This window comes from Thunnus thynnus, chromosome 3, assembly GCF_963924715.1.
Source record: "Thunnus thynnus chromosome 3, fThuThy2.1, whole genome shotgun sequence".
Taxonomy (NCBI): domain Eukaryota; kingdom Metazoa; phylum Chordata; class Actinopteri; order Scombriformes; family Scombridae; genus Thunnus; species Thunnus thynnus.
In genome coordinates this window covers 17260196-17397494 of record NC_089519.1, presented here as the reverse complement: position 1 = coordinate 17397494, position 137299 = coordinate 17260196, and the positions used below count along the sequence as shown (strand labels likewise).

The 137299-nt window shown below is 39.0% G+C and overlaps 4 protein-coding genes and 1 long non-coding RNA gene across 7 annotated transcripts; 4 read left to right on the top strand and 1 right to left on the bottom strand.

Moving 5' to 3' along the window:
- Positions 1-15734: 15734 nt before the first annotated feature.
- On the top strand, positions 15735-65645 carry LOC137179665 (snaclec alboaggregin-A subunit beta'-like). 2 transcript variants are annotated; one of them, XM_067584514.1, is made up of 12 exons: positions 15735-15810; positions 15923-15998; positions 16225-16269; positions 16929-16994; positions 61014-61058; positions 61890-61955; positions 62058-62102; positions 62765-62830; positions 63662-63753; positions 64148-64273; positions 64410-64509; positions 65372-65645. In XM_067584514.1, the coding sequence occupies exons 2-12, from the start codon at positions 15950-15952 to the stop codon at positions 65440-65442; spliced, it is 771 nt and encodes a 256-aa protein (XP_067440615.1). In that variant the 5' UTR covers positions 15735-15810; positions 15923-15949; the 3' UTR covers positions 65443-65645. The 2 variants fall into 2 exon arrangements, with proteins under 2 accessions (XP_067440615.1, XP_067440616.1); XM_067584515.1 differs by lacking the exons at positions 15735-15810; positions 15923-15998; positions 16225-16269; positions 16929-16994 and adding exons at positions 60453-60599; positions 60712-60787.
- LOC137179662 (zinc finger protein 79-like) lies at positions 25570-31451 on the top strand. Of its 2 annotated transcripts, XM_067584510.1 has the most exons (4): positions 25570-25846; positions 26311-26494; positions 28022-28106; positions 28997-31451. In XM_067584510.1, the coding sequence occupies exons 3-4, from the start codon at positions 28089-28091 to the stop codon at positions 29876-29878; spliced, it is 900 nt and encodes a 299-aa protein (XP_067440611.1). In that variant the 5' UTR covers positions 25570-25846; positions 26311-26494; positions 28022-28088; the 3' UTR covers positions 29879-31451. The 2 variants fall into 2 exon arrangements, with proteins under 2 accessions (XP_067440611.1, XP_067440612.1); XM_067584511.1 differs by lacking the exon at positions 26311-26494.
- Positions 39325-53191, top strand: LOC137179651 (glutathione S-transferase theta-3-like). Its single transcript, XM_067584484.1, has 5 exons — positions 39325-39534; positions 45370-45457; positions 48172-48322; positions 49776-49952; positions 52537-53191. The coding sequence occupies exons 1-5, from the start codon at positions 39429-39431 to the stop codon at positions 52732-52734; spliced, it is 720 nt and encodes a 239-aa protein (XP_067440585.1). The 5' UTR covers positions 39325-39428; the 3' UTR covers positions 52735-53191.
- A 1889-nt stretch (positions 65646-67534) lies between the features above and the next one.
- LOC137180555 (uncharacterized) lies at positions 67535-72245 on the top strand. The gene is made up of 3 exons (XR_010927996.1): positions 67535-70093; positions 70263-70607; positions 70851-72245. It is a non-coding gene; the product is annotated as an uncharacterized lncRNA (long non-coding RNA).
- A 21174-nt stretch (positions 72246-93419) lies between these two features.
- On the bottom strand, positions 93420-107108 carry hand2 (heart and neural crest derivatives expressed 2). The gene is made up of 2 exons (XM_067584483.1): positions 105922-107108; positions 93420-98817 (listed from the first exon to the last, which is right to left on the bottom strand). Exons 1-2 carry the CDS (start codon positions 106537-106539, stop codon positions 98680-98682), a joined length of 756 nt encoding a protein of 251 aa, XP_067440584.1. The 5' UTR covers positions 106540-107108; the 3' UTR covers positions 93420-98679.
- Positions 107109-137299: the final 30191 nt, after the last annotated feature.

Here is a 137299-nt window from a genome sequence, read left to right as displayed (position 1 = left end):
AAGGTTAAGCTTTGCTGTGGACTGATTAATCCCTATAGTTACATTCACAGTGAAGCATTAGACACAACATGCAGACACACATGCAGACTGGCTTGCAGCGACATGCACATGCATATCGGTTAATCCTATTGCAGCATCCAAAACTCTCCGCTCTCTTCTAGTCTGATTTATTTTTTACATCAGTGGTGTCAATTTGAAAATATCCATTTATTTATTCCTAATAAATGAATCCATGTACATGATTTATCATGGCCTCTAAAGCTATAAGCATTCAGAACCTCCTTTCCTTGTGGACATAGACTCTCACTGCAGATTTCAATTACACTAAAATAAGCCCACCACCTACTCAGAACATGTTCCTGAGGGTGTAATTCCACTGATGTGAATTTTGTCAATTTTATCTGTGTCAGATTGCAACCCGAAGTTAGATTGTTAAATTAAATTGCAATATGAGGCTTGATACTTTCCTCTTTTAAACATGGCAGTGAATGAAACAACAGCCTGTTTCCACATCATCAAAACTTGATAATAACTTACAAACATGAACACACGTCTTGTCCTGCAGCTTAGTTTGTTGAACAAGCCACCAAACAAACATTCACCAGCGAAAAGTGCACCGCTAACATCAGTTAGCAGCTAGATAGCTAATTAGCTGCTCAGCTGCAGCACATTAAACAGCATGTAAATATACCTGCAGATGTCACTTCAGACCCGATAGATGCTGGTTTGGTCGTTGCTCTTCAAAATCCCTGTTAGTGACAAGCTGTCTGTCCATGACTTGTAGATACAGCAGTTTGTTTACTTTGTCTTAAACATTAAATTTTGCAATTAATCCGCAGTTCACATGCCAAACCATGGAGGGCGATCCATACAGATCACGGATCAACTGCGATCTGTTACACCACTATTTATAACCAGTATGTACGCAGAAAATGGGGCCTGAAAGAGGCATATGCTACTTCCCACACAAAAGTTGTGATCTATAAAACTAAACTTGATGGGAGAATGTGCACACCTGTAAGTATACTCTGACCAATGTGTGCAAACATTTTGGTGACAGGGGAAATTGGCGATGCAGATGGTGAGTTGGTGAATTGAAACCTGATTGTATGATGATTCCTCTCACACCTTTAATTTCACTGTAATTCCACTTTACCATAAGCATTAAAACCAGCAGTGTTATTTATGCTTGCACCAGTGAGCCATAACTATTCCATGAGCACCTTTCAATTTTAAAAGATATAATCCATCTCAAATCAAAGTCCACTCAACATTTCATCAATGCTGGATTTTGGAGTAAATATAAACAAATACAGTGTTTGTTGTGTTGAGGATATTGAATTTGTGGGATAAAAACTACTTAAAACTGGTAAAGCAGGAACTGGCCCACCACAGGGCGTCTGGTAAGAACTTAACTGGAGATGTCTGACTTTATGATTCGCAGGAATGTGTACTGAAGTTGTAAATGGATGTTTTGGGTTACACACATAACTTCAAGAAGTCCAAAAACGGGGAAATAAAACAGTAAAAGTCTGTTCACAGCTGTTGGGATATGAGGCTGATTTCCACGTCTGATTTTTTCTTTTCTGTTGTATATTCAAAATGGTGCTTTCATTATTTCATTTGTGTAGCGAACATACTGTTTTTTGCGATATTGAACATAGATCAACATCTAGGCTATACACTTTTTATTACACTATTTAATTTTCTCTGTTCCCCCCATTTGATATTGCCTTAAATATTGTTTTAGAAGCTTAACAATTGTTGTGTAACCTAAGTGACTCCCTACCGTGCATTTAGTCTGTACGTTTGTCTGCAGTTGTGCATTTAATGGTATAGAATGGCAAGGTAGAGTGATAAAATAAGTTGAGGACGAATATGTCATGGCTTTTGTCTCATAACGATGAAAGGCTGTTTCTCTTAGTGTAGCATCTAGACAAAAAATGAAACCTTTGACTAATGGTCTGAAGATATTTAATTTGCTGTCTTGCACTTCAATGCCAACGTAAGAGATAAACAGAAAAGTACAGATGGAATGCAAAAAAATAATTTAAAGCATTACATGAATTAGTAACTCGTTAGCACCAGAAAGTTAGAAAGTTACTATCCTCAAATATCACGTGCACAGCTTTGTTGGTAAACTGTGGCAAAAAGTAGGCTTCTTTTACAGAAACAGAGCCAATGTGTAAGAAGAGGGTGATCAAAGCAGTTTTTATGCCAGTTCTCGATTATGGTGATGTAATCTATGCCTCTGCCTCCACACTTTAATCCCTGGGTTCTTAGATTTTATACAGGTGATAGTTATCATACTCATCATTTTATCCTGTATAACCTATCCTATATAAGGTTGGCTGGTCTTCTCTGTCTGAAAGACGCACCAAGCATTGGTATCTATTTATCTACAAGGCTCTTCTTGGGGAACTACCACCCTACATTACATCATTACTGAGCTGGAACCTTGGTCCTTCTCATACACTAATGATTGGCTTATGTTCCAGGTTCCACGTGTATATTCTGAAATGGGAAAGTAAGCCTTTAGTTCTTGTGCCCCAAGCACCTGAAATAAACTTCAGCACACCCTGAGGATTTCATTCACTTTTATCTACTGGGCAGTTTAAAACCTACTGTATTTCAACTTGTAATTGCTTAAACTGATTCAATAGTCTGGCTTTCACCAACTATTTATGTATTGTGTGTATGTTTTACTATCTTATTGTGCTACTAGTTACATTGTAGCGTGTAAGGAACCAAGCTGGCAGACAAAGGAGACTCAGGAGGTTTCAAAAGAGGGTTTCTATTTTACCCAAAAAATGCACAAAAAAACCCCCAAAAAAACCAAACAAACAAACAAACAAAAAAAAAAGGTATAAATGACAAAATTTGTAAATAAAGTTCAGAGCCCATAAAAGAGGTCAAATAAACAGAACTCAACTAAAGTGAACTTAACCCTACTAACAGACCTTCCAAAATGAACACAAAGGGGAACATATATACTGGCTGATCAGACCATAACACAACAGGGGTAACTGACAAATGACAAACACTACCAACTAAGCAATAAACAACAGTACACTACCAACTAAGCAATAAACAACAGAATTCCCCCCCAAAACAGGTTAACTCAACTAAATCAACTAAACCAAAAATACACAACTAAACATTCAATAAAGAGAAACAAACAATATGACTAAACTTGAAATAAACAATTCCTCCCTATGAGGTGGCAGGACTTGGTATGACCCAATTGGCCACTTCCTGTATTTAACCATTCCATGTCCTGGTGCACATCCTTTGCCCAGGCCTGGCCAAATGTCCTCCAGGAGCAGCACCCCAACACTGGTAACTCAAAAAAATGAAAATTAGAACAACTTAAACTAATGACTGTACAAAAGTTAACCAAATGTGGCTGCTACAAATAGAAACTAATGTACTGCCAAACTGTAAAATAAAATGAGTATGATGTATGAAACAAAATCCAGTGTGTTGTCATTTATTTGTATGTAATGTGCAATGTAATTAAATTAGCTAACTAAGGAAAAAATGACCTACAAATGTAAAAGACACCAAAGTGTGAGTGCCAACTGGGATACAAACTTCAAAGCAGCTGTGTGGCTGCAAGTGCGGCCATCACACACCCCTCCCCTTCAAAGTCCTCACTGGGACAACGAGAGAGATAGTCTGCAGTGGAGTTGTCTTTGCCCGGGATGTGATGAACTGTGAATCGGAACGGCTGCATGGCAAGGTACCATCGGGTGATTCGTCCATTGGTGTCTTTCATTCTCTCCAGCCACTGTAGCGCCCTGTGGTCAGTTTCCAAGGTGAACTCCCTCCCCAGTAGGTAATACTTGAAGGAGTCCAGGGCCCACTTGACCGCCAAGGCCTCCTTCTCTATGGTCAAATAGCGGACCTCCCTGGGGAGAAGCTTCCGACTGATGTAGGCCACAGGGTGTTGGTCCCCTGCTGGTCCCTGCAAAAGCACAGCTCCAATCCCCCTCTCAGATGCATTAGTTTTTAAGACAAAAGGTTGATCAAAATCTGGGCTGTGAAGAACTGGGTTCTTACTCAGAGATTGCTGAATGTCTTTGAAAGCTGCAGCTGCCTCTGCTGTCCTCTGCACCTGATTGGGGCATTGTGATCCAGTTCTGTCAGTCAGTGGAGCCGCCCTGGCTGAGAGGTTGGGTATGAACTTATGGTAGAAGCCAGCCGTCCCAAGGAATGATCTGAGCTGCTTCCTGGTTTGTGGGAGAGGACATGATTCAATGGCATGGACTTTATGAACTTGTGGTTTTATTAACCCACCTCCAATGGTGAAACCCAGGTACTCAGTTTCCCTTCTGGCGAGGACACACTTGGCTGGGTTGACTGTCAAGCCTGCAGAGTGCAGACATCCCAGGACTTCCTTCAGGTGTTCCAAGTGCTCCTCCCAGGTGGCGCTGTAGATGACAATATCAAGATATGCACATGCAAAATCAGAAATCCCATAGAATACCTGGTCCATCAACCTCTGAAATTTTGCAGGGGCCCCGTGCAGCCCAAATGGCAAGACTGTAAACTCAAAGAGCCCCCAGGGAGTCCGGAATGCAGTCAGCTCCCGAGACTGCTAGGTCAGAGGTACTTGCCAGTAGCCCTTACAAAGGTCGATGGTGGTCAGGTATTTTGCTTTTCCCAGGTGCTCCAGGAGATCATCAATCCGTGGAGTGGGATATGAGTCAAACTTTGAGATAGAATTCAGATATCTGAAACCAATACAAAATCGTATTGTTCCATCTTTTTTTGGGACCAACACCACTGGGTTACACCACTCACTTTTTGATGCTTGAATTATTCCCAGGGTCAGCATGAGGTCCACTTCCTTCTTCAGTGACATAAGGAGGCCCTCTGGTATCCTGTAACTCATACGCCTCACAGTTGCATCAGGTTTCAACACAATGTCATGTTCTACCAGATTTGTGCATCCTGGGTATTCTTGAAATATGTCTGGATTAATTAAAGGCTTCACCTGAGATTGCTGAGGTTCAGAGAGATGGCTCAAATCCATGTCAGTGGATATTGGTGAGGGCAGGTATTAGTCGTCCACCTCCTCTTCCTCCTTCACAGCCCGGATCAGCAACACCTCTGCTCCTTTCTCAGCCCTTGGCACCCACTCCTTGAGGAGGTTCACATGCAGCACATGACTGGACTGCTGATGGCCTGGGGTGGACACCTGATAAGTGGCGGGTCCCAGCATCCTCTGGACTTCAAAAGGCCCCTGCCACTTTGCCAGCAGCTTGCTGTCACTAATTGTAAGCATGACTAAGACCTTTTGACCAGGGTCAAAGCTTCGCTGTCTGGCTGACTGGTCATACCACGTCTTCTGGTGCTGCTGGGCCTCCACCATGTGTGTCTGGGCCAATTCACTCATCCGCTGCAGTTTCTCTCTCATCTGAATGACATAAGAAATTACATTAACAGGCTCCTCCTTCCCCTGATCCACCTCCCAGGTCTCCCTTAACAAGGTCAAAGGTCCCCTCACCTCACAACCATAGAGGAGTTCAAAGGGGGAGAAACCAGTGGAGGCCTGGGGTACCTCCCTATAGGCAAAGTGTAGGTAAGGAAGCCACTGATCCCAGTCAGATCCAGTCTCATTGACAAACTTATGGAGCATCTGTTTGAGGATTTGGTTGAAACGCTCTGTCAGCCCATCTTTCTGTGGATGATAAGGGGTGGTGCACACCCTGTTTATGCCCAGCAGCTGGTAGACCTGTTTCAAGAGAGTAGACATAAAGTTAGTGTCCTGGTCAGTTAAAATTTCACGAGGGAAACGCATGCTGGAGAAGGACTGAACCAAGGAAAAAGCCACAGTTTTTGCTTTAATGGACTTTAGTGGGAAAACTTCTGGATATTTGGTGCCATAGTCTGTTGACCAACATGAAGCGGTTTCCTGTTTTACTTTTTTCCACAGGGCCAACAATGTCCATCCCGAGGCGTTCAAAGGGAGTGCTGATGATTGGGAGAGGTTGGAGAGGGGCTCTAGTGGGGCCTTTAATTGATGTCTTTTGGCACTGAGGGCAACTCCTGCAGAACTGGGCCACCTCTGAGTGCAAGCCTGGCCAGTGGAAATGGCGCTTAATGCGAGCAGTGGTCTTGTGTTTCCCTAGGTGGCCAGCCCAGGGAATAGTGTGGCCCAAGGTAAGTACTATGTCTCGGGCTGCTTGCGGGACCACTAGCTGCTTAACCTGGCCGTGCTGATGGTAAAGAACACCATTTTGCAGGAAGTACTCCTCCCTCCTACCATCAGGCTCCGTCCCTGGCTCCCTCTTTTCAGCTCTCTGTAACAAGTTGGACAAAGTTGGATCGTTATGCTGCATTTCGATTATGTTAGTGGGTACCTGAAACCCTAGGGGCATGTCTGGAGTGGCCTCAGCTGATGGTTGTATAGCAGTGCGTTGGAATTTCTCTTGCCTTCTCTGGCTACGGGTTGACTTCCCGGGTTGTGTCTCCAGCTCGACACCATAGAATGGCAAGGCACTGAGGGCTAGAGAATCCACATCTACATGCTTAGCTTGTGCTCTGGTGAGGGCAACATTACAACTTTGGGTTGGGTTTAACAGATCAAAAAGTACTGGCAGATCATCACCCAAAATCACTGGGAAAGGCAAGTTGTCCACAACAACAACATTTAACAGATAGGCCTGTCCTTGCACTTCCATGTAAATGTCAGCCGTGGGGTAAGGCTTCTCATCACCATGCACACAGCAAATAGGGATGGCCTCAAGAGTGCAGATAATGTTAGCTGGTACATATTGTCTGTGCACAAGGGTCTGAGTACTGCCAGTATCAATAAGGGCTCTGAAGTTTTTCCCATTAATCTTGACGTTTGTCATTTTCCGGGACTGGTTACTCCTAGGTGTAATGTCGATATTTTGGCGTGGAACATAACACATTTGAGTGAGCTTAGATGGATTCTTTGGACACATCGGTTTGGTATGGCCTTCCTGTCCACACAGGTAACATGTGGGTATTTTATTTGGAGATCTTAAAAGGTACATGCTGATTCTCCCTTGCGGGAGGCTTACCCACACCTGGCATTGACCTCTGGTGGTATTTAGGGGGTGTAGGCCTGCGGGTGTCCTTTGGGGCGTGCCGGGCACTATTAGTCCATGGCTGGCTCTTTTTCCGGGTAGCGACAAACACATCAGCCAGAGTGGCAGCCTCAGCAGCTTATTTTGGACCACGCTCCTTTACCCAAACCTGAAGCTCAGGAGACAACATTCTCAAATATTGTTCCATAATAATAGTTTCACCAATTTGCTGAACCGTTTTACCTTGCGGTTGAATCCATTTTCCATACAGCTCCTTCAGCCTCACATACAGCTCCTTGGGGCTCTCCTCACGTCCAACATCTAGGGAACAAAACCTTTGTCTGTATGTCTCAGGGTTAATGTCATATTTTTCCAGAATAGCAGTTTTTACCTTGTCATATTCAAGAGAATCATCAACATCCATATGAACATAGGCTCCCCTGGCCTTACCAGTCAGATTTTGGCCACTGGCATGCTGCTGCAATTCTCTCAAATGTAATGATAAAATGTTCAACATTGTCATTTTCTGTTAGTTTCTCTAGTCTTGGCTCATGGGAGACTCTGGACTGGCCTGATGAGATAATGGCAGGGTGTATCTGTGCTGATGGAGTTATGGCTTGGGCCTGAGAGTGACAATCATCTGGCTCAGGAGTCTCCAGAGGATCTGGAATTGTTGAAGTGAGCTCTGATACTGGAGAAGTTCGTACCTGCACCTCCTGCTGCAACAGCTGGAACTGATGTTGTAGAGCTTTAAAGTTCCTCCTTCAGTCTCACTTCATGGGCCTCCTGCTGCCCCATGAAGGCCTGAATAATACCAGTCAAGTCTCTTAATGTCGGCTCTCTAACATCTCCACCCTCAGTGCCTGATGCTCCCTGTAAAGCTGCACCCTCCATCTCCGTGTCACTGTTCTCCTGGTCTTCTGATCCTACATATGTCTCTCCAATCCCTGACCGATTCCCCCTTCTGGACTTTGCTCCACGCTGCATGCCTCACAAGATTAAGAGAGGAAAAAAAACACACCTGTCTCCTAAACCGGCTGATCCCACCACATGTAAGGGACCGAGCTGGCAGACAAAGGAGACTAAGGTGGTTTCAAAAAAGATGGTTTTTATTTTACCCAAAAAATGCACAAAAAAAAGGTACAAATGACAAAATTTGTAAATAAAGTTCAGGGCCCATAAAAGAGGTCAAATAAACAGAACTCAACTAAAGTGAACTTAACCCTACTAACAGACCTTCCAAAATGAACACAACGGGGGAACATATATACTGGCTGATCAGACCATAACACAACAGGGGTAACTGACAAATGACAATCACTACCAACTAAGCAATAAACAACAGAATTCCCCCCCAAAACAGGTTAACTCAACTAAATCAACTAAACCAAAAATACACAACTAAACATTCAATAAAGAGAAACAAACAATATGACTAAACTTGAAATAAACAATTCCTCCCTATGAGGTGGCAGGACTTGGTATGACCCAATTGGCCACTTCTTGTATTTAACCATTCCATGTCCTGGTGCACATCCTTTGCCCAGGCCTGGCCAAATGTCCTCCAGGAGCAGCACCCCAACACTGGTAACTCAAAAAAATGAAAATTAGAACAACTTAAACTAATGACTGTACAAAAGTTAACCAAATGTGGCTGCTACAAATAGAAACTAATGTACTGCCAAACTGTAAAATAAAATGAGTATGATGTATGAAACAAAATCCAGTGTGTTGTTATTTATTTGTATGTAATGTGCAATGTAATTAAATTAGCTAACTGAGAAAAAAATGAACTACAAATGTAAAAGACACCAAAGTGTGAGTGCCAGCTGGGATACGAACTTCAAAGCAGCTGTGTGGCTGCAAGTGCGGCCATCACAAGCGTCACGTGTGTGTCACGCAGTTTTAAAGCGACATATGTAGTTCAAACATACTTAGTAGGTGTTGATTTAATAAGGGAATTTCTGATATAAGCCACTGTCATGCCGCCACCGGTAGACGTTCTTTCCATGTACTTGCCTTAATGTTGTTTCTTGTCTGCAGTCCCAATCAATCAAAACCATTTAAAACTCCACATGGTCTTGCGGCTATGGAAGGGTAGTCTGCTCCTTCTTCTTTCCCTGGTAATCCTTAAATTGGCAGTATCCAACTGCCATATATGGACATCCCACCTTCATGGTTGAAACAGATCATCGACCACTTATATCGATCATCAAGAAGAACTTGATTGAGATGTTGCCAAGGATCCAGCACCTAATGATGAAACTACAAAGGTTTCACTTTGATCTCATTTGTACACCTGGTAAACACATAGTACTAGCAGATACACTATCAAGAGCACCCCTCATTGACTGTGTGAGTTCCACAGGGGAAGATGTCATCCTGCCAGTACCAGATTGTGTGTCAAAACGAATAGCATCAGAGACAGCTAAAGATGCTGAGTCAGTGATACAACATATCAATGATGGCAGGTCCAAAAGTTCATGTTCAAGATACTACCACATCAGACAATAGCTGAGGGTCATAGATGGAATGATACTAAGAAAAAAGAGAACTGTCATTCCTCGGTCCTCAGAAAAATACCAACCTGCCAAGGGTTCCTACTAATTCACTTTTAACAAGTTTTTCTCAGCAGCCGAATGGAGACTTCACCTGCAATGACAATATCCTTCCCTCTTCTTCCCTGCTTTATATTCACTTTCTGTCTCTTTAACACACAGAAATCCAGCAGAAGGTCTTAGTAATTTATACATATATACATTCTCAGATAATGATAATGTTTTAAATTGACCTTCTTTTCCAAGGTTTGCTTGTGACATACGGGTTATCTGCTTGCTTGTGAGCAGGGCCTGGGAAACAGTCCTGCCCGCATAATTGCAGCGGGTGGCTTGCTACACATCAGAGTGTATCGCTTTCTTCTCTAACCCTGGCCTGCTCCCACCATGCTTCCAAGGGCTCCCAGAACCTCTGGCAGTGCCCAGCGAGTGGCTCCTCAGTGTGTACAGCCAAAATATCCTTAAAGACTGAAGGATATTAAAGCTATTATCACCTCCATGTATGGCTCCATTCTTAAAATAGATTCCACTAAAACACAGGCAGTATCTAAATAAGCACTGTGGGTCCTTGGGTTGGAGCGGCGCCGCAAATGAGAGAAGAGAGTGTCTGGATTTGACACCAAGGTGCGAGCTGAGCAAAGCATGTTGGGAGATGGAGTCCGTTTAAGACTGCCTTTGTCTCATGCACATGAAGTATGAGGCCCAACAGCACTGATGACTTGGACTCAGACTTGGACTTGAGTATTGACTGCATTTGGACTCGGAAGTTGGAGACTCAGACTCGGACTTGTTAATTGATAAAGAAGTTAAAGGTTTTTTGTTCATTTGTTTTTGTAATTTTGTAATTTGGCATAAGATATTAGCTATATTAATTAGAGATACACTGATCGATAATCCACTGATCTAAAACAACTGGTTTTCAGCTGATCGGCCATCGGTGACTGGCAGATCTGTCTCATATATTCAATTTTCTGCTGGTCAAGTTTTCCACACACAACTGCACTATGGATCAGCTGCAGCACAAACAGTGTAGCCACACACACAACAAGTATGTTGCGCACACAATGCACAGGCAGTGTAGCCACACACACACACACACACATCGTTGGTGTGGAAGTGCTTTAGCGTGAGTGAAGAAGACACAAAGCTTGCAATTTGTAATACTTTTAAGTCCAAAAATGAAAAAAAAATCTTATTTCATTCTTAAAAGAAAGAAAATAAGTAAGAATCTGTAGGTCAGACTTTTACAAAATTAGAAATCAGAATCGGCCAAGAATATAACAGTGCATAATGACAGTTGTGTCATTTTTGTTAAATGTAGACCTTTTTTATTTGTATGTCAGCTCTTTGACCGTGCCAGAGTGGAGCACTGGAGCCCATCTTGGGACTTGACTCAGACTCAACCTTGATGACACGGACTCAGACTCATGTAATGGGGACTTGACTCTGACTCTTCTTTGGTGATTGTTAGTATGATTTTTATCTGACCCTATATGCTTTACTGATTTTGGGTGTTGGACATGTGACATAAACATTCCATAGTCTGCATGTCACCTTAGGTAATATGGTATAGCCCTTCTGGGGGGCCTTATAGATATAAACAATGGGTCCATGGTCAAGCTTGGAGCCGTTCCAGATGTGGTATGTTATGACACATAATATGTTGTGAGGTAGCTGTCAATCACTTGATGGATGGCTCCCAACTGAATTAGTGCCCATGGAGAACCTATGTTGTTCATGTGATAAGATACAGATGTGTAACCCTACATAAGCTATGCACCGACAGTGGTACGTTGCCCAGACCATCTTTGTACATGGAATGGACCCGATGGCCATCGTCTAATAAACATCTTCAAAATAAGAACTTCGCCAGCTCTTCCTTTGAACGATATCATCACACATCCTTCCTTTCAGTGATTTGGACTTGGACTCAAACACACTATTGCTATAATTATTATTCATATCTCATATCATTAGTAATATCTCTGTTATTATTATTGTTGTTATTATGCTTCTTTGTGTCTCTCTCCCTCCCTCCTTCTTTCTCTCTCAACCCAAACAGTCAAGGCAGATGGCCGCCCACCTAGAGCCTGGTTCTGCTTGAGGTTTCTTCCTGTTAAAGAGGAGCTTTTCATTGCCGCTGTCGCCAAGTTCTGCTCATGGGGGAATTGTTTAGTCTCTGTAAATTAGAGTTCGGTCTTGACCTGCTCTATGTGAAAAGTGCCCTTTTGTTATGATTTGGCCCTATATAAATAAAATTGAATTGAATTGAATTGAATTGAACACTGGGGATTCAAGACTCGACTCAGACTCGAGATTTAGTGACTCAACTACAACACTGGTGAAGATAAGATATTTAAGCAAGCTGTTGTTATTTGAGTAAAAGTGAAACTACCTCAGTGTAAAACTGCAGTAAAAGCAGTCTTCCATTCAAGACTTTAGCATCCAGGGTGATTGTTTCAGACTGTAAATGAAAGTTGAATGTAGTAAATTTGAGGAGCAAAAGTTGGGCAAGGCAACACTTATAAATCATAACTTTTGTTTTAATGTAAAATGTAAAATTCATTACCTGACCTTCTGTAAGTACATTTTCAAAAAAATAGTCGCAAATAGGTCCCAAAATGGAAAAAATAAAAAATAAGTCCCAAAATGAAAAGAAAACCTACTTAAACAATTTTCCCTTGAATCAAATTTTCAAACTTTGACAACAGATAATTCACTCACAAATTATTTATTATTTACATAATTATAACACTGGAGAAAGCATCTTTCCTTTTTTCTAGGCTTTTAGCAAACCTAAACTCATCAAAATTAAGCAACCATTCCAACTTTTGATTGTCTGTAACCCAGAACATTTCAGGGGTTTTTTGAGTCATTTAATGGAAAATGAAACCATCATCTTAAACCATCATAGTATCTATAACACAGAGGAACATGGGACTGATTTCCTACTTCTCCTTAATCACACATCTCATAACCTGAAATAATAATGGACCAAATTTTTTTTCAAACTTGTATTTGACATGTGAGCTTTCAAGATCTTGTGCAGAGATAGTGATGAATGATGTTGGCTTTACTTTTTCCGTCATTATAAACACACTTGTAAATAGAGATAAGTATGCAGGGTCAGTCACTATAAAATCAAATGATGAAATGTTTACTGGAGGCCATGCACTCTTTTTTATGACTTTTCTTTCTTCCACAGTAATGATTTGTTATATCCTCTTCATTCAGTCAGAAAGGTCAGCACTCTGCTCTGCTTTTCCCAACACACCACACCCTGTAACTGGTAAACATTAATTAATTTGAATCTGAACCAGGAAACAACATATTGTACTTTGAATTCCACTATCTCTCTCTCCCATAACTGTAGTTAATACTTACAGTTTTATAATAAAAACAAGCATTACACTCATGACCGATCACAGCTTCCTGAAGGTGAGAGCTTGATATTTAAAAGATAGGTTTTGAATGAAGCATCGGTTTAAGTCTGTTGTGCTTACAGGCAAACATATATGGGAAAAATGAAACGCAAGACTTTCCAAACCATTTGGGGGTTCTGGTAAATTCAGCTTCAGGGCTGCTGCTAACCATTTGGAGGCCCTAAGCATGGTCATGGGGGCCCTGAGTCGAGTCTGAGTCGAGTCCCAAGATGGGCTCCAGTGCTCCAATCTGGCACGGTCAAAGAGCTGACATACAAATAAAAAAAGTTTACATTAAACAAAAATGACACAGCTGTGATTTCATATTAATATTAATGATGCACTGATTGAAATTTTATTGGATTTTTGGGCTGGGGCTTTCTGTGTGCTGTGTTGTGTGTGGCAACAATGTCTGTGCCACAGCTGCTGCTGTGTGCGTGATGTGAACCATAATGTGGCTATGTGAAAATTTGACCGGAAAAAAATCGGATATATATTACTTCTTTATCAGTTAACAAGTTTGAGTCCGAATGCAGTCAATGCTCGAGTCCGAGTCATCAGTACGCAAGTCCGAGTTGAGTCATGAGTCCTGAAAATCAGGACTCCAGTCGTACTCAAGTCCAAATGCTGGATTCGAGTCCAGGACTCTTTTTATATATTAGGTATAGCTAATAGCTTGCTTATCAAGCAAACATTTCCCATTTACATTTGCAACATTAAGTCTATTAGTAATAGAGCACATACAGAACATTGGTGCATGTGAACACAGAACACTGTCATAATATAACCTTTTACGCTGATAACTTGTTAGCAAACAGTGGCATATTTCCACATCCAGCAGTTGCAGAGCAACATTATCATTCATTTGGAGTCGTGTTTCTGTCCACCTGGTGAATCTAAGTCCAATATTCACTCTCTTTTTGCTCTGTTTTTGCTCTCTACCAACTCCTGAGAGAAAAATCTGGCTTTTTAGCTACTAAATGCTCCACTATGTTCACCAGCTAGTCTACAGCTAACTGTGTCTGTTTGCCGTTTGGTGCTGAGCAGGAAGTGTACAGTGGCTGTTTTCTCTGAAAACAGCAGGTGCTGCAGCTGAAAATGATGCTATGAGAGCACTGAGAGTGAACCAGAATAGTAAAATTGCAGAAGGACAGATAAACAATGAGCTGAAGCTATGAGTTATATATACTTGCTATTTTCTCACTTTGGAGTTTATGAATCTGTAATTTCAGTTACTTATCTACTCATTTGATAAAGTTAGATTGCAGCACACCTCCAAAGTCATATATATATTTTCATTATCCTTGTGTTAGGGCACTGGTTGACTACGATGTCAATATCGATAATTAACGAATATACACTTTATTCTGATGTATTTACATATTTGTTCCCTACTACTCATGATTTTACTACTACTCATGTATTTATTCATTATTACCCTTTCTTACTAATCCTACAGTACCTCCTACCTTGAGTGGGAACCAATCATGCCTTTGGACTACTGCTGCTGTGGTTGTTTACTTTGGGGTTTATAAATTCATAATTTCATATTTCATTTACTCATCTGATAGAGTCAGGGTGCAGGGCATCTCTAATGTAACATATTTTTATTATGCTCATGCAAAAGCACTGATTGACAATGATCATTATTGTTATTTTTAATATTGTTGTTATTCTAAATTGCAATTTCTAAATAAGTCTCAACTGCAATATGCATTTTGTGCTGTCTTCTGTGTATTTATAAAAAAAACAATAGGAAGGAAATTTACACATAGATATCAAGTCAAGCTCACAAATTTCTTATTTATTTATTTATCTTTTATTTTTTTGCCTTATTATATCAGTGCAATATGTTTCAGATGGAATATTTTGAAGAGGATGTTAATCTCTAAGCGAGGTTTTGTCCACTCAGATTCCTTTAGTTTTTCAACCCAGTTTTATTTTCAATAACCCTACGTGAGCTGTATGAACTGTGTTGGGTCTCTCTCCATAAAGCTGCTTAATTTTGTTTCAAGTAAGAATAAGATATATTCAATGAATTTTCTTGGTAGGGGAGGCTGGTGCTGTCTCAGGTACAGCCAATTTATGAGTTTCCTATTCAAACATCTCCCTCTCCTGTCAGCCCAATCGCACCCCCCCGGCTGTGGTGCCCCATTCCACCACCCCCAGAGGCAAAAAGAGGAAGGAGGGAAGAAGAGTGTTACAAGGGGCAGGGAAAGGGAAGAGAGAGAAAATTTCCTTGCACTTCTGACAAATGTGCAGTTTCGTTCGTTCACGCCTTTAGCCCCTCAATAATGCAATTCATTGCAGATAAAAAGAAGAGGAAGAAGAAGAAGAAGAAGAAGAAGAAGAAGAAGAAGAAGAAGAAGAAGAAGAAGAAGAAGAAGAATTCCTTCAGATACAATAGGGCCTAGGTGCTTGGGCCCTAATGAATTGATCCTATTAACAAGTGTTGCCTGTGTGTCCTTGACACACACACATGCATAACCCAGTTTCAGTATTTTTTAATCATTAACCTAATCTGCATCCAGTCGCACAACAAGGAAGTGGTTTCTGAAAACAGATCAGAATTCAGGGTCAGATCTTCAAGTGCAATCCACAATCATCTTCCCACACACACAGTGAGTCATAAATATACACCAGCACGTGCTGCCACACACACCCACACACACAAAAACGTGACTCACTGTGCTTCAGTGTATATATAAAGAGTGGAGCAGCCTTCTTTAATCACTGATAACTGAAGAACAACACCTGACATTTACCTGACAGGTAAGACACCTGCTGCATTGACATTTTCTGTCTATCCAAGCTTTTCATTCAGCGGAGCTTATGTTTCTGCTCTCTATCGGTATATTTATTGCCAGTTATTTTCTCCACACAGAACAATCTTCTGATCTCCATCATCACCATGAAGACTGTCCTGGTCATCTCCATTCTCCTCTGTGCTGCATTTGCAGGTCAGACACTTTAGACTTAACATACACCATCATCCATGTGGTCATGAGTCAGTCAGCAGTCCAATAACATTGTACTGTATGGTTACCCTGTGCACCCTGTATGTACATTTATGTAACATTATAGGCTCTTGGTTAATATTGAAGGTTTGGGTTAATACACATAGAGATGGTCAGAATGTAAGATCTGCATATATCTGACATCAACATTAATATGATTCATCCACAGAAGCAGCAGTGGTGGCCCCAAAGGAAGAGATGGCTACTGCACCAGGTTCTCTTCAAATCTAATTCAACTTTTTTCTACATAGTTTTCTGTGTTTTTCTTATTTGTTATGTAACCAAATAAATGACCAAAATAGCTCAGTCAACTAGGATCCAAACCTAGAAAGAACCCAAATTTAACCGTTTTTTTTTTTTTTTTCTGCTTGTTATCTACGTGGGATGTCTGTTAGATATGACATTGAAAGAGTCTGGGGAAAGTAAACAACAGAACAGAGCAACAGGTTTTTTTGACAGAAAAGTTCATTTAATTGACAATGGAAGGTCAGTCAGTTCTCTTGTTTAGAGCTGGTTTGACTATTCAAGTTGTACACTGAAAGCCATGCTAGTGGACTAGCAAAGCTACAAAACATTTCTATTAGCTGAAGCTGTACTTGATGTTTAGTGCTAATTAGCAAATATTAGCATATTAACATGCATTACTAAAATGGTGAACCAGTAAACATTAGCTAACATCAGAATGTTAGCACAATGATGTTAGTATTTGGCTTACAGCACACTGTGCAAAAGTACACCCTCATAGCACTACTAGATTCTTATCTTACTCTAACTCACTTTTTGTGTATGACTCAGACTCTGTTGGTAATGTAGGTATTGACTGTGTTGATTTGTTTGTAATATGATGTTACCTGGATATCCTTGACTCAACAGAGATGGAGGAGAAGATGATACAAGAAGAAGTTGTGGCAGAAGATTCTGTCCCTGCTCCCATTAACGGTAATCAGAATGGACATATAACTATATATTGTACAACACTGAAATTCATATTTGAGTTATCAGTTCAACTTTGTCAAGTATAGACTTCCTAACTGTTCCGCATTTCATTGTGCTATAGACAAATTTTGATTAGGTTAAATATATTTTTATAGACAAATTTGCACACGATATACCACATATCGAAGAGAAAACACACAATTTAGAAGACTTATGTACTGATGTGTTTGTCAATGCAATCTATAGGCCTATTATATATGGAAAGTCTACATATAATATCTTATAGTACATGTCAATTTTTATTGTTGTTTCTTCAAGAATGTCGGAGTCCTTTTTACAAAAGTTTGATATATTTTACAGTAACTGCAAATATACTATTACTTTTCATTATATTGAGTGTGTCCCAAATCAACTAAAACTCTCTGTTTGTGTATTACATGTGTTTGAGGAGGGAGCAGCACCTGAATGTAATATTCACTTCACAGTTTTAATGTTTTCCTTTATGTTTATTTATGTGTGAGGCTGTCATGGCAACAACAATGACACCACTGAAAGAGAAATTAAGTCATACAGCTTTCTCCAAACATTACTAATGTCATATAATGCTAGGATGTATAAATGAGCATACCGGTAATATCTACATGTGTTAGGGGCATTAACTAAAACCCATCTAGTGTTTACATCACTGCTACTATTCTACAAGATATGCAATATACATTTCAACACTTTAGGAAGAACTTTTTTTGCGGTTGTGTTCAAAGATGCTGTAGAATCTGTGATTAGCAATGAGCTTTTATCAGAGTAGCTCAGTCTGTTGAAGAAAAGTTCATATTCTCTATCCTCTGTCCCTGTAGCTCGCTTTAGCTTCTGCCCAGACGGCTGGTTCAGCTATGGCTCTCGCTGCTTCAAATTGGTCAACACTCCCATGAACTGGTACAATGCTGAGGTACTGCCACTGTAATACATCTATATTATTATTGAGAAGTCACCCTCATTGAGCTTGTACACACTGTGAACTAGATGAATGGAATTATAGCTTTTCCTCTCATTTGATAGACTTATTCATTCAGTTTAGCTATTTCAGAGCTTACCATCGATGCCACTGATGAATGTAACATATTCTAAAACTCAGAAATGTCTACTCTGCGCTAGCCTACGGCTAAAGGATAGTCACGGTATTTGTCGGTTAATCAGTCAGTGTGTTATCATCAGTCCATGAAAAGCTGAGCTTTACGAGTAAATCTTCACATTGAAATTGAAGAAAAATCGATTTGGAGGAAGTAAATGACTACTGTGTTGTGTATCCACAAAGATCCTGGTCTTCTTCCTCTGTCCAACAGGAGCACTGCAATAACTTGGATGCCCAACTCGCCTCAGCCACCAACCCCAGAGAGTACAGATTCCTCCAGCAGATGACAAATACAGCTGGTCAGAGCATCGCATGGCTGGGAGGCTTCTACTTGCAGGTCTGAATTTATGAATAAATACCACCTTAGTCAGTCCAGATCTAGCCCAGGACCTGGTCCAAAGGGAATCTAGACTTCAGAGCAAATGAAGATAGTAAGATAATACTTATCCAAACTTGTGCTCTTTGTCTCTCAGGGCACGTGGTTGTGGATTGACGGTGAACGTTTGTATTACACTAACTGGTACTCCCAGGCCTCCTCCAGCAGCTACCCCTGCATGTACTTGAGCAGCACCAGTAAGTCCACCTGTTTGTTGCTGACTGGCTAAATGAGCTAAAGTTTTAGCGGTTTACTTTTACAACCCTGACTCAGCTGTTTTCTAATGTTTTCTCACAAGGAATATAACTTGTGGAAAAAACAGCTGTGTTTGGATTGGAGCAGGATTATAATCTTAGCTAATGTGTTGGTCAAGTTAAAATTTCTTATCAGTTTAAGTGCTGGCTGGTTGTTTTTCTCAGGAGGCCAACACCAAACATTACACAATTCTACAGTGATATTTGAATATAATATGAAATCTTCTGCGCTATTAATCAATAGCAGCTGTCCACACTGTGCTGTGATGGATCCACTCACACATAATGGTGTAAAATTTATTAACTAAAAAAAATGTAATTTTACAGTGTTCCTCAGCCTTGGCATTGATTTAACATGTCTCTGGAACCTAACGCGAGAGTCCAAAATCTCCCATAGGTGTTTAATTGGGTTTGTTTGTTGTTTGTTTGATTGTGAAGGCCATAGCATATGATTCACATCATTTTCATACCCATCAAACCATTCATTGACCCCTCGTGCCCTGTGAACTGGGGCATTGTCATCCTAGAAGAGACCACACCCATCAGGATAGAAATGTTTCATCATAGGAAAAAGGTGATCACTCAGAACAACATTGTATTCATTTGCTTTGACCCTTCCCTCTAAGGGGACAAGTGGACCCAAACCATGCCAGCAAAATGCCCCTCAAAGCATAACAGAGCCACCAGATCCCCTCACTGTAGGGGTCAAGCATTCAGATCTGTACCGGTTTTTCCTTTAATTTGTCACTTGTCTGTATGTTTTTGGTTCCAGTGTTTCAGATGTGATGACATCATCTGTTGCATCAATTAAAAGTTTTTGTATTTTTCTCCTCTTTTATCAAATTTCAGATGGTTGGGGTAACAGCCGCTGTTCCTCTTCATATCGCTTCATTTGTTCCAAGAGCCCATTTGACTGTTGACACAACATCGTAAACATCTGGGGTCCTGTGCTGGACCAGCTGCCATTTTTTCTGTTTAAAGCCAAACCTTTAAGTTTGTTGTATGTGTCTTAATGAATTACCGTTTTCCATTGTCTATTCTTGAAGTAACTTTTGTGTAAAAGCATTTATGTTTGTGATGATAGGCTTTGTTTCTATAATAAAGTTGTAAAAGAATGAAACAATGTGTGATCTTTCTTTAAGAGCTTATTGAAAAGTGGCCATTCAAAATGCTAGCAGTCATTCAACTCAGACTTACAGAGGCAAGTAACCAAAAGTAAGTACATCTCAGAACAAGTACTTTCATCTGTGGTTTTGATGTTAAAAACTGTACAATAAATCACAGTAAATATAACTTTTCTTTAAGCAGCTACAGCCTGCTCAATAAAGATTGTACAAGGGGTAGGAGAGTATGACATTTTTCAACCTTCCCCAACAAGGTAAATAAGGCACAATTTTTTTGACATGGGTCATTTTTTTTCTCCTCTCAAAAATTGGAGTTACTTACTGGAGTTAGGGGGAATGCACAGGTCAGATGACCCATTGAGGGGTTGACCTCCCTTCTTTTTGTTAATTTTGGCTGGCCAGACATTATTTTATTTCACTTTTACTAAGTTAGTATTAAGTTGGGGTCACATTTATTCTTAAATTAAAGAAAAAAACTGCACGGTGCTGTTATTGGGTTACACACACAATCATGTTTGAAAAATCAGCCTGAAAAAACAAAGAAGAACTGGTTTTATTATTTTTAGCTCAGTCATTCAACAGATGAAGACAGTTAAATTGAAAGTATCTGGAACAATAAAATGTTTCTACTGACCTTTAAAATTATATATCGCTTCTTTTTACTTGTCAGTTTATTGTAATTCAGGGCTTTTGTCCATGTCGGGATCCTCTGTTCTCCTGATCTCTAACCTCTCGTCATTTCAGAACTGTTTTCCCCCCACTGCCCACCAAGTGCTACCACCTGATCATCTGCCAGCACATCTGTTTCTCATTCCCCTAATCAGTCTTCTAGTCTACATACACCTGCCCACTCCACCACAGTCTTCTGCCTCTCTTACCTTTGTGTCAAGCATTCCAGACAGTTTATCTACCTGCCTACTTTTCTAGTTTCTTGACCTCAGCCCATTTATATTTGCCTATTTTGTGCAGACCTTTAGAGGTCATCGTAGTGTGCAACTTGACTAAGTACAGGGTGCTTCCCTGGGTCAGTTGTCTAGAGGCTACTTTGTGGTCATGTCCTGAATGTGTCACATAAAACAATGTTTCCTGGGCTGCACAGATTTAGGTGTATTAGGCGGGTATACTGGTATTGTATTCCCTGAAATGAGAAATGCAGGAATTTCCTGTGTTTCGGTATGATGGAGACATGGAAATACGCATCGTTCAGGTTGATAGAGTGAATCAGTTGCCCTGGTGAACACATTCCAGCACCCTCTTGATCATTAGCATGTGAAAGGGTCTGTCCATTATTGATTTGTTGAACGGGGATAAATTAAGAATGGGTCTCATCCTCCATGTCTTTTTCAGAACCAGGAAATAGCGGGATGCAATCTCTAGGGTTCCTCTGGGAACTGCAGTGTGTAGCCTCTGCTGATCAGCCTGGTCATCCAGTTGTCGATTGAACATACACTTCACTACTCTGAGCAATGCTCTGAGAGTGGGTGTACATGCATTTGTTGTGCTGTGGTTGCTAAGGAAATGGTCAGAGCCCTTGCCACTGTTTTATGAGTCAGAGGGCTCTCCGGTGCAACCCATGGGGGGCTTGTGTCAAAAGGGCTGAGTGGAAGCCCCTGGAGGTTGATAACATACAACCCCCCCAACCTGTCACAGTCTCCTGCTCTGCTTCCTTGGAGGCGGTGAATCCCTCCACCTTGGTGACGGGGACATAGGTGGAGACAGGTGCTTCCAGGCTTCTCAGCTCTGCCGCCACCCCCTCCTGTTATTTCCTGATGGCAGGAAAACAGGGCCACAACAAGGATCTTGTCTGGTTGTCTGGACCAGTGGAAAATCCCTGCTCATCTTGTCCAGGGAAGCAATTTCCTGCCCTGGCGGTACCGGGAGATCTCTGTAGGTGGCTGCCTTTTTGACGATCTCCAGGAGCTCCTGGAGGAGGCTACCTATCGCCGGCAGGGAGGTTGAAGCATGGAAATGGACCCCAGGGTCCCCTAGGTGTGAGCTGCTGCTGAGTTCTGGCTCCTCCACTGGAAGGAGGGAGGCTAGGAGTGACCCGCATGATTTATGAATGGAGGGGGCGGAGTTGTCTGAGTCCGGCTTGTCAACCGCATCAAGGATTTCCAGAGCTACAGTGACCAGTTACAAGTCCCATACCAGCCACACATTCTCTGCCTCAGCAGCAAAAGCGTCTGCTCTTAGCTGCTTCTTGGCTTTAGGGAGGAGAGCATAGTACAAACACAACAACTGTGGAGTGAGAGCTAGTGAGAGCGTGCTTTAGTCCCAAGCATGCTTCACAGCAGCCGGTGCAGGTTGAAGCTCATGATGTAACCAGCCTGGCAGACCAGACACTCTCAGATACCGCTCAGTTTTCTTCGAAGACATACTTCCTGCTCACTGAGGGAGCCTTAGAAATGGGACAGCCTTAGTTGTACCACTGTGATGCATTCAGGTTCAAATGCAGCCTTTGAAGGATGCGGCCCCTTAATTGATGCTACCTTCAAATGGAACTTGTGGTTGTGACATGGGAAGTCGTGTACACAATATGCTTGGCGTTCAAGTGGTTAAGTTGTGAGAACACCACTGCTAGGCAGCATGGACATCCATCTGTGCTCACTGAGAATCAGATTGTAAGGGGTGGGCTTTTGAGCATGATTTGTGACATCACAACTAGTTTTGAGGCTAACTGTGGTCAGTATGCAATTTACATAAGTGTGATGTGGATTATTATTCCAAGCTGAGTATTCATTTTTTTAAATATCTTACAACATGTCTGGATGGGATCTTTAAGTCCTGTGTGCTCTATTCTGAGACGGGTAATGACAGTTTTTTCCCTTCAGTTCCTGCCGCTTCCTTCCAGTACAAAGACAAAGAACATATAACAAAGAAGGCTCTAAAAGTATATGATACCAAATTGATTGAGTGATTGATGTAGTTTATGGTAGTGGAGAAGCAAAATCTCTGATTAGAACAGCCATAATTAACGCCTGACAAGGCTTAAGTTGGCATCTGATTCACAGCTTCTGATTGGAATTTCCAAATCCACCTTAAAAGTGGCACCTGTAGATGATGTTGTTCATTTTCAAGCTAATTCATGAACTGAAAAACGCTACAAAAAGGGGGAAAATTAAATGAGAATGAATCGCAGACCACTATACTTAGACCTGTCATTTCTGGACTAGATTAACACAGTTTCAGATTTGAGAAACCTTTTTTTGTATTTGTGAAAATGAAAAAAGGGTGATTTCACTGCTTTTTCCATCTAGACTACATTAGACCAGGTTCAGATCAGAAACCACTATACAAAGACCATAATAAGGAGCAGTGAGTGTGAAAACCCATTCACGTCAGCCTCTGACAGTGGTGATAACTCCCACTTGGTGAAAAAGAATTACAGACATGTTAGCAGTCTTTTGGCTGCAAATGCACCTCCACTAGCAGTTACATCCAAATAAAAGCCAATATAACACTAATTCAATGGATTCACCTCATTTTGTAGCAGCTGTACACTGGTCTGATCTAGTTTCACTTGGTAACAAACGACAGCAAATATTTATCACAACAAAAGCAGCTATTTTAGGCTGTTAATCTGGTGTGACTACAAGGTTAGCATTAGGGCTAACATCCTTGGAATAATGCATGAACACTCCATAGTCGAAATAAGAAGTTTTTTTCTTGTTCTAGCCTATCCATTCTGCAGACATTGCCTGAATGCAGCATAAGTAACAGGACGTGAGATTGGCTGCAAGGTGCAAATGTGCAAAAGTTCAGTCACTGGGGTAAGGTGTGTGGGGTGGGCGTGGTGGGTGAGGTTGAGGTTGAGGTTGAGGTTGAGAGGTTGAGAGGTTGAGATGATGTTGATCCATACACCCCACATGATAGAATTCTATTTTCTTGCAAGGACAACAGAAATATAGATAGAGTATAGACAGACTTGGCTTATAGACATAGTTGATGGTGTCCATATGTATGAAGTGTTTTTTGTTCCTTATTAACTCCACCCCATTAAATATTGTCTACTTCATGGCAAATAATATAATTTACATAAAAAAAAAAATCTGCATGAACACATTAAGCCAGACTTTACAACATAATCTATAAACTATTGTGAAAATTACTCATCAAAATGTAAAACAATATGCAAATGTTCAATTTAATCCCATGTATTATGCATGAAATGCAATATGGAGTTAGACGATAAAAGAAAAAAGTTTATTTTGAGAGGAAAGCCGCCAATTTGAAATTTGAAAAATTTGAAGTTTTTGATGGGCACCAATAGGTAGCCTAGGACGCTGAGGACCAGTACTTTGATCCAGCAGCTACTTTTTTTTTACGTAGTAGTCACAGTACTTGCACAGCTACAGTCTGCAATCACTCAGTAAGTTTTAGACGTAATTGGTTCGTGTAAGGTTTTTAAGTTTGATTGTCCATAAGAAATGAACACCAATTATAAATAAATAAATAATAATAATAAATGAACAACAATTTCTCTGTCCTTACACTGTGTAAATCAACAGGGTAACACTTTTATGATCATTCTTGCTGGAAAGAGGAAAAATCAAAGTAATCGCTTTTCAGTGCAAACAAAGTAAAATTTAAAAGGTTTGTAAAGAGGTCAAAATTTCTGCAATCTCACCGACATTGAACATAGTCGGGTCATTAGGAAACTATTTTTAATTTATGTATTTCCATTTCAGAATTAAATGTTGTAATCTGAAACCCATATTGTTTATGTGTAATCAAACAAGAATAGGTCAAAACCTAGTATATGGCTGGACTGTGTATGGTCAGTGTGTGAAATTGTGGCCAGTTTGTTACAGGGATAGTCAGTGGTAGTGTCTATAATGTGAATTCCTGAATATTAAATGTTCATCTGCAATTTTCTGTTGTGGACCCAGTAATATTTGCTGGTAAAGTGTACTGAAGTAGCATCAAGAGTAAAAAAAAGGTTATGAATGCAGTTGCAAGAACAATACTTTCCACTCATATCTTGGGATGTTTGATTTGAAAGAAAACTGATTTTACTTCTAATTCTAACTATTCTAATTATCTATCTGTTAACTCCCCCTGCTCTTTTATCTTTTTCACCCAGCGTTTTTCACTATATTGATTGTTTTTTCAGTGATTGTTATTTGGGGTGTTTTAACTCCCTCATGCACCTTTTTTCTGCCTTTTTCTCAGATAAGGAGGCTGCGGTGGAAATTGTATAGTATAGTGGTTTTTGATTTTCCATTTTCACAAATACAATAAAGATTTCATAAGTCTGAAACTGTGTTTTAAAGAATCTTTAGCCTCTCTTAGATATTTAGTCCAGAATTGACAGGTCTAAGTATAGTTGATTTTGATCTGGACCTAGTCTGATGTGGTCTGGATGGAAAAAAGCAGTTAAATCACCCTTTTTTCTTTTTCACAAATAGAATAAACTTTTCACAAATCTGTAACTGTTTTATTGAGTCTCTGGAGTCTCTATGTTAATCCAGTCCAGAAATGATGGGTCTAAGTATAGTGGTTTCTGATCTGGACCTGGTCTAATGTGATCTAGATGCGAAAAAAGGAGTGAAATCACACTTTTTTGCATTTTTACAAGTAGAATAGAGGTTTCAAGAGTCTGATTCTGTGTTTTAATCAATCTTTAGCCTCTCTTAAGGCTTTTGCCACTTTTAAGGTGGACCGGGAAATTCCAATCGGAGGCTGTGAATCGGATAACAACTTCAGCCTCGTTAAGGCTTGGCAGAAGAAATGGGATTCAGATATTAATACAAAAGTCGTTGTTTGCCAACCGCCATAAAACTCAAAAAGAAGAAGCAGAATACAGATGTCAGTGAATGGTTTCGTGTCATGACTCTACACACTCCGATACAGTAGGTGGCGGTATGCAAGTTGTACGTTGGTTCGCGATCCGGCAATAAATATAAAGAAGATGGTGGCGACAAGAGCAACGGCACCAATAGGCTAGATGAAGAGAGACTGTGGAGAAAATGGTAGCTTATTTGTTTTCTTGCTTTGTTTGTGTTTACTCTGCTGTTTAGTGGAAGCACTTCGTATTTATCTGAAGTTGGAAGTAGTGTGTAAATGTAGCACTTTTCTTCCAGCTCCTGGCGGCTAACTTGTGTTAGCATGTTAGCTCGGATGTGTTTTGCTTGGGTGCTAAGTTCGCCCCGACAGTGCTATAGATATAAACACGTAGATGCAGCATCTGATATCAAGACAAATGTCAAACAATACACCAGAGGGGTATTCCATCAAGCAGGATAAAGGAAATGCCTGGCTTAACATTATTTCGATAAGCCGCGCTAATTTAAGTGAAAGTTTAATTCCATCACTGTGGCTTATATTATTCCCTGCTCGGTAACCAAGGCAACTTAGACCGCAGGAATTGTGTACATCTCAAGTCTCTTAATTGTATCCACGTTTCCCTTAATTGCTTCTTTTCCTTGTGTCTTAGTCCTTCCCACCAATGATACATGGAGAGACGCAAGGAAACCGTGCAAGGAGAGAGGCATGTTTGGAGAGAAATGAGACGTCCTTTTCTCTGAAGCGTCATGCGTTTCTGTTGACAGTGGCAGCTGATCACAGCTGGATCATCTATCAGTCGGCAGTGACTTCTGACGGAGTGGCACAGTGCACATGTACGCACACTTCTGTCTGCGCACGCGCACTGTGCTGACACTAATAAAGGCTCACAGTTATCACTGCTAGCAGCTGTTTCCTCTCTGCAGACTGTTACCTGTTTAACAAACACCTAAATAATTACCTGCATTCTGTATTTATACTGCGTACTGTGTCCTGCTCAGACGCACATGAACCATTTCTACTGGCAGAATGCGTTTACATTACTTATTCATTATTTATTGATATCCTGATTGTGAATTCATTATTTCATAACCCAGATCATAGTCAAGTGTCTTTTGAACACTGGCAATTATCTATCAGGCTAAATGTTGCAGGGAAAATTGAAATTATGTAATTCATATCGAACCCCCCGCTCAGGAATTTTGAGCCTCACATGTGACTGAATGGAAATGATGACAAATTATGTAAAATATAAATGTCTTTAAACTGTGTTTCTTTCTGACAGACAGAATCTCCCTGACTTTAATTTTATCTATAATAACAGTTAATCAGTGAAATAACAGATCATGAGGAGAAAAATCTAGCCTGCTCTGTTGCAGACTAACTGTCAAGCTTAATTTAGCTTTGTGGAAATCAAAGATAATACATTTATCGTCAGAGGCAAACTCAGTCATATTTAAGGAGTTAAGCGGCATGTCTAGAGTCAAAACTAAATCAAGAGTGTGTCCATGATTATGAGTAGGTCCAGAGACGTGCTGCACAGGGTTAAAAGAATTGCAGATGCTTAAAAAGTCTAGGGCAAATGCTGTGTTTGCTGCGTTTAATATTTTGTCTGGCCAATTGTTGTTGAAAACTTTGAAAGATATCTACTTGATTTGACTCATTTGGATGCTGAAGCTTCATATTAGCTTCAGATAAACTTTTAAATACATTTTTGCACAGAAGGAGGACTGTGGATTTTATCCCCCATCCCTTATATTGTAAGTGCATTATGAAGGGATCTTCTAATGTTCAGTATGAACAGGAAGAATGATTACAGCAAGAAAAACATGTTTCAGTGTTCATTTGGGCTCCTGACTTTTTTAAGACAGACTTGAAAAATTGTGAACCCGTCCTTTAAGTGGGTATCTTTTCAATTTACATGCATTGACAGCTAACACAAGATGACTGACAGACTCATCACTCTGTTGATCATTTTGAACTCAAAAAACTCCCCCAGAAAACACAATTCTCACTAATGTTTTAAAATTCGAAGTGGTACAAAGGTTTTCTCTCTCTAACAAATCATCTTGTGATGAAGTGTACAGACACTGATTTGTGATGCATGTTTACCATGTGACAGCCTCACTCACAAAATAATATTGATAGTTAATAAAATCTAAGAAAGAGAAGCCCAGACTCTGAGTACAGTGGGTGCAGGGAGGTTCTTTTGACTGGATATTTTATGTTTTATGGTGGAGATTATAGTGATGGCGCATTCTGGTTCAAACCCTGCCACAGTCACATGTAGCTGCTGTATTGTTGCTGTTCCAGTGTCGTGATGTTCCTGCTCTGACCAGTCTGTCTGTATTTGATCATTGCAGAGCTGCAGCCGGCTGACAGGAAGAAAAGCATTTGGAGGTTGTTAACTTTCACCAATAAGAAGGTGAAATGAGTTCTTCAGAAGAGGTGAGAGAATCAAGAATCAATCAATCAAACTTTGTTTGTATGGCACCTTTCATACAGGTTATTGCAATTCAAAGTGCTTCACAGAAGACCTGACAAGCTGATAATAAGACAATTTGACACTAATGTACATGAGAAATAAAAGTAATATAATAAAAATCAAAATAGATTAAAGAAATAATAGACTAAAATAAAAACTAGATAAAATAGATATAAATAAAGAGGTAGGCTTTAAGTTTTAAGTTCTAATTTAGCAAGCAAATGCCTAATATGGTGATATGTTAAATACAATGTTCTCAGTCATAACCCCTGACTTTTGGTGTATTTTTCCATACAAACAATTAATACGTGACCCACTAAGGGTGGGAGATCTTGTGCACAAGAGTATTAAAAAATAAATTGTTTATTATTACAGAGATTAATGTGACAGTTAATTGTCAAAGCACCAGTTTCATTCACTAATTATTTCAAATGACTTCTACTTTGCTGTTTTTTCAATCTCAACTAAGTAATGTCAATGATACTGAAACATGATGTTTCATATTAAAAGCCTACCTGGAAAGAGAGGGGTTATATAATTAGGCAACTCAAAAGCCTTTAATTTGAAGCACTTGTACAGTAAATGTTTAGTTTCATTGACAGGAGCTTAACATTGACTGAAAAAAATTACAAAGTGGATAAATTGTGAATAAAATGACAGGGTAACAGGGTAAATTAGAAATAAACGCTTGTTTTTGAACATCTGTCTAATGAATGTTCTCTGCTGTTGAAATTAATTTATTCAATAGGTGATGGTGCTACATGTGGGAGTACCATAGTATTGCTAGCTAATAGGTAGCAGCATTTTTATCAAGACCATTCTTTAATTTCTCTCTGTATTTTTTTCTCCTCAGGTGAAACAGTCAGACACAGACAGGAGCAGACTTCATCAGTGTCAACAGTGTTGGAAATCTTTCAGTCGGATTTGTAGTCTAAGACGACATGAAATCACTCACACCGAAGAGAAATTGTACCACTGTGAACAATGTGACATCAGCTTCAGCCAATTACATGAATACAAGCTACACCTGCATACCCACACTGAAGAAATACCATACTGCTGCGACCAATGTGGGAAGCATTTCAGCAACAAGACTTCATACAGAAAACACCTGTTTAAACATAATGGAACATACCAGTGTGACCAATGTGAAAAGAGTTTCAGTCAGTGGGGTAATTTCACAGTACACTTACGTGTCCACAGCGGAGAGAAACCACACTACTGTGACCAATGTGGAAAAAGTTTCCGTTGTTTAAGTACTTACAAGAATCATGTGCGTACCCACACTGGAGAGAAACCATACTGTTGTGACTACTGTGGGAAGAGATTCACTCAGTTTAGCACTTACGATCAACACTTGCGTATCCACACCGGAGAAAAACCATACCAGTGTGAACTGTGTGGGAAGAGTTTCAGTCGATCAAGCAATTACAACCAACACCAGCGTGTCCACACTGGAGAGAGATCAAACAGGTGTGATCAATGTGGGAAAAGTTTCAATAGGTTAGGGACTTACATTCGTCATCTTCGTGTTCACACTGGAGAAAAACCATACTGGTGTGACCAATGTGGTAAAAGTTTCAGTCAGTCTGGAAGTTACAACCAACACTTGCGTATCCACACTGGAGAGAAACCATACTGGTGTCCAAAGTGTAAGAAATTCTTTGCTTGGTCTTTGTCCTTGAAGAAACACAGATGTGTAGAGACAGATGAAGAGAGCTCAGAATGTGTGTAGTAGGATGGAAAAAGTTCTTTTTGCCATCTCAGAGTGAGATTTTAAGTTTATAGACAGTACCAGTCAAAGGTTTGGACACACTTTCCCATTCACTTGAATGAGAAAGTGTGTCCAAACTTTTAACTGCTGCTGTACATTAGGGCTGCAACAAACAATTATTTGAATTATTGATGAATGTGTCAGTTATTTTCTCGATTAATTAGTTGTTTTACCTATTGTGTCATAAAATGGTGAAAAATGTCGATGAGAGATGACATCTTTAAAGGTCTTCTTTTGTCCCGACCAACAGTCCACAACCCAAAGCAGGCATGGATTAAGAATGAAGAGGCCCCTAGACACACATGCGCAATCCAACTTTTCAATTTTAGGTTTTCAGTGTAGGCTGCTATTTGTTGGAAAAAGCTGTAGCTTATACAGGATTTAAACTGACAGGTTACAGCCTATGGTCACAACCTGAAGAACAATCAACACCTGTTGACATCTTCTGTCATACAGGATTTACACCACATGATTGCTACAATATTTTCCTGGGCTAGCAGCAACAATATCAACACATTAGCCTACAGTGTGTAGCACATACTGCCCCACTTCCACCAATACAGTTCTATGATTTAGAACACAAGCCATGCAGAGCAACAGGAAACAGCAAAGTACAATAATACAGCAACAACAAACACCATTTCAACACATAGCCATGCAAGCAACAAAACACAGCCAGCCATTGATCTTGATAAAATGTTAAAAGATGCAGTTATGGGTTAGTAAAGTGGTAAACACTTAACACTCAACCCATGAGTTTAAGGACATGACTACAGAAAAACCTACCAAGTTGTTAATAAAAATACTTTGCCATAAAATAGTCTACCTATGTCTATGGACTTACTCAGCTTTTAAGGCTTAAACAGGATATAAACAGACAGGCAGACGTTATTATGTAAGTAGTCTGATTAATAAATGTATCCTTTGATTTTGAAACAGAAGCCTTAGGGATGAACGCTGGGTGCTGGGATAAACTTGAAGCGCTTCATCCTGGCCCTGCCATCGCTTTTCTGCCTGAGAAAGATGCTATATGGACACAAACCATGCTGTTAAATCAATGAATTTTATTTTATGAAAAAAAAATTGACCCTGCGCAATTTTAAACAGCCCCCTCAGTCACTTTATCCTGGTTCCTGGCCTGATTGGTTGAAATAGTTACCTAAAAGTATGGTTGAAATAGTAAAAAGTAATAGATAAATTGTTAGGCTGCTAAACTGGTAACCTACCCGCCACCGGGTCTGTGCCATCTGCATTGGTGTCGGGCTCAAGTGGAGATGAGGGTGGAGCAGTTGAACAGGTGGCTTCGCTGTTGCACGACTGTGGTTCTCTGCCTTAGCTTCATGCTGATGCTCAGCTGAACTAGCAGCTGCTGCCATGTTACTGTCCTTCTCCTCTTTGCTGTTAGCATCGTTCTGATATCCTTTTCCTTTTTTGTCATTCTCTTTGCTGCTCCACTGCTCCAACATTTGTTGGACCAATCATAAAACCAATCATAATATTTTACTTATTTGCAAATAAACTAACTCTGCATTTATTGATTTGTATTTCAACACAAACACACTCAATTAATTTATTTGATATTCAAAAATCCAGGTATCGGCCCAATTGGCCTGGTGGATAATCCTTGCCTGACCCAAAGATATTCAGTTTACTGTCATAGAGGACTAATGAAACCAGAAAATAATCACATTTGAATGCTGCAATCAGAGAATTTGGACATTTTATTCTTAAAAAATTACTCAAAACAGTTAATTGATTATCCAAATAGTTGGTAATTAATTTTAAAGTTGGCAACTATCAATTAATTGACTAATTGTATTTTGAATATACATATATATATTATATTAAAGCCACATTTACAATAACGTGCAATCTATTGTAGAGAAAACACTGTCCATGTTTTAAACGGTGGTAATACTGTATGTCAGTACAGTGTCGTCATTTAAAGAAAGTGTAATATTACAAGAAAAGGTTATATGTAAATAAAGTCGTAGTTCAAGCAAAAAATCCTTCTAGACATTTTTGTTTCTTGACAGACCATATGTGGTGTACAGTTGGTATTTTGACTTGCAGAAGACTTGTATCACAGGCTCCGCAGGTGCTGGTTTGCCAAGACAGGTTAGTGCCTTTTGAGTTAACACTAGCATGGCTGTAGACACTAGTTGGGGATTCAAATGGAAACAGCCCTGCATTAAAACAACGGGGGACTGTGGTGGTGGGGGTTGTTTAAGGTACCAGTGAGGCAATGAAACATGATTCAGGAAGTCCAGTTGGAGTAACAGATGAATGTATTCCAAAACACTACACAATGGTTTGTGATGCTCAAGAGATGGGATTTTACAACTGTGGAAAGTTATCACTGAGGCAACTAATTAATCTCTGGTCACTAGGTAAACAGTAGCAATGCATCGTCACATCACAAAGTAATCCACCAACAATGTGAGCTTGCATCTACAGTATGTTATGGCACCTTGCTAGATGACGTCACATTGTAGCTAAAGCTAACTAAGCACTAACACGGACTAAGCAATCAACAATCTAATAGGAAGACACCTGGGAAGGTGCATGGCAAGAAATATGTTGATTAGGCTCAAACAGGCACATTTGCCACATACTCATCAATAGAGAATAAAATTAAGTTATTATTTGGTGCCAACAACTGATGCAAACTTGGGAGAAATCTTCATTTACAATACATTTCCAAAAATATTTAAAGTGAATAGGAAATCAGTTTGTACAGGGACCCCCAACAGCCTTTTGGAGAAGGTTCCGCACCCCAGTCCACCTCAATGCCCTGTACCATGCCAGAGAAAATGTAAAGAATGACATTTTCACACAGCTCAAATACAAAGCCTTCTCCTCCAAGCACTCAGACTGCCCCAGTGGAGTGATGTTAAAGGACAGAAGACCTCCTGGCTAATCCTGCCACTCCCTGAGAGCAGCACAGACAGGAAGATGATGTACACACAGTCATTGTCCCATTGATCAGATAGAGTACGATTCTCAGCAAATGCTCTCAAGGACCTCAGCAGAGCTTCACAGACCTTCCTCACCAACCTGTGCAGCAGCCTAGATGATCGGACCCCAGCCATATATCTCTGGCTGGTGTTTTCATGAGGTGTCCCAGTTTGGGGGCGTTAAGACTGACATTAGCTCTGTGTGAAAAAACGCAGCCCTCTTATTCAGTTGAATGGGGTTAGTGTGTTGATGCAGCATGCATACCATGGCAGAGGGCTTGGTAAAACACCACAGCAGTCATTAAACAAAAAAGTTAAACCAGGCTTAACAGTTGTTGAGCGCATATTCATGGTGGATTACTTTGTAACGTGAACACTGCATTCTGTTTGCAATTATTTTGAAATTATCATGGCAGATAAAACAGTTACCAGAGTTGTAAAATACTGTCTGAGTATCACAAACTGCTGTGTGGTGTTTTGGAGTCTGATAACCCTTAAAAACATTCATCTGTGGCTCCAACTGACTTCCTGGATTTGTATTTCATGTCTCACTGGTACCCATCAATGCAGCCCCTTTCATTGTTTTAATGCAGGGCTGTGTTCGGTCTAAACGCTGCCTTAGACACAGCCAGCTGTCTACAAGCTGGACTCCAGACTGAGAGAGGACAGACATTCCATTTTTATAATGCTGTTAAACATGACAGAGAGAGTGAGAGATACAGGCAGACAGATTTTAGACAGACTGTATTTTGGGGATTTAAGGAGCCACAATAAGAACAGCCTCACAAATAAAAAACATAATGAAAACACCCTTGAGTAATCAGACAATAACAATAAGAGGCATGTTTTAAAAAATGTCCTTTAGATAAGACATCTCTCATTTAAACAGGGCTGAAAATAAGATTGCCATCCACCACAGAGCACCATTGTTGAATAACTTGGATTGATCTTTACAGTGAAAGAATTCACAGCAATGGCCCCATGTATGATCCTCCACTGAAGATCCCCTGTTCTTTTGTTTAGTGGAGGTTTGTAGAGGAACCTCCATGCTGGTTCCTCCACAGCCAGCTTTTCCTCCACACTGTGTTAGCCCTGCTGTTCAGCTGAAATTTATGCAGCTCTTTAACGCAGTAGGTATACACAATTTTCCCCTTGAGTGTGTACATATGGAATCAGTTGTTCAAGTCTTTAAAAACATTTTAAAATGTAGTTCAGGGAAGGATCCCCCTAATCAGGCCTCTCCACACTGCTGCAGTATTCAGGCATTGTCATAATCCTTTCAGAGAGAGAGAGAGACAGATAACTTGGCATTGTAAATATCATTACATAGAAAAACAGTTCTACATTTGGAAGAAGTACAACGAACAAACGAAAAACCTGAGAACTTCAAACTTCCATCAGAGTACAATTAGTTGGTCACGTGATGATGGCTGACTGAGATGTGTTTTCCTTAATCAATACAGAAGCTATCCTATCTTGAGAGAGCAATCAAACATAAGAGGGTTTCAATGCTGACTTTGCTCAACTGTGCTTTTTCTCTCTCATGTAATTTTTGCAGAATGATGAAGTCACCTTTATGTATGGCTCGCTATTCTAACATGTTAATAATAACAAATGAGAGGCCCTTTTATTACCGATAATTTTGTAGCTGCAGAAGCTGTGTGTTGATCTAGGTGGCCAGAATAATAATATGCTTGTTATGTTGTGAGGGGGGAATGGGATATGGAAGTGTTTTTTGTTTTTTTCCCGAAGCGATTGCTCCTTTTAGCAGCATGTGCTCCTACAGCACTATTCATTGGGTAGCTCTTTGTTTAAATTTAAATTTTAGTTTTCCATAGCCTTTTATGCTCTATTGCTATTTTCATATTTGCATTGTTTTTTGGGCATGAAGATGTTTTTTCCAGCACAGTTCATCTGCCAAATTATAGTGAACTGCACTTTCTTTTTCTAATGGGTTGTTTTTCTTTTTGAAATGGATAATTTTAAGTTGTACTCTACATCATAAGTAACACAAAAATCATCACACTGAATGTCTAAGGTATTATTCACATGGTGAAGAGATGTAAAATACTTTCCATGCTTAAAAAAGATAAGGTGCAAGTAGCACTGTTACAAGAAAGACTCACCTCACTGATCTTGAACACTTAAAATTAAAACAAGACTGGGTTGGCCAGATTTATTAATCCTCATTCATCTCAAAAATGCTTATGCCCCGTATACTTTTGAAAGCTTATTTTACTCCAAGTTATTGGCTGTTATCTCTTCAATTTGCCCACCTTATGTAGTACTTGCAGGGGAGAGTCATCAATCCACAAGAAAAAAACTTTACATTGTCCTCTCTTCCTCATCACTTTCTCCCACGAATTGCTCATATTTTTGTCTCAAGATTAATTCAAATTTTCACTCTAGCCCTTCTAGCATGCACGAATTATGACAACCTCAGTCAGGATTTTTTTCCCCAAGTGTTTTTATTCTCCTTTAGGCATGAATTTGCATGCTGTCCATGTGAGTTTTGCACTCAGGTGGACAGCATGCGTTTGAGTTTTCGACTTAAGAAATATGTATTTAACTAACCAATGAATACAATGATATATTATGTGAGAACTATAAAATAATATATATTTTTTAATGCTGTCAAACTAATGTTTTAACATATTTTAACATATTCTAATACTGTTCAATGCAATGCAAAAACATTGAACCTTGCTCCTGACTCCTCAGCCTCTCCCCTCTCTCTTACTGCATTTATTAGTACATGAGCTACAGATAACTTCAAATGCTGAAGATCCTTCTTTTCTAATCCAGACATTCTGCTGACGTGCCAGGCATTCCCTCAGCATCCTCAGCCCCCTCAGCATCCTCAGCATCCTTAGCTCCCCCAGGATCCTCAGCCCCCTCAAAACTGCAAGTTACATTCTAATAACATAAATCAATTGATTTACAGCCAAAAAAGTTACTGCAGATGACGTATTTTTGAGAACAACAAAGTTGCAGTCATAGTATAAATTGTAGTTGAAATATAGCCAGCCATGCATGATGTTCAGCTTAGTGGAAAGATGATTAATCGTCATTTTCTCCCAACATAAAATCAATACTTGGAAATTTTAACAATTGTATTACCCCTTAGTTGTTACTTGATGTTACAAAATTATATTTACCTTCAAGGGTCTCCTACCACAGAAGGATTGGCAAGATATTCCTGAGCTGCTGAGTGTTTCCGGCCGTCTATCAGCCATCTTGGTTTTGGAAATTTGTGTTGCACTTACAAAGGCTGGCCAGTGGATGGCAGTGTATGGAATATTGCACTAGCGTCCATTTTGGTGGCTGATGTGTAACTATACCATGAAAACCCATGCATATATAGGAAAATGGCTTTTGAATAGCTGTCCACTGTAGTGACCACTATGCATGAAAGGGCTAGGACTGTTAATATCTCACTTCATTAAGATTAAATATTTTTTATCGTGAGACAGTAACCATGTAGATTCCAAATATGTGGTCAGTTTATCCAAATAACACCTGTTTGTTAATCTGCTGCTATGTTTTCAGAGATGTGAGGAGCCGCTGGTTGGATGAACGCAGCTGGTCATCTCAGCTGCTAACAGCTCATGATCTGATGAACTGATCTGTATGTGTAAATGTATTATCTAACTAGTGATGTAAAGAAAAGATTTTATAGAGACAAAATAATTATGCTTGATTAATAAACTTGATACTGGTTCACTGTGTGTGTGTGGGGCAAGCATTAAGCTGTGAGTGCCAGTATACCCTTGGTGCCGACATGGATTTTCTTGCCCTGACCTGCTGCTATTCTGGCTAAAAATCATAGCTAAAAATACCAAAAATGAATGCTTCTGGTTCACCTTTTGATAATAAAGATAAAAAAATTAAAATTTAAAATTTAAAAGTGCCCTAATTTTGCATTTTGTAGTAGGCCTAATGGAAACTGTATTTTTCGTGTTTGACTCGCTATAAGAAAATCCATAATGAGGAGACAACACAAAATTCTATTTTCAGGAAAAAATTAAAGGAAAACGGCTCTATTTCTGTTTTGAAAATGTTGGTTTTTTTAATTATCCTAAAATGCTATTTTTGTCTATATGCTAAAATTCTACTGAAATGCTCCCAAAGTAAACAAACAATGTCATGAAATTCAATTTGCATCTTGGATTTACATGCAGTTGGTTTCCACTGAAAGATGACAACAAGTCTAGTGGTCTGATGTCTGCATCATCTTTTACACTGATCATTTCATACTTGTCATTCTGCTCCACCACATATGAATACAGGTGATCATCAAAGTATTTCACAGTTAAAATTTTAAGAAAAATGACCACCTCTTTCTTTTCACAATTGGGAAGCAGGTGTACTCCACCCGTGTCTCCAAGGAAATGCTCTCCTCTTACGTTTACAGTCACAGTTTAAAGCAAGTACCCAATCAGTTCTACGTCTGACCAGCACACAGAGTGAACCACATGAATTGTACTGCAAGTGCCAATATCATACCCAAGTGATTTCAAATTTTCAATGAACAGATAACTTTTTTCCAAAGATCCAACCATGACTGGAAAGGCATTTGGGATAGTTATTTTTTGTCAGTGGACCATTAAATTTCCAACTGAACATACTTTGAATTTGATTCTTATAAACTAAAGTCATAGAAATATTTATGAAATTACACACAACATGAACATGCCTTTTTGAGCTTGCACAGAAATTTCACACACCATAACTTAAAAGTGGGCCAAACTCTATCATCATGTGCCAATAGTGAGTCATAAAATAATGCTTTATGAGCAGCCAGTCTGGATAAAGACTCTTGAACAAATTATGGTGATCTATAACAAACTGCTTTAAAAAGACAGAAAGTCCACTGTTGTATGTTCTATGAGAGAGAGTGGCTGCAGAGATGGGCTCCTGAATATGTCTATACAATACATCTCAAACTTGGACCTAAAAAGGGGGACATTTTGCAAAATAACCTTCAAAACAATCTTCAGAAAAGAAGAGGTAACAACATTAATCAGCAAGAACAGAAGAGGAAATATGCAATTGCTTCATATTGATTCAGTGCTTCAAAAATATTTCTTTTCCCCATCACTACTGTGGATCCTGCATTAACAAGTATTTTGTTTGTTACTACAACATAGGAATGGGTGATACCAAAATTTTATCAATAATGAAACTTTCTTAAATGGGTATGTGATTTCTTAAAATAATAGTTTTAGGAGAAAAAAAAAGATCATTACACCTGAAGGCAAATCACATGACACAAACCAGCCATCGATAACAAAATCATTACAAAAGCAAATATGAGTACAGTTAAATAAAAATGTTTGTGCTCATGAGTGTAGAAAAATAGATATTATTATTAAATACAAATAGTCCAGTATTTTACAGAAAAACTGATTAAATAATAATGGAATAAATAAATTATTATATTTGAATAAATTAAATTAAGATATTAACAACATAAAATGTGCACATTTGCACTTTCTTAAAGATTTCTTAATCCTCTTAAACAGGCAACTTCCACTCTACATATTCAACTATTTAGGCTTCCTGAGAGCAATGTTCAGAAAAAAATCACCCTATTAATTTTTTTGCATTCTGACATTTCTTCAGGAATGAAATTGGACTTGGAACTAGCAATTGAGATCATAAACTCATTAGGAAAGTGTTTAATGGGATCATAAATCAAGTGAGAAGCAGGGTCATTTTCTCATAGACTCCAATACAATCAGACTTCTTTTTGCAGCCAGTGGAGTTGCCCCCTGCTGGCCATTAGAAAGAATGCAGGTTTAAGGCACTTCCGCATTGGCTTCACTTTTCAAACTGGGAACTATCCGCTTGGAAAATATTAACTATAAATAGCCTACGTGTGCTCTAGTGTTTATATAGTGCGGGAGGGGTCATGCTTGTCACCCCTGAGCATCATCGAGCCACCATTTCAGGCCAAATAATTCTGAACACAGAAATAGTGAAAAACAGTTTAATGCTCTAACTGCACAATTCAGTACTACATAGTTCACAGTCTTTTCACATGTTTTCAGCAATTATTTTCTTACATGTATAGTGTGTTTAAAAAGAAATCTCTTTGCCTTTAATAGTATCATATCAGATTATTGCACAGTGCCGGAAGCAGCAGAGAGTACAGAGATGAAGCAAGAGCATTCACTCCTTACCTACTTTCACTGAAATCCCTCTGTAACAGTTCTTCAATTTATCTCGACTGAATGCTCAAATTACTTTAATAGCAGCTATACATCTACGAACTGTTACTATTTGGTACAGTGAAGAATATCCATGTATCCAGTATCACGTTTCAACTTTATAGAAATCCAGATGAAAAATCCCCTATGAGAAAATACAGACCAGCTGAGGTTCGTTGGACAGACGGGGCTTGTCTCCCACAGTTGACCTATCGTGAACCGGACATGAACTATCTTAAAATAAAGTGTCTTTGGCGTCTCGAGCAAAACAAGCAAACAGCTTACTTTTTAAAAAGCGCCATCAAGAAGTCACTGAGTAGAAAGCCGTGTTGCAGAGCAAGAATGGAGCTGTACTTGGATCTTTTCTCTCAGCCCTGCCGCTCAGTTTATATCTTCGCCAAGAAGAACAACATTCCGTTTGAGTTCAAGCAGTTATCTCTGCTGGACGGTGAGTTCACGTTCACACACAGCGACACACTTAGAATCCGTTTCCACTTCACAGACAGTAGTTTGCAGCCATGACACTGTAAATTCAGAGCTGGATAAAACATGTAGAATTTGATGTTGACTTCCATCTGCTATTCATATTCACGTAACATGTATAATAGAGTAAAGACGGGCTATGTAAAGTCCAGCTGAAACCAGAAAGTTCGGGGTAACATGAGCCACTTTTTACATTTGATGATTTTACTACAAAATGAAAGTGTATTTGTTTCAAATAATAGTTACTATATATACCTCAGGTTGTTGTGTACCCATGGAAATTAAAACAAGTTATCTAATTATTATGGTCTTAGGGTTAGGGTTAGAAAAGTTAGTCCTATGGCACAACTATGGCTAAATAGTGTTACCATTAAATACTGATATAAAAATTACACAAAATCAAACAAATTTGAGATAATTTTGAACTTTATTAATGCCATCAATTTAACAAAGGCAAAAACTCATACATTTCAGTGAAATGATATGTTTGTGCCCTGTTGTTCAACATGTTACCTAAACACTTTCAGTAAAGATTAAACTGTGATCTTTGAGTGTTACTACTAGCTACAGAAAGAATGTGTGTGTAAATGTGCTTTTGTTTAAACAGATAGGTGACAAATTAAAGGAAAACCTGGTCCAGGTTTGAATGCTGGACCCCCACAGTGAGGGGATCTGGTGGCTCTGTTATGCTGTGGGAGGCATTTTGCTGGCCTGGTTTGGGTCCACTTGTCCCCTTAGAGGGAAGGGTCACTGCTAATCAATACAAAGTAGTTGTGAGTGATCACCTTTATCCTATGATGAAATATTTCTATCCTGATGGGAGTTGTTTCTCCCAGAATGACTGCTGTGAAAATTTAAGATGAATCCACAGAGAGCAAGTTGTCTTTCAGAGTTTTATTGCAATATCCAGAATACATATTTGCAAGTCCAGATCTCCCAGTTTGTTAGGCTGAAGAGATATTGAATGAAGTTCAGTGTTGGTATTTGCATATACAGCCACATGCATCACAATCATCCCATATTCATCACCCTAACAGTTATTTTTAATTAATTCACCGTATCTCTAGGGAGTTTCTTTCGGTCTCTGCTGAGAATTAAGAGTTGAAGGCCAAATCCTTATCTGCCTTTCCTCCCTGGACATTCCCTCTAAAGTTACAGTGACCGAGTCCCACGCCTCACCTTTGGACCTAGGAACATTTTCATATGGGAAACGGAGATTATAAAGTCTTACAATGACCTTTTGACTATAAGGCAGTGTGACATAATCTTAAGACAATAACATAAGTATATGTTTCCATTTCAGTGACAATGCCCCAGTTCACAGGGCACGAGGGGTCACTGAATGGTTTGATGAGTATGAAAATTATGTGAATCATATGCTATGACTTTCACAGTCACCAGATCTCAACCTATGTGAACACCGATGGGAGATTTTTAGCTGACGTGTTAGACAGCGCTCTCCACCACCATCTTCAAAACACCAAATGAGGGAATATCTTTTGGATGAATGGTGTTCATCCCTCCAGAAGAGTTGAGAGACTCTAGAATCAATGCCAAGGAGCATGGAAGCTGTTCTGGTGGCCCAAGGACAGGTTCACAATTTCTCAAGTCTGTCTTAAAATAACAGTCAGGTGTCCATATGAACAGTGAAAGAGGTTTTCCTCACTGTAATCATTCCTCGTGGTCATAATGGCTATTAAGAGATCCCTTTCAAATGTGCTTTCAATGTAAGTGATGGAGTCCACAGTGTGTCCACACAGCCATTTTGTGCAAAATACATTTAAAAGTTGATGTGAAGCTTATATTAGGCTTCAGCAGTCTGAGTTAGTCATATCAAGTGGATATCTGCCACATTTACAGTATTTTTAGCATCGAATTCCCTCTTTGTGTTTCCTCGGACAGTGTTTCCCTGTTGAGCTGCGGTGGAACTTTGGCACTAAAAAGACTAATGTTGAAAGATATCTACTTGATTTGACTCATTTGGACGCTGAAGCTTCATATTAGCTTCAGATAAACTTTTAGATACATTTTTGCACAGGAGGACTGTGGATTTTGTCCCCCATCATTTACATTGTAAGTGCATTATGAAGGGATCTTCTAATGGTCAATATGAACAGGAGGAATGATTACTGCAAGAAAAACATGTTTCACTGTTCATTTGGGCTCCTGACTGTTGTTTGAAGACTTGACTTGAAAAATTTTTCAACCTGTCCTTTTAATACTTCCTCGGTCAAAAGAAACATTCAACAAAAGAAAGTTTTGTCTTTAGTTGAACTGCTCACATCTCATGCCCACAGTTACCTTTGATGATGGGTCATAATGAAAGCTCACTTAAATTTAAGGGCAGGAACTGCTGCCTTAACTTACCTTGAGAAATATTTAAGAAAAACATGTTTTTCTACAAAAGTCTTTTTTTTTGCAACAAAAGAACATTATGCAAAAGCAGCTGTAGAAGAACCCTGCCTAAATGAAAAGAAAATCTAAATTTGGCAACATTTTAGTTTAGGATAAATAAACAAGTTTATGAAGTCAACTTTTGCTACTTTACAGTTTTGATACTTGTTACAAACGTATTTCAGCTGTTTCCCAGAAAGGTGTTAAGGTTGGATATGCAGCCCTATCACACAGGAGTTTCTCTTGTATTGAAGCTATATGAAGAACAGCATGTAGGGTCTAATGAGCAATAATATGAGCTATTCACCTTATATAGCCCTTCCCATTTTTTCTCTTCCAGTTCGAACATATGATTTCTGTTTTAAACACTGGCAGAAAGAGGAAGTGTAAACAGTGATAAACAACAAAGATAATTTGCAATATATGGTGACAAAATTTGTTTACATCTATAAGCAGTTAGTTTGCAGTAAATTAGCTGACATGGATAACATGGTTAACACATGGGAGCATACTTTTTTCTATGCTGCAATGGTCTGATGGTGTCAATATTGGGTATTAATGAGAAAGAAATTCACTGGTATATATTGTATTGTGTGTATATATACAGATTCCCACCAGACCTAGACAAAGCTTTACAGAACTCTCCCTTTCACATGATATCCATATGACTTTGTCCTGCTGATACCCGCGAGACCCTGCCGTCTAACATATAACCATACATGGTACACAATGCAAGGTACAGATTTTTCTATCAAGCTGTCACTTTCTTAATGATAGTAGCCTAATCAGTTGCACAGGTTTGGGGTACATTTCTCCAGCCATACAGAAATAGGCTAATAGGAGATGTCACAGAAAGTAGCTATAAGTATAATCATATCACTAGGATCCAAAGTTTATTATTAGGATATTCAGATGTCCACCTTTTTTAAACTGAAAGTGTTAGAATTGCTGTATATTGATTCAACCACTCCATTGCTGCTTGAAATACATATCTTTATATAGTTGTCTCTGTCTCAGAACCAGAATGCTGTGTCTCAGGGAGTGCACCCCTGGAGAGTTGAAAGGAATTAACAAGTAATTTAACTATTTCATCTGCATTCATGTGTGAATGCTGACATCATCAGTTTAAAGAAAAATCAACACATACCAGTGTCCTAGTTTTGGTGTTGGTAGTGGCAAAATAACTATGGAAAAGGTGAAAAAATGGCACCCTAGAGAAAGATGTAATACCCGTATCAATATTCAAGCCTATTGCTTTTGACCACCACCTTAAGGTTGGTATGAGCATTACATCTTTCTCTATGGTGCTGTTTTTGAGTGTGCAGTATTTTCTCCTTTTTCTTTAGTTATTTTACCACTACTAGCACCAAACTAGGACACTGGTGTGTATTGATTTTCCTTTCAATTGATAACTCGAGCATTCACACATGAATGAAAATCACATTAATAGGGCTGTAGTCTGCTGGTCGACTGGTCGATTAGTTGGTCTATATGCTCTCATCCGACTAAATTCTGATTGGTCGAATAATCTCTGTGTTATTTTCATAAGGAGAAAAGTGCTATATCAATAGCTTTCTAGGAGTAATCCATTATTTCCTGCGGCGGGAGGGACAGACTAACAAATTACCTGTGAAAACGGGTGTATTCAAAACACCCCGTTGTTTTCACAACTTTGAACTTGCCCAACCTAATGGAGACTGCTCGGTCTAACTGTACTCAACGTTTACTGAACTTTAGCTGAATCTGTGTTCCTCCCCGATGACACAGCGAGAACCCCTGCCAGCCCCCCCAAAATATTTTTTAATATTTAATAGCGTTTGAGAGTCTCTGTGCAGCGCTGTTCCGGTACGTGAGTCAACCTCTGTCTGGCGTATCTCCGTTAAGGAGTATGTTTGCGTAGCGAGTGGGAAAGAGCGAGGGGCAGAGAAGTGACGGTGGATGCCAGCGGGGCAGAGGAAAAGGTTAGTAGTAAGTTGTCAATCTGGCAGTAGATGTACAGTACAGACTACAGTGTGTCGGTTAATAAATGCTAAAAAGTCACGTCTGTTGTTTCCCCAAATGCTGGAAAAGTAAAGGGAGTTAGCTCCAAAGTTAGCAACAATGGGTTAGCATAACCTGAAGACACAAAACAGAGAAATACAGAACTGAGAAATGTGTGGCTGCCGAGTTTACTGTGCACTCTGTCCCGTTAATTGTCTGATTTTTATCAGTTTATATTTATAAGGTGTTCAGCCACTGAATAAAAGGCAGTGAGTGACAAGCCAGTATGGAGCAGAGCTTCGGTCCTAAGCAGAGTCTTGTGTAGAGGTTTGGTACACTGTGTTCCCTGGTCAGCAGTGGTAAGAAAATGCATGGGGGGGAGACTTGAGCTGTAGCTATGGTCGCCAAGTGTGAAGTCCTCCCACTGGGTCCCAAAGTCTCTCTGGGAGTTTGGCACATTTGGTTGATCCACGGCCTCATGCTCCATGCTGGGTATTGCACTGTTACCTAGTGAAATAGTAAATTGCATTTCTTTAACAATATGTAGCCTGTAAACAAATATAATAATTTCCCCACTGTAGACTACTGTAAATGAGACATTTTCATTAACTATCAAATTATCCACAATAATGGCAAATGATCTGATCTGTACTTTGCCAGATTACGTGGTCATTATTAGCCTATATTTAGCCATACGGACAGCCATAGATATGCAATGTGTCTCAGAAGTACGTATACATTAGAAGGTATATGTTAATTCCTGGTGTTAAACATTTCATAAGTATAATCTGTAGTATTAGGTAGTGAATGTTTAAACTGAATGAGGAATTAATTTGGTAACAAACTTTACATGATACAGCCTTTGTTTTTTGACATTATTGTTGTTATTGTTACAAATTGTACACATACTTTTTAACAAACCAGTACAAATGCGAAGCTGATAATTGATAATTTTACATACCTGACTGCCTGACGTGGTTTCTTCAACAGAGCTTCATAGCCAAGCCACTTCTCCAGGGAGGGATGCTCTTTTGTTGGCTTTTTATCTACAAAGTAGAAGGAACACACAAAAGGGTTTGGTTGGGTTTTTCAGGTTCACACCATTCAACCAGAGTCTTAGAGCTTCATCTTCCTTCTGTGGTGGGTGCAGGTCATATGGGCCCCACTGGTATTACACTGAGACTGAAGTTGAGGTCAATGTTCAAAACATTCCTGTTGTAAAGATTCCCGTTGTTTCTTCCAATTAGTATGGCACCCTCTTAGTGGCACCTTCTTATAATACTTGTCATTTTTCAATCAATAACGTTATTGTTGTTGTCAGCTAGCTATAATTGATAGCTAGCTAACACAATCGGAAGTGCTCCACTGACACCTGGGTTACCATGGTAAATAGTAAAATTTTATTGTTTGTGTGTGTTGGTTTCAGGTGAGCAGTATGGGGAAGAGTTTGGAAAGATCAGCTTGATAAGAAAAGTCCCTGCTCTTCGAGATGGAGACTTCTGCCTGGCTGAAAGGTGATTATTGAAATACAAATGCTCTTCCACATAAATCATGAGGGCACTTTTCACATGGAGCAGGTCTAGACCATAAAACCCCCCCTTTAACGGGAAGAAACCTCAAGCAGAACCCGGCTCTAGGTGGGCGGCCATTTGCTTTGACCGGTTGGGTTGAGAGAGAGAGAAGAGGGTGGGGGCGTGGGGACACAGAAGCAGAGCAGCAACAACAACAACAATAGATACATGACTAGAAGCAACAAATAGCAACAACAGCAGGAACAGCTGGTGAAGGACAGAAGAAGGACGTCAACACGTCAGCATGGTTTATGGGGTTTCCTGCGGATGAGAAAGCACAAAGAACTCTGGGGAAGAAGTCAAGTTAGTAACATGCATTAATGGTAAAAGAATACATACGGATGGAGAAGAGGAGAGAGGAGCTCAGTGCACCATTGGAAGTCCTCTGGCAGTCTAGGCCTATAGCAGCATAACTAAGGGCTGGTTCAAGGTGAGCTTGGTCGGCCCTAACTATAAGCTTTATCAAAACGGAAAGTTTTAAGCCTACTCTTACGGACCGAATCTTGAAGATGGTTTCACAAGAGAGGAGCCTGATAGCTGAAGGCTCTGCCTCCCATTCTACTTTTGGCAACTGTAGGAACCACTAGTAAACCTGCATTCTGGGAGCTAGTGCTCTAGTGGGGTAATAGGGTACTATGAGCTCTTTAAGATATAATGGTGCCTGACCGTTAAGGGCTTTGTATGTGAGGAGAAGGATTTTAAATTCAATTCTGGATTTTACTGGAAGCCAATGCAGCGAAGCTAAGATGGGGGAAATTATCTCTTTTTCTAGTTTTAGTCGGTACATGTGCAGCTGCATTCTGGCCCAGCTGGAGAGTCTTTAGAGACTTGTTAGGGCAGCCTGATAATAATGAGTTGCAATAATCAAGCCTAGCAGTAACAAATGCGTGGACTATATTTTCTGCATCTTGTTGAGGCAGGATGTGCCTGATTTTTGCAATATTATGTAAGTGAAAACAGGCAGTCCTTGAAATTTGTTTTATGTGGGACTTAAAGGACATACCCTGATCAAAAAGAACTCCCTGATTCCTTACAGTGGTGCTAGAGGCCAGGGTAGTGCCATCGAGATTAGCTAAATCATTAGATAAGGTGTTTAGGGCCAAGCATAATAACTTCAGTTTTGTCTGAGTTTAGTAGCAGAAAATTGCAGGTCATGCAGGTCTTTATGTCCTTAAGGCATGCTTGGAGTCTATTTAACTGATTGGTTTCATCTGGCTTCATTGATAAATATATTTGGGTATCATCTGCATAGCAATGAAACTTTATAGAGTGTTTCCGAATAATATTACCTAAAGGAAGCATATACAAGGTGAATAGTATTGGTCCAAGAACAAAATCTTGTGGAACTCTGTGTCTAACTTTTGCTTTCATGGAGGATTCATCATTAACATGAACAAACTGAAATTGATCTGATAAATAGGACTTAATACAGCTTAATGCAGGTCCTTTAATGCCAATTAAATGTTCTAGTCTCTGTAATAGGATTTGATGATCAATTGTGTCAAATGCAACAGATCTAACAAGAGAAGTACAGAAGATCTAACAAGACAAGTACAGAGACAAGTCATTTGTCTGATGTAGTCAGGAGGTCATTTGTGATCTTCACCAGTTTGTCTCTATGCTATGATGCACTCTAAACCCTGACTGAAAATCTTTGAATAAACTATCGTTATCTAGAAAGTCACACAACTGATTGGCGACTGCTCTCTCAAGGGTCTTAGAGAGAAAGGGAAGGTTAGATATGGGTCTATAGTTGGCTAAGATGCCTGAATCGAGAGTAGGCTTCTTAAGAAGAGGTTTAATTACAGCTACTAAAGGACTGTGGTGCATAGCCTGTTTCTAAAGACAGATTGATCATATTTAGTAAGGAAGTGCTAATTAAGGGTAAGACATCCTTAAGCAGCCTAGTTGGAATGGGGTCTAAGAGACAGGTTGAAGGTTTGGATGAAGAAATAGTTGAAGTTAGTTCAGGAAAGTCAATTGGAGAAAAACAGTCCAAATGTATGTCAGGTTTTACGGCTGCTTCTAGAGTTCTTGAGTTTGTGGATACATCGGTGCCTGTTGAGGGCAGAGACTGTTGAATTTTGTCTCTAATTGTTAGAATTTTATCATTAAAAAGCTCATGAAGTCACTACCATGGATTAATAGAGTTATGACTCTTTGTCAGCTTGGCCAAAGTGCTGAAAAGAAACCTAGAGCTATTTTTATTCTCCTCAATTAATGATGAGCAATAGGTGGCTCTGGCATTACAGAGGGCCTTCCTATATGTTTTAAGACTATCTTAAATGTTAAAAGAGATTCTTCTAGTTTGGTGGAACATCAAATCCTTTCAAATTTTTGTGATATTTGCTTTAATTTGCGGGTTTATGAGTTAAACCATGGAGCTAACCTCTTGTTTTATCATTTTTCTTTTCAAGGGGCGATGGAGTCAAGTGTTATTTGCAATGAGCCTGCAGCACTATCAACAAGATTATCAATTTGGGAGGGACTAAAATTAGCATAGGAGTCCTCTGAAGTATTGAGACATGGCACTGAATTCAGCAATGATGGAATTGCTTCCTTAAATTTAGCTACAGCACTGTCAGATAGGCATCTAGTGAAGACATTTTTGTCTAATGGCGTGTTTGTGATGTGATGTGTGATGTTTGTCTCTGCAGCATTGCCATCCTGCTGTATCTGGCAGAGAAGTTTAAGACTCCAGACTTCTGGTACCCAGACGACCTCCAGCAGCGTGCTCGCATCAATGAGTACCTGTCATGGCAGCATATGGCCATCCGTATGCATGGATCCAAGATGTTCTGGCTTCGGGTATGTTCACTAACGCCTGTAATCATCTCCTGCATGATAACGTTTTGACTTTTCTCCAAACTAAAGGACTAAGGGGTGAAGTGAGCAAAAAGGAAAATACCAGTCCAGTGTTGTAAGTTAGAGACAGTGATCCAGGCTTCCTGCTTCTTTCTATTGTTCCTGCTGGTGTGTGCAGTTAGAAAGGTCAGGGCTTGTTTTGCACCTTTTACTGCTACTGAGCCCAATACAGTGAGAGAGATAACACATCAGTGTTAACATCAAGCTTGAAACTGGTTTTGAAGAAGTTGCATCCTGTTTCATTTTCATTTCATATCAGTGCTGCATCCATTGCACTCTGATTTCTGTAGATCAACCAAACATAAAGGAAGGAGATTATTCCCGCAGATGCACATCAACATAAGAGATTTACATGAAACATAGAGAACCCTGGTTATTCACATAAAATATAGCCTAACATTACTTAGGATTCTGACCATCTGTTTCTATACAGAGTCACATCACTTAGACAGAACACAAAGAGTCAATACAGTCCATTCTTTGCATTACAAGTGTTAGTCAAACTGTCAAACTCATTTTACATAATTTAAACAAGTGGTTTGCCACCTTTTTGGCTTGTTGCCTGTTAAAATTCAGTCATGAATGTATATTAAAGGTTTTCCTTGCTGTAATAATTTCTCCTGCAATACTGGCTATTAAAAGATCCCCTTCAAATGTGCTTTCAATGTAAGTGGTGAAGGCCTGTGTCCACACAGTCATTTTGTGCATTTAAAAGTTTATCTGAAGCTTTTATGAGGCTATGAGTTACTCATTCCAAGTGGATATCTGCCACATTTAGTGTCTTTTTAGCATCAAATTCCCTGTTTGTGTTTCCTTGGACAGTGTTTCCCTGTTGAGCTGCGGTGGAAGTATAGTAACAAAAAGAGGGACTTTGGCACTAAAAAGACTGTAACATTGAAAGATATCTACTTGATTTGACTCATTTGGACGTTGAAGCTTCATATTAGCTTCAGATAAACTATATAACAGATAAATGCATTTTTGCACAGAAGGAGGACTGTGGATTTTGTCCCCCATCACTTACATCATAAATGCATTATGAAGGGATCTTCTAATGGTCAGTATGAACAGGGGGAATGATTACAGCAAGAAAAACATGTTTCACTGTTCATTTGGGTACTTGACGGCTGTTTTAAGACAGACTTGAAATTGTGAACCCGTCCTTTAATGCCTATATTTATTGGCAACTGATTTAACATGTAATTATGTATTTTACAGCAAAACTACTTTGTCTTGTTCGGCAATAGGTAGAGGGGAGAAAGAGGGAGAGGAAACTTCTTTTGAGTTGGAAAACAACAACTGCAATACAGTCAACATCATGTTGACTGTGTTGATCATGTGTAATTTCATCTGCTCTCCCCGAGGATGAAACATTGTTTTTATGTTTGGGCTGTAGCTTTTGATTCCCAAGGTTCTGGGTGTGGATGTCCCCCAGGACAAGCTGGATGCAGCATTGGAGGATCTGAACAGCTCTCTGAAACTCATCGAAGAGAAGTTCATCCAGGATAGGCCCTTCATTGCAGGGGAGCATGTCTCATTGGCCGACCTGGTTGCCATTGTGGAGGTTATGCAGGTGAGTGTAGTAAAATGGTCCACATTGATAAACCAGTGTGCGTGCACGTTAGCCCAGTGCAAGAGATATCATGAAAATGTCATCATGTTTCAGACTGAATGTGTTTTTCCTACTTTCTATTTGTTTCACTAGATTTAAAACTAGTTTGGGACAGGTTGTCTTGTTGTGTCTGAGTTTCTATACTAGTGGCAATCTGAGATTCTGTACTGACACCAAAAGAATATGGCTTCCAATATTGTACTTTGAGGAATATAAACATAATTTTCATAAACAAAAGGAGCTAACTTTCTCAAAGGGGCAATAGAAAGATACGGGCAGCCGTAAAATAAAATTTGTTTTACTGTCAACGTTTGAAACTAAAGCTGCATTCATTGCTGTTTGGCCACTTGGAGGCAGTAGAAGAACGCTGATGAGAGCAGTGAGACTGGTTGTTTATATCAAAATAATGGTTAGTGTAGCTTTAAAGATATACTATTCAGGATTTTCTTAAAAAACAGTGTGAGCATGGCATTAGTTCAGGCAAGCCACAAAGTCAAGCTCAACTCACAAACTCAACTACATCAGCTAGCATCTGATCTCAAGCCAGCCTACGTTAGCTGATGGCTCAGCTGATACCTTCTATGCATTCAATTTGCAAATCTCATACAGGTTGCCTTATTCATAGCTGCATCAGCCTGCCTACCCTTGCTGCTTCATCCACATGTCGCTTGCAACCCATTTCCACCCCAGTTCCTCCTTACTTGCTATTTCTCACTTAAACAATGTCATTCTGTTGTCATTGTTGCCTGCTGTTCTGTACTTGGGGTCTTTGCTGGTGCGCTGGTGCCTTGGGCTTTCTATATAAGCACATGGAAGGGTAGGGAGGTCCCAGAACAGAGCCATACTGCAAAATATAACTACTGCAAATGGCAATAAAAATTTTCTTTTTGACTAAAGTGGTCTTGACTGAAATGCTGTAGTTCTTGTGTAAAAAATGAATATCTGACTGTGATACATTTTGACTGGGTCTTTTGAAGTAATCCTGCCAGCAAGCAGGTTAGGTTCACAGAGTAAGTTGCCGTGGCAACTGACCCAGAGTTTAAGTTTTAGTGTAGAGTGTAGAGTGTAAATTTGCTGGAACAGAAAACCTACAGTTTCCCTCATCTCAGGGTGAACAAGCTTTGAGAGTTTTCACCAAACCTGCTTTCTGGAGTACACTCCAGAAATGTTGTTGTGTTTTGTACCTCAGGGTCACTGCATGTTTGAGTGTGGTTAAAGTTACATTACAAAAAAAGAATAATAAAGTACCTTGCTAACACTGTTATATAGTTCTCAGGGCCCTGTTCTTCAAAGGAGGCGTAACTAATCCAGGCTAAAATAATCCTGTTAATTCTCATCCAGGTAATTTGGTTCTTTGAATGCAGTTTGAGGATTGATATGTTAATCCTGGATGAAGTCATCATAAATAACAAAGACGAAATGAGTAGAGAGTTGAAACCATGATCAGCATTCATATGATTGGCTGAGTGCTGGTCGTGTGATTGCTGTTACATGAGGTAGATGTGTTGGGAATCCCCCCCAGCATGCACTGGGGCAATAGCTTCATGGATCTAAGTCTTATTTTATGTGTTCCTGCATTGTTATACATTGTATCCCACATTGTGTCCACACTTTGATCACTGTTAAACAATCAGATATTACCAGTGAATGTGGTCAGACTGCCAGTGATGACAAATATAAGTCTGCTGTGAAAGAGAAAACTTATTAATAACTTTCTTAACAGTCAGCATCAATTGCATAAACATGTTTCAGTAAAGTGAGTACTGCAGTTAATCACTGAATAAGTTTCAGTGTTTCAAATATCAAATTAAATGTCATATGTTCTGGCTCCACTGGTCCTCTAACAGACATACATACATCATATTTTGAATGATGTCTTTCTGCTCAGAGTATACTTAACTGAATTTCAATTGGCTCTTTTTAGTGTACAAACTGTCATTTAGTTATACATTTTATCATGTATAAGTATAGCTAAATCTTCATTCTAAAAATTAACACCAACAGATCATAATGATTTGTCAATAACCTGCATGTTCTCATCAAAAATCCTAATTATATCAACATAATTTCATTATAAATCTAAGAAAGTGAGATATTTGTATCAAAAAATGAGTTCATGTTTTGAGTTCACCCTAAAACATCTTGGTCATGATCCAGTTAACTATCAATAAGCTGCACTCTAGCAGGTTTGGATTTAAGAACTTCAACATCATCAACATTCTAATCTGTATAACCTGATTATCCATCTATGGAGAACAGAGCCCAGTTCTTAAAGTCCACATGGACATGACAACATTTCAATCACTGTGGGTTTTCTTCAGGTCTAAAGTTACATTACCGACACTTTCATGGCCTTGTGTAATGAACAGATACCAGTGGCTGCTTGGAAGGTACAAAAACAGACTCAGAAATCAAAAACACTACAGTATTGTATTCTAGTGTTCATAGGAGAAAATATGGACAGTCACAGTGGATGGGCGAAGAGGTCTACATATACAGGCTTTCTCTGTGTGTGTTTGTGTGTGTGTGTGTGTGTCACTGACAGCCTGTGGGCTCCGGCCTGGACGTGTTTGAGGGGAGGCCCAGGCTAAGCGCATGGCGGGACAGAGTCCAGGAAGCCATTGGAAAGGAGCTGTTTGACGATGCCCACCAGGCCATCCTGGGCGCTCAGGAGAGTGTGAAACAGATGAGCACCAGCAAGATTCACCTTTTCAAACCCAAGATCCAGAAGTTATTCATGTGAAGAGGAGAACTGCTTCTGTCCTTGTCATGTCTGACAATACAGATAACTCAAAAAGCATGATGTTTCTCTGTTACTGGATAGTATACGGTATGCATTCCAAGCTTCTATTATGAACCCCCACTGTTTTAATGTAAAGAATAAGCACTAGGACATTGCACATTAATGACAGCATGTGATGTGTGGCACTGAGCCATTGAGGCAGTCAGACACAGTTCTGTTGTGTAACGCAGAGGAATGTGGAATGTGAAATGTGAGATAAGTGCTCCTCTGGGAGCTGCAGCATTTCTATGTCAACAAACAGTCCTGGAGAAATGTCCTTAATGCTACACTAAGGCCACAGTATATGAAGTTCCATGTGATGAGACATTGTAACACTCTCACAAGCCTTAATAAATAGCTTAATAAACTCTGATTATTCAGTTGAGAACAACAGAAGTTGTTCACACTGTGAAAATGATCTGTTTTATTGTTTGGTTCTTCCAGTGGTGATGTATGTGATGTAGAATCGTTGGCAGTTTTCAGTACTTGTTCAAACTGAATTCAGACAGCAGCACCCATGAAAATTGCAGCCAACAGTATAATTAGCAGATGAACAACATTTCTGTACAGGATCATTGGGATCAATAGTTGGACTTATTTCTTTTACTCATTTTTACAACATTGAGAAACTGTAGAATAACAACAGTAGGAAAGTTTAGCTTTTTGTAGTGGTGGAAAGTAACTAAGTACATAAACTCGGTTTAAATGCAATTTGAACATGAAATTATTATTATTATTATTATTATTATTATTACAATTAACAATATAATTCTTTGAATGTAGAAAAGCATATGTGTTACTGTATGAGACCTATTTTCTCCCTCAATGTGTGAAGAGTACATTAAGCAGCCAATGACTTTCCAGGAGATGAAAAACAAGACAATTGAAGATCTTGTATCATTTGCTCAGCAGCCTGCATTCAAGTGTGTTCAGGTAGGTTATGGTTAATGTAATGATTCCATGTATGCTATTTATAAATTCAGGGGTTTTTTTTTTGTTTTTGTTTGTTTGTTATGTAATTCATAACTTATCACATGAAACATGATTCAGAAATATGTTTTTTTTCTCTTTTGCCTGTATACTGGATTAAAGAAAAGATACTTTTAGTTTTACCTGGGCTAAGAAAGATTTTCTAATTTTGCAAAATCCATTTATTTGCAGTGACCTAATGGTTAGTGAGGCATTCAATTTCAACTGCAATATTTATAGTTGGGATGTCAAATGTACTTAAAAGTTTATCAACTTGTTATTCCTACTGAGGGAGCATATAAGGAGGTCAAAAGATGAGGCTCAAATGGACATTGTTGCAGCTAAACAGCTCCATTGTCCTCTTGTTGATAGTCAATCTGGGGCAATAGGAATCTATTAATTTGATGTAACACAAAATATATTTCAATTTCCCTGCTTTCTGCTGAAAATCAATTGGAGGAATGAATTTGACCTTCTAATAAATTTTTGGGACCATTGAAATGATTTCTATTCATATTTCAACACTTGAACATCTCATTACCAAGATATCACTGAATTTAAGAAAATATATTTCCATTTCCTTGCTTTCTGACATCCCAAAACTTCTCATTGTGGTCCACAACACCTTGCAGGACTACTGAGTGGAAGCATTTGCAATTGTAGAAGTCCACTGTGTTGTGAGGTGGTTCCAGGATGCAAATATGAGTGCCAGCCACAGCTCCGTCATGGAATCCTCTGACTATTTCTTCGACTTCTGCAGCTGAAGGTCTGTGAAGGTATCGTGGCTTTAGGGTGTCATTGATGTCAGCAACAACTTGTTGGGCGAACGCACAATCACTCGATAATACCACACCAATTAGGTGAGAGATTGGTGGCCAGCTTCCACAAGCATATTACCACACACAACCCCACTGCCTAGCGGTGTCTTGTATCCCGTCGAGTCAGCCTTGAATGAAAACTGTCACAGAGATGACAGAAGGTGGTTCTTCTCATTCTGAAGTTAAGCAGCCAATCTCTCTGTGTCCAGCTGTCACATACATGCTGCCACCAAGCATGACACCCAGATGTTCCTGCAAAAAATTAGAAAAAAAACAAAAACAAAAATAAATGCAAATACCATAATTTTCACAAACTCCTATTAAATAATTAAAAAACAAGGATTTAAATAAAACGCATGCAAGAAGGCTGTTTAAAATAAGCATTTATTTTCTTTATTTATTTAATCTACAATGAATTGACTGTTGAATAACTATTAGCCTATATGTTGACATGCTGTAGACATGCACTTGTTCTATTTCAGACATTGTTGTAATGTCATTAGTGTCACAAGATGGCAGTGGCTACACATGAAGTACCATATCAGAACTGTGAAAGTCACTGAATTTTCCATAACACGTTCCTGAAAATGTTTCACAATAAAAGTTTAATAGGACATGAATGGATTCTGTCGACTGAAACACCAGAGGGCTTTTATGTTGAAAGATGTAAAACAGGAAGTGTTGAAATTGCAAGAGTAGCCTTGCCTGTTACAATGTTGAACTGGAAGCATCTTCCCTACACTACTGCACAGAAAAATGTATCGCAACAAAGACACCATAATAAATCGCTTGTGACAGCTCATCTCGTGAAATAGACAACCACTCACCCTATCTGTCTCTTCTGAAACAGAGAGCTGCCAAGGCTCGCAAGGTTGCTTGTAGTCTTTGCTTCCTTACCTATCGGCGACGATACAATTTTTGCATTACGAGGATGTTCATTTGGCGAATTCGAACTGGTCTTGAGTATTGTGCTTGATGGTGCTGCTGGTTGTAATTAGGGGTGCAACGGATCAGAAAACTCACGGTTGGGATCATATCACGGTTTTGAGTCACAAATCGGATCATTTCAGATCAGCCAAAAAAACAAAAAAAAAACAAACAAAAAAAAAAACAGATATAAGAGATTTAACTACAACTTATAACTATAACTTCGATTCTCAATTGTTAAATTAAAGTGCAACATGAGGCATGATATCTTCATCTAAACATGGTAGTGAATAAAACAATAGCCTGTGTCCACATCATCAAAATTTAATGATGTCGACTGTTTGTGCATACACAGTGCATAGACAGTGTAGCCACACACACACGTCGTTGGTATGGAAGTTCTTTGGCATGAGTGAAGAAGACACAAAGCTCGCAATTTGTAATACCTTTAAGTCCAAAAAAAAAAAAAAAAAAAACTTATTTCATTCTTATAAAGAAAGAAAATAAGATTGTCAAAAATCAGAATCTGTCGGTCAGACTTTTACAACATTGGAAATCAGAATAGACCAAGAATATAACAGTGCATCATTATTATTAATATGAAATGGTGACAGCTCTGTCATTTTTGTTTAATGTAGACCTTTTTTATTTGTATGTCAGCTCTTTGACTGTGCCAGAGTGGAGCACTGGAGCCCATCTAGAAACTTGTTGTTATTATGCTTCTTTGTGTCTCTCTCCCTCCCTCCTTCTTTCTCTTCAACCCTACCGGTCAAGGCAGATGGCCGCCCACCTAGAGCCAGGTTCTGCTTGAGGTTTCTTCCTGTTAAAGAGGAGCTTTTCATTGCCGCTGTTGCTAAGTTCTGCTCATGGGGGAATTGTTGAGTTTCTGTAAATTAGAGTTCAGTCTTGACCTGCTCTATGTGAAAAGTGCCCTGAGATAACTTTTGTTATGATTTGGCGCTGTATAAATAAAATTGAATTGAATTGAATTGAACACTGGGGATTCAAGACTCGACTCAGACTCGAGATTTAGTGACTCGACTACAACACTGGTGAAGATAAAATATTTAAGCAACTTGTTGTTGTTACTTGAGTAAAAGTGAAACTACCTCAGTGTAAAACTGCAGTAAAAGCAGTCTTCCATTCAAGACTTTAGAATCCAGGGTGATTGTTTCAGACTGTAAATGAAAGTTGAATGTAGTAAATTTGAGGAGCAAAAGTTGGGCAAGGCAACACTTATAAATCACAACTTTTGTTGTATTGTAAAATGTAAAATTCATTACCTGACTTGTTACATGTACATTTTCAAAAAAAATACTGTCGCAAATAAGTCCCAAAATGAAAAGAGAACCTACTTAAAGAATTTTCCCTTGAATCAAATTTTTAAACCTTGACAACAGATAATTCACTCACAAATCATTTATTATCTACATAATTATAACACTGGAGAAAGCATCTTTCCTTTTTTCTAGGCTTTTAGCAAACTTGAACACATCAATCACCTGCAATTTTCTACTACTAAATTCAGATAAAACTGAAGTTATTGTGCTTGGCCCTAAACACCTTAGAAACACATTATCTAATGATAAAGCTATTCTGGATGGCATTACCCTGGCCTCCAGCACCACCGTAAGGAATCTGGGAGTTATCTTTGATCAGGATATGTCCTTTAACTCCCACATAAATCAAATTTCAAGGACTGCCTTTTTTCACTTACGTAATATCACAAAAATCAGGCACATCCTGTCCCAAAAAGATGCAGAAAAACTAGTTCACGCATTTGTTACTTCTAGGCTGGATTATTGCAATTCCTTATTATCAGGCTGCCCTAACAAGTCTCTAAAGACTCTCCAGCTGGTCCAGAATGCAGCTGCACGTGTTCTGACTAAAACTAGAAAAAGAGACCACATTTCTCCCATTTTAGCTTCACTACATTGGCTTCCTGTTAAATTTAGAATAGAATTTAAAATCCTTCTCCTAACTTACAAAGCCCTTAATGGTCAGGCACCATCATATCTTGAAGAGCTCATAATACCGTATTATCCCACTAGAACACTGCGCTCCCAGTATGCAGGCTTACTGGTGGTCCCTACAGTCTCTAAAAGTAGAATGGGCCTTCAGCTATCAGGCTCCTCTTCTATGGGACCATCTACCGGATTCAGTCCGGGGTGCAGACACCCTCTCTATGTTTAAGAGTAGGCTTAAAACTTTCCTTTTTGATAAAGCTTATAGTCAGGGCCGACCAGGCTCGCCTTGGATCAGCCCTTAGTTATGCTGCTATAGGCCTAGACTGCTGGGGGACTTCCCATGATGCACTGAGCTCCTCTCTCCTCCTCTCCATCTGTATGCATTCATGTAACATCAATGCATGTCACTAACTTTGCTTCTTCCCCGGAGTTTTTTGTGCTTTCTCATCTCACAGGAAAAGCTGAGTCCCGGGCCGAACCTTCGCGGTCCTTCACAGTCCTGATGGCGTCCTTCCCTGGCTGTTGCTGCTCGTGCTTGTTGTTGTTGTTGTTGTGATTTTTTTTTTCTCTTCTGCCCCCCCTCCCCCTTTCCCTCTCTCTTTCTCTCTCTCAACCCAACCGGTCAAAGCAGATGGCCGCCCACCAAGAGCCGGGGTCTGCTTGAGGTTTCTACCCGTTAAAGGGGAGTTTTTCCTTACCGCTGTCACCAAGTGCTTGCTCATGGGGGAATTGTTGGGTCTCTGTAAATTAAAGAGTACGGTCTTGACCTGCTCTATGTGAAAAGTGCCTTGAGATGACTTCTGTTGTGATATGGCGCTATATAAATAAAAATTGATTGATTGATTGATTGATTGATCAAAATTAAGTAACCATTCCATTTCTTCATTGTCTGTAACCCATAATATTTCAGGGTTTTTTTTGAGTCATTTAATGGAAAATGAAACCATCATAGTATCTATAACAAAGAGGAACATGGGACTGATTTCCTTCTTCTCCTAAATCACACATCTCATAACCTGAAATAATAATGGACCAAATTTTTTCAAACTTGTATTTGACATGTGAGCTTTCAAGATCTTGTGCAGAGATAGTGATGAATGATGTTGGCTTTACTTTTTCCGTCATTATAAACACACTTGTAAATAGAGATAAGTATGCAGGGTCAGTCACTATAAAATCAAATGATGAAATGTTTACTGGAGGCCATGCACTCTTTTTTATGACTCTTCTTTCTTCCACACCTAATGATTTGTTATATCCTCCTCATTCAGTCAGAAAGGTCAGCACTCTGCTCTGCTTTTCCCAACACACCACACCCTGTAACTGGTAAACATTAATTAATTTGAATCTGAACCAGGAAACAACATATTGTACTTTGAATTCCACTATCTCTCTCTCCCATTACTGTAGTCAATATTTACAGTTTTATAATAATAATAATAATAAAAACAAGCATTACACTCATGACCGATCACAGCTTCATGAAGGTGAGAGCTTGATACTCAAAAGATAGATTTTGAATGAAGCATCAACTTAAGTCTGTTGTGCTTACAGGCAAACATATCTAGGAAAAATGAAATGCAAGACTTTCCAAACCATTTGGGTGTGGAAAACCTTGAGTGTGCTCAAGGTAGAAAGCTATTGTTGCCCTATTTTCTCACTTTGGAGTTTATGAATCTGTAATTTCAGTTACTTCTCTATTTATTTGATAAAGTTAGATTGCAGCACACCTCCAAAGTCATATATATATTTTCATTATCCTTGTGTAAAGGCACTGGTCGACTACGATGTCAATATCGATGATTAACAAATATACACTTTATCTTGATGTATTTACATATTTGTTCCCTAATTGATCTACTCATTCATTTATTCATTATTACCCTTTCTTACTAATCCTACAGTACCTCCTACCTTGAGTGGGAACCAATCATGCCTTTGGACTACTGCTGCTCTGGTTGTTTACTCTGGGGTTTATAAATTTATTATTTCATATTTCATTTACTCATCTGATAGAGTCAGGGTGCAGGGCATCTCTAATGTAACATATTTTTATTATGCTCATGCAAAAGCACTGATTGACAATGATGGTCAACAATGATATTTGATGAGTATGCACTTTATTTTATTTTTATAGTTCTGTTTACTTATTTAATATCTTTTTTCTTTTTTTAAGTATTACTATTGTTATTATTATTAATATAATTATTATTATTAATATAGATACTGTGCCTTCCATCTTGATTTTGTAATAGTTTGTGCTCTAGTTTTTCACTTTGGAGTTTATGCATCTGAAATTATATTTTCTTATTGCTAATTAATTAGCAATAATTAATTGCAAATAATTAGCAATAATTAGCTATGTGAGCTGTATGAACTATGTTGGGTCTCTCTCCATAAAGTTGCTTAATTTTGTTTCAAGTAAGAATAAGATATATTCAATGAATTTTCTTGGTAGGGGAGGCTGGTGCTGTCTCAGGTACAGCCAATTTATGACTTTCCTATTCACACATCTCCCTCTCCTGTCAGCCCAATCGCACCCCCCCGGCCGTGGTGCCCCATTCCACCACCCCCAGAGACAAAGCGGGGAAGGAGGGAAGAAGGGTGATACAAGGGGCAGGGAAAGGGAAGAGAGAGAAAATTCCCTCGCACCTCTGACAAATGTGCAAAGTTTCGTTCGTTTACACCTTTAGCCCCTCAATAATGCAATTCATTGCGGATAAAAAGAAGAGGAAGAAGAAGAAGAAGAAGAAGAAGAAGAATTCCTTCAGATACAATAGGGCCTAGGTGCTTGGGCCCTAATGAATTGATCCTATTAACAAGTATTGCCTGTGTGTCCTTGACACACACACATGCATAACCCAGTTTCAGTATTTTTTAATCATTAACCTAATCTGCATCCAGTCGCACAACAAGGAAGTGGTTTCTGAAAACAGATCAGAATTCAGGGTCAGATCTTCAAGTGCAATCCACAATCATCTTCCCACACACACAGTTAGTCATAAATAAACACCAGCACGTGCTGCCACACACACCCACACACACAAAAACGTGACTCACTGTGCTTCAGTATGTATATAAAGAGTGGAGCAGCCTTCTTTAATCACTGATAACTGAAGAACAACACCTGACATTTACCTGACAGGTAAGACACCTGCTGCATTGACATTTTCTGTCTATCCAAGCTTTTCACTCAGCGGAGCTTATGTTTCTGCTCTCTATCGGTATATTTATTGCCAGTTATTTTCTCCACACAGAACAATCTTTTGATCTCCATCATCACCATGAAGACTGTCCTGGTCATCTCCATTCTCCTCTGTGCTGCATTTGCAGGTCAGACACTTTAGACTTAACATACACCATCATCCATGTGGTCATGAGTCAGTCAGCAGTCCAATAACATTGTACTGTATGGTTACCCTGTGCACCCTGTATGTACATTTATGTAACATTATAGGCTCTTGGTTAGTATTGAAGGTTTGGGTTAATACACATAGAGATGGTCAGAATGTAAGATCTGCATATATCTGACATCAACATTAATATGATTCATCCACAGAAGCAGCAGTGGTGGCCCCGAAGGAAGAGATGGCTACTGCACCAGGTTCTCTTCAAATCTAATTCAACTTTTTTCTACAGAGTTTTCTATGTTTTTCTTATTTGTTATGTAACCAAATAAATGACCAAAATAGCTCAGTCAACTAGGATCCAAACCTAGAAAGAACCCAAATTTAACCAGTATTGCTGTCTTTCTGCTTGTTATCTAGGCGGGATGTCTGTTTGATATGACATTGAAAGAGTCTGGGGAAAGTAAACAACAGAACAGAGCAACAGGTTTTTTTGACAGAAAAGTTAATTTAATTTACATTGGAAAGTCAGTCAGTTCTCTTGTTAAGAGTTGTTTTGACTATTCAAGTTGTTCACTGATATATAATACTTAAAAACGAATTCTCCCAATGCAAGTTAGTCAGGGTTGTGTTAAGTTTGGACCCAGGGCCAAATGCTATGTGGGAAATCTGAAAGTGTAGATTTATCATCTTAGTTCAAATTCATGCAAGTTTTTAACCATGCTAGTGGGTTTGCTCTGGGGGGTTCTGTTGGTCCCTTTCTTTGGTTTATGACCAAATATTAGCAAAGCTACAAAACATTTCTATTAGCTTAAGCTGTACTTGATGTTTAGTGCTATTTAGCAAATGTTAGCATACTAACACGCATTACTAAAATGGTGAACCAGTAAACATTAGCTAACATCAGAATGTTAGCATGATAATGTTAGCATCTGGCTTACAGCACACTGTGCAAAAGTACACCCTCATAGCACTACTAGACTCTTATCTCGCTCTAAGACTCTGGTGGTAATGTAGGTATTGACTGTGTATTGACTGTGTTGATTTGTTTGTGATATGATGTTACCCGGACATCCTTGACTCAACAGAGATTGAGGAGAAGATGATGAAAGAAGAAGTTGTGGCAGAAGATTCTGTCCCTGCTCCCATTAACGGTAATCCGAATGGACATATAACTATATATTGTACAACACTGAAATTCATATTCATAAGATCTGCATATATCTGACATCAACATTAATATGATTCATCCACAGAAGCAGCAGTGGTGGCCCCAAAGGAAGAGATGGCTACTGCACCAGGTTCTCTTCAAATCTAATTCAACTTTTTTCTACATAGTTTTCTGTGTTTTTCTTATTTGTTATGTAACCAAATAAATGACCAAAATAGCTCAGTCAACTAGGATCCAAACCTAGAAAGAACCCAAATTTAACCGGTATTTTTTTTTTTTTTTTCTGCTTGTTATCTACGTGGGATGTCTGTTAGATATGACATTGAAAGAGTCTGGGGAAAGTAAACAACAGCACAGAGCAACAGGTTTTTTTGACAGAAAAGTTCATTTAATTGACAATGGAAGGTCAGTCAGTTCTCTTGTTTAGAGCTGGTTTGACTATTCAAGTTGTACACTGAAAGCCATGCTAGTGGACTAGCAAAGCTACAAAACATTTCTATTAGCTGAAGCTGTTCTTGATGTTTAGTGCTATTTAGCAAATATTAGCATATTAACATGCATTACTAAAATGGTGAACCAGTAAACATTAGCTAACATCAGAATGTTAGCATGATGATGTTAGTATTTGGCTTACAGCACACTGTGCAAAAGTACACCCTCATAGCACTACTAGATTCTTATCTCACTCTAACTCACTTTTTGTGTATGACTCAGACTCTGGTGGTAATGTAGGTATTGACTGTGTTGATTTGTTTGTAATATGATGTTACCTGGATATCCTTGACTCAACAGAGATGGAGGAGAAGATGATACAAGAAGATGTTGTGGCAGAAGATTCTGTCCCTGCTCCCATTAACGGTAATCAGAATGGACATATAACTATATATTGTACAACACTGAAATTCATATTTGAGTTATCAGTTCAACTTTGTCAAGTATAGACTTCCTAACTGTTCCGCATTTCATTGTGCTATAGACAAATTTTGATTAGGTTAAATATATTTTTATAGACAAATTTGCACACGATTTGCCACATATCAAAGAGAAAACACACAATTTAGAAGACTTATGTAACCAACACATACTGTCATGCAATATAGGCCTATTATATATGGATAGTATCTTATAGTACATGTCAATTTTTATTGTTGTTTCTTCAAGAATGTAGAGTAGTTTTTACAAAAGTTTGATATATTTTACAGTAACTGCAAATATACACATATATACACAAATATAAATATCACTTTTCATTATATTGAGTGTGTCCCAAATCAACTAAAACTCTCTGTTTGTGCATTACATGTGTTTGAGGAGGGAGCAGCACCTGAATGTAATATTCACTTATTTGTGTGTGAGGCTGTCATGGCAACAACAATGACACCACTGAAAGAGAAATTAAGTCATACAGCTTTCTCCAAACATTACTAATCTCATATAATGCTAGGATGTATAAATGAGCATACCGGTAATATCTACATGTGTTAGGGGCATTAACTAAAGCCCATCTAGTGTTTACATCACTGCTACTATTCTACAAGATATGCAATATACATTTCAACACTTTAGGAAGAACTTTTTTTGCGGTTGTGTTCAAAGATGCTGTAGAATCTGTGATTAGCAATGAGCTTTTATCAGAGTAGCTCAGTCTGTTGAAGAAAAGTTCATATTCTCTATCCTCTGTCCCTGTAGCTCGCTTTAGCTTCTGCCCAGACGGCTGGTTCAGCTATGGCTCTCGCTGCTTCAAATTCGTCAACACTCCCATGAACTGGTACAATGCTGAGGTACTGCCACTGTAATACATCTATATTATTATTGAGAAGTCACCCTCATTGAGCTTGTACACACTGTGAACTAGATGAATGGAATTATAGCTTTTCCTCTCATTTGATAGACTTATTCATTCAGTTTAGCTATTTCAGAGCTTACCATCGATGCCACTGATGAATGTAACATATTCTAAAACTCAGAAATGTCTACTCTGCGCTAGCCTACGGCTAAAGGATAGTCATGGTATTTGTCGGTTAATCAGTCAGTGTGTTATCATCAGTCCATGAAAAGCTGAGCTTTATGAGTAAATCTTCACACTGAAACTGAAGAAAAATCGATTTGGAGGAAGTAAATGACTACTGTGTTGTGTATCCACAAAGATCCTGGTCTTCTTCCTCTGTCCAACAGGAGCACTGCAATAACTTGGATGCCCAACTCGCCTCAGCCACCAACCCCAGAGAGTACAGATTCCTCCAGCAGATGACAAATACAGCCGGTCAGAGCATCGCATGGCTGGGAGGCTTCTACTTGCAGGTCTGAATTTATGAATAAATACCACCTTAGTCAGTCCAGATCTAGCCCAGGACCTGGTCCGAAGGGAATCTAGACTTCAGAGCAAATGAAGATAGTAAGATAATACTTATCCAAACTTGTGCTCTTTGTCTCTCAGGGCACGTGGTTGTGGATTGACGGTGAACGTTTGTATTACACTAACTGGTACTCCCAGGCCTCCCCCAGCAGCTGCCCCTGCATGTACTTGCGCAGCACCAGTAAGTCCACCTGTTTGTTGCTGACTGGCTAAATGAGCTAAAGTTTTAGCGGTTTACTTTTACAACCCTGACTCAGCTGTTTTCTAATGTTTTCTCACAAGGAATATAACTTGTGGAAAAAACAGCTGTGTTTGGATTGGAGCAGGATTATAATCTTAGCTAATGTGTTGGTCAAGATAAAATTTGTTATCAGTTTAAGTGCTGGCTGGCTTTTCTGAGGAGGCCAACACCAAACATTGTACAATTCTACGTGATATTCGAATATAATATGAAATCTTCTGCGCTATTAATCAATAGCAGCTGTCCACGCTGTGCTGTGATGGATTCACTCACACATAATGGTGTAAAATTTATTAACTAAAAAAATTTAATTTTACAGCGTTCCTCAGCCTTGGCGTTGATTTAACACGTCTCTGAAACCTAACACGACAGTCCAAAATCTCCCATAGGTGTTTAATTGAGTTGAGATCTGGTGACTGTGAAGGCTATAGCATATGATTCACATCATTTTCATACCCATCAAACCATTCATTGACCCCTTGTGTCCTGTGAACTGGGGCATTGTCATCCTAGAAGAGACCACACCCATCAGGATAGATGACAACATTGTATTGATTTGCTTTGACCCTTCCCTCTAAGGGAACAAGTGGACCCAAACCATGCCAGCAAAATGCCCCTCAAAGCATAACAGAGCCACCAGATCCCCTCACTGTAGGGGTCAAGCATTCAGATCTGTACTGGTTTTTCCTTTAATTTGTCACTTGTCTGTATGTTTTTGGTTCAAGTGTTTCAGATGCAATGACATCATCTGATGCATCAATTAAAAGTTTTTGTATTTTTCTCCTCTTTTATCAAATTTCAGATGGTTGGAGTAACAGCCGCTGTTCCTCTTCTTATCGCTTCATTTGTTCCAAGAGTCCATTTGACTGTTGACACAACATCGTAAACATCTGGAGTCCTGTGCTGGACCAGCTGCCATTTTTTCTGTTTAAAGCCAAACCTTTAAGTTTGTTGTATGTGTCTTAATGAATTACCGTTTTCCATTGTTTATTCTTGAAGTAACTTTTGTATAAAAGCATTTATGTTTGTGATGGTAGGCTTTGTTTCTATAATAAAGTTGTAAAAGAATGAAACAATGTGTGATCTTTCTTTAAGAGCTTATTGAAAAGTGGCCATTCAAAATGCTAGCAGTCATTCAACTCAGACTTACAGAGGCAAGTAACCAAAAGTAAGTACATCTCAGAACAAGTACTTTCATCTGTGGTTTTGATGTTAAAAACTGTACAATAAATCACAGTAAATATAACTTTTCTTTGAGCAGCTACAGCCTGCTCAATAAAGATTGTACAAGGGGTAGGAGAGTATGACATTTTTCAACCTTCCCCAACAAGGTAAATAAGACACAATTTTTTTGACATGGGTCATTTTCTTTCTCCTCTCTAAAATTGGAGTTACTTACTGGAGTTAGGGGGAATGCACAGGTCAGATGACCCATTGAGGGGTTGACCTCCCTTCTTTTTGTTAACTTTGGCTGGCCAGACATTATTTTATTTCACTTTTACTAAGTTAGTATTAAGTTGGGGTCACATATATTCTTAAATTAAAGAAAAAAACAAAATTGCTTTTCTACTTCTCCTTGACTCTGCAAATTATGTTATGGACTTTTCTTAAATTGAGCCTTTCTGGGGGTTGTAACAAATGTCAAACTGCACGGTGCTGTTATTGGGTTACACACACAATCATGTTTGAAAAATCAGCCTGAAAAAACAAAGAAGAACTGGTTTTATTATTTTTAGCTCAGTTATTCAACAGATGAAGACAGTTAAATTGAAAGTAAAATAAACAGAAGTTTTGTTTATTTGAAGTTTTTGCTTTATTTACACACTGCAAAGCTCAAGTTAGCTGGCTTCACTGAGCCTAACATTGGCCGTCCAGATAACCAGTATTGTGAAACTGGCTATCAACTAGCTGAGTCAACCTCTGAGTTTTCCTATCCAGCTATGAGCATGTTCATGTGAAAGAGGCAGGGTTTTTAATTACAAGCGACATCAGAACCAATGAAGTGTTTCATATGATATGAGATGCAACAGTGATACAAAGCACCTGTGGAAAACTTCTGCTTTAGGGACAGCAAAAAGTCATATTCAGTGAAGTAAAATGTAAACGATAGCCTGTAATCATACAACAGAATAAGATGTAGTAACACTAGAAATAATTTCCACATGTTAAACGTAGGCTAAGGCTTAAAATATATGTAGAATACATGTATGAATTATTATATATGACTTAACTATAGAGTATTTTTGAAGAAACCATTCTGAATATGTCACGCACATAAAAAAAACTTAAAAGTAATGCCAGACTGTTTCTGCTACCAAATCAAATAGTGGAAAAGTAGTTAATGACTGATGAGGTCTATCTGATCAACATTTTGCATTTATAATCATGGGAGCCAATTAACAGTGTGTGGATAGTTTTTCTAATAAAAGACAGTCTTTCGTGCTTATTTCTAGTTTTCTAGTTTTTAGTTGCCTCATGTTATTCTGAGCTGCAGTGATGGAATCAGAGTGTAAAATCATCCACACTGTCAGCTATCTCTCTGGGGATAAAATAAACTTTGCACATTTAAAATGCAACTAAAATCATCATTATGTATTTGGTGTCATAAACGATCTCACTGTTTGTTAGAAGATCTGTTTAAAACCAGAGTTGAAATAGAAAGCCTGGAACAATAAAATGTTTCTACTGACCTATAAAATTGTATATCGCTTCTTTTTACCTGTCAGTTTATTGTAATTCAGGGCTTTTGTCCATGTTGGGATCCTCTGTTCTCCTGATCTCTAACCTCTTGTCATTTCAGAACTGTTTTCCCCCCACTGCCCACCAAGTGCTACCACCTGATCATCTGCCAGCACATCTGTTTCTCATTCCCCTAATCAGTCTTCTAGTCTACATACACCTGCCCACTCCACCACAGTCCTCTGCCTCTCTTACCTTTGTGTCAAGCGTTCCAGACAGTTTATCTACCTGCCTACTTTTCTAGTTTCTTGACCTCAGCCCGTTTATATTTGCCTATTTTGTGCAGACCTTTAGAGGTCATCGTAGTGTGCAACTTGACTAAGTACAGGGTGCTTCCCTGGGTCAGTTGTCTAGAGGCTACTTTGTGTTCATGTCCTGAATGTGTCACATAAAATAATGTTTCCTGGGCTGCACAGATTTAGGTGTATTAGGCGGGTATACTGGTATTGTATTCCCTGAAATGAGAAATGCAGGAATTTCCTGTGTTTCGGTATGATGGAGACATGGAAATACGCATCGTTCAGGTTGATAGAGTGAATCAGTTGCCCTGGTGAACACATTCCAGCACCCTCTTGATCATTAGCATGTGAAAGGGTCTGTCCATTATTGATTTGTTGAACGGGGATAAATTAAGAATGGGTCTCATCCTCCATGTCTTTTTCAGAACCAGGAAATAGCGGGATGCAATCTCTAGGGTTCCTCTGGAAACTGCAGTGTGTAGCCTCTGCTGATCAGCCTGGTCATCCAGTTGTCGATTGAACATACACTTCGCCACTCTGAGCAATGCTCTGAGAGTGGGTGTACATGCATTCGTTGTGCTGTGGTTGCCGGGGAAATGAGCCAGGTCAGCCCTTGCCACCATTTTATGAGTCTGGGGGCTCTCCGGTGCAACCCATGGGGGGCTTGTGTCAAAAGGGCTGAGTGGAAGCCCCTGGAGGTTGATAGCACACAACCCCCCCAACCCATCACAGTCTCCTGCTCTGCTTTCTTGAAGACTCTTGGGGGGAATTGGACCAGGGGCAGGTCGGTGAATCCCTCCACCTTGGTGACGAGGACGTAGGTGGAGACAATTGCTTCCAGACTTCTCGGCTCTGCCACCGTCCCTTCCTGATATTCCCTGATGGCAGGAAAATGAGGCCACAACAATGATCTCGTCTGGCCGTTTGGGCCAGCGGCAAATCCCTTTTCATCTTGTCCACGAAAGCAGCTTCCCGCCCTGGCAGCACTGCGAGATCTCTGTAGGTGGCTGCCTTTTTGATGATCTATGGGAGCTCGCGGAGGAGGCTGCCGATTGCCAGCAGGGAGGTTGAAGCATAGAAAGGGACCCCAGGATCCCCTGGGTGAGCACTCAGTGAGCTGCTGCTGAGTTCTGGGTCTTCTGCTGGAAGGAGGGAAGCTAGGAGCAACAAGCACGATTCATGAATGGAGGGGGCGGAGTCGTCTGACTCTGGCTTGTCAAACGTGTCCAGGATATCCAGAGCTAGTAAGTCCCGTACCAACCACACATCCTCCGCCTCAGCAGCAAAAGCATCTGCTCTTAGCTGCTTCTTGGCTTTAGGGAGGAGAGCATAGTACAGACACAGCAACTGTGGAGTGAGAGCTAGTGAGAGTCAGTGAGAGCCAGTGAGAGCCAGTGAGAGCGTGCTTTGGTCCCAGGCATGCTTCACAGCAGCTGTGCAGGTTGAAGCTCATGATGTAACCGGTCTGGCAGACCGGACACTCTCAGGTAGAAACACATTAACTAATGATATAGCTACCCTAGATGGCATTAGCCTGGCTTCCAACACCACTGTAAGGAATCTGGGAGTAATTTTTGATCAGGATATGTCCTTTAACCACCTTTTTTAACTTATGTAATATTGCAAAAATCAGGCACATCGTTTCTCAAAAAGATGCAGAAAAAATAGTCTACGCAATTGTAATTTCCAGGCTGGATTATTGCAATTCCTTATAATCAGGCTGCCCTAACAAGTCTCTAAAGATTCTCCAGCTGGTCCAGAATGCAGCTGCACATGTACTGACAAAGACTAGAAAAAGAGATCATATTTCTCCCATCTTAGCTTCGCAGCATTGGCTTCCAGTAAAATCCAGAATTTAATTTAAAATCCTTCTCCTCACCTACAAAGCTCTTAATGGTCAGGCAACATCAGAATACGCTCCCAGAATGCAGGCTTACTTGTGGTTCCTACAGTCTCCAAAAGTAGAATGGGAGGTAGAGCCTTCAGCTATCAGGCTCCTCTCCTGTGGAACCATTTTCCAGATTCAGTCCAGGGGGCAGAAACCCTCTCTACATTTAAGAGTAGGCTTAAAACTTTCCTTTTTGATAAAGCTTATAGTCAGGGCCGACCAAGCTTGCCTTGGACCAGCCCTTAGTGAGGCTGCTATAGGCCTAGACTGCCGGGGGACTACTCATGATGCACTGAGCTCCTCTCTCCTCCTTTCCATCTGTATGTATTCATATACCTTTACTGCATGTTACTAACTTGACTTCTTCCCTGGAGGTCTTTGTGCTTTCTCATCCGCAGGAAACCCCAGGGACCTGCCCTTGGCCATGGGGATGTCCTTCTCCAGCCGTTGTTGCTGTTTGTTGTTGCTAGTCATGTATTTATTGTTGTTGTTGTTGTTGCTGTTGTTGTTCTGCTTCTCTGTGTCCCCCCTCCCCCTTTCTTTCTCACACTGCTCACAGTTTTCTTCGAAGACATACTTCCTGCTCTCTAGTGCTTGCAGCAGTTGCTGAAGAAAAGTGGGAGCTGACTGTACAGTCTCAATGCAATTTATACTCAAGGTGAGACCAGGAGTCTGGCCCATCCTGCAGGTGGGTGTGGACTAAATTTTCTCAGTGCTGCATGGGTGCACGAGGGATAAACCCACTAGCGATAGCCTTAGAGGGCGAAGCCTATAAGAAATGGAACAGTGTGTCTTCTCTTCTCCTCACTATTTCTCCTGTTGCATAGGCAAAGCCCCCAAAAAGCAATTGGCCACCAAGGCTGCCTGTAGGAGCACCCTGGCCACCAACCCTGTGAAGAAGCCTCACTGTTACAGGCTCAGTACCATGGCTCTAAGAGAGATCTGTCGCTACCAGAAATCCACCAAACTGCTGATCTGCAAGCTGCCCTTACAGCACGTGGTCAGAGAAATCGCTCAGGATTTCAAGGCCGACCTGTGCTTCTAGAGCTCCGCTGTCATGACTCTGCAAGAGGCCAGTAAGGCTTTCCTGGTCAGCCTGTTCAAGGACACCAACCATGCCAAGAGGGTCACCATCATGCCCAAATACATCCAGCTTACCTGCCGCATCCTTGGTGAGAGAGCTTAAACTCTGTGCTGCTCCACAAACCACAACGGTTCTTTTAAGAGCTTCCTCTGTGTGCACTGATTATTTTGGAAAGATGAAATGTTAATGAAATTAATTTTTATCTCTCTTGATGGAGATTGTTGTATTAGTGAAGTACATTACATTTCTAGCAGGTCTAATATGTTTTTCATCACAGTTCAGGAGAGTTTCTAGTGTGGGGACCTCAGGATTGCTTCTCTACTTTTTGCAGATGATGTGGTCCTGCTGGCTTCAACACACTGATGGTTTGCAGCTGAATGTGAAGTGGTCGGAATGAGAGTCACCTCCAAGTCTGAGGCCATGGTGCTATGCCAGTGAGGTCAACAGGCAGATCAATGCAGCATCAGCAGTAATGCGGGCATTGTACAGGACCACTTTGGTGAGGAAGGAGCTGAGCCAGAAGACAATGCTCTCAATTTACCAGTCGATCTACGTTCCAACCCTCATCTATGGTCACAAGCTTTGGGTAGTGACTGAAAGAATGAGAATGCAGATACAAACAGCCAAAATGAGTTTCCTCCGGAGGGTGTCTGGGGTCAGCCTTGCAGATAGGTTGAGGAGTTCGGAGATCCAGGAGGAGCTTGGAGTACAGCTGCTGCTCCTTTGCGTTGAAAGGAACCAGTTCAGGTGATTTGGGCACCTGATGCCTCCTGGAAGCCGCCCTCTGGAGGTGTTCCGGGCACGTCCAACTCGTAGGAGGGTGATGTGTAGGTGTCCTTACTCAGTCTGATGCCACTGACCCTTCATGGGTTGCAGAGGACTGCAGCAGAAAATGGATGGATGGATAGATACCAGATTATACCAGATCTTTGTATAGGACAGCAGAATTAATTAGAGGATTCTGATGTTGAGGACTCAAGGCCATCAAAGAATTGATCTTCTTATGTATTGGTGGAACGTCCATGTCAATATCCTCTATAGCTAGCTTTCCATCCAAATGTAGTGCAAATTTGAACCACAATCTGATTTCATGCTGGACACAGCGTGACTAGTTTTCTACACAACAGCAGGGCACAGGAAAGTTTGTTAGCTTGCTGAGGGGTTTGTAGGTGCACAGCTCACTGTGGCTGCTTATGACTGTTCCATTACTCTCTGCAAAATTTAAAACTGATCCGCTGTCAAAAAATAATGAAAAAATGACTGCTGCCTTGTTTTGTAGACGCATTTTTGATGAACAATCTAGCCTTGGTGTCAAATACATTATGTTTCCTGTTATTGCTTAACAATAAAAGTACTAACTAACCCCCATGTTTTGCCAATTGAACACTTAATGTGAAGCAGCAGTAGTTGAAAATGGTCGGTTTGCATTTAGCAATAACTTAACAGTAAACAGTGAGGCTGATATCAGTGAGATCCAGTTATCAACAGAAACACTGTTACCTCGTGTGTGAAGTCAATTTGAATAAACTCAGCAGCTAACAATGAAAGTGACTTAATGTTGAGGTAATTAATGAATGTTAGACAATTATTGACCAATGAACATGTCGATAATGCCTTAAATGGATAAAAAAAATAACGTCTATCTTGTCACAAACACTGATGTACTATGCATATGTAAATTCCCCAGTTAAAATTGAGGGAAAGACAGAAGTTCAACCTCTTTAATTATATTCTCATTTTTATAAATTTGGTGATCCTGACTTTTTATCTAGCACCACCATGTGGTCAAAACCCAACAGCTCATCAGCTGTACAATATTCTTGTGAGTTGGTGAGAAAAGACAAATTAAGCTTTATCTATATGAATAAACAAATGTGTTTGAATAACATAAAAACATCATGTAGGACTTCTACAGATGCTTATCACATAAAATGATTAAATACTCTTTATTGTAACTCATTTAAAATGGGTATAAATGAGATCCCAAACAGCATAAATAGCATAACATAGCATTCTTTCCTACATTTTCAATATATTGAAGCATATACAGTATAATGACGGATACAATGATAGTCTTTCAAAGGGATTAATCCTGGCATGTCGTGCATGATGCTGTAATGACTGGTGTGATGCAGCTCTGACACATGACATCTGCAGATCTGCTATTGACTCCAGAGAAAAACTGTTAAACTGTGGTGTAAAAATGCTGGTTATCAGTCTGCTGCAATACCACATCAGCACCTCTGAGTGTCAGTGTTGCTCCACTATCTCTACATTCCTGTGCCACAGAATTACCGTAGGTTGCAGTTTGGGTTATTATTACATCTGTACATATTTCCAGCCTTCTGTAGACTTGTGTTAATGCAACAGATCTTTTGCATTTTATCTTTATATGATAGAAATTAATACTTATGAGCGAATTAAGTGATAAAATTAAACTGATATTGAACAAATGAAATTATTACACTCTCATACTAGTGTAATTCATTTGAATACATTGTGCGGTTGGTTTTCTTTATGTGTATCCAATAATATCCCATTATAGTTTTCTTCAAATTATTTAACTTCACAAGGCCTCATGAATGAAATTTACAGAGCACACCATAAGAAATGAGCTTGAAAAAGTTTGATATGATTAAAATGTAATAAACATATGAACAAGTAAAATATGTAGGGGCAGATAGGCTGACAAGGTTTCTACCATATAATTTCACTGTAGTAAACACATTAACAAAGCAACATGGGATGGGCAGAATGTCAGCCTCAGTTTTGTCCTCAGGACAAAGGATGTATGTACTGTATGTGTGTATCTGATGATACAGGATTATTGTTTATTCAGAAACTTTTCTTTCCTCACATTCCTGCTTTTGTACAGTGTTTCCATAATGTTCTCCATTTGTACATGACACTCAACTCAGCAGGCCTTTTACGAATGGCTCATCCTGCTACACAATGTTCTTGTAAAGTTGTTAAAACATCAGTATGATAGCATTGTCATTGTGAGAATGTTGCCATGTTGCCATGGCTGGTGGCTCTGTGAGGCCTTACACAGCCTCACAGAGCCACCAGCATGGCTGTACACTACTGGTCTCCTTTCTTTAGAAATCATGGCCAAAAAGGGTTGTTGCATTTCCGTGCCGTTAAAAATAGTCATTGCAAGGCAGACAAAAGATCTTCATCCTGTCATTGGCTTTTTTTTATTAAGTGTGTAAAAGAAGAGAAGAAGTAATTCTTCAGAGGGGAATATTTTGAATACATGTAACCTCCATTGCTGGGTCTGTGTTGTGTGTATATGTGTACTTTTTCTTCTGGATTACAAGCCAAAATGAGACAATATGTTGTGAAGATATGTTCAATAACTACAAGGTACTTAAAGTTGATGGCAGAACTTATTGCAGCTAAACTTTGGCAGCAGTTCTTTAAATTCCATCAGGCATGACTGTCTGTGTGGTGCCTCTATTTTGCATCAGTTTCCACCACTCATAAAGAAGGCAGAGAAAGAAACAGAAAGGTTTCTTCATTAACTGGAGCCTGAACAAAAATGTGACGTATGAAGTATTTAGTTCAATCTTGTCTTTTCTCATTGTTGTTCTCTGCCTGCTCATATAGCCAAAAGCTGAATGCAACTATTCCATATTGTTCATTCAACAGTCAAAGCATTTCCAGGGGGGGATTCTTCCTCAAAGCACTCAAGTTAGCAGGAAAGATGAAGGAACAGGTGGTTTACAGCTGTCTTGAAACAAAGATTCAGATTCCGAGCCAGGAAACTATGTCATAACACCTCCCTACATATGCTCACGTGGCCATTGATGTCATTATTAACACCACAAGCCTGTCTATCATGAAATAAGCACTATAATATTTGTATTTACTCTAAGTGAAATAAAAACAATAACTGTAGCTCATTTTTTCCATTGTAGAGAGCACTTCCAACCAGCTTACTGTGAGAATGGATTGCTCTTGCACAGACTTAAGTTGCTGGTGTCTGAGATGGAGCTTTGGTACAAGTATATCCATAAAATGAAAATGTTACTGGGCGTGATACAGATTCAGTGACCCTCCATCCTAAGCGGGTTGTCTGCTATTTCCCTCTGCTTTCCCCACTGATACCTGACACTGGAGTGGAAGCTGCAGGATAACGGTGTGCTCATCTGTGCCGGAATGTCCTCGACTCATGTAAACACAGTGAATACAGATGATGTTGTGGAGCAGCCAGCCAAGAGGGGAGGAAATGCAGTAGTAGACAAGCAACATGAAAAATGGTTTTGATCATAGACCCTGTGAGTAGCACGGTGGAATATTATAATACCAATTCAGGGAACCCAGATAGCCTACCTGTAAAATCAGCTCCTGTATTGTTTCCCAAATGTGTGTCTCTCACTGTACCCTAAACCCTCTCTGTGGTTGCCATGATCACATAGCAGGTCATGGTGGAAAGTTAAAAAAGTTGAATCCTCATGATATTCGATGGCAGCCACACAGAGCTGTGTACGTTCATGAGAGTGGCAGCCTCTCATTCAGTCTGACTGCCCTTCACCGTCAGGCCCATTTGCACTGGTGTCGGCAACACGTGCACTGGAACCTGAACATATGGAGGAACGTTATGTTCAGCGATGAGTCCAGATTCTGCCTACAGCAGTTGGATCGTAGGGTCAAAGTGTGGAGAAGACGTGGAGAACTCTATGCTGATTGCTGCACCAATAGAGTAACATCTTTTGGTGGAGGCAGTGTAATGGTGTGGGGCAACATCTCCCTCACTGGAAAAACGAGGCTTGTCATCACTGGAGGCAATCTCAATGCAGAGAGATATCGAGATGAGATTCTGCAACCAGTGGCAATCCCATATCTCCACAGTCTGGGACCGAACTCTATCCTCCAAGATGACAATGCTCGCCCCCACAGAGTGGACTACTACCTCCAGAATTTGGGAGTGGAGAGGATGTGATGGCCTGCCAGCAGTCCTGACCTCAATCCCATTGAACACTTGTGGGATCAGCTTGGGCGTGCTGTTCGTGCCAGAGTGACCAACACAACCACTTTGGCTGACTTGCAACAAATGCTGGTTGAAGAATGGGATGCCATCCCACAGCAGTGTGTGATCAGGCTGGTGACCAGCATGAGGAGGAGGTGCCAGGCTGTTGTGGCTGTGTATGATTCTTCCACACGCTACTGAGGCTCCTGTTTGTTAAATGAATAAATTGTTCAATTTCCAATATGTCTTGTTCCTTCAAACTTCAATCATCCAGTCCACCAAACACCAAACAATGTCAATGGCAGAATAAGCTGTTTGGCATTGGCAGAGAAGATTTGACATATTTTTCATGGGCGCAAGCCCCATACTCAGCTCTGCTGCTCATCCCACAAATGCATGTTCCTTACAAATGTGGCACCATTTAAAAGGGAAATAAACAGGCTTTCCAATAGTATAAGATTTATTGCCAAGAAGCATTGTTACAAAACAAACACAAATTTCCTTACTTTTTGTGCTATGTTTATGATGAGCCAGGCAGCATGACATAACAATAAAGCTACACCCAGCTAAACCCAGTGTTCATCAAGCTGGGTCAATGCCACATGGTGGAGCATCATTTGAGGAAAAGACCATGGTGTGTGTTTTTTAAACCCCACAGCACCACTAAGGGTGTTTTTTTTTCCAGGACAGCTTCAGGTTGCGCCTGACACAGATAAGACTAAGTGAGGTTAAACCCATGGGAAGATGTTCTGGGGTAAGCTGAAAGAGGCTTATTTCGGTTAATCAAGACCAGTGGTAGTCTGTGTCCGTTGGGAAAAGGGAAGTTCTGTTATGCTTCAGAGACCTAGGTACTGATTTATAGATTGTGTACACATGGCAAAATACTGGCCTTTTCACTTATTAAATCTCAAATTACCACCACTAAAGTATGCATTTTATGCATTCTCTTTTCACTTTATCTTATTTTTATTAATATTATCAAGTGGGCTCATTATCCATCTTAGGTTACATTAATGTTTTTTACATGTTTTTTATGTTCATTTTCATGTCTTTTTTCATGTGAAGCACTTGATGCATGTAATTTCTTTTGTTGTAAAGCACTTTGGCATTCCTTGTTTGAAAGGTGCATTACAGCTAAAGTTATTTCATTATTATTATTATTGTTATGCATTATTATTATCATTATCATTATTATTAATTCCGTTTCAATCCGTTATTAAATACATATTTAAGCATCATTTTTTTCTGGATATTACATTTGAATAAGTGGGATTTTATATTAAAGGACTAGATATTTACATAGTCACAATATTGTTTACTTTGAAAGGAGCCAGAATGAAGAATTATCCATATTTGAAAACATAAAGGGACAAGATACACATATATGGAACCGGACTAGTCTGATAAAATGTTTCTTTTTCCAAAAACAAGCATTTGGAAAGGGAAGTTCGTCTTATAATTAAGGCCTTATATTTGGGCTCAATACAGTACTTTGTAATATATGTGTATATAACTCAATATTTACTGCAACTTATAGACACTTTTACTTCAGCACCATGGACAGCCAACATTAAGAAGCTCTTAACAGCTGTGTGTGTTCACTTTTGTTTTCAGTATCACACATCCAGCCCCTGAAGGCTTGAAAGTAGATTTAACAAGATTGTATTTTGCTCTGTCACAGCTGTGGTCTGTTTGGATTCACAGCTGTTACAATGGATTCCAGAGTCAACTCATTTCATAGCAAAAGAAAAAATATTAAAACCTCCATAGAAGCTCAAAGCACCCCTGCAGCTTAATACACTTCTCTTCTCTTCTACACTTCTCTTTACTTCTCACAACCATATTTTTTAACCAAAAATATGAATAAAATAAACAAGAAGTTTGTTCTTTCCTTATCCTCTCCCCTCTTTCCATCGCTCCATATTTCTTTCTTTACTTGATACCTACCTTGTCTCTTTCGCCTTCTCATTTCTTTACTTTTTTCTTTCCTTCTTTTTTTCTGTCTGTATTTCTTCTGTCCTTGCTTTACTTTGCCTCTTTCCTCCCTTATTTTGTCTTCTTTCTTCTTCATCACTCCCCTCCTTATTTCTTCTCCTTGCTACCTTTTCCTCTCATTTTCCTTATTTCCTTCCTACCTTCCTTTGTAACTTTCCTTCTCCTGTCCTTTTTCTTTGCTTTCTTCATTCCTATTTTCCCTCCTTTCCTACTTTGTACCTACCTTCCTTCTTTCCCTTTTACTTTGCTTTTCTGTCCTTTTTCCTTCTTACTATCCTTCCTTCTTTTCCCTTTTTTATTTCTATCCTTCTGTTTCTTCCTTCCCACCTACACTCTGTACTTACTTCTGTCTTTACGTCTTTATTTCTTTCATTTTCTCTTTGTTTATTCCATTCCCTCTTACCTTATTTTTGCCCTTATATGGCTGAATACAAAGCTGCTTTGTTCAAAGGTACAGTAAACAGCTAGTGTGTAGCAGAGCAGCTGTAGCACACAGCTATATGCTTACGTTGGTTAGAAAGGACATTTGGTGGTGGACAATCGTTATGATAACATCTTACTCACCAACTTCACTTCCACTTTGGTCCCATTTGTACCACATCAATGACCACATCAATGACAGTTTCAGTAGCAGCTTCAATACAAACATATCCCAACATTGGCCTGCAGCCTGTACCAGCTCAACTCTAATTTATTAGTCCTGGACTTGTTTCTGGTGTCCCCCATGTTAATCCCCATCCACACACTCACTCCCCCACTGTGTGTGCCTCTATCAGTCAGCCCATTAGTTCTCATCATGTCACACACAGCCCTAATGGTGTTAGGCACACACACACACACACACACACACACACACGCACTCACAGCCGGACACAAATAAAAACATAAAACCCAGGGCTCCATTATTGGCTATGTGTGTGTCTGTGTGTAGCTGTGTGTGTGACAGTGTTATGGCTATGCATGCATGTGTGTGTCCACTTTTTTACCAGCTTTTATGTGTGTTCCCAGACTTGCTGATCAAAAACATGCAGCGGTGAACTGGTTGGCCTGGTGGTCTGCCCGGTCCCGGGTGGTCGCAGGATTTACAGCATGCAGTGTGTGTGTGTGTGTGTGTGTGTGTGTGTGTGTGTGTGTGAGTGTGTGAGTTCTGGGGGGGTTGTTGTTAGTTACCTGTGTTGTTGGATAATTTGTACCTCTTTGCAACTTTTCTTTTTCAAAGAGGAAACGGCAACAGTCTCATTTGCAGATCAAGTGTGCTCACGGAGCCATGGGTGTTTGCAGTATGATCATGTCTCCTTTCATTTCTGGTGAAAGCATGAAAACGAATGACTCACCACGAGCTGTGTTGTTTCCACACAGTCAGATTAAATCCAGCACTGTTTGCGTCCAGCAAGCTGTACAGTAGATCAGTGCTAGAGAGAGTTTTATTTCATCTGTCTGCCTGAGATCCTCAAACAGGAACCTCTGACGTTCTCAAATCCAGGATAAATACTACAGGTGACTGAAGTTTTGCCATCAGCACCCTCAGGATCTGGAAACAGTCAGTACAGTCAGTCAGTAAATGCTTCTTAAAAATAAATGTACCTTTAAACATTCCTTTTTTGCTATTTTATTTTCACTGTGTCATCTGTTTTTTCATTACATTTTTCACTATCTGCTTTAGTTACACTGATTGATCTCAGTTGTGTGTTGTTAATCTCTCAATTTTGTGGATTGACATTTGTTTTAGAACATAACAATATAAAAAAAATCATTATGTGAGTTGAAAGCCTGAAAAGATCACGTGGGTCGGAGAGAAGGCAGGTCAGATTTTACGCTGTGTCTTAAACAACAGTAAGACTTTCCGATGGTGACGCTTTTCATCTTAACCACCAGAAACTTCTTTCCATTAAGTCAGTGCTGTCTGTAATTTATTTATTTATTATTTTAATTTTGTTTTATTTGACCTTTATGGAATCAAGATGGTCTTTTAAAATTGGAAAGAGAACAAAAAGTAAAGCATTAACACATAATTTCCTGAAAAAATGTACTTTAAAAAGAATTACACCACTTTTATCCCTTACAATTTCCAAGACTTCAGTTTTAAAAAGTGACTAATGTACACGAATTCACTGCTTTGTTGTAGTGAATGTTCTGTATGCTGCCTCGGGACAGAAAGAAGCAGCTAGTTCTGAGAGCACTTGTTGTAATTTGACATTAAGAAAGAGATGATGGGAGCTGCTGAACAGTCCCCTTCGAAATAAAAGGGCTGAACTGTATTTTACGATATTCATCATAAATATTGTAAGTAAATAATAAGTAGTAGTAATAGTAAGTAATAGTAAGTAATTTGCTTATTGATGAATTCTGTTCTCTGCTCTCTGAGGATTGTCAATCACATACTGCAGGAGGCCTCTTGATTTTTAATGCAATCTGTCAAAGAAAAATAAACAGCTGGTTACATTAATATGGCAAAGTATACGTCATGTAATGTTGAAAGTTCTCTATTTTAATAATTATAGTAGTGATTAGATTGTGTACATGTTTTCTCCTCAGACAAACTCCCAGGTTTGACTGTGAGGGAGGCAGAGGTTGGGAGAGGGCCACCCAGGATTAAAAGGTGTGAGACCTGCCAACACGCCAACTAATGACCAATAAATTGGCAGTGTGACTGACCTGCTCACACTGCAGTAAATCAAAAGAGAATAAAAGAGAGACAGAGGAGGAGAGGAGAGAGAGTGTGAGACAGTAATGAATCCATGTCACAACTATTTTTCAAAGATGATCAAAATTAATTTGATAATTGTAAGTTCTCCTGTTTTGAAATTAAAGATTAGTTACAAAGAAGTTATCATATATTTTAGTGATATATGTTTTGATTTTAAATTTAAACACATAATATGTCATTTCTGCCGCTAGCGGTCTCTCAATCAAAACAACAACAAAAGACGGAGTGTGATGATGGTGTGAAGTAGCGTGGGATCATGAAAGTTGTTGTCTTCATTGTTAAACAACCAGCTTCTCCGAGGTAGAATTACTTTAGTGTTCATCGTTCAGGATGTTTTTACCAGGAGCTGAATTATCTGCAGAGGTCTCCTCCTCTCCAAAACAAACAGACCCGCTGATTAAAACAGGTAAAAACACCAAATAAAGCAGTTTCACGTTAAAAATCAGTGTTTCTCTGACACTGTTCATTGGACACAGGACGTCCAGTAGGGGCTGCAAGCTGAGCTGCTGTTGACATTTGCTCAGCTTGTTTCTCTGATAACTTAAGATCCAGATGTCTGATGACTAAAATCCTTCATCTGGTTAAAAGATACAGTTAAAAACGACCAAGATCTTAAAAGTTTATCATAAAAAATATGGCTTAAAACTGAATAAAAGTCAATTTATGACAGTTTCCGGCGGGCAACCGCAATGCCGACGTATTGTCTTATATGCGTATACTCTTTGGTTATCACTGTGACAGACAACCACAACGCAACCAATGTATTATCTTTTAAGTGTATACTCTTTGGTAGAAGCTTTTGTAGCAGCTGTTACCGGCCTCAAGCCTAGGGGTACCTTATGAAACAACCCTGTTAAATAGCAGTAAAACATCCCTATGTATATTTCTCCTCTCCCGTACACCAAGTCAGTGTTTTTACATGAACTACATCACCTGGTGGCCGCCATTATCAAAATTACGGCGTCATAACGTACAACAAATTCTCTGTGATTTCACCTCTAACTCATGGAATCAAAACTAAATACTTTCCCCTCGCACAAGAAACTGAAAATCTAGTGTACCTAGTTATTTTCAGAATACTGGTGAAGCCAAGAACTATTCTTTCCACATTGCAGCTTAGTCACATTGAGGTAGGCAGTATTAACAATAGATGCTAGCTTGAAAAATACACTTGAGACAAAACTATGTCCAAACTCGGTCCTTGAGCACTTATTTAACTCACAAATCTAATCGAATGCTTATCTAACATTTAGGGAGTATGTCGACCCACTTTAAGTTGTTTTACATCACATTTTACCTACCTGCGGAGCAGTAAGGAACAAACACAAGTGACCTGACATGACCGACACGGGCTTGAGTGGGATGTTTCTTACTGGACCTGGTATTACAGTGACACCTACTGTCAAAAGATGTAACAACAACAACATTTAACCAAACGTATTATCGGAGGGATTAATGTACAAAGTAGCTTGCTATTTACATGTTTTATTTTTTTTTTTAAATAAGGGGGGTGTCAGTTTTTTAACTACCTCTAATAGAGGCTATTTTTCTGTCCTCTACACAGCCAACCACAACACTGACGCATGCATCTTGTATGCGTATACTCTTTCGTAGAGGGGGTAAGACGCCATTGATTAAAATTACTGATTTCTCTGGGTTTGAAAATTGTTGGAAACATTTGGAATAATGTAAGTACACAACTCAATAAAATATATAATATAGATCTAGTTGTTTTTAGACATTTTAATGCAGGATAGTTACATATTATAGGTTTGATCTTTATTCTGTTTATCAATACAGATTATACATTGTATGTTTGTGTGTGTGTGTGTGTGTGTGTGTGTGTGTGTATGTGCGTGATCAGGAGTCTGACTGACTGATCTACAGTCTAATTATGTATCATTATCAAGTGACACAAAACAATCTAAATTACTGCAACGGCTCCCATTCACATAGATGGAATACACAGAGCAGGCCAGCACACACACACACACACACACACACACACACACACACACACACACACACACACACACACACACACACACACACGTAGGGTTGTGTGTCTGTGTGTCTGTGGAAAGACAGATTTCCTCTCCACTGCCAAGTCTAAACATTGAATTGGAAGTTGAATTGTTATCCAAGCAGCACCATCAACTATTCACTGACCTCAAGTGCTGCTGTCCATTTAAATCCACTTCCTCAGTCAAAATTATCTCAATAAAGTAACCTCTCCTTACAGAATCAACAAATTGTAAAAATAAGACAAATGATTTTTGAGCTCTAATCAAAGCAGCAACCAGCTGTACGTGTCTTATACTGCATTTCCTTCAATGGCCACTAGAGGCTGGCTTTGAGTAAATCAACTGCATTGAAATCAAAATCCTACAACTTTGAACTTTGAGGACCATTGTTCAATTAGCATCATATTTATGCCTAGAGAAGAATGTTTTCAGGTGTGTTTGCCTGCCACAATTGGCGGTTGCAGTTCCAGTCTTTGCTTTGTCCCAGTTTTGGACTGTCTCCACTGATAAAGATGGAGTTGAAATCAAAGCCTCAGACTGTCCTTTCAGAAACTTACTGTATGGGTCACATCTCAGCAGTTACGTCCATCTTTATCTCCAGTCTGTGAGATAAACCTATTGTTGTCATGGGAAAGGTCATATCAGCTTGAGAACACTGCTGCGCAGACTCTGACTCTGTGAGTTTATTTGTTTTCAACATATCTTCTTTTGCATTCTGGGTAGATTTTAACAATGAAACCAAGATATGACAAAGACATTATTTTAACACTTGAAAGTATCTAGTTTCCCTCCATGACTTCCCCCATAAATGATTGTACAATTATACAAGTTCAAGGAGCCATTACAATACAGAACTCTAGGCCTCAGTAATGAGTTTATGCAGTTTATTATTATATTTTATGTATTTCTTCAGATATATCATGTCATGTCAAGATGATGGGAATAAAACTAAAAGTGATTCTGTCACAGAAAGTTGCAGGAGTTTCAACTCCACATTGTTGTTCTGCAACAGAAAAAGGGGTTTCTGCTGATGAGGACTGTGTACTAACTAAGCTATACAAAGGATAATAATGAAGAGATGAATTAGATTAATAATATATTAATGTATATCACTGGTTTTTGAGACTTGTCTTCAGTTTCATTTGAGAGGCAGAGTAACGTCACATCATTTTGTAAACATTCATGATTTGAAAGTGCATATTTTCTCATTCAACAATTTCTTATTATTTATAGAACTTCCTTTCTTTCTTTCAGTAAAGTGTCTGTTCACATGATCAAGGACAAACAGCTGCTTCTTTTTACCTGACTGATCAGTCATGTAAGCCAGACTGGTTTACAAACTAAATGGGAATTATGAGTGCAACCAGGATAATAAAAACAGATATTAATGCAGAGCTATACTTAAAATAAAGAGCAAAATGAATAAAAACAGACGTTTAAACAGCATCCAATAACACCAGAATTGAGCTCTTGCAAAGAAGTTTGATTCTGTGACTTGAGATATTTAGAAAGGTTTATAAATAAAACATATTGAGACAGTGCAGGAGGAGAAGACAAATCCGCACTCTAGTCCACAGTGATGTGTTCTAAAAGTGTCACCTGTTAGAAATCTATATCTGTATACATATTGTTGCCACATGGTGAAACATCTAAAGTGCTTCCAGCATGTTAACAGCATCACTGTAGCCCAAGATGTTCATTTGCGAGGATAAACCTACTATTGCTATTATTAATAATAATAAAAAATCATAATAATTATAGCAGAAACTAGAGGCGCAGCTTCAACTGAACCCTTTTCATGTGTGTTCATGTACACCTGCCTGCCTTGTCAAAGAGAAACTCATTCTCTCACACAATAGCACCCACCGTCTGGTAAACATCAGATCTGACAACAGGCTGGACACACACACACACAAATGACACCCACACCACATAACATACAACCACCTATTGCTCTATAGATTCATGAAATTATTTTTATTCTGTTAAATATTAGAAACACTGATACCGCTCCTTTTACATCCATGACTTCTAGTATATTACAAATTTCAAACAATGCTAAAATGCACAACAGATTCCTTCATAAACTGACATCAGGCTTCCATTAAAGGTCTGATTTAGGCCGAAGTAAATCTGGAGTCACCTTATATTTCAGCCCAGTCCAAACAAAAGTCATATCAAACTCCATATCAAATTCTTGCTCTTGTCACAAATGTAACTTTTTAATTTCCAGAATCTATTTGACACATTACTCATGATAGCTGTGTCCTTTCGATAAAGATATTCAGAGACCAAGCTGAAATTTAAAGCTACAGATAGATAAAGGAGGCCTGAATCAAAGTGACTCAGGCCTGGATGCAGAAAATGCTTTTCATTCGCTTTGAATCTTACAAAATTATGATTAACAAAACTAGGTCAAAACCTAGTATATGGCTGTGTCTGAAACACTAGAGGGCTTTTAATTTGTACATTAGTTACCATCGCACATGGACATCACAGCATTTTTAAGATGTTTGTTTTTATGTAAGTTTAAGTTTATTTATTTGTATAGCACTTTTCATACAGTAGTTATAACTGAAGGTATTGTACAGAGAAGAAATACATAAAAAAAATACTTAAAAGTCATTGCACCACATTTTGGGTGTGGACTATATGGTGCTGTTGTAAGAAGGGTTGAGTAAAGATTTAGACTTTTTTATATGTTTTATATATTATTTCACTTACTCACAACCCCAAAAATAGTTTTAATACGGTAACTATCGAGTTAATCATTAACGCTAAGTGTAAATGACCCCAATACAGTGTGTTTCATGTGTGTAAAGTTTGCATTTGTAAATGCAGTATTTGTTATACTGCTTTTATTTTATTTATCATGAACACAGAAGTGCTTCATTTTGAAAAGACACCAGACACATGTAACATGCACCACCATGCACACCAAAATGCATGGTGGTGCATGTTACATGTGTGAATGAAATGCATTCTGGGATACTTAGCTTTGGCGGCCTTTGGCTGGCTTCGCCACCTTCAGACAACCAGTGGTGTAACTTCATCACTCAGTCACTGAGTGACTCAGTGATGGACAGACGCATGTCTAGGGCTGGCTCTGCTGTTGTGGTCCAGCTAAAACTGAATGATATTAATACTGACCATTCATAACTGGAATTATTAGGAGTATTAAGAGGACATTTACTATAGTGCTTCATTGCTTTACACTGGCTGGTGGCTTCCTTTGAATTTACAGTGACAACAATGACACATGAATACAATTTAGCAGCCGTCTTGGAAGTCTGGGATGTCAGACATTCCTATTAGCACATAAACACATAGTCACTCAGTCAACACATTCCAACTGGAACTGGTCTAATTGTCCATGGGCTCAATAATAAAAGCAATAATGTAATAAATTTTGTACTTAACCAAACAAAGTTTTTTAAAAAGTGACGCCAAGGGACCAAGCTGTCCTGACCAAGCTTCCGTATGTGACAAGTTGGGAGTGAGAACAGGCTGATATTTCATGATTTGATTTGTTGCGTTTTGATGATAAAGCACTTTTCAATGCACTAAGTATGCTTTAGTGTCATTTTTTAATGTGCAGGGTAGTCCAGTAGACTTCAATAGAACTCCCACAATGTCTGAAAATAGACGCCATGAGACTGATGACGTCTATATAAGAAAATTTCGATATTCAGAGGAGGTGGGTTGGGTAGATGGCTAGATAAATAGATGGCAAAAACTGGACTGTGTGGCAGGAGAGCGCTATTCACCTCTTGTTTCCAACTGCAGTATTTAACCACGAGTTGGGACAGTTTTTATCCCTAACCATGATCCATAACCCTAACTTAGGTTAGGGTTAGGGAAAGTTTCTTAAGTTTAGGCTTAACCAGACCGTAACCACAGTGTTGTCACACCATAAAACATAACTATTTTTTAACAGTGACTGCCATGATACTACACATTAAAAAATGACACTAAAGGGGTACCCAGTAGGGATGTGCAGAGGACCCTTTATTTGTATTTGTATCTGTATTTGTTGAGACAGCAAAATTATTTGTATTTGTATTTATATTCAAATAAAAGTGGAAAGAGGCTTAAAAATTCTGTTTTTGTTTTTATTAAGCTTTTAATTTTAGGAAATTACAGTGTTACAACAAGTGTTCATGAATAAACTCATAGGCACCTGAGCAGTGGAGCAAGTGGAGCAAATGTGTCCCCATTATTCAATTAAGGGTAGCAAAGTTATGGTTTTGCTACCCCATTTCTTGTCTTTTTAAAAACATATCATCATACAGTCCCTGCAATCAGGTGATTATATTTAAGCACCCTATATCTATGATCATTTTACTATTTTCAGCAACTGACAAAAACAAGTAATAAAAAATCACACATTTTTGGACCCCCCTTTGAGTTAGTTCAGTCTAACCCATAGCTGATTGATGGAGTAGCCAGACAGATCAATAAAACCTTATTTTCTGATTTTTTTCACAGTGGTTAAGTTCTAGAGCACAAACACGCCCACACACCTCTGTTCTTATCGGTGGAGCAACTCTGCCCCCCCACTCCGTGTCCGTGTATTTTACACAGAACATCCAGGGAGATTAAAGTATTCCCGCCTTGAACGGGCTGTGTAAAAGGGGCTAGAGAGAGAGTGAAGCTTTTCCCTACAGTGCGAAAGTGTCTGGATTAACAAACAGCCAAATGTTCAGCAGTGGAAAGTGACTTATTTAGACTTCTACATACTAATTTGTTTAAGTTTCAGTTTTAGTCAGATTTTGGATGGAATTATTGCTCCGTGTAATAATTTTTGCTTTCATCCAGCAGCTCTGCGATGTGCTCTCACTATTACTATTATTCTCTCATTTTCTCCTACAGGGTAAATGAGAGGCACGAGTTTACCCTCAGGGGTGGTTTGGCAGTAAAATCTAGTTAGAATTAGATAGTAGTCGTGAGTCCATATTATTTGTGCTTTGTTGCAATTGTTAGACTTTGAAGATGCCTTATGAGTACTGAGAATAGCAACCCTCAGCTTTAACATTGTTTAACCAGGTTTAGTTATCCAAATCATATTGTGATGTGTTGTAAGACTGTTTTAGGCTACATAATGATCTTATAAACATAATTTCAAATATGCAATAGCCATTCTTCTAATAATCATTTCCTGTCCTGATTCACCCAATTATATACTGTTGGACTCTTGGTTTTCATAGCACCCTCAATTTAACTAATCTAGACTAGTGCAGGTGGCTGTTTCTTTACTTAATCCAAGAGGTTAGGTGGTGTAGAAGTTCAGGAAATTTGTTTTAAATACTTAAATAAACATTTTTTTCTTATTTATTTATTTTTTCTTAATTCTTTTTTTATTATGTCTCTTTGCTCCCCCATTTTAAAACATAAATAGGCACCCATAATCAAACTACCTTACGAAGGAGGTCCCCACACCAGGTCTTGAGCTGGAGTCTCCCAGATCATAGACAACTGTGCTGACTACATCACCTCATTGCAGACAGACCTCTACTTATTTATACACCCATAACATAGAGACAGCACACCATGTAACGTAAGGGAAGAACTTCAAAGGCGATTATTGCTTTGCACTGTTCATTTATTGCCTATTTTTTATAACCTAACTTTGTGGAAAGGAGAAGGGAAACAACAGGTTATGGAGAGTCCCTTGGGGGCACTTTGCGTGTGTCAGTAGCTCAGCTTTATTTCTGGGGAACACCCCCAACTCTGGTAGTGATGTCCAAATAAGGAAATGTGCGTCATGTAGCAGGTGGATGTGACTCCCCTCGTTGGGACCTGCTGATAGACGTAACAGCGGAGCAGAGGAAAGAGACTGAGATAGCGATTTGACCAACATGCATGCTGGTATTTGACATGTTTTTTTTCTTCCTGAAAACAAATAATTTTTTGAAATATTTGTATGAAACAAATATTTGTAAAAAAAAACAAACAAACAAACAAAAAAAAACACTGTTTATGCTTTCCCGAATAATGTATTTGTATTCAGGCACACCCCTAGTGCCCAGTGTGTTAAAAAGTGATCCCAAGGGGTCCTGACCAAGCTTTGGTATGTGACAAGTTGGGAGAGAGAACATGTTGGAATTATAGTGCAATAAAATAACAAAGCAAGAATATTATGGGGAAAAGGCAGTAAAATTAAATTTAAAAAATAAAAGTAAAGGTAAAATATGCAGTAGCAAGAAAAGAAATAGGTAAAACTTTTTCATCAGGCACTTTTCAAAGTGCTTTACATGAGTTTAAGAGAGAAATTAAATCCAATTCAATTTTATTTATATAGCACCAAATCATAACAATAGTTATCTCAGGGCAATTTTCACATAGAGCAGGTCAAGACTGTACTCTTTAAAGACCACCAGAGAAAAGAAGACTTTCTCATTCAAGTGAATGGGAAGGTGTGTCCAAACTTTCATTCTTTGCTCAGATGGTAAGAAGCTCCCAGACCTCGCTGTCTCCCCAATTTGCAGACATTCTTGATAGTAGTGTTAACTGGTTGCTGTAGTTTAGCTGCTCACTGTTTCTTCTTCACAGATTGAGCTGAACCAAATGAACCATATTCCACCTGCTTAGCTATGTACTCATTGAAGTGAATTGAAATGGCCATGAAAGGAAAGATAAGAATCAAAAATGGCACCTAAATTACAGACAACTTACTTTTAGAGGACAAGCAAAATAAGGGCAGAAAAACAAGGCAGAAAACGATGCTGGGTAGTTTGTTTGGTTCATTTTTAAGTTACTTCATATTATTTTGAAATGCATATAGAGATGACAAATATTTTACAACTTGTATATGCAGATTTAGAAATGTGTTGAACAACTTTGTAAAAACAAATACAAACCTGCAAAATGTTCAGCTTTAAATTTCATATTTTTCATGTGTTATCTGATCAAATATACAATTTAATGTAAATAAGTAAAAAAGTACAATCGCTTTCACATTTATGAACACATCCAATCTATTTCTACAAATGTACCAACATGTATAAATGAAACATTATTTACATATATGCAATATATATGTATATGTTTTCAAACTTATTTAGTGTATTTTGGTGATCAGTTTAACTGGCCAATGTCAACATCTGGTATTTAATTGGGCTTTTCAGTCAGAGGTTGGTGTCATCTGAACACTTTGCATGGTTTTTTTCACCAGGTTTCATTGTTTCTGTGTTCCCTTATGAACAATAGGAATTTTCTAGAGTTTGGAAACTGTAAGGTGCTCTGAACAATTCTGCAGAATATGTTCAAATGTGGTCAGTATTTTTGTGGAAACAGAAAGTTCATCCTCAGACAGATGAATTAGCCTCATTGGGAGAATGACACAGTTTGGTATGTGTTATGACTCCAACAATGTGATATGTTTGAACAATCTGTTTATCGGGCAGACAGATTTGTCTCATGTGACCAAGATATGAAAAGCTTCAAGACTTAAAATCACTCCTGCTCATATTTGATCAAATATTTTTGCTCTCACTGTGTCCAGTTGACCTGGAATATGTTCATAAATAACTACATGTGGATGTTGTTTGCATTGCTTGTAGGTAGAGCGGCCTGTGGTTCAGTGTTAAAGGTCTTGTCAAGATCTGTTAAATTTAAAAGTTAAACCTGAAAACATCGAGTGCCTCTAGAGTGCCCAGACTCATTCTCATGGCCGACACCACACCAGTGGTCCGTCAATGGCTACAGATTAAAATCTAGTAAAGTAAACCACTCTCAGCTAAGAACAAAATTAAGATTAAAAAAATCAAACATGGACAATGGACTTCATTACTTTGTGTTTGTTGCATTGGCACAGAGCAGAAAAAAGCAGCGTGATCCATGTTGTGTCTCAGGCCATGGACTGAAGACATGCTGTGCTGCTGATTACTCTCCACAGGCCTAATTGAAAGAAGGCTCCATATGGTAAGAAGCTATAAATTCTCCAGATCAATTTTTTTCTCTATTTCCTGTTTTTTTTTTCTCTTTTCTGTTTTTTCTCTGGTCTATAAAAAGTGAACAATGGGCAGGCTGTCTTTGGTTTGGCTGCTAATGAATCCAATACTTCCTCCGTATGGCAAGGGCTGATTAGAAAAAGAAAAAAAAACGTATTTTGTCATAGTCTCTTTTGATGGAAAGCCCTATCTGTATGTGGCGTGCATACATGCGTGTGTGTGTGTGTGTGTGTGTGTGTGTGTGTGTGTCTGTGTGTGTGTGTGTGTGTGTGTGTGTGTGTGTGTGTGTGTGTGTGTGTGTGTGTGTGTGTGTGTGTGTCATAGCAACATAGCAGTTATGGGGTGAATGGAGTGACCTGGGGGTTTGTTTCAAAGGCTGCCAAGGGCCCACCCTCCTCTCTGCTTTCCTCTCCTCTCCAACTCTCTTTTCTTCTCCTCCTCTGCCTCATCTTTTTCCACTCTACCCTCAACATTCTGCTTTTTCACATTACAAACACCATCACAGACTTTTCTAATTGCTGCATATGCTCCAAATTCACAACAATAATGCACTATTGTAGCCACCAAACACTCAGTGGCTTTTTAAGTGTCACAAGTAACATTATCCATTGTCACTAATATGCTTTCTTAAGTCAGTGAAGCATCATCTGTGGCCACTACCGCCCTGTATGTAGCCACAAGTACACTCTCTGTAGCCACTGATGCACTGATGCTGCCACCACTAATGCACAGTTATAGACTACAGTTGGGGGTCAGTAGAGGCTTGGAGGGGAGGTGGACCTTCAAAAAAAAAAAAAAAAAAAAAAAAAAACAACCTCCAGTGCACTCTCTTTGTGGAAATGGTGCCCCCTGGAGAGGAAACACAGCAGCACATAATGTCAGGGAGGTGGAAGAGGAAGGAGGAGGAGGAGGAGAAGGAGGAGTAAGGGAGAAAGGGAGGGGTCTGCATGAAGTAATGGCTGCCAGATGTTTTGGTATTATCGCAGGGAAAATTCTATTCCAGCTGTAGTCATCTATCATGTTCACCAGTCGACTGCACTTAGAGGCCAGCAGATAGACAGACAGGAGACATGAAGAGAGATAAGTGTGTATGTGTGTGTATGTGTGTGTGTGTGTGTGTGAGTGTGTGATGGTGGTGTTATGGGGGGAGGTGTGTTATTATAAACCTAGATATTGGTATGTGCTTGTTGAGTAGTTTACGTAATGTCTCATATAACTTGTTTGTTAGTTTTTTGGATATATACATGTTACAAAATCTTTCAGCAAAATGGATTCTTGTTAAACATTAAAACATTTTGCGCAATATTATACAATAATCAATAAAACCTCCTATGGTGTGCATATGATATCTTATTTTTCTCTTGAAATGGAATGGACAGAACATTCACAATTAGAGACTTTCTATTCTGAAAACTGTGAGTTTTGGGGTACAATGCATTGATCAACTGCAGTCTATACCTCCAGAGTTTCCTGAAGTGGTCCCACAGGTCCTTAAGGGGCTCCCTGTCAGAATGAGTAATAATTCAACTTAATTTTAATTCCCTCAAATGGATCCCAATTAAGGAATAGTAAAGAATGAACATTGTAATCAGCACTATTATCTGTACAGTGTAGAGGCTATACCATGCAGTCTTGAGCAACAACCAGGCCTAATTGGTTCATAATTGCATATGTTTCCAACATGCACTGCTGAACAAATTATTCTAAAGGAAGCTGGTTTGCAAGACTTAACAAATGTATTTGACTCTAGATACAACTCCTCCTTTCGCTCTGAATATGATTTTTGTTTCTCTGTTTTGATACAGTTGGAGTGATGCTGCTGTATTTGATACATAATCTTTGCATGATCTAGACAGCCAAAGATGACATTTCTTTCATGGGCTTTTGGAGAAGAAAGAGAAGTTGGACAGGGATTTTTGAATGGCTGCCAAGACATAGCCTTGATGCAGAAGCACTCAGGAAAGATTTACCCCAAAAGATGACTTATAGGCTTATAGACTGATAGAGCTGCCACAGACTTCTATCTGAATGCCTCAAATACTCAGATAGTCTAGAGTGATTACACAGCCAACTAGTTACATCCTGTCCTTGTCACTGGTTGGCCAAAAGTGGGCGCTGTGTCATATTTAGAACACAGCATTTTAGGAGAGCTTTTTTTGGTGGTGTTCCATCCTTGTTGTGCTTTCAGCTGTGGTCCAACTGTACTGTTTATCACTCTGTGTACCTGCATGGTATACCACTGAGGATTCTGTACACATTACTTGTTTTTGACTGGCACATCACCACCATCATGGATTTACAAAAGTTCAGCAGGAGCATGAGGAGTACTGGGATCTTCAGAATCACTGCTGAGCTCAATCTCCAGGACGTGGATTGAGGAAATGTTTTAATTCTTGCATGCCTTGAAGATGGTGCAACACTGAAAGTGAAATTACTCTAAATTATCCTTGTGGCTAACAGCAAGGTGAGAAAGCAGTTACAGCAGAAAGCAGTTGGAATCCCGGTGGGTGTGGTGACCACGGAAAGAGCAGGTTAGGAACTTCCCAATCCTGCTTAGGGACAACAAAGCTCAGAAAAATGGTATAATGGTAACTGGTCCAAAGCAAGGTGAGAGCAGCCACTGAGGACAGAATCGGCACTGGAAATGAAGCAACAAGGCAATTGGACATATTGGGAGCAAGAATGTGATGGGCAATACCATGCTGCATCAAGTTTCTGGTGCTGGTAATCTTGATGGCCTCCCTATCCTTTCATTTGGATAATCCACTGTGTCCCCCTCATCAGAAAATTGCATCCAAGGGACCCAAGACCACTGTGGCGCCCACCAGCTGGAGGCTGAAATCCAAGAAGCATGATCATTACCAGGTAGCTCAAACCCAAGAGCAAGTTTTGGACCTTGGACGCTCATCTCATCATCCAAACCCCTTGTAGTCCAGGGTGGAGAACATTGTGGATTTTATTTGCTGCATAGTTGCCTACACACACTCAGCATCATATTCTCAACACAGAGGCTGCAAAGAAACTCAAGATATTTTGAACCAAAATCGGAAGGAGATTGCTGCAAAAGTCCAAGTTAAGGCCAGGTCAGCCTCAGCTGGGTTGCATGGGTGAAGGTGTCTGATGTTGAAATACCCAACACACCCAATGACCTCAGGTTACTGTACATCACTGATGATGTTCCCCAGAAAGACATGCAAAGAAGCAGGCAAACATAAGTGGACAGCACAGTATTGACAACTGACTCATCAGCTCAGTGAAACTCTTTTAATCCTTACATTTAATGCAAGTAACCCAACAATAACATGAAATATTTTTTGTTTCCATTACAGTTTCACTGCTCTATTGTGGCATAATTATTCCACATTCCTCACATACTACTCAGAGACTATGTGATTTGTTTTACAACATTCTTACATACATTTTGACACAATTTGCAAAAGGCATGTAATTAACAAAGTTATTTGTTCACTATTTTCTTTAGAACAATGTATTTATTTAATAATGTATGTAAACATCATATAGATTAGGCTCAGCTGGTGATGATAATTGTTTGTTTGATATTTAAAATAGTAATACGGTTATTTTTAGCATAACATATCTGTGTATCTAATAGTAATAGTAGAGGTGGTATTTTACAAGGTTTCAGTGGATGTATTTAGTGTGCTTTTTAGTGGCATTGAAACCTTGATGAGAATAACATTGGAGGTAAAAGGAAATTATATTACCACAAAATAATGACAAAATATACAGCCATAAGTAGGTTCTCAGGCAGAGTGGTACTTTGAGGCTAAATGTCAGCAAGCTAACATGCTGAAAAGGTATTATGTTTGACATGTTCATGATCGTAGTGTGTTAGCAAGCCAAACAGAAAGTACAAGTGAGGTTGATTTGGTCATATACCAAAGTATTGGACAAATACATTTTTGGCCTGATGATGGTGCTAGATGAAAAGTCAGAGAATCACAAAAGTTATTAGAGTTCATCCTGAGAGGAAGCTGAATGTCTCATCCAACGTTGATGGCAATCTACCCAAACGCTGTTGAGATATTTTACTAAAAGCCAAAAACATCAACCTCATGGTGGCAATGCAGGAAACGTCAGGGGATCACCAAAGATGGCAGGATTTGTCTTCTGGGGACCATGAATGTCTGCACAAAATGTCACGGTAAACTGTTCAATAGTTGTTAAGTTGGTTGACTGACCAATGATGCTGTTAGCATGGTTAAATATTTTAAAAATTTACTCAGGTGGACTTCCAAGCATCTAGGTGACTTCAAGCATTTAGTGTGTGCGTGTGTCTGTGTGTGTGTGTGTGTATGTGTGTGTGAGAGAGAGAGAACAGTTTAGTCCTCCATCATATTCATTATCTAAGAGACACAGCCATAGAGAACAGTTCAAACTGTGGGCCTACATTTGTAATACAAAATGAACACTACTAAAGTAAATGTATAGTCATTAGCTTCATCACTCCCTACAGCTGACTCAGAGACAGCAGTGTGTGTGTGTGTATGTGTGTGTGTGTGTGTGTGTGTCCCGGTCATTGTGGGGTCATCTGTGTCTGACGCCAGCTCTCTCACTAATTATCTACTCTCCTGTCTTCACCCGAGGCCAGACTCAGGCCATTACATCTCACGTTAGTCTTTGTCAGGACGAGAAAAAATCCTCTCAAGCTCTTTTTTTTTTTTTTTTTTTTTGTCTCCCACCATCAACATACCGACTGGGGTGCCAGATAAGGCCTTATCAATGGATGACTGATTGACAGCTCCATCTGATATTGTGACAACGTGAAGACTGGGAACCATGTCAGTGACTCTTCTATGTGCATTACTGTTTCAGCTGACATAACTACAGTAGGAGGGATTTCTGGATTTGACTGATATAAGTTTTGGATTATTAATATTCCACAAACCTCCCAAAAATGTTAAGTATTCAGACCAAAGAATTTTAATTTTGACAGGGTGGAGAAACGTTTGAAATCATTAAACCATGGTGCACTAAAATTAATATTTAACTCATAATTTATGCCTAAATCCACTGTTTCCGTTTGCCACTCGCACTGTTAGCTATTATCATGTGACTTTAATGGCTTTCATTGGTGGAGAATCTGCAGCTTATATACTGTGGATGTTTATTCAAAAATACAAACAGAATATGTGTTTTCCACATGAAGTTATGATTTAGAGAATCATGTAATTAAGGTGGAATGATGCCCTCATTTCAAAGTGTTTATGGCCAGTGTTGTAGTATTATGTACCCAAAGTAACCAGTTTTTACAGTTTTACATGGTCTCTTTCACTTATTGATAGGGACAAAATGTAGAGGTATGTAGCATTACTGAAGGATTCCTCAGCAGGAAATGTAGCAAAAAACATAAAGATAAAATTAAATTAGACCAATTATGATTTTCTATGTAGCCCTGACATTTTACATTTTACAATACACCACACAGAGGCACTAAAGCAGCTCAGCACAGAAACATGATTATGCTTTTAACAAGGATTTTTCAGTGCAGTAGCAAAGAAGTCTAAATAGGCTTTAACGTGGACCAGCAAAGTGATATTAGACCGAGGGAGGGGTCATCTCTATGGTGTGACTCTTTTCAGATATTTGGAAAGAAGACAATAGATTCTAATCACTTTTTGAACTTTTAATTGAATTACCAGCTGACTGATTTTAGGAACCGTTCATATCAGCCCCCCTGGTGATTACTCAGGTGGGATGTGAAAATGTTTGTAGGCTTTGATGTTTCCCCCATTGGTGTCACACATTGTGTAAGCGCATGTAGCAAACACAGTAACAAATCCATCAGCTGTCAAAGGTAATAAGTCACACAAATACAACCAACAAACCATCTACTGAGCGTAATACACTGCTGAATTTATGATAAACCATCATAGTTAAATAGATGAAATCTTCCAAGGTAACGTCTGGTCCTTCCCCTTTCTCCCAATATGATGAGTGCGTGTGAAAAGACACACAGAGACATATTTATATAAAACACAGTTATTGATACAGATACTGATCTCTTGTAAACATACTGTGACTGAAAAGCTGATGACACTGTTGCATGAATGTACCACAGATGGTGCATGAATGTTAAAATAAAGTAGCAAAAAGGCTCAAATCCACCTTTTTTTTTATAACCTGCAGTATTTTTTTTGTTCTTATGCCATCATTCCTTTGTTATGATTCTCAGCTCATTAATATTGTATCATTGCTGAGATGTGGGGGTGGCATTCAAACAGTTTTCATAAAAATCTCCAGTTTAACCCAAGCAGCTTATTTCAAAGTGAAAACAATGTCTGTCATAATCACTCGTTGCATTGACAAACTGCATGCAGCACAGCTACGATTAATATAAAAGGTCAAAGATGAACCAGGAAGTATCTGCACAATCTGATGGAAGTTTACAACAAACAGTTCAGGTAATAACTGTAATACTTGACTTTGTTATTTAAGTGCAGTGCATTGCAAAGCTGTGTCTAGCAGGTTCAAAAGTAGAAGAAAAAAAATATAATTATAATTGAACTGTCATTGTATCCTTATATTTTTCCTGTTTGAAAAAAACATGATGTCACTTTTCTAAATTACCCCACACTCAACTGCAAGCCTGAAGTCAGGTTGAAACCCTTTTTTCGAGAAAACAATTATTATTGTATATTAGGCTTTAGAGTAAAAAAAAGAGGTAAAAAATACTCAAATTAATTCTAATTTTACCTGTATATTTTACTGTATAATTTAAAATAATGTATAATTTTACCAGGATCCTGTCCTGTAACTTAAAATACTGTGTATCTGCTGTCCGTGTCCAAAATGTAATGGTAAAACCAGACTCTGTGTATGACATGACTGGAAAGTGACACGTTTCAAAATGATTTTTAGCTTGATTATTTTATCAATATTTTTCTCTTTAACTTCCTTAGGAGCTCTAATCACATCTGAACTCAACATTTTAAAGCTGGTGGTTTTCTTTGTTTGTTTGCTTTCTCCCCCTAAAGTATAAAGGCTCAATGAAGCGGCGAATACAATTCTCCCCATAACTTCTGAGTCATTCTCAAACCCAAATAAATGACTTTGTGCTGGACATCACTGTACCAACTGTCTGAAAGTAAGAAATCAGTTGCCATGTAACCAGGTGGCGGTTTATTATATTCATTACACTGTTTACATCCCACATTAAGCATTATTTAGACTCTCCCGCCACATTTTTCACAACACAACAGGGACACTTCGTCATCACCGTGACGTCACTACATTTACAACCCAAATTTGCGAGAGAAACATAGAGAGAGAGAGAGAGAGGGAGAGAGAGAGAGAGAGAGAGAGAGCGTTACAAACACCTTGTAGTTTAATAAAAGATATTCAGTGAATGACCGTTGTCATTCAGCGGAATGGCTGTTTGGTCCTTACGGACACATTGCACATAAATATATTCCGTTAAATAAAGCAGAGAGCAAGTCGACACCCCGTGTTTGTGTGTGTGTGTGTGTGTGTGTGTGTGTGTGTGTGTGTGTGTGTGTGTGTGTGTGTGTGTGTGTGTGTGTGTGTGTGTGTGTGATTAAGAGGGGAGAGAGGGAAATGTTTCCGCCTATCCCCAACTCTTTCTGTTCTCCCTCGATCGGAGGAGAGGAAAAGAAAACTGCCAGACTCCGTTCACAATCGACCAGTGGTGTATTGTTACTTTGCTCACTGGCAACACGCATCTGGTAGAACACAACTTGAGAGTATTTTATGAGCCATTCGGATGTACTCTTCAATTCGGCATACATCAAATCCTCCAAATCGCTCCTATTTTATCAAGTTCATCAGGAACGGAGAGGAGAGGCAGTGAGAATCACTTTAAGCGAGCTAGTCAAAAGACCAATGTAAAAGTGGATCCAGTTGATTCTCTAGGGGAGTATGGTATGCCTCTTTTATTTTAACCTCTTCATCCCAGCGGGTCTATTTCTAACACACATATAGTTCAAGCCCACACTCATTTATTTTGAATTATCCAAAAGTTTCCACTGACAGCAAATATGTTGAATTATGAGGAAATCATGACTGACAAAACATCTAGAATATTTCTATTTGATCAAGCCGTAAGAATATGGTTCTTTTCATTTTTAATTAAAATGTATTATTTTAGCTAAGAATACTGCTAATTTTTAGGTAGCCTAAAATTTAAGGAGGGAATCAGGATTCAATGTCAAAAACCTCACAGAGAACAAACTTCAGAAAGCGTCTTTGCCGATGAAGGGGGGTGGGAGTTGTAAATCTGAAGTTATGTTCTATCAGAACTAGGCTAATAACCAATAAGCAAACCAACAGTAAACTGTCACTTTCTTCGTGTCTCACCATAGCAAAGTGGACGGAGCTATACAGCGTCCACCGCTCTGTGGGAAGAAACAGCCTCCAGCTCCAGAGATGATGACAGTTCATCACAGCGCGTCATTATTGTCCCGTCATTCTCCTCGAGGACAGAGCCGGGAGGAAAGAGTGCAATTGGCCTGCAGGAGGGGAGGGAGCCGCTACTGTTTGAGTTCCAGAGCCCAGACATGTTGAGGCCATCCTGTCCGTCCTTTAGTCTTCTTATCGCCCGCTGACGATGAGGATGACGACGAGGATGATGATGATGACGATGATGAAGTTGTTTTAGGGATCTCCACCTGCAGACACATATTTAATGTTATTAGGTCGACTCATAATAATGTTGGCGCAGGTTGTTTTTAACCGTGCTATTTTCTGGTCACAGTAAACCGTTATGTATGTATTACACAATATTTTATCAGATCGAAAATATAAATTGATGACACGCAGCAGCTTTGACACGATGCAAATCGTTTTATTTTTCCGTCTTTATCACCGCTGGATGAAGTTCTCCAATTAAGTATTTGCTGCTCGATAAGATAAGAAAGAAACGTTTGGTATCCCCGATTTATGAATACAGAATTTAGTATTCAAATAATCGGATATTTCATATCGGAATTTTGACCTTCATTCGCTGTGTCTGTCTGTGTTTTATGTATTTGGGACATGTAGTCCCTTTAAGCTCGTGGGACATGCGTTGACTTGAGCAAAATTAATAAGCCTTTAAAACGTAACAAGATGAGCAATTTGTATTTGTAAAAAAGAAGGAAAGAAAGAAAGAAATCCAGTTTTGGTCGCATTTCCAAGAGAGATTTCCAGAGAGAGAGAGAGAGAGAGAGAGAGAGAGAGAGAGAGAGAGAGAGAGAGAGAGAGAGAGAGAGAGAGGCAGGCTGTCTGTTTCACAGACATCATTTCCCCTCCAGGGTACACCCAGGTGTGGACCACTTTCAGTAAATGCTCCAGAGCAGACATCAGTGATATTTCAATAAACAACACAAGACTTAATAACAGTACAGTTTCAAACGTCCTTCATTTTCATTTCAAAACAGTTTCTTGTGTTGAATGGTAAACCTTTTAATAAAACTCAAACTAAACCAACAATCAGTTTGATAATAAGCTCAAAGCCGCTTTCGTCTGTCTGTGAGCACACGCGCACAACATAGACCACAAAACAATAAAATAATGATGGATTTGAAGGGGTTTTTTTTATTAATAACCTATTTCCTGTAGGTCTAAACAACATAAAAACCCAAAACAAACCCCAAAAAACATTTTACTATTTTCATTATTGCCAGAAAGCTGAATCAACTAAGAACAGCCTAGATATTTATTATGAGATGAATTAATTTCCCTGTTATTTAATCCACGACTGGCAAATCCGCTGATATTTTCAACACTTCTTACTTATTATTGATTTATTTTAATCGTTAATCAATTTGACATACAGTAGAATAGCAATATGGCAGTAATATAGGTTTTTATAATTAATTATCTATGTAGGCTTATTTACCCCTCGTTTCTCACACACACCTGGAAACGTGCGCACCCCGTTCAAAGGATTATTGCCGTAATCCCTCTACTTTACTGACAATGAGTGCACGTCTATAATAATCATCATCATCATAATTATAATAATAGATGGATTCAAATCTAAAGAGCAAAATCTGATGTGTGGGCTGAGCAGTAAAGCTTACAACAATACCCAGGCTATATAACCAACTGGACCGTAAACCCACTTTTATTTATTTATTCTTATTTATTTATTTTTTGATAGGCCTAACTGTGATTTATAATTTTGGACACACATTATTTTGGTTCATAGTTTTTTGTCTAGACATCGTGCAACATGAATGTCAGTGGGGAAGCATCCAGAGTGAGTTTCATCACTGTAAATGCTACTCCGCTGTTCACCCTGACAGGACGACGGAGTTCCTGACTCATGTCTGCTCTCTAACTTCAAACTCCATAAAAATGTGTAAATTAAGCTGCCTATCCTCCCCCAATCCTGACGCGGGGAAAAAAAGTCTTATCCACCACTTATAAAGAACAAAAGTAGCTCATATTCGAACTTCTGACACTTGATTATTTTAATTTTGCAGAGTGACTTGTACATATCAGGCATAGTATAATTTCTCAAGCCTACAGCATGATTGTAACAGGTTAGATTCGGAACATACTAGTTGCTGCTTAAAATTAACGCATCAACACTGCAATGCTGTGAGAAGATATTTTGTTAAGAGTACTTTACCAGTAACATTTTTAAATTTCATTTCTATTCACTTCAAGTAACAGATTTTTATATTTAATCCACCATTGAATAATTTGCTATAATTGAATCTGCCATTTGTTATTTTTTTCTGCCAATGAAAAAACAAACAAAGGAAAAGACACGAGTTTGATAAAAGAGAGCTCAGCGGTTCAAAAGTGTGTGTTCTTCCAGAAAGAGTAGGTGTGCTAACAAACGATCTTTGATTTCAGGGTGAGCCTCTCTGTGGAAAAAAGCAGCAAAAGGGGGGCGTAGCGGGCCGAGTGTAAACCGAAATACACTCTTTCTGTCCGCCTGCGTCAATACACACACATCCAGAAGGTCCAATAAAATGCGAGTGTGCTGTCGCCAGCAGCTTGTCTGTAATCACTGGAGACAAGAGTAAGACACAAGATCATAATATACACAATACAAGATCATCCCCACTACAATAAAGCCTCATCGGCTGAGTTGCAACAACTGCATACCAGCGCCTTTTGTTGTTGGCTTAACAACAAAAAACAGCGGAAAAAAAGAGAGGTTTCATATATACGTAGTTAATAAAATAGCGATGTAATAATAATAATATTGATACTACTACTACTACTACTACTAATAATAATAATAATGATAATGATAATGATAATAATAATAATAATAATAATAATAATAATAATAATAATAATAATAATAATAATAATGCACATTATTATATATTAATGATAAATAACAATAAATGAATAGAAGATAAAAATAAAACTAATACAATTTTTTAATAGTACAACACACTGAGACTCTTAGGCCTTCACTACTCGATGTTATTATTACAAACACGTCACCTTTATAGATTATAATCCCATTACAAGCAATGCTCATTTTTTCATGTCATATAATGGTTAGACAAAACTCGAACATTTTTATCTAATTTTATCATAGTCATCATTCGTTTTGAACCTTCCATATTTCTGCATTCATCACTTTATGATATTATAAAATGTTAAAGTATCACGTATTCACACTGTGCTGAATACCGTACATAATGCATCGCTTTATTTCAACAAGCTAGGAGCCATTAGATTTTTAATGTACAATTTCACACCTGTGATTTTATATTATCTTGATGGGGGTTCATGTTTTATCATCTACACACACTTTATTAAAAGATTTTTGAAGGTTCTGTCAGCATACATGACACACCAGTTTCCAGTCCCAGTCATTTGTCAAGACAGAGGTTCAGGCTCTAGTCTGCAGACTACATATCACTGATAGTAAAACCACCGCGTCTCTTTCCAGAGGCTGGCTGTTGCCGCGTCCGTCTACTCACAGTAGCACTAGCATGCAAAATTACAGCTCCCTTTATCCTGCACATTTACTCTATATCACTCACTGTGCCAAAATGCCACCAATCTTGAGGCAGTGATAGTATTAAAAGCTGTTTCTTTTATGCATCATGAATACTGTGACCAAATGGGAAAGCTTGCTGTTTAGCCGGTAGCCTGCTGGTATGTAGCAGTTACCAAATGCTTCAATATTTCACATAATTAGGTCACTTGTAAAAAAAAAAAAATCGTAATTTTACAACTCAAAATGTTTCCCATTCACAAATTCCCATTTGTAACTGATAATAATAATATATATATATATATATATATATAATACTAAAAGACAATTAATTAGTTTGCCACTGCAGTGTGCTAAAATTATTTAGATAATAAATTAAATGAAAAATCATGCATGTACTGATACACATGAATTTACTGTAGTCTAAAATAAGTTAAACAGATCTGTCTAGGGTAGAATCCAACAGTTTTGTCCCTGCCTTTATAAAGTTGATTTTGCACAAACTGGATCATGGGATCAATCCATTGTAGTACAACAAACTAAGCAATCACTGTTGTAATCAGTGACAATAAATGTGTGGACGAAGAAAAAAAATCATCATATTGTAGAACATAAAAAATTTTTAATCTTAACCTTCCATTGCACACATAGTGTTATATAAGCTCCCTGAAATAACTTAATTTAATACCTCAATTCCCTCTTATTTGCAAGCTTAGGGGACCAACAGCTTAAATACACCTCAGGGGTTAACCCCTTAATCGTTAATGTAGGAGCAGACTGAGGAGCATAACCAACATCAAGTGCTTACCTTAGCTGCACCAAGGATCAAATTCACTTTAAGTTACTTCTCCCCATGCATGTTTCATCTCAATCTTAAAAAGTTTGACTTAACCTTTAAAAAATGGAGGAATTCTGTTCATATATGATATATTTTTTTGATACTGTACTGTCTTAGAAGAAGCTGAGGCTTGTGTATTCGAATTCAGGACTGGGAAAGAGTTGACATGAGTTATTAACAGGCCTACATCCTCCTATTAGTGATTCCAGTTTGAAATGTGAGGAAAAATTGCTTTCTGGCTTCAATTATGCACCACACTTCCTATAGGCAGCACGTTAGGCAACAGACAGGAAATAATTATTCTGTTCTATTCTCTTCTAGTCCATTCTGTCCTGTGTATTCACGTATTGTTTGTTTCTGCACATGACTTTCCTGCCTCAGTGAAGCTTAATGTTAGCTCTGGATAGCTATAAGGTAAGACATGGTGGTAAAGCTGCTCACTTCATGAGATAAATGTGTGTCATAACGACAGGCTTCCAGAATCAGTGGACTGAGGCTTAGTTTGTTTGTATATAGCAGTAAAAAGACTAAATTATGACCTTTAGCCAGTGGTCATAATTAGGAAATATCACTCTAATATAAATAAAATAGCTGCAATTTGATACTACTTGCTACGTTGTTTACTATGAATCAAGACATGCAGATTTATGCTAATGTATGTGGATCAAGTGAATAAAAGGCAAGCAAAGACAGTTAGAATGGGTTTAAATCTCTTGGATGTGCTTAACTATAAATCCCAAGTGACTGCAGGACCTTGTAAAGCTGTAGCCATAAGATATGGGCAGTATACACAGAGCTGGGACCAAAACTATGTGGATAATATAGCAGCCTGTAAGGACAAAACCATGAAAAAGTGTTGCTAGGAATAATAGCAGTGGGTCTATATAGCTGAACCTGGCCCCTCCTGGCTCCAAGCTGTCTGAGGATGGCGACTAATTTTCTGGCTCCACTGTTAAATAGAGTTGATCATTTGGACTATATCATTATTTTGTAAAATCTTTTGTTTATATGGCTCAGCTTCATGGCAGAAACTAAGTTGTTTTTGGGGGTTTTTTTTGCCCTTTTTGATTGATGGTTAAGGAATCAAGTGTCCATTATAAAAATGGGTAAACACACTTCTATTTTACTGTTTACTCTCTCTTTAGCAGTCACTCCATGTGCTTCACTAGCTTTTTAAATTCCTTCCTCACATAAATGGGGCTATAAGATTACCCTCCATTTGTGTGCATGTGTGTGTAATTCCTGCACAGGAAAAGCCTGTGTTGCTGTTTTCTTTTTCCCCTCCTGTGTAAGCCTGGTTGTCTTTAGCTGGGTTTATACTAGCTCTCTACCCTCCTTGCTCAGTCAAAGAGGACAAAATATTGTCTGTATTGTCACATCTTTGTCATTTATTGTCCCGTTTTGGAGGCCTACATGTAGGTGTCACAGTCTACAGTGATGGCTTGTAATGGTCCTACCTGCATAGCCTTAATGGATGACGGTTGCAGGTACTTGAATGATATTACAAGATATTAGAGTTTATATTATTATAAAATAATCATATTGAAAATAAAAAGGTTCCCATGTGGTCCATATTATTATTATTATCATAATTATTATTATTATTATTATTATTATTATTATTATTATTATTATGAGCGAATAAGTATGGGCCTATATACAGTCCTTCCATCTTTACCGTCTCCCAAATAACTGAGCACACATTCGGCAAAATATTCAACACTTATATTTATATCTTGGTCACATTAGAGCCGCTAACTTAATGACCCACAACCTTCTTAAAGTCAGTGATGGCCAGTGACCCATGACCTTTTAAATTTTGCCCTGCTGGATTCAATATAATTCACAAAGCAGCCCTTTATTTTGATTACGAATCTTTTCTTTATTGAAACAATTTGTTCATAGCGCTCTTCACAGGTTCGAAGGAAAAAAATAACTTTCTACAAGCGAGCAAAAGTAGAATAAGGCAAAATTAAGTTCCATTTTGTGGATTATACGCTATGCAAAATTGATTTGTAATCAAATGGGTTTTTTTTGTAAATTAAGTTAAACTACATTCTATAAATTCTATCCAGTATGCTCTACCTACACGAAATCTGATTTTATTTATTTTAAATGTTTTATTTCTTAATGGATACGGAGTCCATTTTCCTCTAATATGAGACTTAATGACACGTTTCGATGTCCAAAAAAAACCAATATGGCGAATTTACTCGAAAAATAAGACCAACATGTTCTTTTCTATAGGCTCCTCAGTTGTCATATTAATCCTGAATCTGCTCCTGAACCCTGCCTGTTTGACTATAAGAAGAGCTAACGAAGAGAAAATGTTGACAGGATAGTCACCTGTGACCTCTAGTCGTTAATCTTTGTGAGATAAACCATTAAAAGAAACACTGAATACTTATTTACAGAATAGCAACAATGTATCATTTTCTCCCTATAAAACCTTCCTCGCGCCCCGTGAATTTAGGTCATGTTAAAAAAGAAAAAAAGAAAGAAAAGCCTGACAACAATTCCACACGTTGAGAGTGTACAATCCACTTGTATTTTAAAGCTAAGCTATAGTATATGTGTGTGTCCTCCATCACAACAAGTCCATAAAAGCTACATTATCCACTGAACTCTCAATAGTTACAGGCTGTTGTCTCGTTTCTTTTTCCTCACTATTGGTCTGTACAATGAGTCAGTAATATGTAGCCTGTATGTCGAAATGAAGATTGGTTAAAGGCCTATAGGTAATTTAACTGTTGCCTATACTTCCCCCAAATAAACACGGCAACATTTTAACGGCAGCTAGGCTACTGTCCGTGTTTTTACATTAAGCTAGCTAGCCTTATTATGGGTTATGGTCTACATACTGGACATTCATACAGATCAACGAAGCTGTCTGAAGAAGTTATTTACTTTCCTGTTATTCCAAAAAAACTTTCAGGACCAACATGGCTGGCTATTTAGGAGTGTGTCAGATGCTCTTACCGCTTCTCTCTTCCTCCGTTCCTCCCGAGCCTCCGTCTTTTTCAGCTCGGCCTTGAAAGCCTGCGTGTCTCCGTGTTGTCCGTCCTTGTCCAAGATGTCCATCAGGTAGGAGATGTAGCTGGTGGCCAGCCGCAGTGTCTTGATCTTGGACAGCTTGGTGTCGGCCGGGACGTTAGGGATACACTCCCTCAGCTCCGCGAAGGCCGAGTTGATGCTTTGGGTCCGCCGCCTCTCCTTGCGGTTGGCCGTGGGTCTCCGCTTCACGGTCCGAGGGTGTGTGTGGTGGTGCATACCGACTGGGGCTCCGTTCACTGAGATGGTGCCGGCCCCCGGTACCAAGCCGCCGGGTCCATAGTGGTGGTGGTGGTGGTGATGGTGGGGGTCCAGGCCGCCTGTAGACCCGCTGCCGCTGTTGCCATGGTACTCGGGGCTGTAGCCGGGCGCGAGGCTGTACTCGGTGGGAGACATATCCGCATGGCTTATCAGCCAGCTCGTAAAGTACTGAGGAGCCCCGGTGTCCTCGTGACACCGTCCGGCCGCTGCCGCATGCAAGGAGTAGTGGTGGCTGTCGTGGTGGTGCATGACCGGGTGGTGAGGGAAGCCCGAGACAAGACTCATAGTGACACACACACACACACACACACACACACACACACACACACGCGCACACACACACACACACACACACACACACACGCAGGGGTCCTTCTCGGATGCTGCAGCTGCAGCAGACTCGACTTCGCTGTTTAACGGTTGTCCGGAGCAGATGTTTGCATCTTGAATAATCTCCCCATCGGCCCCCGACAGAAACAACCCACCGAGTCCGACCGTGAGAGGCGGAATTCCGTGCAACAGTAGGCTAGACCCGGGCTAGTCCTGTCTATCCTGCTGGCCGCTCAGTTCTGTCCATACAGCTCATTGTTCCTCTGCCACTTCTTCTCCTCGTTATAAAGTCACAGCGCTTATTCCTCCTCTTCCTCTTCTCGGAGAGACTCACAGTGCGTATTCCTTCTTTTTTCCCTCAGTACTTCCTCTCATCCTCCTCTGCAGGTCAGTTCGCAGCTGCCAGCCCCAGAGCCGTTTGGCAAGGCAGGACCAGTCTGGGCAGGCATTGGGTCAACACTACTGGCTAGTTGATACTGAGCAATGGTCAAGCCAGTATGCCTGTATCAAAGAGAGAGAGAGTCTGATTTACTACGTCATCTTTACTACCGGGGAGGAGAAACTGACTTCACAGCCTCCATCAACCAATGGTGAACCCCCACCCCCTCCTCTGGCCCCGTCTGCAGCGTCTGTTTACTTGTCTTTAATGTCAATGGGCCTGCTAAGTAGGCCTGCTGGCACACACACACACACACACACACACACACACACACACACACACACACACACACACGCACGCACGCACACACACACACACACACACACACACACACAAGGTCAAGAGTAAAGTGAGATGATCCTGTTCTTGATTCTGACACTGAGTGTTTCACGGTATACACATAAAGTAGACTATAATATATGGTCGACATAGCCTGTCGTTTTTTTTTTGTTTTGTTTGTTTTGTTTTTACTCAATATATTCTAAAATTTAATGAAATATACACCGTCAGTGTTGACCTTTTTCTACACTCTGCAAAGCTGCACTGTTTTCCATTTTTAATTTGGAACACGTTATTATTATTATTATCATTATCATTATTATTATTATTATTATTATTATTATAGACACATAGATTAACCACAGGTTTAATGCATTTCAGTGTGTATCTGGTGAGCAGGACACACCATGTGCGTGGAAATAATTTCATCATTAAATATGATTAGAAATGACTGGAGTTAATGCTCATGCTAGTCCACAGGTTCTCTATACTGACTAACAGATCATATCAGTTGAAGCCATGCGGACTATCACGTTAAGATCATGCTTTTTTCTTCTATAATTGAAAATTTCTGTCAATAGGCAGCCAACGTCTGAGAAGACCTCATATGTGTTTCTGACGGCTCCCACTGGGTTGTGTGTTCTCACTTTGGTTCATCTTCGGCTAACAGAGCCAAGGAATACTGGCCCACATATTTTCAGTTGACATGATGTGAATGAAGTCGCACGGTGAGGGCCGTGGAAGCAGACACTGGCCAGCCCTGGACGTGCAACGCATGTCAGTTTTCTGGAATTAAGTCAATCATTTATTTCATTACTAATACAATCCAGGGATTTGTATGTTACACACACATCAGGTACACTGCAAAACATCATGTCAGAAAATACGGTGCAACCTAAGGTTAGTTATACAAGATTAAACATTAGATAGCCTACACTTGGCTCTAATATCAAATGTTCATTGAAAATAATCATATAAAATGTCACAAAAATTTAAATGTTATTTTAACTTTTATTGGATTGAGAATTGTTATCTCATAATCATTTGTGATTTGTTATATTAACAAATGATATTGTTATACATTTTAATTCCACTGTTACTAAATGTATATTATATTTTTAGTCAGTCTATAAGTACTGTTTAATCATTCCTTTTACAGTCAAAACATTAAACGAGCATAAATCCATAAAGACCGTGACGTGATTAGTTTTATGTGTTTGAACTGACCTTTGCAGTCTTAGAAGTTATTGCTAATTAAAAAATGTTCAAATCCCCAAAAGTGCCCCACTTTTATGCTAATGGCTTAAACTGCAGATAAAAAGTGACGGACACAATAATAGCAAAAGAATAGGCCTCGCAAAATAAATAAATAAATAAATAAAATAAAATAAAATTTTATAAAGAGACTTTCCATGCGTCCAAATATGGAATAGATGCCTGTTAGTAGTAATAATAAAAATAATAATAGTCTACTGCTATGACTGTTACCACTAATGGTAGCCTAGTACTACTGCCACCGCCACCACTACTACTACTCCTACTGCTAATATAATAATAATAATAATAATAATAATAATAATAATAATAATAATAATAATAGTTTTGACGTTAGAAAATTGTGTTTTGCGTTAACCGTTGAGATTTTTTTTTCTGCACAAACCAAAAAAAAAAAGGAAGGAAGACATATTTTACTTGGTTACGGTTGATGTAAATCAGCCTTGAGATATGTAGAGGCCACGTTCCACACAGCTATGAAAGGGCCGGTTACAGTTTAGCTTTCGGTTTATCAGATAACTTAAAACCCGAGTTAATGTAAATGAGCAGTCGGTAAAATGTCAGGGCCCGGCTCCCAACTGACACAGTGAGCGACCACCTGACCGCTTCCCTCTGCTCCCTCAAGGAAAACAAGTCCGCTCCCTTTCCGGAGCTGTAAAACCTGGAACTGGCAGTTCAGTAAACGAGACGGAAAACGTGACGTTTTCCTTTCTGTTTTGTCACAAGCTGCAAAATATATTGCGAGGTTATTCTAATTATGTTATGGCAAATATACATGTTCATAGTCAGGAGCTGTCATTTAATGAGCGTTAAAATCATAAGCCGTAAAAGTAGCAGACAACAAATATTTACTGGAATATGAATTAATAATATGAAACGTCTACGTTTTTTTCTATTTATATAGCTACTGTCAGTCTCAGAATTAAAGTTTAGAAGCTCAGTCTTAAGAAAGAGAGAGAAACAGAGAGAATCGCTCAAAGATCAAATGATAACTGAAACTCAGTGCTGTAGGTGTATATTGTCATTATGTCGAAAATAAAGGAATGAACAAACCCTTTTCTCCTCTTAATAAAGCGCTCTGGTAGTATATTATATTAAATATTAGCTTCTTTGTGAGTTTCATGTCATTAGAGTACAAATGTCCCATTAGCCTTTATAGATATTCCAAGCACGAATATTCCAATATGTTATACCAATATTCTGTCTGAGGTAAAGTTAATCATCTTTGTGCATTGTTTACTTTGATAATTTCTACTAAATCAAATGAGTGAAAGTAACATGAATTTGCCATGGGAAATCTCCCTGAACCTCTGGGTGACCCTTTGAAGGCTACTAAAGACTAATGAAGGATTTCATTAGACCTTTAAAGAACTCCTGGAAGCTCATTTAAGGTCGCTGATGGAGACACCTCCAGTTTCCCACCTCCTAGAAAACCCACAAGGACTCCTGAAGGAGCCTTAAAGGATCCCCGAAAGACCCCTCAAGCACTGCAGGAGAAGCCTTCAAGGAATCGTGGGGGTGCCTCTGAGAAATCACTGGAAAAAAACCCCACTTCATTCCAACTTGAATCTTACCGTAAGTACAACTGTAGCTATGCATGTCAAACTATCCGCAACACTTGTACACTTACTCAAAATTGCTCCAAAATACTGTACTCGTGCTCACCATTTGTCTGTAATAATTTCAATATATTTTAAATAAAGCAATAATCACTGTAGTGATTGAGTCTACTCATTTTTTTGGTTTGTTATAAGCTCCCCAGTTAACTACACCACTATTTAATTTTTTGTGCCTGAAGTAGCAGTAATGTACTTGGTTTTGAGACACCAGCTGTTATTTTTTGTCCCTGTAAATCTAAATCTGAAGCAAGGTCCTGAACACTACTAGCCTGCTTGAGAACCTTCCCAGAGTTAAAAATCAGCAGCTTGGATGCAGAAAGCAGCATGTTGTAATGAGTTTCACTGGTCCAGAGAAGGACTTCCCATTCTGGTGTCAAACTCCACTTTTGGGCTCTAAACATGTCAGAAATAGATATAAAGCCTTGCACTAAGGGAGAATTAGAACTAGGGAAAGACCAATGTGAGTCTGAATGAAGCATATTTACTAAAGCAAAAGCCACAAAAATACAATTCTTTGGTTAGAGTTGTTGATAGTAAGTGGATTCGAAGGGCAGAGGGTTACTGGTCACAGCCAGGATTACACTGAATATAAAAAGCCAAGCAGTATCCAGATGGCAGCAAAGTAAGATTAGCAAGATCATATTCTCACAGTATGAACAGCAGGTAAGTTCCTACAGTTAGCTAGCTAGAGAAAAATGTTTTTTGGCATGGTACTTCAACAATGTGTGGATCAGCTGACTGCAAATATGACCATAAATAAAATGAACAATTATTAATTAAACAGCTGCCTAATGCTGTTTTCAGATGGATGAGAGTGGAACCAGAACTGTACATTTGTGGGCTATGAACCCAAAACAATATTTGACTTACTGTTAATATAAGAGTATTGATTAGTGCAGCTTTATGTACATAGTTGGTTTGTAGCAAAACAAAAACTGTAGTCAACAGACATCAGAAAAAATCTTGGGAGTACCGGTTGCATAAAGTACGGTTGTAAGAGTGGTGCTAATGAAAAATAATCAGAGTGCCAGGGAGACGACAAGGACCAGTGACTTTTATTAAATGAATTTAAATCAATGCCACTCATCCATAAATAATTAATATTAGTAATACTGTCTAATCATCTGAATATTACACTTGTTCTAAAGTGCCTCACGATGAAAGGGCTGAATACTAGAATTGAGGGGCTTTAACTGATGATTTGCTGTAATAAGGTGATGATTTTGTAGTGAACACACTACTTAAATTTCTAAGAGAGATGGCCATTTGTCAGCAATTTACCTATTAGGGCACATAAGCTCCAAACATCACAAATGGGATTGTTGAATAATTATTTTTTACAGAACTTAACATGAAACTGACTTAAGCTCGTCTTAGCCACAGACCCCACTACAAGAGTCAATTTCAGCTGATGGAATCCAGAACTCAGAAATGCCAACTGTCTTCTGAGTTTTAGGACTCAAACCTGGCCAGTTTGTGTCATTCAGACTGTATAGATTTTGATGCCTCAGTTGGATTTTTGTACAAATTGGACCTGTACAGGACCTGTTTGTGGCTTGAAGATAGTACTTGCTCATGACAAAGAAATGTATACATAAGAACCTGCTTTTTGCCTACACAGGAATACACTATAGGATGGCTCAAACCTGCTGTAGGGCTGATCTATGAATGATTGAGAAGCAGAGACAATCAGGAAGTGTATCAGTGTTTTGTAAACTTGAAATGTTAACTCTGGTTTTTACGGAAAACCACAACTGTTTATGTAATCATATTCCACAAAAAGTGATGGTTCTGTGTTTTGCAGCAATTGTGTTAAGCCTTCCAAAACAACCCATATGACTGACAAAAATGATTCATATGAGTGTTTTATGAGCTGCCATGTCCATGGTTAGAGTCCAATTAAGTTTAGGCAACTAAAAGATCAAGGCTAGGGAAAGACTGGTCACATGGTTACAGAAAACCAATACAACACACAAACTTTTTGCTGTGCTATGAGAACATCACACTACCTGGTCCGTAAAACTTTTCTGTCTGGGTTTCACTTGATCAAACCTTTATGGACATATAGTGGCTAAAAAATTTCCTTGAGAATAAGGCTTGAAATTTTAGTGACTAAATCTGATCTATGTCAGTGTGGTAATAGTAATGTAAATATTGCCTGGATTAGTTGTTGGTTTAATTATGAGGTACCATTTTTTTACCGATCTCTACCTTCCTATTTAAAAATGGTGATACAACCACAGTGTAAAGGAGGTATAGGTAGTGATAATCAATAGTTATAACTTATGACTGGTTCAAGGAGCTTGCTGTAGCCTAAATATGGTGGTAGGTTCTAATTGGTTATAAATGATGGCTATAGATTATAAAAGTATAAAGTGCTCGTTGTATTTCTCCTGAGTTGTGTGGGAGAGAGACCTGCAGAGAGACTGGGGGTTGTAGAATGTGTGGAGGAATTCTCTGTGAGGAAGGCATATGATTTATATTTGTTTAAGTGTTGAATGGGGGGCTGCGTGTGTGTGTGTGTGTGTGTGTGTGTGTGTGTGTGTGTGTGTGTGTGTGTGTGTGTCAGCCTGGTTTGTGTAATCTATCTATGTGAATGGGAGCTGTTGCAGTAATTTAGATCGGTTTGTGTCTCCTGATAATGATACATAATTAGACTGTAGGTCAGTCGGTCAGACTCCTGATCTCTCCCCTTCTCTCTCTCTCTCTCTTTCTTTCTTTCACACACACACACACAAACACACACACACACACACACACACATACACTCACACGCACCTCTCCCCCCATGTGCCCTCTCCTCTGATCTCAGCCATTCCTCCTCTGTATAAATAAACCTGACAGAGTAGCAGGGCCGTACGTGTGTATGTATGTGTGTGGGTATGTGTGTGTGTGTGTGTGCGCACGTGTCTGTGTATGTGTGTGTGTGTGTGTGTGTGTCAGGCTGTGTGATGACGTGCAGGTACATTCCAGAGCAGCGGAAGTTTCTTTTCAGAGTGAAGTGCTGTTGTTGCTGCCTGGAGTCAATTACAACTATAGTGCAGCTCTATACAGTCATCATCTGCTGAGCTCAGCTGACTTTATGGGTTAAAAACATCACATTCTGATTGCACTTTTAATTACACCCAGTGAGTGGTAAATAAGAAGAGGTCAAACCATCACCCCCTGTTGTTGATCATCATGTGGCAAGCTGCCACCATTGTAAAAACAAAAATTATACTTTCAGAAAAGCATCCCTCTCCTTAGTGAAAAAGAACTATCCTCATTTGCCCTACATCAGTTTGTTACTACTTATGTTCAGCACGATAGGTGGTAACAATGGTTAAACTCAATGCCACAAATAAACAAGACTGAAAGTCTGAGCCCATTTAGCAGCTGAAATGTTTATTTCAACCCACAATAGAAAAGTGTCACAATGGACAAAACACTGCTGATTTTTCCACTGTTAAAGCAGACTGTGTCCTGAGGGAAGACCATGGAAGTCATTCAAATCAAAAGGGTTTATTCCCCATGCTCGCTACATTTCATGGCAAACTGCCTTTTTCAATTTTGAGATGATATAATATTTTTTCTTCATGACTCATGGAATTCATGAAGGTCTGAAGATTTTGCGAAATCGTGATGTTACTGTGTCATAATTAGAGTGAAAGCATTCACACTATCGTTCCTCAAATCTATTGTTCTTCAAATCTTTATTAGTGCAAATGCTTTGTCGTACAAACTTTGTTTATATATCAAAACATACATCTCCTTAAGAATATGTATGCTATTATTTTTCTCATTTCTAGCATATTCCAGTGATTTTATATATTTATAATGGAAAGTCTATGGGAGCAATGTTTGAAATTTCATATCTCAAAAACTAAAAGTGCTAAAGTGTTCAAACTTGATGGACATGTGTCCCATGTGGAAATGCTTAACATATTATAAAATGGGACTAACAGTGCCACCATGTGGTCAGTTATTACGTGTTTTGTGTTTTGGCTAATAACTCGTGAACCATGAGGCCTAGCCAAACAATATTTGCACAGTGTGTTCCTTGGATGATGCCAAGTAGACTGATATAGGCCATGGCAATTTGTGTCTCAATCTTTTTTTTTGCCATTTTGGATTTTTTGGTAAACACATTTTTTGCTTCTGTTGGCACATATTTCATCCAATCCTAACCAAACTTAATAGATACCATATTTAGATGACCCAAAATAAAGCTTATGTCTTCGTTTTTTGGTATCACTTACCGTTTCTCTGTAATTGGTTACCAAACTTTTGAAGGTGTGGCCACTTAATGAGCCATAACTCTTCAATGCTAATTTGGATTGACACAAAATTTAGGAATCTTGTACATACAACCACAGTGCACTAGTGTGTAAAATTGGATACAATTGTACCAACAGGGGGCGCTACAGTAATATTACAACATGATATTTCTGTAGTTCTGTTGTCTGAAATTAACCTACACAAGTTCTACATGAGAATCTGCAAGACATACTGAATATGGCAACGATAGCCCCACCTAGTGGCCATTATTTGAAAACCACCATACTCCTTAATAACTGCCATATCTCTTAAATGTAACATTCCATGGTAACCAAATTCAGCACAGTTGTACAGATGGCAATGCTTAACAAGTCTGTAGTATTTGATTTCACTACTTTTTCAAAATTTCACATGTACATGGCGCTAAAACATTTATTATTATTATTTTTCTGATTTTTGATGTCCATTTACTCATATAGTTTGTCCTACAAACTTCCCTTTAATACTATTACTTTTCTGTATTTTAACATGTTTCCATGATTTATTATACTTTTTTAAAGTATTAAAATTTGTAATGGAAAGTCTATGGGAGGGATGTTTTGAAGCTTATTTCTCACAAACTAAAAGTGCTAAAGTGTTCAAATCTCATGGAAAGGTGTCACATGTGGAAATGCTTAACATATTAAAAGATGGGACCAACAGTACCACCATGTGGTCAGTTATTACGCATTTACGTTTTGCCAAATAACTCATGAACTGTCAGGCCTATCTAAACAATATTTGCACAGTGTGTTCCTTGGATGATGCCAAGTCAACTGACATAGACCACGTCTATTTGCGCCTGAAAAATTTTCCGCCATTTTGGATTTTTTGGTAAACACATTTTTTGATTCTGTTGGCACATATTTCATCATATCTTAAGCAAACTTAGTACATACCATATGTAGATGACCCTGAACAAAGTTTATGTGTTCAGTTTTTGGTATCATGTTTTTCTGTTATTGGCTACCAAACTTTAGAAGGCATGGCCTGATGCACTTAACAGGCCATAACTCTTCAATGCTAAATTGGATAGACATCAAATGTGGGAATGTTGTACAGACAGCCACACTGCACAAGTGTGCAACATTTGATACGATTCTATCCACGGGGGGCACTAATGTAATATTATAACATGATATTTATGCAATTCTGTTGTGTTTAATGAAATGAAACTAGGTACTAGGGATGTGCAGAGAGCCAAGTATTTGTATTTGTATCTATATTTGTTGAGGCAGCAAAATTATTTGTATTTGTATTTGTATTCAAAAAGTGGAAAGAGGCTTAAAAATCCTGTTTTTGTTTTTTATTATGCTTTTAATTTTAGAAAATTAAAGTGTTACAATAAATGTTCATGAATAAACTATCTTATGAAGGAGGTCCCTACACCAGGTCTTGAACTGGAGTCTCCCAGATCATAGATGACTGTGCTGACTACTGAGCTAAAACTTTAGCACAGCATATTGTGTAATGTGTAGGGAAGAACTTCAAAGGTGAGTCTTGCTTTGCACTTTTCATTTATTGCCTATTTTTTACAACCTAACTTTGTGGAAAGAGAAGGGGAACAACAGGTTATGAAGAGTCCTTTGGAGCACTTCACACGTGTCAGTAGCTCAGCTTTATCTCTGGGGAACACCCTGAACTCCAGGAGTGATGTCCAAATCAAGAAATGTGCGTCATCCAGCAGGTGGATGTGACTCCCCTCATTGAGACCTTCTGATAGACATAACAGCAGAGCAGAGGAGAGAGACTGAGATAGCAATGTAACCAACCTGTGTGCTGGTCTTTGACATGTTTTTTTTCTTTCCAAAAACAAATAATTCTTATAATATTTGTATGAAACAAATATTCGTATAAAGCCCACCATTTGAAAATCCTGCTGGAGCAGTAGCATGCAGTGGCAGTAGTAGTAACAGCAGCTGGCAGCAGTAGCTGGCAGTTTGCAGCTCTTATACGCAATTTCTTTAGAAACTGCAGAATTTTCTAGTTATTTTAATCATTCTTCCGTATGTTTTTTGCAAGCTACCAAGTTACCAAACCTTTGACAGAGTGGCCTGATGCACTTAATGGGCCATGACTCTTCAATACTGAATTGGATTGCACCCATGTTTGGCAATCTGGTACATAAAGCCACACTGGCTGGCTACACACACAAGTATGTAGCATTTCATACAGTTCTGCTCACAGGGGGTGCTAAAATAATGTTATAAATTGATATTTCTGCAATTGTGTTGTCTTTAATGAAATGAAATTTGGTTCACAGGTTCTGCATGACAATCTGTATGTATGTACATACTGAATCATGGCACCAGTAGCCCCACCTTGTGGTCATTAATAAAACACAGCCATACTACTTTTTAACTCCCTTAAATGTAATATGCCATGGTAACCAAACCTTGATTGTATGTATGGGGCTGCTGAAGAAGTCGGTAGTATTTTCAGCAATGCTTTGCAATTTAATCTAACTTTCAGTATTCACACGCATTTTCCACAGGAAATGCATTTCTAATATTTATATATTGTTGTGTACAATTGAGATTTTGAACTGATGGTGGCACTAAGCAAAATCTTTTGGATACATCCTTTAGGAATTATCAATTGCTGTGTCAAATTGAATTGGAATCTGGCTCTGAAGGGACAGGCCGGCAACATAATCCACAGGTACTGGCCAAGTGGCAACTATCACGGCTTGAGGTTGAAGCCAATGCCAAAGTACCTTAGAAAATCATTAACAGCTGCTAGATGCTCCAACTGACTCTCGTTCAAAATGCCTCATCTTCTCTCTAGAAATAGTAAGTCAATCATTGTTTGCTATAAGTCATTATGTTCTCAATATGTAAATTCAGGCCCTCTAGTAAGTGTGCTGGTGGCCATTTTGGAAATGATTGCTCCTTTAATAAGCTTTGATGTCTGCTGTGTGGGTGTTGATTGAAAGCTGTGATTTACAGTTGGCTCACCTGCTGCTCTCCCCAGCTCCGGGTCTTGCACTGAGTCGGACTTTTGTTGCAATATTTCACAAAATTTAATGTTATTTGATTACAATACTACTTACCCTGTTAGCACAATTTAGCTAAAGTAGCTAGAGTAGCTCAAATCTGCACCACTCAGTGTTCCCAGTAAGCTAGCGTTACTTTGGTTCTGAGGTAGTGGGGCGTGTTTCCAAAGTGTGAAAGGCAACATCCTGCACTACTTATTTGTAATGCCCTGCCTCAAAATGGAAAAGATGGCGCTAAACATAAGCTGCAACTCTAGGCTTCAAACTGGCTACAGTGAAACCAACGGGTGACATCATACCTTGCTACATCCATCTTTACAGTATATGGGCCGGGCAGTAGTGTGGTAAAAAGTGCATATTTTGAAATTGTTGTTCAAAACGTATGTATGGATCCTTTGACAATAGCCTGTCTCCAGAAATATTATCCATCATGCAGAGAAAGCACACCTGTTTGGATAAGATAAGATGAGGCTGAATGAAACTTTATTGGTACTTGTTGGGAAACAAGTCCTTACAGCAGCAAGCAGTAGATTGAGTTTTGTATTTGCAAATGACTTGACATCATTACATATGAAGTAGAAATGTATAAACGTACAAGTATAACATAAATTGTGATTGGACTGAGGGTCATAAATGCTGCCTGACTGGCTAACCAAAGCCAGCAATAATTCTGGGGAAGTTTAATGGAGACCTGTGATCAAATCACAATTTTATTACTATGCAGTTATCTGACACCATAAAAAGCAAGATAAATGTCAGTAAGAACACCTCAGGGTCTTTATACCAATTTTGAGTCCAGCTGTTTGGTACAGGTATAAAACTTTTGCCTTTAGAAGTGGTCAACAACGCTTTGTACTTACTAGCTTGTTTCAAGTAAAGCCCGGCCTTGAGGCACAGTGTCAATTTGTTTTTTCATTAGCTGGCTTCATGTGACCAAACTCCTAATTCATTTTAGCCTTTTTTATCACTAACATGTTTCACTGGGCCTTGACTGATTGGAAGGCAAGAGCTGTGACTTTCACTGTGTTGTACTTAAAAATTCCAACTATGCAGACTTTCCATATTCCAGTTTTGGTAGTTGTCAGTGGGAGGGTCTCAGATTTAAACTAATATCTCTGTTGTCTGTGGTTGCTCTTATACAAATAAAGGGAAGCTGATGATCTGAAACAGCTGGTGTTACTGTACATGAACACAACAAATAAAGTTTAATGGTAACTTTTTTTTTTTGGAGGCGCAATATTATACAACTAAAAAATATTGCATATTATTATTTAGGAGCATCAGCTACCAACTTATTTGTAGCTCCTTTATTGTTAGTTCACAGAGGGTTTACTGTCATAAAAGTAAAGATGGGTCCAATGTGTATCTGAACCTGGGTCACCACTTAAGCCTTCTGGGACAGGGGTTTAGCACTGTTCTCTAAAAAATGACATTTCTCATCCACACTGCAACACAAGATCAACATTTTAAAATGTATCTGCTTTGAAAAACTTTGAGTTATCAGTTGTGGAAAACAAAAGAAAAAGAGAACAAAATATTCCAAATATACATATCTATAAATATACACATCTCTCCTGCTCTGTCTCTCCTTTTCTGGCTCTTCCTCTTTCTCCCAGCCCAGCTCGCTTTCTTCTCCTACTTTCTTATCTTTTTTTTCTCCACAGAGGTTCCCAGACAGACCCTCCCCCACAGTGACATATGCAAACAGTCTGTAGAGAGTGCATTTTACATTCCATTCATTTTGATAACCAATATCTTTGCTGTAAAATGAGAACAAAAGACACACTTTACCAGCTATTGTTGTCTATAAGATTTTTCTGTGCCTTATGTGATGGCTTAATTGCAGCACTAATGCATGCATTTTTCTTTCTTCTCATGCTTTCTTTATTCCTACAAGCCCCTCATCAAACAAAAAAAGTTTTAAAAAAAGTCTGTGTCTCAAACTGTCATAGATTCTAATATTGACCCAGTCTTCCTGATGTTAATGCTATACAAACCATCGAAATGTTGAAAATTAAATTAGTTGAATACTATATGTAATACTATATAACACTGGTTAACTGATATGATTAATACAAATTTTAATCAGAATAGAAATCTAAAAGACTGACCAACAAAAACTGATCCACACGCACCTCACAACAATTTTTAAATAGGCCCAAGTTTTTACAGTGTTTAAAGTTAATTTGGCTTGAACACATTTTAACTCAAGATCACTTCATTCCGATGGTTATTTTCATGTCAGTGCAGGATTGTGTTTCTGTGAGAGAAGTGACTCAAACTGCTTTCCCCAGGTCTTCTCCATATGGGCAGCTCCTTTCTTCCCTCCAGTCAGGGAGGCCTGCTTGTCCCTCCTAGAGACCAAAGGGACAGTTAATCTGAGAGATCACCATCTTTGCAAAACTGAGAGCTCAGATTGAAACGCTGAGAATGACAATGGATGAAACCCGAGAAATATGAAAGCAGAGAGGGGACACTCACACCATATGAGAACACAATACACTTAATACACCTTCACAGGGCCAAAAGACACACATCACACAGTTTTGTTTCATAAGTGGCTCAACAGGCCTTAGAGGCTAAACACTGGATCAACAGATTTACAACGATCTGTGGTGTGACATAGTGTCTGTTCCCAGGGGAAGGTATGAAGGTGTGGGTATATATGAAAAAAAAAATGTTTTCAAATTTATATTTTAATTTGTCTAATCTTCTTTTTTTCATTTCTTTGCTTTTGAGCCTTCCTTGATTATGTCCCAGCGTTTTTAAGGAACAGGAAAGCAAACATTTGTCACAGCAGATATAGGTATAAGTTGTGATGCATTAAACCGCCGTGTGAACGTAGCCACTGCTCATATGACACGTCTGTCTCTATTGTATGGGATTGTTTCATGGGAATTTTCCCTGCTTGTCCTTCTTTAGCCCCACAGGGTGAAAGTCTCAATGTCTTCATCAGATAGCTGATGAGAAATCTTTCTGTACTGACATATCGATCAGTAACACTTCAATTTAACCTCCCCTGTTTAGCATTTGGAGCAGTATATAAATATGTAATAATTGGTTTGCTCTATGTGAAAAGTGCCCTGAGAAGACTTTTGTTGTGATTTGGCACTATATAAATAAAATTGAATTGAATTGAATTGAACAATAACTGTTTCTGTGGACACCCATAAGTGGATGCTGCTACTGATAATGAATGACAATATAGTGTAACACAGTTGTAATAATATAAAATATGTCTTTAAAGAAGTTATAATTGTTGAAAAATACTGTACATTAAAAAACACTTAAAATGTCCTTATATCTGAAGGTACATTACAGTGTGTTATGAACCACGTATTAAATGTTTATATACTACTTGTAAATGCTAAATAGAGAGGTTAAAGTAAAGTGTTACCATTAAAGGTTATTTACATTATTTTTTTCTATCTGTTATAGTAAGAGGCATATAAATAATATATCATAAATAAATAAAATATAAAAATAACAACAAATATAAAAGATATAAATTGTGATAAATTTTATCCTCAACAAGGCAAAGTTGTTTATTCAGAGATGCAATTAAGAGAAGTTAGAGATGTTGAAGTGTAAATTGTATCTTTGTTCAGCTTTTGGTGCAGTGTTAAAAATGTGAATAAAGTAAGATATATTACTAATACAGAAATATATTAAAATTGGTACTGAATGGGAGCTGACCAGTACAACCACCATCTTTTATTGGCTGTCACTGGAAATTTTCAAGTATTCATCCACTACCTGAGAGAAGCTGGTTCAATCCACTTACAATGATAATGGGAGCTCCATCATCTGTCTTATTCATAGAGACTTTGTAAGGACTCTATTACAGCACAGACTGTCTCATTTGCTGCCTTGCTCAAGGACACCCTGATGATATTTTTCCTGCTGGCTTTAGTCATAATCTCGAGATGATTCCATTTATTATTGCTACTCTAGTGGAATACTGTTGGGGTTTCCCAACAATAACAGTCAGACAGAAACTGAAATCATGGCGGTTAGAAAACAGCTGTCATTAAGAAAACCCTCAACAACACTATGATTAATGGATCACATTGGCCGTGTGTGTGTAGGTAATTAGGTGCTCATTAAGAGGTAGTCCAAACTAAGCTTTGAGTTTCCATAAGCCAGTCTGTTCCTGCTCTATTACACACACACACATGCATGGATGCACACACACACACACACACATACACTGTCTTTTTCTACATTTAACTAAAAACAACATATCAGTCATGCAGTCCTGTAGTGTGCGCACCTGAATGGACTGGAGTTTATTTAGTCATTAAAAATCATGCTATCTTCACATCATTAACAGGCTGACAAAGTGTGTGTGTGTGTGTGTGTGTGTGTGTGTGTGTGTTGTAGTAGGTCATCAGTATGTTTCCTGGTCTCCATATGGCAGCATTTATAAACAGTCGGAATCTCTGACACCCTCACCTGGATATGTGTGTGTGTGCATGTGTGTGTGCGTGCTACTGCTTACACATTCACACACTGTTTTTCACTGGTTCAGCTTTTCACTTTATAAAAACAAGATTAATACAGTTTTTGCAGTTTAATTCATAATCCATTTTTATCACAGAAGAATTTTAATACAAGGACATGCATGGTGATAATTCCTATCTGACTTACTGTATTGGGTCAATTTTCATGCAGAAAAGAAAAATCTTTTTAGAAAACCTGGATGAGCAGCTGCATGGTCATATAATCCAGCTTCTCCATCAGAAATCTGGCTGAGTTAACCAGGTGTCTCTTAACTTGATTAAGGAAAATGTGTTTCTTGTTTACATAATCTCTCAGCAATCACATTACTGCCAAATTTGGGGAATAATCTAATTACTAAAGTGCAGTGTAAACACATTGACCATCCTCTAACGATCCCTAGGAGAAAGCAGCAAGGTGAGATAAAGCGGTTTCTCTCTTGCAAGGCAGGTGCAATGGATTGGGTAAGGAGGCACTGATAAAACATGAATTAGATTCTTAGTAGCTATTATAATTTGACAGTACAAGGGGGACATATTAGATACTGTTTATTTTGGTAACTATGAAACTTAATCTAACTGACCAATGATTGAGTTAAGATTCAATTTAGAAGAAGCAAGTTTGAAGATTGAAGAATGTGTTTGGGGGTAGGTCAGACACACAAAAATACACACTCATACATACACCAATTCAAATTCAACACAGCAGATTGCCCTAGTATGGTAATCATTGTTCCCCTTCCTTTTGTTTTTGTCAGTAGCTCACATGTCATCAGTGGGATTTTTACATGCAAAACATTGTAAGTCATCCACCAACTACAATTAAACACCCTGCACCCTTAGCTGAAAGCCAGCTCATTGTGAATCCCATCTCTGATCTGTCCTCCTATCTGTTTTACAAGGTGAAATTGATGACCAGGCTTTAGTGGGTATTTGGCAGCAGAACAGGAAAATTACACACACACACACAGACACAGAGACTTGTACACCCAGTATTTGACAGTGTGCTCCTAACATCCTCTGTGGTCATCTGTCCTGATGGCAAAACTCTTACATAGTTTCCACTCTAACCTGAAAGAGACAGAAGAAGAGACAGCTTGTATGTTTCCATTCACCTGCTCTTATGAACATTTTAAGTTGTGCATACAAGAACTTGTAAAATCTCCAAATTAAAACAAAACAAAATAAACAAACAAACAAACAAAACAATGATTGGCTGAGATGGAAAAGTTGACATGTTGATTATTAGATGATGAACTTGAAAGTGGTTGTAAAATGTTTTGTGACACACTTCCTGCGAGTAATAATTTGAATACCAAACAAATGATCTGGTTTATATATGTATACTGACTACTAATTAGAGATGCAAGTAAATAATATTCCTGATCTGCACCACTAATCACTACTGTGCTTTGTAAATTGTCTATATTCCAACACAGAATTAAATAAACTGTGGTTATTTGATGTTTCTCATTTTCTTGGTGGATGTGCTGGTGTTTGACCTAAAGCTCTGTCTAAAACACTTCAACATGTTTATGTTTCACAGCAGCTTTTCCAAAGAGAGAGCCAGAAACACTCTGCAAACACTTGTGAACAGTGGAGATACAGACCGGATGGGTGAGAGGGATTGTGTGTGTGTGTGTGTGTGTGTGTGTGTGTGTGTGTGTGTGTGTGTGTGTGTGTGTGTGTGTGTGTGTGTGTTTGTGTGTTTGTGTGTTTTTGTGCAGATAGGGAAATGGTTCCTCTGTGGGACAAATTGGTCCGTGTTTTTGTACACAAATATCGTTTACTTTATTTACTTTACAAGTAGTACCATATTTATATATGTGATGGCACCTCAAAAGGATAGACTCAACAAGTCTGTCCTCCCAAGAAAAACAACACTGTAAGTTGTAATGTCAGATGCCAAAAATAACCTATAGTTACGTTTGAGCACTGTATAGCGGCTGTAACAATTATGACTCGAGGAGGTGATGCAGTTTGGATGATGTCTATATAAAATGATAAATTTCTATGTTTGGAGGTCACAGGTTGGGTGGATGGTTAGATCCAAAACAGCAAAAATTGGACTTTTGGCTTTGCTGCAGAGGACTGCTGTTCGCTTCCTGTTTCCAACTGTGAGACAGGACAATTTTTCAAAAAACCATAACTACATTGTTGTAGTGTTTACTGTTGCCATGACAACGAAGGTCACCTAACTTTAAGGAAGTAGTAACTTTAACCCACACCACGTTTCAAGTGATCACTTTAACCCAGACCTTGATCTTTCCCCAAACCTAACCAAGTGATTCTTGTTGTAAACCTAACCAGACCTTAACTACAGTACTGTCACACCATAAAACACCATTATTTTTAACAGTGATGTGTGACAGTGTTGGAAAAGACAGACAAATTTTGTTGTCCTGCCGATTACCACTGATAGAGGCAGCATATTAGAAAACCCTCCTATGGGTCATTCTGGTACAATCTTGTATAGAGGATATTCTGGAGGATCTAATAGAATTTACTAAGTCACGTAGTGGGAGAGGGGCCAAACCATTTAATATTTTATAAACTAGGCACAAATTTGATCTGAATGAATGATCTAAAATTCTCAAAAATGCTCAGTAAATTGTATTTCTCCAGTACCCTACAGTGATGGAAATGCATTGGCTTTTTGTCCAAAGTTTTTAGAGTTTATTTGTATAAGGACTCAAGAGGTCTTCTGGCTGTTTCTCCAGTCTGCCCCCAACATGTGATGCAATAAGACATATGGGAAAGAATCATAGCATGCATAAATATCTTGGCTATGTCCAAAGAGAGACAATTTCTAATATGTCTAAAATTTGCTAAGTTGTACTTTATGGTTTTAACCATTTTTAACATGTTTCTTAGATCCACTGTCACACCAAGATATTTAAAATTATTGACTATGTCAATCCTTTCACCTTTGATGAGAATATCAGTGTTAGGAGGTTGTGCCATGGTTTTAGAGGAAAACATACCCTTTGTCTTGTTTACATTTAGACTCAGACATGATTGATCAAGCCAATGTGTGATCCTTTCCAATGCAATTATTAGTTTAGCAGCAGCTAACTCAGCTGTTTTTGCATGTGTGTACACAACAGTGTCATCTGCATACATTTGCAGTTCTACATCATGACACTGTTGAGGGGGGTCATTAACATATAGCCTAATAATAGGGGACCTAACACTGACCCTTGTGGAACACCCATTGTGCACTTCATGTTACTGGACTGCATCACAAACTTTAACACATTGTATCCTATTAGATAAATATGAAGACATCCATGCCAGTGCTCTAGATGAGAAGTTAAATTTAGAGTTTCGATATTATTATTGTGTCGAATACTTTACGCATATCTAAAAATACAGCACCAACTGCTTCTCCTTTATCTGTGAAGTCTTGATTTAATTTGCTCGATTAAGTGCTAGGTAGCAGTTCTGGTGGAATGATTTGCTCTAAAGAAAAATTGCATACAATGTGGACCAAAATTGCTTGCATTAAGAAACGTTGTCAGTTGTTTAATGACAACTTTCTCAGCAACCTTTGAGAGTACTGGCAGTATACTTATTGGTCTGTAGTGTCACGCCCCAGCTGGATAGTTGAGTTACCTTTTGTTTTTCCTAGTGTTATTTGTCTTGTACTTCCTGTTTTATTTTGATACTCACCTCTTGTCTCGTTTCAGGTCCTTCACTTCCAGGCCTCGTGTGTCCCCTTCCTGTGTGATTACCTGCCCTGCCCTAATGTGTTGCACCTGTGTCTCATTGTCTCCCCTCACCCAGAGTATATGGTCTCAGTGTTCCCTTCCTTCTGTGCCTTCTGTGACTGCGTTCCAGCCTTTTGTTTCTGTGAGTGAATTCTTAGCCTATAGTTCCCAGATCTGTTTTTGCCTGTTGACCTAGCCTTTCACCTGCCAATATGGACACTGTTGCTTTGCCTTTTGATATCCTGTGTACCGACCGTTTGGCTAACTGGCTTCAAAGGCGGTCTCCAGATTTAAAAACAGGCATGACAATGGCACATTTCCAATCATCAGGAAAGGAGCTGTGTTTAAAAGATAAGTTAATTACATGTGCAATGGGGGGAGTTAAAATATCTTTGTTTAATTCAACAAACATGGTGTCAAATTGGAAAGCATCTCTACTTTTGGAGCTTTTTAAGGAGCTGATGATTTTGTTTACTTGTAACTCATCAGTCTCTACCAGCTTGAAAACATGGTCTGTATTATGTATAGGAGAAATATCCAGTTTCCTTTTTGTAATTTTTTTTCCTGACTCATATACAGAGTCAAGAAAAAATATTTAAGACATAAGCAACAGTAAGATGATCTTCAATCAACTTTCCCTGTACTTTGAGTTTAAAATATCCTAAAATTTTAGGTCCCTCCTTGTAAGATTATTGATGTTTTTCCAGATCAATTTACTGTTACCTTTGCCTCATTCAATATATTGAGATAAAAACTAGATTTAGCTTCTCTTAGCTCTTGGATAACTTTGTTCCTTAAACATTCTTAAAATCAGCATGTCAGTGTCTCTTCTAGTTGTAATTGCCTTCCTTAGTGCAGCATCTCTAGATTTCATTAGTTTCCACAAATTTTCATTAAACCACGGTAGTTTTTTTTTTTTTTTTTTGGACTCTCACATTAAATCTTTCCCTAACAGAGGCATACAGCCATAGTCCAGAAGATCAGAGGACAGTATATCATCCCAGTTCAAGCTGGGCTAAGATCTGATAAGCCAGTGATTAAATTATAACTTTTAGTTATTCTTTCTGGTTTGTTAGTAAATATCAGATCAAATTGTGTCCTGGAGCAATCCTAGTTGGCCCTTTTACTAGTTGTTCTAGTTGGAATTTCATTTTTAGTTTTTTCCTCTTAGATTCATCCTCCCAGGTCACATTAAAATCACCCATAAGTAATAATTCTTTGTTGAGATGCACTCTTTCAAGACTTATGTGAGTTGATCATAGAAAGTGTCATCTGCAGAAGGGGACTTATAGACACCTATGATGTTAAAAGAAATTCATTGGGATAACATTATTTTTATCCCAACATATTTGTATGTGTTACCAACATTGTAAACCACACATTCACATTTGATGTTGTCTCTCACATAAAAAAGCACCCATCCTCCTCTTCCATCATGTCTGTCTCTTCTAAAACATTGGTATCCGGGCACTGTGAACACACATGCAGGAGTTGTTTGTTTCAATCATGTTTCACTCAGACAGAGAAAGTCCAGATTTGAGTCAGACAGAAGATGAGTTAACTGATTGCTCTTAGCAGTAATGCTTCTGATGTTAAAATGTTCACCAAATACCCCCCTTGGTTTCAGCTTCGGGTCCCATAAGACTTTTGAATGAATGCTCACACGCTGGAATATTTTGAAAAAATACAAAAAACAATCTCGGTGTGTTGGGCGTTGTAACCATGAAAGTTACGATATTGTAACCCTACTTCTATAAGGACAGGCGGAGCCCTCTACTGATGGACCCTGCTGCTCCCACACCGTCCACTGAAATGGTTTTGGATGGTGAGTGGCAGCGAAATGCTGCTTATATCGGGTGTGGACTCACATGATTGGTAGGTATGTCCTGATTGGCCGGCTACATACATGCAAATTTCAATGAGTGATTGCGTGCGCATGATTGGAGGGTATCACCCTCCAATGGGTATTACCCATAGAGTCCATTAGAGGGTTCTGCCTGTGCTTATAGAACTAGGGTTACAATATCATAACCTCCGTTAGCTTCTTTAGTGCTGTATCTCCTTTGGATTATTGGTAATAAGTTCCCCTTTTTCAACTGAATCTCTCACAATGTATGAGTGTGTGTGTTTAGTGGTCACTTAGTTATGGATTCCTTTAACTTCACACAATAAACAATGACTAGCAATGAACAGTTTCTCCCTTTTATCCTTTTTGTCATTCCAGTGAAAGGAGTGAAAATATGCAGTCCGCGAAACCTATCCCTCAGTGTTCTGGCAATGATCAGTCCTACCAGGATTTATGATGAAAGCAACAGTTCAGCTCTTTCAGGATTGTCTCATCAAGTAGCTTGGCTCGCCACAACTGCTGAACTCTACCACCACTGTCATAGCTCAGAGAAGCAGCAGGAGAAATTCACTCTCCAGAAACTGCAGAAAGGATGTCAAGTCCAACACCAAACATATACAATCAGGGAGAAAAAGATCCAGCCTGAAAAGGCCAAAAAAAGAGGAAATAAATGAACATTCACCCTATGTGCACTGACATATAGTCGTGATCATAAACTGCTCCAATTACACATATTTATGTGATTCATTTTTTTTGGTTGTCTCATTACGAGGGATGTGCAGAGAGCCCAGTATTTGTATTTGTATCTATATTTGTTGAGACAGCAAAATTATTTGTATTTGAATAAAAGTGGAAAGAGGCTTAAAAATTCTGTTTTTTGTTTTTATTATGCTTTTAATTTTAGAAAATTAAAGTGTTAATGATGAATGAAAATTGAGTGTTCATGAATAAACTACTTTACGAAGGAGGTCCCCACACTGGGTCTCAAACTGGAGCCTCCCAGATCATAGACAACTGCACTGACTACTGAGCTAAAACTTTACTTATCACCTCAGACCTTTACCTATTTATACACCCATAACACAGAGACAGCACAGCATGTAATGTGTAGGGAAAAACTTCAAGGGCGATTATTGCTTTGCACTTTTCATTTATTGCCTATTTTTTACAACCTAACTATGGGAACAACAGGTTATGGAGAGTCACTTGGACACGGAACTCTGCCAATGTGCTCTGCACATCCCTACTTGTTACAAAGTAAAAACTACACATCAGGGACTATATGACTGGTGATCCCTTTGTAATTTTTTTAGAGGGCGTTGCCAACACAACTAAATGAAGTCACATTCTGGAGTGATAGTGAAATTAACCAAATTTGAACTCTAAGGGGTAAGGGAGGGGTTTTTTTTTATCAATAAACTTTAGCCAGCTAGCTTAAGGCTACAGGATGGCAGCTGTTCTACAGCCGAGGGATGTGATATTGTTGCTAGCTTGCTAGTAACACCATTTTCACAACTTCCATCAAAAAATGAATTCTACTGAAGAATGGGAGACCTACACCAGCAATGCCCAATCTTCATAAAACAAAGACATATGAAAGAAATTTCCTCAAAAATAATGATGAAAGATGCTTTTTAGCAAGTGGTTCCAGGATGGCTATTCTGACCTTGGAAGTTTGACAAAGTCTGCACAGCAACATCAGAGTTCAGCTAGCCATCTGCAAGCTACCTTTCACCAGAAAATGAGGAAAAAAGACTGTGGCTGTGTTGATAATTGTGATTATACTTAGTGATTATACTTGTTTTAATCAAACACTGTATGATATTATATGAACTGTATTTTGTTTTGTCCATGCATGCGTATTTATGCAAAGAACTGAGCTGAGTTCTCACTCATAGTATTTGCGACATCAAATTCCTTGTTTATGCTCCCAAATGTGATAAAAAATACAAATACAAATGCACAATAATGTGAATCATATAGGTAACCATAAGTTGTGTTCCAAGCCATAGTTTTTGGCTTGGTAGAGGTGTAGATAGAGGGCCTTAGTGCAATGGTCATGGTTAGCCACTGCTGAAACTGGACTTCCTGGATCATAATTTATTATCTCATCTGTAACAATCAATGAAACAAGTTCCTTGTGTTGTGGCGGAATTGTAAGGAACAAAGCATTGATTCAGTGGTTTGTAAGTCCTTGTAAGTTTTGGGCCCACAGAGACTAACAGTTGGTTAATGTCCTTATCAAAAGATTGTCCACAGCTTTCAGCTCAGATGTGGACTCACCACTGCCTCTTGAGATAAGTACCTACCAGTGGAGGCTGGTCCATAGAGATTTCATCTTCACTTCTCTCCACTGTAAAGCAGAGTAGCAGCAGTAGATAACAGGATAGACAGGTAGAAACAGGCTGTTTCATTCACTGCTGTGTTTAAAAGAGGAAGGTATCATGCTTCATATTGACATTTGATTTAACAATAATTGAGCATTGAATATTTTATATATTTTAAGATTTTACATTGGACATCTTAAATACCTACCCATATTAATACCTAGACACATATTAATACCTAGACACTACACCTATATTAAACCTGCAGCAATACAACAGGACCCTGCACAACCCAAACAGACTGCATATGACTTGAGCCCAACCTGACATTCAGTCCATGAAGACCTAGTTCTCAGCACATTCTGGCCAACCAGAAACTGTCAGAAACATCGTAGGACTCTGATCACTGTGTCCACCTCCAGTAGACTGATGTCACTCATTTGGAGCCCATATTCTGCCACTCCACTACCACAACACACTAGTTGCCCATTCTCAGAAAGGAATCTAAATGCTGAGATGATATCAAGATTTTCTTGGTAAAAGAAGACCTTGGTCCCCTGGTGCTGAAGAGGATTGAGCAGCTGGGGAGTAATCACAGCCGGCTGTATTTATAGGCCTGTCTTGATGTTTCTAACAATTACACTGTTACATTTGTTTTATATACACATCCACTGTATATGTACATCCATTTATGAACTGTTCAACTGATCATTTCTGTAACTGTTTAGGATTATGTGACAGTTGTTTCAGAATCAGAGTAAGAATTGACATAGAATTCTAATTGACGTTGTGGGTGTATGTGATGTGCTGTTGTGTGTAGCTGTGTATTTTGTATTTTGTATGGTGTGTTTTTTTTTTGGTTTTTTGTTTAGTTTAGTTTTTTTGCTTAGTACTGTGAGTTGTTGTGCTGTTGTATGTTTTGATTGTGGGGGACTACGGATGCAAATTAGCTTCGAGCTAACTCCGGCGCAGTGCATCTATAATGTTTAAAACTGCACACAAGTGATCATAGACTGAATGAGTCCTCTATTCCATTGAAAAACCAGCCACAGCACATTTTGAGCTCCTCATCTCCCTCTTTGTGTCTCCGACTGTCTCTCTCCCTCCCTTGTCCCTCTGTTTACATTCTCCTCAAACCGCAGGAAGCCATTTTTAAAGCAGTGCCACAGATAGAGAAGCATGTGTGTATGTATGTGTGGGTAGGTGGGTGAGTGATTATGAGAGATTCTGGCAGAGGGCCGGTTCACCATAAACAAAGTTTTTTTAAAAATGGAAATCTCATCCCTCTGCTAAGGGAGGTAGCTAAAGAGAGAGACAGAGAGAAAGACAGAAAGAAAGAAAGAAAGAAAGAAAGAAAGAAAGAAAGAAAGAAAGAAAGAATTTTGACTTTTCATGTATAGTTTTCTGTACATCTACTGTATCTTTACATTCATGGAATTTTATTCTTGCAAGGTCATTGTCAGTAGTAGGGTTTTTAGCACTAGGTAATGTCATGGCTGGTACTTGGACAAAAGTCAGAGCTATTATTATATTTAGAAACTGGTCAGCTTTAGATTTTTTAGTATCAGATCAGGACTAGGTACATAGGGTCAGGCTGAGGTAAAACTAGGTAAAGACTAATATATATACAATACAGTGACACATTATTTCTTGTACTGAATGTTGAAACGTCGTCTCAGATTTACACTGCTCCTACCTCAGAATAGGACAGGAGAGGTTATGAAGCTTCCTACATTGGGCAAAGAAAAAATCTTCTTTTAGAATGAATAACAATACCTCCGAAACCATGATGCAGCCTTGTGAATTCAACATATTCAAAGTACTTGCACAGTGATCTAGAAATTTTGATGCAAAAAACAAAACAGAAAATAGCATTACTTCTTGTTGTATGAAAAGCTATGTGCGCAGAGGCAGCCTAAAATATATTCCAGAAAACAAAAACTCCACTGATATCCATAAGTTAGGCAAAACAATGACACAGTCATGGTTGTTTTTTTGTTTTTGTTGGTTTGACTTTAAAACCATCATAAAGACACAGAGGTAGAGGTATTTGGAATACCATCCATTATAAAGCAGGTCTGCTGATTGTTCGTTAATATAAACAGAGCTAACTGTGTCATATACCTAGACATCTAATGTAGAAATCATCAAAAACAGGAAAGATCAGTTACTGTATAAGTAAAATTCTGAGGAAAATGGCAAATTGAAAACTTAACTTTTGGCTGTCAAATAAGTGATAAATTATAAAGTACAGAAGTATATAATAAAGCAAGAGTGCTTTAGTTTAGAATAGGAAACAACATCTTTCAAACCAGTTGTACTAGATCCAAAAGTAAAAGTAGTAAGAGCAGGCATAGTAGTGCCAATGTGTCCCAGTCACTCTACCAAATATGGTTGGGGCCAGAGGGACACTACAAGCTGCATAGAGAGATACTGAATGTGCAGTATATATGAAACAGAACAATGATATTCCACGTTCAATCTGTTAAAATAATGCTGCATTATGCTCAGTTTAAAGATAGATTAGTTTTATAATGACGTGGGTAAGTGATGTCTGTTGTAATACTGAAAGTGCTTTTAAAATGATTTAGAAGTCAATATGATGTGTTTTAAATTTGTTCAAATCCACTGTTTGTTTCATCTTGAAATTCATTCATGGGCCAGTGAGAGACTCACCAAAAACCAAACCCAGAAGACAACATGAGCACCTGCAACCTATACTACTGCTCCAATGAACTACTGTAGCTGTTTGCAGACCGATGAACATAATGCAACATTACAGGAGTGTCAATTCCTCTTATAAGGGACACACTGAAGTTCAAGGTAAATATTTCTTCACAAATAAAGTGATAGCTGAAAAACCTTTTGAGACACTATCAACACTGAAACCACAACTCATCAGTAAATGTAAGGATGAATTTATAACCTGAAAGCAGAAAAGCATGTCTCCCACACAGGAAAGAATATCTTCAACAATTGAAATGACATCCACTGTATTTCTCTTATTAAAAACCTACTTTAAGAAAAAGCGGAGTAAAAGTGAAATGAAAAAAGATGTGAACAAGACTCTCTAAATGTCTTTGGAGCAGGACTAGTTTTATTCAGTACCAGGTCATGGCGTTACTTGGGCTTAAAGCCAGAAAATGAGGGTTCAACCTCTCCTGTCAAATGTTTGTTTATTGTAAAACCATACTGCTTATATTGCCTGCCTATGGAGAAGAACAGAATAGAATAGATTAACTTCCTTGTGGTTAACACGCAGTACAGACACAGTGTTTATAATTCTCGTTCCAGCAGCAGTCTTTTCAATAAACAGCCTGACACTCTGATTTATCACCACAGTCCTCCATGGTTAGTTAACATTGCTCTTCTCTCTCTCTCTCTATCTTTGGGTAGCACTACTTCCATGGCTCATGCACACTTGCACTCTACATGAGAGCAGTTTTCATTCCATAAAACCTTCAAATCCACATATTGAAGGGCTACACCCTAAATTATCAAAGACCTGGTTTGGAAAACATTTCCAAAACAACTTTATCATTTTAGTTGAATATTAAAACAAATAAGGATTACTAACATAATATCCATAATGTGCTGTGGCAGTGTTCAGCTGATAAGTGGGTTAAATGTTTATCTTGAATGGGGTATTTGCCCACTCTGATATGATGATCACAGTGCTGTTTGATGTAATGCAGACAGTATTTATTACAGAAAGAAGGTAATGCATTGTAACCTTAGTTCTATAAGAACATGTGGAGCCTTCCAAGAGGCTCTATGGGCTTCCACACTCTTCAATACAGAGCAGTGTACTGAAATTAGCATGCATCTCATGTTACATGCTGTGTAAATGTCTGATGTACCCAAGCCCCAGTATTCACAAAGTCATCAACTCAAGTAGTGCCACTGAAGAAAAAACAGCGAAAAACCAACAATGGCCTCTTTAGGAATATGAGGCCCATTGTAGTAGTTTTGCATCTTGCATCTGCCACTGTGACATGAGCATCACAACCTGGTCACACAAAAGCAGGCTTCCAAAACCTCTCTGCACTGGGGATGGGAAGGGAAAGGCCACATTAACACAGACTAAGTGACCTTGCACAGTACTGCAGCAGGCCAGAAGCTTAATATCCAGTCACCTCTGTGAGTAGTGGGGTTGGCCAACCATGCATCCATATTTTTTACTGTAAATAAATACAAGAATCCAGGTGCCCTCAATGTGTAATCATGCTGAAGCAAGATGGTAGAAGTGGACTAACTTTGCTGCCCCTAATATACAGTGCAGTTACAGTATGTCAAGTATTTCTCCAAACCAATGCAAGCCTCTTCAAAGTGTAAGACACAGGCCCATTAACAGGCAAAAGTGACTCATTTTACACCCAATAGAATTTATCAGTGTGGTCATGGGTGGGAGGAAGCATTAAACAAATAACCCTACCTCCTATGCATGATAGAATGGTGGTTGTACCCACGTATTGGACCATGGGAGGATACATCATACTGAACAGCCAACCCTGCAACCAACACCACCCCAAGATCTGTAAGGACCCAGGTGGGCCTCGCAACTTTTCAATGCTACACCACCAAAGCTGAATGAAACCTCCATCAGCACATACACTGCCACCATAATAGATGAGCAGCTGCTGTGAGCATCTCAAAGAGGCTGCATTCCAGATAGCATGCTGCAGCACAGAGAGGATCACAGTGATTCATTTTGACACTTAGCTGTCCCATCCTGTACCTGATATTCAAGTGATACAAGACTCAAGACTCTGACACCACAGACCCAGGTTCATATCCCAAGTCCTTCATGTGGTTAGGATTAGACAACAAAAGCACTTTGGATAAGGTTAGTGAAAACTTGTGGTTTCAATTAAATGTCAATAAACATGTTATGCTCCAAGTCATTGCTGACTTTTTTCTGTATTAAACCAAGACCATGATCTTTCTCTAACCTTAACCAAGTGTTGCCAGTGCCTAAACATAACCATAAAAATACTGTAGTTTCTACTAGTGGATCTCATCAGATCAGATATTTTGGTGGGAAGAAAAAAGAGCTAGGTATGTTGTCTGTGAACATTTCACTCATATGTTCAGCATCAATATTATTGCAAGTTGCAATAATGAGTAAAATGTATTGTTGCAACTTGTCTGAGAATGCTGGTACTGTGGATGAACCCTGTATATTCTAGTATGCATTGAAGGGGTGCATTAGGAATATAACTATAGCCCCAAGGCTCGAGCAAATTGATGAATTGGAATCAAAACTTGCATAGTTGGAGAAGCAACAACAATCATCATTCTGTGAGACCAGTAAACAAAACATTCAGGTAACTCGCATAGAACTTGACTTTCTTCTTTGATGCAGTGCTGAATTTCTCATCCATAAGACTAGGAGAAATGATTACTTTAACAGTCCTAGACCTAGTCATCTCCTCACTCAGAGACTGAGACACAATGACAAATTCACTACTATTTTAGCTATCAAACTAAGTTACTCTCACAATACTATCTCCAAACCCAACACTGTATTCTTCTGAAGTCACCCTAGACAAAAGCAGATGCAAATCTTTTTTGCAGAACCTAAGTCTTCCATCCCTAAACTAGGCGGAATCTGATCAATTGCAGGCCCCTATTTCTCTTGAGGAACTACAAAATGCCAATGAAAAAGGGTGAATCACCAGGCTGGGATGGCATCCCTCCTGAAGTCTACCTTGTCTTTTGGGATTGCCTGGGCCACTTTATGTTACAGATGACCACACTCATACATCAGGACCAGACAGGCTTTATTAAAATGTGTCAAGCAGCAGACAATATATGTAGACTACTGCATGTGATTAATTTTCACCCTCTTTCACCATTTCGAGGGATTCCAGGCAGGAATGCATCCTTTCACTTTTATTATTTGCCTTTTTGCTTGAGCTAGTAGCCCAAAAGATAGGACAGTGCCCATTACCCCATAATCTTTTATAACATGTCACATCACATATCATAATTTGTGGATGATATTTTGTTATAAAAATAGCACAAAAACTAAGGAACTTTGTGTTTGGTAGATTATTTCTTTGTTGTAACAATGCTTCTTGGCAATAAATCTTATACCATTGGAAAGCCTGTTTATTTCCCTTTTAAATGGTGCCACGTTTGTAAGGAACATGCATTTGTGGGATGAGCAGCAGAGCAGCAGAGCTGGCTTGTGCCCATGAAAAATATGCCAAATCTTCTCTGCCAATGCCAAACAGCTTATTTTGCTGTTGCTATTGACTCTTGTTTTGAGCTTCTGGTACCCCCAGGTGCTGCCAATCAAGTGCTTGATAAGCACCTGATTGGAAGCACCTGTGAGCATGGGCCTTGCTACAGTGGTCGGTAGGTGTTTGCTCCAATAATCGGCAACCACGTTTGACTTTGATCTGGATAGGGCCCGTGTGATAGGACAACTTCAAGCTGGTATTCTGCAAAACCAAGTTGTGGCATTATTTGGAGTGAGCCCTAGTACCATCTCCAAAGTGAAAGCCAAGTTCCATATAACGGGGCATGTCAGAGACAGGCAGTGAAGTGGGCGTCCCAAGAAGACGACACCCCAAGAAGACTGTTTCCTCACCCTGTCAGCACTTAGGTACCATAGGCTGTTTTCTACAGATTTGCAGTCAAGGTTTGCAGGATGATATGGCCGATGTCTCTCTGCCCAGACAATGTGGAACAGACTGCATGCAGTCAATCTCCGGTCTCATAGGGCTGCCAGGAGGCCTGCCATGACTGCCCTTCACCGTCAGGCCCATTTGCACTGGTGTTGGCAACACGTGCACTGGAACCTGAACATGTGGAGGAATGTTATGTTCAGCGATGAGTCCAGATTCTGCCTATGGCAGTTGGATCATAGGGTCAAAGTGTGGAGAAGACGCAGAGAACGCTATGATGATCGCTGCACCAGTAGAGTAACATCTTTTGGTGGAGGCAGTGTGATGGTGTAGAGTGGCATCTCCCTCACTGGAAAAATGAGGCTTGCCATCATTGAAGGCAATCTCAATGCAGAGAGATATCGAGATGAGATTCTGCAACCAGTGGCAATCCCATATCTCCACAGTCTGGGACCGAACTCTATCCTCCAAGATGACAACGCTCGCCCCCACAGAGCGGGATTTATCAGAGACTACCTCCAGACTTTGGGAGTGGAGAGGATGGAATGGCCTGCCAGCAGTCCTGACCTCAATCCCATTGAACACTTGTGGGATCAGCTTGGGCGTGCTGTTCATGCCAGAGTGACCAACACAACCACGTTGGCTGACTTACAATAAATGCTGGTTGAAGAATGGGATGCCATCCCACAGCAGTGTGTGACCAGGCTGGTGACCAGCATGAGGAGGAGGTGCCAGGCTGTTGTGGCTGTGTCTGGTTCTTCAACAATGCACCTTACAGACAGTAATGGTGAACCT

Excerpts from the sequence above, each read along its gene's own strand:
- LOC137179651 (XM_067584484.1), top strand. The coding sequence starts at position 39,429 with ATGGAGCTGTACTTGGATCTTTTCTCTCAGCCCTGCCGCTCAGTTTAT. Across the intron at positions 39,535-45,369 it reads GCAGTTATCTCTGCTGGACG|GTGAGCAGTATGGGGAAGAG; the intron begins GTGAGTTCACGT and ends TGTTGGTTTCAG. Across the intron at positions 45,458-48,171 it reads GACTTCTGCCTGGCTGAAAG|CATTGCCATCCTGCTGTATC; the intron begins GTGATTATTGAA and ends TTGTCTCTGCAG.
- LOC137179665 (XM_067584514.1), top strand. The coding sequence starts at position 15,950 with ATGAAGACTGTCCTGGTCATCTCCATTCTCCTCTGTGCTGCATTTGCA. Across the intron at positions 61,956-62,057 it reads TGTCCCTGCTCCCATTAACG|AAGCAGCAGTGGTGGCCCCA; the intron begins GTAATCCGAATG and ends ATTCATCCACAG. Across the intron at positions 64,510-65,371 it reads CATGTACTTGCGCAGCACCA|ATGGTTGGAGTAACAGCCGC; the intron begins GTAAGTCCACCT and ends ATCAAATTTCAG.
- hand2 (XM_067584483.1), bottom strand. The coding sequence starts at position 106,539 with ATGAGTCTTGTCTCGGGCTTCCCTCACCACCCGGTCATGCACCACCAC. Across the intron at positions 98,818-105,921 it reads AACGGAGGAAGAGAGAAGCG|GTGGAGATCCCTAAAACAAC; the intron begins GTAAGAGCATCT and ends ATGTGTCTGCAG.